Below are 127,500 nucleotides of genomic sequence, written 5' to 3' on the forward strand. Positions count from 1 at the left end.
TTTCTGATCATCATTGTGCTTTGTTTCTTTTTCCGTGTTATCATCTATTTCATCGTCCAGTTGATTTTCATTGTCATTTTGTGTAGTAATATGTTTAGCATTGTTACTAATTCACTATCAATGCCGTCCAATTCAGGAATTGTTTCATTGTTCCATTTTCTTAATCGTCTTATATGTACTTTCTAAACTTTTCCTTCGATTATGTACACTTTGGACAGTGTATACAAGTGGACTGTGCCGCGTAATTATCTTATAAGGGCCAATATATTGGCTTAGTAATTTCGTACTAAGACCAATCTCTCTGTGAGGAATATGTAGTGACACCAAGTCACCCTCCTCAAATACTACATCGCGATGTTTAGCATCATAACGGAATTTACCATCATTATGAGCCTCTATAATTCTCATATGAACCAATCTTCTTGTCTCCTCCATATATTTTAAATAATTAGTGCCAAATGCAAAGTCACGCGGCAGATCATAAGATACGTCAATTGGTACTTTTGGTTCTCTTCCATATAGTAAGAAAAACGGAGAAACTTTGGTAGCTTTATGATGACTAACGTTATACGAGAATGTTACTTTGGGTAAGTACTGGTCCCAATTGGTAACATTATCTTGAACATAATGTTTAAGCATCATAGCTACAGTCCCACATGCTTTTTCTGCTGTTCCATTCGATTGTGGACTATATGGTGTGGTTTTCACATGTTTGGAGGCTGTCAACTTAAAGACTTCTTCCATAAAGTCTGATATAAAGTATCTGGCATTATCTGTTAACACTTTTTTTAATGGCGCCGTGTCTTGCCAATACTTCATCTACAAACCATTTCGCTATGGTAATGGCTTGTACATTCCTCACTGCCTTTGTCTCCATCCATTTTGTAAATAAGTCAATCATTATTATAATGTATTTACTGCCTTTTGACGTCGGAGAGAGAGGCCCAAGTATGTCTACTCCGACAATTTCAAATGGTTCATTGGCATCGATAGGCTGCAGCATTCCTTTCTCCAGTTTATTGTCGACTTTATTCAACTGACATGACTCGCAGTTGTTTACGTATTTTCTGATTGACTTTTCACAGTGAGGCCAGAAAAATCTCTCTTTGATTTTTCCATATGTCTTTTCAAATCCTAAGTGAGCTCCGGACAACTCATTGTCATGTAAATCTTGTAGGATTTGTCGTCTTAATTCTTTAGGAAGGCATAACTGTAGCCTCCTATTTCTATTATCATCATAACTTATCCTATATAGAATTTCATTTTCAATAATGAATTTGCTTAAGCTTTTACTTTGTTGATTATTTTTTATTTTCTCTTTTAATTCTTTACACCATTTATCACTATCTTGTTTCTCTATTATGTTTATTGTAGGATTTATTAGTACTGGTATTACTGGTTCCCAATCGTCTGGTTTTTCGTATGGATATCTTGATAATGCGTCAGCATTGTTATGTAATTTTCCTTTCTTATATTTCACTTCAAAGTCATATTCTTCGAGTATTGTTCTCCAATGCATTAATCTTCTGTTTGGGTTTTTCAAATTTCTAATATATTGTAGTGGATTATGGTCACTATATACCACAAAATGTTCGCCATATATGTAATGTCGATACCTTTCAACAGCCCATACTATAGCTAAACATTCTTTTTCTGTGATACCATAGTTTAGTTGTGCACTATTAAACATTTTACTGTTGTAACTGATGACGACATGTTTACCATTTTGAATTTGTCCTAGTATTGCTGACATGCCATAGCCACAAGCATCAGTGAATATTTCAATAGGGGCACCTTCTTGATATTGTGCCAGTATTGGAGCTGTAATTAATCTATTTTTAAGTTCATCAAACGCTTTTTGACATTTAATATCCCAGTTAAATTTAACATCTTTGCGCAACAGGTTTGTTAATGGTTCGGCTACAAAAGCATAATCTTGTACAAACACTCTATAGTAATTTGCTAGTCCAAGAAAGCTTTGTACATCTCTAACTTTCTTAGGTATCGGGAATGCTTTAACTGATTTTATTTTGTCTTCATCTGGCTTTATTCCATCCGATGAAACTATATGTCCTAAATACTTTACTTCTTTGCAAAGAAATTCACATTTTTCAATGCCTAGTCGTAGATCATATTCTCTAATTAATTTCAAGACGCTTTCCACGTGTCGTAGATGTTCATCAAATGTATTGGAGAATATTATTATGTCATCCAAATATACTACGACAAATTGATACAATACATTTCTTAAAACTTTTTGCATATATCGTTGAAATGTCGCCGGTGCATTGGTAAGACCAAACGGCATCACTTTAAACTGATATAAGCCATCAGGTGTTATAAATGCTGTCTTTGGTCTATCTGATACTTTTACATGAATATTCCAATATCCACTTAATAGGTCCATAACAGTAAAGTATTTACTTCCTTCAAGAGCTGCGAGAGCGTCGTTAATCAATGGTAAAGGATGTCTGTCTTTGATTGTAATAGAATTTAGTTTTCTGTAGTCTACACAAAATCTAATTTTGCCATTCTTCTTCTTAACTAATACTACAGGAAAACTATATGGTGATTTACTTTCTTCGATAACATTTGCATCCAACATTTCTTTTACTTGTTGTCGTATTATTTCTTTTTCTTTTGGTGAATTTCTATAAGCGCGTAAACGTACCGGTTCTTCTGTTGTTAACTTAATTTCGTGTTCAACATCGATAGCTTTTCCCAGCTGTAGAACAGATTCTCCGAAAAGATCTCTATTCCTTTCAAGCAATCTAAGCATTTTTTGTCTCTTGTAATTATCAGAAGTAAGGATATGAAACTGTTTTTTATTATCATCTACGCTTTCAATCATGTAATTCTCTTCGCATCCGTATTGAGGGTATGATATTAGGTACATTAAGGCTATTTTGAGATTTTTACACAAGTATTTATTAGACTTTGACGAATTGTATAAAATGACATCTATTGGTTTTTGTAAATCAATAAGTGTTTCTTGTATTACAATCTGATAATCGTCATACAGTCTCTTAATTGGTTTAAGGAAACCAAATTGTGTATTAGGTGGTAGATTACTTGTGTCAATCTCACATTTAGCATTAGTCATCGTTTCGTTTGGAATATTATAATCTTGACATAGTCTAACGTCCAGAGTCGAGTCTAATTCTTGTATAATAAAGTCTGAGTTTATCCAATCAATTTGTCCTTCGTTACCAAAGTCTAGTTTTAATTTTGATTTTCTGCAAAAATCAAGACCCAAAAGTGCTGAATATTTGATTTCATCGAATATGTAGAAATCTTGCATGTAAATTTCATTGTCGACTTCAACATTCAATTTAACGTACTGCCCTAATTCATAGCGTTTGTTATTTAATAGTAATATTTCTTTGCCTTTCCTTTCTTTTGGCTGTTCTTTTAGTTTGGTTAATAGTTCAGAATTGATAATAGATACTGTTGATCCTGTATCTATAATTGCCGTTACATGTATATTATTTAATTTAATTTTTCTTTTTATAAGGGTAGTCGATTCCTGAGGAGACCGGTCTAAATGGACGAAATTATTCTCCTCAGTTAATTTCGTCGCCACCCGTTTCCCTTGTTGCTAGAGTTAATACGACAATCTCTCGCAATATGGCCTAGTTTATTACATTTATAACATTTTACTGTTTTCTTCCAATTAGTATCCGAGCGTCGTGTTTCATCTTTAGTGTCATCTTTAGGCTCCGATATTTCAACCGGCTCCTTGGGGGCAAATTGATTACCTCTTAACATTAAGCGTTTCATGTATCTAATATTTTCTTGCATTTGTTGCATTTCCCGTGATTGTTGTTGTTGAAATGCGTTTTGTTCTTTCGGGCGGTTATCCACAGGATTATAATTAAATCGAACTCTTCGTTTACCCGCTTCTTTTCGTTGATAAAGTCTGACATCACAAATTCGTTTAACAAGTCCTTTAAATTCTTCGACCGTCTCACATGGGTTAGTAATCATTTTGTCCGTCACTTCGTCTTTCAAATCTCCTACCATACCATTCAACATATTAGAAATTATCTCAGTGTCTGTCATTCCCGGGTTGGTTAGTTTAATTACACCAAACTTTTCTTCCCAGTATTCATCAAAGGAGTTTTTCTGGGTGGCATCAAATATTTCTTGAGTCACCAGAATTTTGTGCATTGTATTAGTAAAATTATTAATTAGATTTGTTCTAAACTGTTGCCAATTATTGATCTTATTCATGATACGCTGATTCTGATACCATAAGTGGGCAGCACCTTCTAATGACCCAATAACTCGTTTCAATTTTATAGTATCGTCCCACATGTTAGCGTCAGCTACCAAGTCATAATGATTAAGCCAGATAGTCGGGTTTGTAGTACCATTGTATGATTTAGGATTAAGTATTGGTAATTGTGTTCTGACACGAGAACTCATTGAAGGCGGTGGAGGTACAGGATTTTGTCCTTGTGTTTCCTGTGTCTCGCCAAAGCTTACCGAGTTCAAGTCGTCATACAGAGCTGACGGCTCGGTTTGATGAAATTTATCTTGGAAACTCTTTCCTTCCATAGTATCTAGTTATTTTAATAATGTCTAATTGTATTTTAATATTTCTTTTTATTAGTTTTAATTAGCGAGTGTTTAGTGCACGAGTGTTTTGGTTCTATAATCTCTAGGAGCTAATTTGGGCAACAAGGTTTTGTTAGTATCATCGTTGTCTGAGTCAATTAATCGCAGTGGTATGTGGTCTCTATTTACTTCCGCCAATTGGCTTGATACATGATAACCTTTTACTATGTTAACGTAACACCATCCATAATTACATTCAATTTGAAGAGCGTCCGGCTTTGGCTTTGATGTCCATTCAATATCAGAAAGTGGAATACTTATTTTTTGGTTTCGAACCCTTACTCTTTGTCCATCCTTATCATAGCCAATCAAATGCAAAGTATCAGATAATACAAGCAATTTATTTTTGTTGACTGTTTTTGTATACCAATATACAACAGGATTTTTACATCTGACTTCGTACACACGACTCATAGGCATACTTGTTATTGGAAGTTTTATAAAAATATTTTCTATACTTTTGTATCTGAAAAACGCGGTTTCGTTTGGTATGTTAAGTTCAATTAAATATAGATAATATGGTGTTTCAGTCGTCGAATATCTTCCATAATGCGTTGAAAACTTAATTGTACGGAACCATTGTGTTGATATCAGCATTGACATAAGTAACATAAAAATAATGACCATAACGACTCTAATAACCCATGATATGGCAGTTGCGGAATCCATCACTTCCAAGCTGACAGCAGGAAATATAGATATATCTGGTATTAGTGAAAATGCCTGTACTGGCCGCGGTTCTATTATGGTTAAACCAACTCCCATTATACCGAAAAATCTCGTATATGTTAATGTTCCGAAGATTACGATTAATGTGGATAATGTATGTAATAAATCACCAATTAATGCAAACATTCCCCAAAACCGGCCTCTGAATGTGAATGTCTTATAGTTAGTTGACAATTCATACATTTGTTGAGACAAGTTTTTTGTAATTTGAATTGCAATGGCACCGTATTCTTCGATTTTTCCATCATTAAGTTTTTCCAACATGGCATCCCAGACTTGTGTGTTATTGTCTTCACTCTCAGGCTCTAAGGTAATATTCAGTAGGTATCTTGTTTCCAATTTTGAATCAATTTTCTTCGACAATTCGTCTATTAAGGCTGACACATAAGCATAATTGGTATAGTCCATAGAACCAGTTAAAGGTTCAGAATAGGGTCCGTATAACTTCTGTCTAGTTTTCGGTATGAATAGGTAACATCCTTTACGTACACTTACTATGGTAGCCCACTCGATTAAAGTATGTTGTACCGTGGCTTCGTTCTCACAATGCTCGTAATACGTGTCTACTACATTTCCATGTAACATGTATTGATAGTTGTTTAATTTTATTACACGATAGTCGTCCACATGCCTGGGTATTAAATCGCAATATTTTGCTATATCCTTTGATACAAATTGAGTAATTGCTTTCGTACACATATTTGGGCTTCTTAAAAGTTCGGGTGAGAAAGTAAAGCAAAGTTGTTCGTCGTATGTTTGTGTACAACTGAAATGTGTGAGCTCTGCTTCTTCGTCTACTTGATTGGATATTTCGTTAAGCAACCACACAGTGTTATCCAATTTAAATGACATTAATGTAGAATTTATTACTCCTTTAAATTGACAGTGATTAGTTATACAGGGAAACGGCAAACTATTCGGAGTATATATGCGAAATTGATTTTGCTCTGTTGGATGTTTTAACGGAATTTTAATTTTTAAATACAGATATTTTTGAGTGGTGTTTGTATTGGCATTGATTTCATCTCTAATCAAGTATTTCGTGAATGGTAAACTATAAAAAAGTATTTGGTCTTGCTGTTCAATGGCTATTTTGTATTTGCCATTAAGTTGATTATCGATTTGATTCAGCATTTCAGTCAAGGTGAGCGAATCAATCAAGTCTCTGGGGATATATCCTTTTCTTAATGCTATGAACATTTTATCATAATAGTTCAATTGTTCCAACTCCATTAGGACTAGGTTTTGTAATTTTTCAAATTGTTTGTTGTTAAAGTCACGAATGATATCGAGTATGTCTCGTTTTTGAAATTCGATTCTCACTGCACTTTTAAAATCTTTTAATTTTTTATCCATGTTTTGCATCTGTTGTTTCGTAACATTAGCTAGCATTTGAATTCTCTCATTTATTACTGTAAAACGTGCGTTAGTTGCTTCTGTTAAACCAATAAGTGCATTTTGTAACAAATGAGTTTTCTTATTAGTTTTATGAATTTCTTTACTAAGATCGTTAATTTTATCTTCTAAGCCTTCATTGTTTTTCCCATAAAAGAATCCAGCAGCAAAAGTAGCAATACCGGCAAGTCCAATAGCCGTTAATGTAATTAACTCTCTTTTTCTTCGATTGTAATTAACTTTAGTAAACAAATCATGTCTCTCTTCTATAAATTTTGTCATTGGTTCCATTATAGAGTTGAAATCGTATTCCAAATATTGACAATTATTACTTATATAATTTTCTCTCCCAGAAACGAAATCTTGAATTCTTAAAGTGAACGATTCACAATTAGACTTTATTTCGTTATATATTTTTGAATATCGCTGACTATTATACACGGGTAAGTTGATTTTCATGTACTGAATCCAATAATCACTGAATTTAAATGCTCGTCCTGTTTCTACAAAATGCAATCCATGTGCTGCAGAGTTTGTAATAAATTCTTTATTTTTGAAAAGGTTTGGTTGAAGTTCATAAGTTTTCTGTACAAAAAGTTTTCCATAATTCTTTACAGTAGTACTACGAGCTGTCGTAGTTGTTTGTGGATTTATTTTATCAATTAAAACGTTAGGTAATTCTCCCGACAATTTTACAATTGTTTTAGGATTGTCGATAGTAGTTGGTATGTACGATATATCAGTAGGTTTTACAGTTGCTTCTGAAGGTTTCGTTGTCACCGAGTCTTCATCGGGAAACATGGTTACTTCTGGAAAATATAATTTACTAGAAGTGGTGGTACTTGTTCCCCGAGTTTCCGCTGCTGACTTCGCGGCGGCAACTTCCCTAAGATTTTGTTCTTCTAATAATTTCATAAAACATTTATAAGCTTTTCCATCATTTTCTTTACCAACGGGTAATATTATTAGGCCAGGAATTATTAAATATTTATCTTCTGAAAAGTCTTTGATTAGTGGACTATCATCGGTAAGTAGGTTACAATCATCATCGTAATAGTTTTCATTATCCTCGAGTGGTGGCTTTCTTCTTTTAACAGTCGTTACTATTGTTGTTGACGTACCAATTGATTCATCGTTCAAATAAGTATTATCTCTCGAGTATATCTTTTGTGGTATGTAAACATTTAATCTGTCTTTAGGTATAACTACATGTTTGCCACTGTTACGATCATATATTCGTCCGTTAGTAATATGAAAATTTGGATTGTTTTTTAGTATGTTCTGTATGTCTATCGGGTTAACTTGTCTACCATCTTTGACAGTTACGAAGACATCCGGTGTACTGGTAACATGATCATATTTGGCTGTCTGACATCTATGTAAGATGTCAACAATCTCGCTGTTAATTACCAATAGTAGAATAAAATAAACACGTTTGTTTCCCATCACCTTTTTATTTTATTTTATTATTTTTTTAAATTTTGTAAAGAAAGTATACATTTATTAAATCATTGTTTTTTGAGGAAATAGTGTTTACAGGCTTTAATGCCGGATAATATACAAGGGTCGCCGAGAAAGTTTGCATAAGTTAGTTTACAATCGGGGCATACTTTATACATAAAGGGTAAATTACGAATAATTATTTCTTTTTTATTAGCGGCTATTAGTTTGTTGTCAATAATAGTCATCTTATCGTAGTCCTTCTCAACCATTATTTTATAGACAACTCCAAACGATTTTGTGTCATATGCTATAATACGATTGAATATTTGGGATGTAACAACTAGTACGTTGTTAATAATTTCCATTTCGCCTATAGGGTCAAACGGTACTATGATTTCGTGAAAAGCTTCAAAATGTCTTTTTAAGTCTTCCCATTTGTAAACCAATATTGTAGTCGTCAAATCTCCTGGTTCTGGACTTAACTTTTCTGTCGTAACAAAGAGATAGTCTTTTGTTGCGGCCATTAATAACATACTTTTAAAACGAGTTATTTGTTTCTCAAGTATTATAATGGGTGCGAATCCRATATTAGTTTTTATTAATTTCAAGATGCCAATCCAATTACAGCATGATAGAATTAATAAAACACAATTTTCGTAAGAGTCGTCCTTTATTTCCGCATAAATGACATTATCAATAGTGCTGCAAATGGGTATTCTTTTAAATATGTGTGCTTGATGTGTTCCATCGTAAATAATTTCAAATATAATTCCTTCCTTTGACACTGCTAAGATACCAATCTTAGTGTGAAATATTTTTAGAAAGTTGTATCCACCCATTACCATATTTACTTTGTTTATGCTTATTTGTTCAATTGCTTTTCCAGAACTTATAAGCATAGATTCGCCAAGATCGGAGCTGCTAATGTCGTATATCGGCCCAAGTAAGGAGTACTTTTTCAGTCCGTCATTAGTAGATGGTATATAATTATATATCGTACCATAGTTCGTTCCGATAATGAGGTTGTTGTCATTAACTGACAATGCTGTCACCCTTCCACCTATATAATTTTTATCCACCATTTCCGTTTTGAAGTTAGCATAGTTTAAATGTTCGGTGTTAATGGGTGTTTTATTAATTATATCCGGTGTATATTCTGGTTCCGACGGAAAGATCGAATATAACCAATCAGGATGTGCTGAACAAGAATGTTTATATGCTGGTATTTGACGGGTAGTCATCTCCGATGGGTTGTATAAAAGATCATATCTGTAGCGTTCATTAAAACTGTACAGTCTTGAATTATCGAATGTTCTTAAATCCGATATCAATCGTTCATTCATTCTATAAAATATGTAATCTGTTTTGTATATTCTCTATGTAATTTGTATGCTAACAAGCGCTTAGCTTTGGTATATGATGTACTTATAACCGACAAACAAATATTCATGGACGGGATTAGCAGTTGAATGAAATAATCTTCTGGACTTAGCTGACGTTTTTTTATTTTAAATTGTAGGTTATAAGTTTTACAAAATATGATTATACAATTGTATGACCTTTTCCCAAGTAGTTGCTTTCTTTTATTATTTAATCCCGAAGCTACAGTAACTAGTTCTTCAGGTGTTAGTTTAATGTCTTGCCAAATTCCGTGTATTCTAATTCTATACGGCATTAAACTGTTCTGCTTACGACAATTAAGCAGTTAGTCGATCGTTGCGTACGTCAAGAATTAATGGTTCAGTTATAGCTTCTAAGAAAAACGTATGATCCAACAGAGGTGAGTCCAAAAACGTTGGTAGTAAGTCCACTTTCTCGGTTATTAATGAATAAAACTCGTTTATAAACTGTTTTCTACAATATCTCGGTATTGGAAAATTTAATGGCAAAATGAATATAAGTCCGCGTTTGGTTGCGTTAATAAGTTTGTATAAACTATCCACACAATTGAATACTTTTTCTTTGTTGAAATCAATCAAGTATTTGGAACGTACTTCAAACTGTTTGATCGGCAGATACTTGAAGATGTATAAATAACTTTCGGCAATTTGTTGGTCTTCGTTGAATTTTGATTCRCTCAAACGTTTATTACACTCACGACAATGTAATAGCATAAGATTGTCGTCAACCAAAATATGACAAAAAGGACAGTAAGAATAACAGGTGTTATTCCTCGGTTTCCCGTACGGAAAATATTTCGGACACATACAGTCTATAATAAATAATACTATTTATTAATCCAACACCAAATTTATTATAATTTTAATTATTATAAGAAATACAAATATAGGGGTATATAAATTATTTGTATCGAATAAAGCTATGTTGGCAAACAATAAATCCACTAGGGAACCCATTTATTATTTGTGGCAAAAAGTTCTCACAACGGGTACAACATTTTCCAGTTTGTGGTAAGCGGTTTATTAGCAAGTATCCATTGGTTAGCCCGGTGATCAGTAAACGGTTTTTATATTTCTGTAGATATGTTATAAAATTCTCCATCTGTACAGTGTACTTAACTGTCATGAACTGCATATCGTAAATGTATATTAGATTACAATCACATACAACCATCATTTCCCCGGCTCCGATGGCTATTTTCCTAACGTGGGACTCTGGTAATCGATAGGTTTGAAATTCCAGCTTTGATTGTAACATAGCTTTAACGTCAAAGCTATAAAGCAGTTGTCCAGTTTCTGACAGTTCAACGCCTACAATCTTCATTTCCCCGATTGTGTATAAATTAAGCGGTTGGTTGTCGAATGATAACAATCTTGTGTGATATATAAGTTCATAGTTGAATGAGTGATTTTCAATATAAACTCTAATCAACGCCACGTTCTCGCCATTTTGTAGGAGTAGGATAAGTCCGTCATTTGGATAGAAGAATCGACGAGCAGATAGTATACTAAAATCTGTTACTCCTGTTGCCAAATATCCAATAATTTCATAAGTGACGTCGTGAATATTGCCGTCATTGATTCGGATTAATCGCCCTCCATAGGTCATCCCTAGTATGCCAAACTCGGTTTTCTGTAGTGAAACTACACGCTCTTCACCGATGTTTGTAATGTTATACGTGTTTGCATTAAAAATAGTATATGTTACTATTATCAGTAATTATGTACATCCCACAGTCGTTGAGTGGAACTATACATGTGACCTCATCAGTTGTCGCTACCATTGATAAACGGAATTGATAGCCGTCGAGACTGTAAACGTATAGATATCCAGTGTTGAGTCCAATGACAATTTCTCTTGACGAGATACCAACAGCTGTAACGTACGTGTCGTATGTGTGCCAATTATCGGTCAATAAAATTTCCGTTGGTGCCATTTTTGGATTTATTGGTGAATATTCGGTGATGACATCAGGTTTAAGTTGTTCCATCCAATGTATATCTACAGGTTTTAACTGATCAGATAACCACCAGTTACCATCCACTGGTGCCCGCAGACCAGTATCCCATGTCTGGGGTAGGTCAGACTCGGTCTTAACTGTTATCTCGTTTTCATAACAGCCGTGAAAATTTTCAACAAATTGAACAATTGGCTCAACACCCGCATTGATATTAGTAATGGTTTCATCACAAGGTTCAGTTTTGATGCGTTTTGGTGATGACTCACCATAAATCGCATCGATATCTGTACTCGAAATAGGTGACGTTCCAGAAAATAGTTCATCAAACCCGAGTGAGTGCATCTCTTCTAATATTTTATTGTTATCGTATGTAGATAATGTAGTGAAGAAGTCGTCCATTTCTTCTTTGCTAAGCGGGGCAAAGTCTGGACTTTCATATGACGTTGAAGGTTGTGGTTCCATACTACGTAGTGATAAATGTATTATAGGCAACGCCCTAAGACATCATGCTCGGACAGGCCTATAATTTATGTTGAATACTGGCTACGCCCAAAGCCATTCGGCTCGGACTCAGCGCCAGTCTCGGGTATCATTTGATCCCTCATCGTTGCTCACCAAATGTAGGGGAAGTGGGTACATTACGGGTATCTAGGCTTGTCTAACCTTTCTTATGTAAACCAAACACTCGGCAATACACCACTTACCTTACGGTTCTGACTCTTTTAGTGATAACTTATAGTAATGCGTGGCTTAGGAACGAGCGGTTTCCTATTTACTCTACTCTGACCAATTGGGTCTGTAGCCCAAATAGGCTTTGTCACCCGATAGGGTCTGTCACCCAAATAGGGTCTGTCACCCAAATAGGGTCTGGCACCCAAATAGGGTCTGTCACCCAAATAGGGTCTGTCACCCAAATAGGGTCTGTCACCCAAATAGGGTCTGTCACCCAAATAGGGTCTGTCACCCACCCAAATAGGGTCTGTCACCCAAATAGGCTCTGTCACCCAAATAGGGTCTTCAGACCGTCAAATAGGGTTTCAGATCCGTCTAGGGTTTCAGATCCGTCTAGGGTTTCAGACCCAAATAGGGTTTCAGACCGTGTAGGGTTTCAGATCCGTCTAGGGTTTCAGATCCGTCTAGGGTTTCAGATCCGTSTAGGGTTTCMGATCCGTGTAGGGTTTCAGATCCGTGTAGGGTTTCGGATCCGTATAGGGTTACAAGGCCTGGAAGGACCGTGGGTGGAAGGACCGTGGGTTTCAGGACCGTGTGGAAGGACCGTATAAGATCCGTGGGCCTGGAAGGACCGTGGGCCTTAAGATCCGTATAGGACCGTGGGCCTTAAGGACCGTGGGCCTATAAGGACCGTGGGCCTATAAGGACCGTGGGCCTTAAGGACCGTGGGCCTATAAGGACACAGGGCCAGAAGGCCTGGGAAGGACCGTGGGCCTATAAGGAGGACCGTGGGCCTATAAGGACCGTGGGCCTAAGGACCGTGGGCCTATAAGGACCGTGGGCCTATAAGGACCGTGGGCCTATAAGGACCGTGGGCCTATAAGGACCGTGGGCCTAAGGGAAGGACCGTGGGCCTATAAGGACCGTGGGCCTATAAGGACCGTGGGCCTATAAGGACCGTGGGCCTATAAGGACCGTGGGCCTATAAGGACCGTGGGCCTGGAAGGACCGTGGGCCTAGAAGGACCGTGGGCCTAGAAGGACCGTGTGCCTATAAGGACCGTGGGCCTGGAAGGACCGTGGACCTATAAGGACCGTGGGCCTATAAGGACCGTGGRCCTATAAGGACCGTGGGCCTATAAGGACCGTGGGCCTATAAGGACCGTGGGCCTATAAGGACCGTGGGCCTATAAGGACCGTGGGCCTATAAGGACCGTGGGCCTATAAGTAACACTAAGAGCCGTCCGTTAACGGATACGGGGACCGGAGTTCTCATAATAAAAATATTTACTTACGTAATAGTTGTTAACTGCTCGCTTAGTTATGGATAAGTCCAAAGGCGTCCCTTAAGATGTCCAAACGGTAGGTTCGCGATGACAAAGTAAACACACACACAACGTAATATGCAAATACTTTTTATTAATTCACTTTAAAGTAATACACAAAGTATGACTACAAGTGGAGAACTGATTTTGGTGTCTGAGAGACACCTCTATTTATACTAAAGTGTACGTGAGGAGAAAGTGTGTCACATTGAGTCAGGATTTAATCACTATTAAAACTGGGAGTTTACTATTTAATTTTTTCTATAACATTTTAGTGCATTATTTTAACACTCTATTTAACACAAAATATTGGATAAAGTTTCCTTAAAAACAAGGTGTTTACCTTTAGGTTTTTTGTAAAACATTTTAGTGCTGTTATAAATTTTTAACAAATAAAAATAAGAATAATTTTTGAAATAATTTTTCAGAGTATAACAAATAAAATACCCTTACAATATATCCTTGACTTCAATATAAAATTATTTAATGTTGAAATAAATAATATAGTTATTAATTGCATATATTTTAAACAATATACAATTAAAATTAAGCTTTTAATTTTTTTAGTTATATTTTTAAAAATATATTTATCAGAAATAATTTTAAAATTTTCAGTGTATTTAAAATTTATTTTTATATAAACAAGATTAACTAGATTAGTTTTAATAATTGTTTTTATCAATTGTTATATTTTTTTGTCATGACTTGAATAACATTGTATTATAAATATAAAACATTTATAAATTTGTTTTATATATATATTAGTATCAAAAAAATATTTATTACTAAACAAACAGTATTATTATTATTTTTATAAATTGTTGTAAAATAATTGTAAAAATATTAAATTAAAAGAGAATTAATATAAAATATTTATTTTATTACTTTTCGCTAAAATTATATATTTAGAAAAAATAATAAATATTATTTATATTTAAAATAATAACAGTAACAGTTTTATATAAAAAAATTATTTTTAAAAATTTGTTTTACTAAGAAWATATTATAAATGAATGTTTTTTGATAAGTTTTAAATAATTTTGTTTTCTTTATAAATTTATTTATTGTTTTTATGAATTAAATTTAACAATATATTATTAAAATATTAGATATTTAAAAAAATATTAATAATTAAATAATTACAAAAAATTTAATAGTTATTACTTTATAGTTATAGTTATAGTTTTTTCAATTTAATACCCAAATATATAGAAATATAAGMGTAATTATTTATTTAAAAAATATTATCGTTATAATCAGTAAACATTTTTTAGTTAATTATAATTTTTATTTTGTAAATAATAATTTATAGTATTACAAAATAAACCAAGACTATAATGCTAAAATTTTTATATATTGAATAATTATGCTTGATAACTAATCAATAAATCAATAAAGTTACAGTTTACTAAAAAAAATATTATTATATATAAAATTTTTTAAATAAAATTATTAATAAACATTTTTATTTATTATTGGTTATCTATAATATAATTTGTTTTAACTTATTTTATTAAGTTTATTATAAAATTAATAAACTTTTTAGTAATATTATAACAATAATATAACATGTTTTGCTATATTGCTAATTTTGTTTTATTTATTTAAATTATAATTATTAAATAATTACCTATGTTTTATTATACAGTTTTAAATAATTTTATTATGTAGTTATAGAAAATTAAAAAAACCCTTAAATTTTTAATAGATAATTAATGTTATTAACAATTTATTATTTAATTTTAATAATAATTATTTCCATAATTTAATAAATTAAATATTTCACTTATTTTAATAGTTATTGTCAATAACTTATTGATATATTTTTTATTAGAATTTTTTTTTTTAAATTCAATGATTATTAAAAATTATTCAATAAATTTAATTAATTTCTAATATATTTAATTAATAAACACTGCATTAGATTTTTTTAAAAATTGTTTAATATTATAGAGTTTTTTGTGATAAACCATTGATTTTAACTATAATTATATGATATTAATAATATAAAAAAATTAAATAAACTAAATAATACAGTTTTTAGTATGAATTACTTGATGTAATAATTTTTCAATTGTATTAGTTTTTTTATTTGAAACAACTATAGATTTTTTTTAAAATTGGTTTTAAAATTATTGTAATTAATTTATATGATATACTTGTAATAGTAGTAGTAGTTTAAAGTAATTATTGTTTTTATAAATACTTATTGTAAGTATTATATTAATATATAATTATATTATAATTATAAGTTGATTAAATTGATAATATACTGTTTATAAATATATATTTAATTGAATCAAAAAATTATTATTAAAATAGTTTTTTTTATTAATTTATTGATTATTATACTGTAATTGTATTTTTTTAATAAAATATTAAATTTAATTTTTTTGATAATAATAATAATAATTACTTAGAAACTTAATTGTATAATTTTAATTAATCAATGATTTGTCAATTTTTATTTTATTATTATAAAGTATAGTTTTTTTTTTAAAAATATTTTAAGTTAATTAAAATTAATTGATTATTATTATAAATTAACTAATTTTTAAAATAAATGTGCAAAATTAAAATTAACTAATAATTGATATTTATAACTAAATAAATAACAAACTGTATGTATGTTTTTTAGTAATTAAAAAATAAATAAATTTAATAATTTTATTTTTTATTTTTAGATATGTCTTTCACCGAATCTAAAGTTATTTACAATTATAATAATTTAATTATTTTTTTGAATTATAATTGTTTTAATAAATAATTTAAAACAATTATTTATTAAATAAAAAGTTTGTGTTTTATTATTAATTATAAATAATTTATTTTAATTATTAATTAATTAATAATTATCACTATTTATATTTAATTAATTAAATTTATAAATAAAATAGTTTTATAATTATAAAATTAAGAAATTAAATATTATAATAAGTGCACTAAAATAGTAATTAATAATTTTTCTAAATGAAAATATAATTTAACTATAAATTTTATAACTAAAAATTAAAGGTTTAATAAGTTTTGTTGTAAATTTTGCTAATAGTTTACAAATAGTTATTATAAATAAATAAAAATTACAACAACAAAATAATAATAATTAATAATAAGCCTGGCGTTTTTAAACTATTTTAATTTTTGTTGTTATTATTTATTAATTGAATATTTGAATTAAATATATGTTTACAGTTTTACAATTGAAATTTATTTTAAAAATCAGTTATGATTAATTTGTTTTTAAAAATTAATTTTAAATGTTGCGTTAAAATGTGGAAATTGAAAACTTTCTTATTATTTGTTGTTTTTAACTAATTTTTATTTTATAAATATTTATTGCAATATTTTCATTGTTTAAAAAAACTATTAATTTGTAACAAAGATTAATGGTATAAATAATAATATAGTTATTAATTACATATATTTTAAACAATATAAACAATTAAAATTGAGAAAAACAAGCTTTTAATTTTATTTAGTAATACTTTTTTGCAATAATTTTAAAATTATCAGTGTATTTAAAATTTATTTTAATAAAAAATTAAATTGACTAAGTTAGTTTTAATAATTGTTTTATAATTTGTTATATTTTTTATCATAAACTAATAAAATTTCATTATAAAAACATTTATAATTTTTTATATACTTTAATTAAGTATCAAAAAAAATTATTACTAAACAATTATTATTATTATTTTTATATAAATTGTTGTAAAATAATTGTAACAATAGTAAATTAATAGAAAATTATCCTATTTATTTATTACTCAGGCTAAAATTAGATATTTTAAAATATAATTCAAAATTTTTATATTTAAAATAATTATAATTACAGTTTTATAAAAAAAAATATTATTTAAAAAAATTGTTTTAAAAATAGTATAATACAAATAAATGTTAGTAGTTATTAATGAGTTTTAAATACTATTTTATGAATTAAATTTATTACAATATATTATTAAGCTATTATTGTATATTTTTTAAAAAATAACAAATACAATAATAACAAAAAATATTTTATATATAATATAAGTGTAAACTAATTGTAAATATAATAAAAATAAATTGTATTTATTTGCAAAAATATATAATTAGAAAAATTGTTTATATATTCACTAATCTAAAAAAAAGTAATTAATTATTTAAAATTATTATTATATATAAAAATTTGAAATAAAAATTATTTAACAAACTGTATTATCATAATAATATCAACTAATAAATAATAAATTTTAATTTATAAATTAAATTTTTAATAGTAATTATTTAACTGTTTAAAAAAAAATTTGATTTTATAGTAAACAATGTGTTTGCTTTGTTTTTTTAATTTATTAAATAAATAATTTTTAAAAAATATTAATGTAATAATAATTATTTTAGTTTAAAATTAATAAAAATAAATACCAAACGGAGCTTAACCGACGCTAAATAGATAAATTTTTTACAATAATAAATAAATAAAATATATTTACTTAAAAAATTACAGTTTTTTTAATATTATTTTTATTATTATTGATAGTAAAAATCAAATATTAATTATTAAAAAAACATGCTTTTTAATAATTAAAACAAATTATATGACTAATATGATAACTAAATAATATTTTAATAATAAATTACACCATAAAGTATGAATAATGTCACCACTGATATCATAAATAAATAATTTAATTTAATTTATTTTCTAAAATATTTATTAAACTAATAATTACTTTTTTTATTGTTTGATTTGACAATTATTTATTGATTGATGAAATTTGTTTTAAAATTGATTTCATTTATTTAATATAATAAATCATACGTTAATTAAAGTTTTATTAATTTATTTTTTTTAGGATTTTGTGTTAATTGTGGTTAACAAACGAGTTAGTGATTAATTTTGTATATAATTATAATGTTATTTAAATATATATATACAAATATATGTACTGTATTACATATATAGATTATAACAAATTAATAATAATAATAATTATTATTATTATTATGAATTTAATATAATATAATCAGTAAATATTTATATCAAACTGGAAAACAAAATAACATAATTAATAACTAATTTATTATTATAATTATTTAAATTTTAAAATAGATTATCTCGTAAAACAAAAACAAAATATTTTTATTATAATGTATTATAAAAATTATGTTACAAATAGTTAAAAACATTATTTTAAATGCTATTTATAAGTAAAATTATATTATCGGAGGTTAAATTCAAAATATTATTTATGTATATAATTAAAACAACTTTTATAATAGTTATAGAAATTACTAGACTAGACTATAATTATAATTTAATATCATAGCTAATTAATAAACAAATATTTAAGTTAGTTTTTTTATATAAAGATTTTATAATTTAATTAATACAAGTATTTTAGTAAATAATTTTTATAAATATTATACAAATAAAATTGTTGTAATTATAATTTATAGTCTACTAATTAAAGTAGTAAATAATTTCTAGTTGTTATCATTTTTTTGCAAAATAATAGCATAGTAAACAACAATATTAATTAATTATAATATTTTAGTTATAAATAATAATTTAGAAATTGATGACATTTTTTGTTTGTTTTTAAATATTGATTTAATTTTTTAAATATAACAATATGTTAAAATAATATATATATATATATTGTTTTGTTATTTTATTTGTTTATCAAATGATAAATTATATATATTTTTAATTATTTTTATGAATATATATTAAAAAATTTTTTTAATTAAAAATTAAAATCCATATTAAATGTTGACCTAAAATTAAATTTTTAAGATTAGTATAATTTTATATAAAATATCTGACTAATTTTGTTACAGTTTTATAAGTTATAATAATAATAAATTGTTATCTAACTAATGTTTTCTACTGTTAAACTAGTATAACTAAATTAGTAATTAAAAAATTAATAATTTTAATAATTTAAAAAAAATTAGATATTTCTGTAACCGATTATTTACAATTAAAATAATTTAATTATTTTTTTAGATAAAATTAAACTAAAATAAATTTGCTTAGAATTATAATATAAAAATACTTAATTAAAATAATAATTATTTTTTTATAAAAAATACACAATAATTAAATATGATAAATATGATAAATAAAACAATTATTAATTTTGTCAAAATTAAAATACTTATTATTTATTAAATAATTGCATATTATGTTATAATTTCAAAAAGATTATTAAAAATAAATACATAAATTTAATTTTTCTTAATTACATTATTATAAAATAATTTTATAGTAATCTATAAAAATTAAGACTAAAGTTTTAAACTAATATAATTTATTATTTTAAATATATTGATGTTGTAATTGAACAAATTAGTTATAAATACAGTTTTTTTAGATAATTAAATGTTAGAAATTTTAAAATAAAATTTATTTAACAAAAGATACAATTTAATAAATAAAAATTATTTAAACATATTTTATGAGATATTTTTAATAATAATAATAATAATAATAATAATAAATAGATTTTGTTTAATTTACAAAATATAATATCAATTTAAATTTAATTATTATTAAAATGAACATTGGATTATTGCTTTAATGGTTTAATAATTATATTTTAATTTAATTATTAATATAAATAGATAGTATAAAAACAATTATTGTTGTCAAAAATATTTTAAAAATAATAAATATTTAATGTTTAATGTTTAAAAATTAAAAACTAATTAGACTAATATTTTTATTTTGAATAAATAATAAATATGAGTTATTTTATATCTATTAAAAATGTACAGTTAATTATTTTAAAAAATAAATATTTAGTTTAATTTAATCAAAAATTAATTAAAATATATAAAAGTAAAATTATATCATTAAAATAATAAACTGTATAAATACTATATTATATTAGTAGTAAATATATAAAATAAATGTATTTACGTTAATTTTAAATTAGATTTATTTAATTTGTCTAAATTATGATTAATTAATAATAGTTAATAACTAATACTAAAAAATAAATAAATTGAAACCTTATTGTAAATAATTATTTATTTATTTTTTTTTATAAATGAAAAGTGTTTAATAGTTTATCCAAAATATTTGTAAATAAATATGTTATAATATATTATTATTAATTAATATAATAATTATATAATTAAATATCATAATAATATTCAAATATTAAACATATAAATATTTTTTTGTGTATATAATTTAAATAACATAAATTTATATAACATATATAACATATTTATAAAATGGTGTAAATTATAAAATAAAAAATAAAAATAATAAATAGTTTTAAATACTTTTTTTATAGTTTAAATTAATTATTAAATCTCATTAATGTGATTATTATCATTTGGACAAACATTATTGTTGTCTAATGGTTTAATAAAATTATTTGATGTTATTATCAATAGGTATAGTATGACAACTAAAGTTGTCATTAAAATATTGTTATAGATTAGTAAAATCGGTATAATGTCGATATAGTTGCCGATAATCAATGTGTGTTTGTTGTAACCATTAAACCGCTGCCTAAACGTAAACAGTGAACCCAATGTATTATTAATGTCAATGTATTGACCCAATAGTGTATACAGTGAGGGAAGGGTCGATGAAAACCCGCCACCGATTAGTGCATATGACTTATGACACCAAACAAAAAAATAAATAAATAGTAAATTAAAAAAATTTGTTAATTAGTTAATTATAAAATAGTTAATTATATATTAAATATATATTAAACTATAGATAGTACTTTATCTTATAAAACATTTTTATTAATAAAAATAATAATATTAATAAAAATAATAATATTAATAAATAATAATTACTATTACAGAAATATAACCAAAAATATTAGATTACTATCAAAATAATTGTATCTAAATAATTATATTATGAAAATAGTAAATAAATAATGATTTATTGTTTTAGATTAAAAAATACAGTTTTTATTTGGTGTTGAAAAAAATATATTAAAATTTATTTTAGTAATAAATTATTATTATAATTATTATTATATATTTCAAACTAAATTATTACTATTACTATTTTATAAAATATATATTATAAAAATATATATTCAAATTAATAATATATATAATTCATAAATTTTAATTGTTAATCATTACTACTATTGAATTTAATTTAATATACAAAAAAAATCAGTTTTATTTATTAATACAAACATTATAGTTTAATATAATTTTAGTTTAATAAGTTATGTATAATTTTTTTTTAAAAAATGTAATTTAATTTATAGTAAATATAGCTCTCAATGTATATTAACAAATACAGGTATATAATTAATTAATAAAATACTACTAATAAAATATAATTAATTTTTTATAAAAATTATTTTTTTCAATTAAACTTTTCTTTTTACTTCAAAAAAAAATTAATTAATTAATTAAAATTAATTAATTATTTATTTATTAATTAATTAAAAAAAACATACTTAATTTACATTATAAACATAAGTTCCACTATGAAATTAATAATTATAGTAACCATTATTTTGCTGAGTAAGTTAAATTTAAATTTTTAGTTTTTAAATTTAGTTTTATATTATTATTATTAAATGATTGTGTGTCACACACAAAAACTAAACAAAACATTTTATTTTCTAAAAAAATATTTAATAATAATTAATAATTATTTTTTTTGTGTTAAAAAGTTTATTTCCAGTACTGTATCGGTTGGAAACCTTTTTCGTTAAATACTAAAAAAAATGTTAATAATAACGACAACAACGACAATACGGACACAGATGTCGATGACGTTCATCTGAAATCAGCCTTAACTCCAACAACAACAACAAGTAGTGAAATATTTTAATTAATTTTTTTTATATTTTAATTAATTTTTTTTTATATTTAAAAAAATAAATAAAAATAAGAGAGAGAGAGAGAGGAGAGTGTCTTAAACAGCGGCACCGGAGGCAATGCTAATTAATTTCAATTATCTATCAATTAATTATCAACAATAAAAGTGACCAAGATAATTTACACACAAATAAATATAAAGATTGTAATTGGTGATTTTTTTTATAAATTATAAAAAAATTAATTATATGATTGGCCCTATATAATTTAATATACAGTTGACTGTTTAAAAAAATTATAAAAAATCACCAATTACAATCATATATTTAGTTTGAAGTTTATCTTGCGCAACATTTTGCCACTACCTTGGTCAATTTTATTTTTAAAAAAAAATCAAACGTATTTTTTGACACCAGATAATTGAAATTAATAGCATCGCCGGGCGTCGATATTTAAGACACTGTATAAAAATAATAATAATTATTAGTTTTTTTTAATTTTTTTATTTAAAAAAATGTCCACAATTTAAAAATAACTAATTAAAACAATTATTATTATTACGATTAACAGAGACTTTAAAAAAACGACTATTGATTGGCAAACCGCCGCCATTTAAAGTCTTAAATAAGAAACAGTTAACTGAAATACATAACAAAAACGATGAAAAAGATAGGGTTTTGCGATCAGACGATGACGTCGAAGATAATGAAGAAGAAGTTGGAACTGAAGAATCGCAAACTAAACCAACGGCTGGACTAAAGGGTATTATTTTTTATTAATATTTTAATTATTATTATTTAATAATTGTTTTTATTATTATTATTATTAGTAGTAGTAATAGTAGTAATAATAGTATATTATTATTATATTAATTAAATTAATTATTAGTCATATTATTTTTTAAACTTAGCTTAATATAAATTATAATATTTATATATTAAAATAATATAATTTAATTTAACATATTAAAATTAATATAAATAAAATAATTATATTTATAATCAATTTATTTATATTAATTTTTAATTATTGTATTTAAATACAATTTTTTTTTATAAATATTTTATCTTAAAAATTATTTAAATTAAGATTTTCATATTATTTACATTTGACAAACTGACAGCCAAAAAAATTTAATTAAAATTTTTATTATTATTAATTATAAAAAAATAGTTTACAAAAATTAAAAATATAGTTTAATTAATATATAATTTATTTATAGTTATACTATTATTGTCATTGTTGTTGTTTTTAATAGAACAAATTTTTTTTAATAATTATTATAAAAATTAAAATTATTTTAAAAAATTAATTTATTTTTAATTTATTTTATTTTTAGGATTTTTAGGAAAACTTGTTAACAAAAAGAAAGAAGAGTCGCAAAATAATAAGGTGTTCATTGATTTAGAAGAAAATATGAGTAAAACAGAAAAACTTATGGCAAGATTTAAAAGTATTTTTTTAATTTTTAAAAAAAAAAATTCGCTGTATATATATATTTATATAAATTTATATACAGTGTGTTCCACAAATCATTGATCCACACACCCCATTGTATACAACTTATACATAATTTATAATTTGTGTAATTATTGTGTCAATCTTTTATCAATGATTGACACAATAAATTATAAACAAATTATAAATTATGTATTGTTGTATACAATGGGGTGTGGATAATGATTTGTGGAACAAACTGTATATATATATATATATATACAGTATGTTCCAAAAAATCATTAGCTAAATTATAATAAAAAAAATATGATAGTCAATGATTGACACAATAACTTACTTATAAATTATATATATTTTGTATACAATGGGGTGTGTGGATCGATGATTTGTGGAACACACTGTATACTGTATATATATATATATATAAATTTAATGATAATTATTTTTCACACCCACCCACCCACTTACTCACCCACTCCCAACCATACATATATAAATATATAGGGTTACAGGACGATAAAAATAAGAGCTGTTACGGCGAATTAGGCTGTTTTCGTGCGTCCGACTTTAATGAATCGGCCCGTACTCTACCATTGGTACCGATGCCACTGTCGGCTATTGATCCGAAATTTCATTTATATACAGCCGAACACCGGACTATTCCACGAAACTATTCATACAATGCTTCGTCCTATACATTGAAATACAGTTCATTCAATCCAAACTTTAGGACAGCTATTATAACACACGGGTTTCAATCGGGTTATTCACTTTGGCTGGAGGTTTGTTTGTTTTTTTTTAGTGAATTTTAGTATTTTTATTTAAATATATAAAATAATATTTATTAATTTTATTTTGGTTTTTTTCAACAAAAAAAAATAATTACTAAAACAAGAAATTAGTTTTTAATTTTATAACATAGTATTTACTATGTTTTAATTTACTCACTGTTAATATATATATATTTAATTAATTTTTTTAACCAAAAACTAAAAAATTACTTATAATAAAATAATTATTTAATTAATTTTATGTTTTTTATATAGTTTATGAAAGATTTTATATTTTTCAAAAGCAATGATACATTTAATGTTGTTGTTGTTATTTGGGAAAAAGGTTTGTTTGTTTTTTTTAACAATAAAATTATTTATTAATATTGTTGTTATAATTATTGTTTAAAACAAAAATAACTATTCTATTTATCTATCTATTTATCTATCTATTTATCTATCTATTTATCTATCTATTTATCTATCTATTTATCTATCTATTTATCTATCTATCTAATCTATCTAGGTGCAAAAACAGCATATAACCTGGCTGCAACAAACACCCGACTAGTAGGCGCTTGTATAGCACATTTTGTCGGAAGATTACGGGAAACATTTAACGTCACTAACGATAGATTTTGGCTAATTGGGCACAGTTTGGGCGCCCATACCATGGGCTATGCCGGCAAAAAAATACACGATCCCAAAGTCTATCGCATTACGGGATTGGATCCGGCAGGTATGGTATATAAATTATATATATATATATATATATATATAAATAGCCTAGTTAATTTGTAAATCCAATAATATATATACAGTAGTTATGGATACTGTGTGTGTGTGTGTGTGTGTGGAAAAATAAATAAAATATTTATATAGTTAAATAAAATAATTAAAAAAAATAAGTTAATACAATCTTAATTAAAATCTTACCCATTGAATAAAACAGCATATATATATATATATATATATATATATATATATATATATATTTATATAATTCTGTATATAATTATATGTATATATATACAGAATTATATACAGAATTATATATAGAATTATTTACATAATTATATACAGAATTATATACATAATTATATACAGAATTATATACAGAATTATATACAAAATTATATACAGAATTATATACAGATTTATATACAAAATTATTTACAGAATTATATACAGAATTATATTCAATATTATTATTAGTTAATTTCAAAATATACTTTAATACTATAATTTAAATATATAAAAATATATAATGAATTAATCTTAATTATATAATATTTATATATATAAAGGTGTTGGTTTTCATTTTAAAAACGGTGCCTTACGTTTGCATAACAGTGACGCTCAGTTAGTCGATGTTATACATACCGATGGGTCCATATCGTTTACCGATGGTTTTGGTACTAATGAAACGTTAGGACATTACGATTTCTATCCAAATGGAGGTATTTTTTTAAATATATATCATTTATATATCAGGGTTAAGCAATTTAGTGGGGGGGGGGGGTGGGGGTAGACTGAGGTGAAATTTACAAAATTCTCGAAATATCTTGGGGGAGGGAGCGGTTGGTGGGTGTATAGGGTGTTGTAAGTTTTTTATTGCATTTTTTCAACGGCAATTTTTTGAAGAAATTCAAAATCAAGGGGGTCAAAAAAATATTCCCTAATATTCCCGAATATTCCCATGTAAATTCCCACTAAATTCCCACTAAATTCCCACTAAATTCCCACTAAATTCCCACTAAATTCCCACTAAATTACCACTAAATTCCCACTAAATTCCCACTAAATTCCCACTAAATTCCCACTAAATTCCCACTAAATTCCCACTAAATTCCCACTAAATTCCCACTAAATTCCCACTAAATTCTCACTATATATTTATATTTCCAATGTTACTAATGTTACTAAAATGTTTGTATAATTTATATATATATATATTTAAAGGCAATTTACAACCGGGTTGTGCCCCGTCTTTCGGTTTGATTAAAAAGTTGAGTACAATTACAGAAGGAAACGATATTACGTGTTCGCATTCATTTGCATACAATCTGCTTAATAACATAGGTTTGTCTATATATATATATATATATATATATATATATATATATATATATATATATATATATATATATATATATATATATATATATATACATAGAATATACAACATATATATATATATATATAGAATATACAGTTTGTGTGTATACACAGAATATTGTGTGTGTATATATATAGATTCTATATTATAGAATATACAGCGTGTGTGTATATATATATACATAGAATATACAGTATATATATACATAGAATATATAGTGTATATATATATATATATACATAGAATATACAGTGTATATATATACATACATAGAATATACAGTGTATATATATACATAGAATATATAGTGTGTATATATATATATACATAGAATATACAGTGTATTATATATATATATATATATATATATATATATATTTCCATAAATTCAGTGATCAGAACCCCACTATTATTCCTTAAATATTTACCAAATAATAATAATTATTATATATAATATATATATATATGCAAAACAATATATATGAAAACAAAACACTGTTTTTAAAAATTATGCACTAAATAAAGTTATACTCTATGTATGTATGATATTTTTTTTTAGAAAAAATATATATATTTTAGACATATTGTTTTTTTAAATTTTAATTAATACATTAATACATTAATACAATTTTTTTAAATTAATTTTTTTCTATATATATATATATATACCATCAATATATTAGACAAACCGGACGATATGTGCAGTGCTGTTGCCTATCAGTGCGAAAATTTTGAAACATTTATAGAGGGCCGGTGCGCCAGTTGTGATGATAATAAATGTCAGCCAATGGGCCTTAATATGGACTATTGGCTAACAAATAGCATTATCGATGAACAAACTATTGGCAAATTGTATTTTGTGACAACTGCTGCCAAAATCGATGGCATAGACGTTGAATATTGCAGTAATCAATTTTTTTTTAATTTATATTTTTTTTAAAAAAACTTTTTTTTAACTAGATAATTTTTCATGTTTTTATTTTGAAAAAAAAATAAACAAATAAAAAATATTATCTATAAATTTTTAACAAATCTATTGTCTATAATGTCTATATTATTATTGACAATTTAACCCCCGTCCCCCTCCCCTAATACTAAGAAAGTAACAAATTATAGATAAAAAACTTTATTTTATTTATTTATTGAAATTTTTAATATGTATAATTAAAAAAATATTTTTTACTATTTTCATGATTTATTACAGTATTATTAAATATTTTAATATTTAATTATTATTAATCTTTATTATTATTCTTATTATTATTATTATTATTATTATTATTATTATTATTATTATTATTATTATTATTATTATTTTAGTGTATCATTATCAATTTGGTATACATATATCCAAAGACTCTGATTCTTCAACTGGTATGTAATAATAATAGTAATTATAATTATTATTATTATAATCAAATATATATTTTTAAAAAAAAAATTAAAATACATAGTAGAATAATCTATAAAATATCAATATTATTAAAACATTACAATACTATTTTATCTACAGTATATTATTATTATATATATATTTAAAAATTTATATATATAGTTTTTATATTTATATATATACTTTATATAAATAAAATATATACACACTGTATAAATATATAAAGTATATATATATATATATATATATATACTTTATATATTTATACAGTGTGTATATATACAGTATATATATATATAAAAATTATATATATAAATTATATATATATACGGTAATACTATATATATACTGTGTATAGTATAGAAACTAATTAAAACACTGTATTAAAACAACAATTCTTATTATTTTATTATTTTTTAAAAAAAAATACAAATTATTTCTATATATATATATATATATATTGATAGGTGTATTGGTATTCAGGATCAACTCGACGATAACCAATGCCGATGGCGGCGGCGATTATATACAGGCACTGAAAGTACACCGTATTATGACATCAACCGTACAGAATAGGGTCCACACATTCCTGTTGACCACTTCGTTCAGGATTACGAAAATACATTCAATAAGTGTTGAATGGCGCCGGTATAACGGGCACTGGGCTAATGGTAACGGCAGATTCAATAGAGGATTCAAACTAAAGATACCGGTCATCGAAATCAATTATATGAGTAGTATTGATAAAAGGTTTTTATTTTAGTGATTTTATTGTGTGTTTTTATATATATATATAATTTTAGGATATATATAATATAAATATATATAGTTTATATAAGAATATTCAAAATAGGATTATTGTAGGAGAATATGTAAAAATATTTTTGATTAAAATTAAAATAATGTTTTTAGATATATAATTAAATAATATAACAAATTTTTAATAAGTATTATTAATAATAGTTAATACTTGATAATGATAATACTTATTAAAAATTTGTTATATTATTTAATAATATCTAAAAACATTATTATTATAATTATTTTATTATAATTATTATTATTAATAATTAATAAATTATTTATAATACTACCACAAAAAAAGCGTTAGAGACGATTCATCGACAATAATGTGTCCGCAAACGGGACCGCAAACCCAGATCATTGCCAACAAACCGCAGATTCCATACACACAATGTTCGCCCGAATTATCGACCGAATCACGAAAACTCTATTCCCGTGATATGATTCCGTTTACATATCGGGAGGATCTCTGGGCTATTGATTATTTGAATTTATATCCAGTATATCCTAAAATAAAATCATCAATGTTTAGTGATATAAAATTCAAAAAATTGCAATCCTATTTAAAAAAAGAACTAACTGAACCATAAATTTTTTTTTAAAAAAAATTAATTAATTAAAAATTTTATATTAATTATTATCCATGTCATTTAATATTTATTATATTAATATATTATATATATAGTACTAGAATAATGAGTACTAGAATAATCTGCAAAAAAAACAAAAATTTTTGGAAAAAAAATCATTAAAATTATTAAAAAAATAAATATGTTTTTTGTTGGTGTTGTTGTCAAAAATAAATTCCATTTTTATTTAAAAAAATTTTCATAATATATATTTAAAAATTTAATTTTATTATTATTTATTATTTTTTTTTTAATAAATTAAATACATTTTATAATTATAAATATATTTTTTTTCGATTTAAATGTAACACAAAAAAATCAATTATTAAAATAAATAATTTAAATAAATTCATATTTTTTAGAATTTTCATAATTTTTAAAAAAAACATTTATTTTTTAATACTAGTAATTAGTAATTATATATTTAATTGTTTAATATAAAGATTTATTTTTTGTTAATAATTTTTTGTTAATTTGGCTTTAAATGCAAAACACACACAAAAATCAATTACTATAATAAAAGACATATAATATGATATTAATTTTATTATAATCATAATTTTATTGTTATTATTATTATTATTATTACAAAAAAATTGTTATTGCTTAATTATAAATGCATTAGTTAATAATAATAATAATTAAATATATATATAAATATTTTTTATATAATAAAAAAAATTGTGGACTAGCATTTGTGGTAATTAATAAAAAAAATTGTCATTAAAAAAGACACACTAATACACTAAATATTTATAATTAAAAAAAATTATTTTTTCTTTTAAAAAAAATTGTTTGTATACAATATTATTATTAATTATAAATAAATAGCTTATAAATAGATTAGTATATAGTTTTAAAAAAAATTGTTTTGTTTTTGTTTATATTAATTGATCGATTATTTTGTTGAGAAATTAATCATTTTTTTTTTGTTAAAAATAAAGGCAATTATTATTGATATTTTTGATTATTATATACTAAACTGTATATATATATATACTGTAAATTGCAACCAAACACACACACACACACACACACACACACACACACACACATGCATATAATCATCACATTATTATTATTAAAAAAAAAAAAAATTTATGCAATCATTAGTCTAATATAAACAAATTTTAAAAAAAATACTATAAAATACTTATTTGGTACATTATATTTATGATTATCATTAAAACTAAAAAATTATCAAATAAACAAAAATAATGTTAACACACAATGTGCTAACACACACACACACACACACACAATCACAAACACACACACACACACACACATAAAACTAAATTATCAAAATCAAGCCATTAGTACGATATGATTGCCATATTTGTCGGGTAAAAAAAACATATATATATTGTATTGTCTATATGTGTGTTGTTAAACTTCGGTAGCATCGCTGGCCACCCCTTGAGTAGCTATCAAATAGTTGGACGCCTGTCGGATATTCCAATTGAATTTGGCCAACATCTGGGCCCAGTCCCAGTCGCCGGTAATACCGTGACTACGTAACTGTTGTCGCAATCGCTAAACAACAACAACAACAACAAACAAACAATTATTTAAAAAAAAAAAATTAATAAAATTAAGACAAAAATAATAATAAAATTTTTTTTTGTCATACAATGCATTTGATGGCCTTATGAACGTCCCATTGGGTTGAATGCAATATTTGGGCGCATTCTTCGCTTGAAAGGTTAGTCTAAAAAAATAAATTAAAATTATTTTAATTACAAATTATTAACAGAAATCTAATTAAAACAAACAAACAAATTATTACCTCATTAGCCAAAACCTTTTGCATGACTCGCACCTCATCGCTGTCGACACCCTTGGGTTTGCTTTGAAACGACGACTCGAGACTGAGACCACCACCACTACCACCACCACTGCTTCTTGAGATAACTGATGGTCTATCCAGAGATGATGCCAGTGCTGTTGTCGATGCTGTAGTTGCGGCTGATGTATCACTAGTTGAACAAATCACACGATAGGTCTCTACTATAGGAATCCTTGTTGTTGTTGTTGAGCTGCCACTGCTGTATAGTAGTCGGTCAGTGACTGAGGAGGAGGAGGAGGAAGACACCACTGTATCGTGAGATTTCATTCGAGATGATATGATGGTGGCGGCAGTGGATGTAGTAGTAGTAGTAGTAGTGTTGGCCACCACTGAATCACAGTTATTGTTATTATTATTTTTGTTGATAAGTGTTGTTATTGTCTTTGGAGTCATATATTCATTGGTTTGGTTGGTATCGTCCGATACGTCCTGTGATGAAGACATCGTACTAATGCGGATGTTGTCCAATGCTCTCTGCATTTCACTCTCGAATGACTCGCTCTCACAACTGATATCAATACAACAATAACAACAAAACAATTGATCAGATAATTGATCCCAAAAAACACACACAAAATACTTACAGAAAAGTTCGCTGCGGTTTAGGCGGAGGAATGGGAGCCAACTTTGAGCCGCTATTGAGTCCACCACCACTACCACCGCTGCCGCCAATATTATTCAGATCGTTGTTGAGCTTAAACGTAGCGTAAGTGTCCAGAAATGTTTGCGGCGGCTGAGGACACGATACCTGTTTCAATACGGGACCAGTTCTTAGTGGTGACGAATCTCGCTGATGATGATGTTGTTGTTGTGGTTGTTGTTGATAATAATGATAAGTGTGTTGTTGTTGTTGCTGTTGTTGTGACATATCTTTGTCGTCGTTGCTGTAAATAGAGTCGCCATTTGTTGCTCCAGTTGTTGTTGTCGTCGTCGGCATAACCAATGGATAGCGGCGTTGATGTGTCTTCAATGGCATCAACATTGGTCGGGACCGATCTCTCGGCGGTAATGGAAGCTCATTGTTAATACTATCATCAACGGTCATCATTCCGCCGGCGCCGCCGCCGGCTATGGGAACGGGTGGCGGTACACCTGTAGTCAGTAATGGCCAGTCAGTTAGTCAGTCAGTCAATTACAGGTAAAATAATAATAAATATTTTCTATAATAGATATCAGTTTTTCGGCAAATTACCTAACGCCGATCGGGCTGACGCTACCCGCGCCAGACCGGCTGTCTGGGCAGTGGTCGGCAGTCGTGGATTAGAAAAAGAACGATTGCCCCGAACTTTCGATCGGAGAACACCGCCAATGCCGGCCGATCGTAACATTCGCAGCGGATTGCCATCAATACTGTCGACGCCGCCATTGAAGCCATTCATGTAGTTATTGTTGTCATTGTTGTTGTTGGTCTTAGCAGCAGAACTGTTGTCTCCATGATCTGGCGGCGGCGGCGGCACAACAATAGCCGATCCCTTATCGACCAGCGATATGTACGCCTCTTTGGCCGCCGGTGTTATACTTTCGATAATATTGCCAATCGATTCCGTTTCATCGCTGAATGTTCGCCGCTCTTGTTTTGGCGACGATTTTGTCGAAAATTTAAACGAAAACTTTTTCTTGTTCGGCGAATTCGGTGTTTTCGGCGAATCGCTGGTCGATATCGCCGCCGCCGACGTCGGTGTAGTTGTCTTATCGATCATCTCGTCTGCAATAATAATGAATACAAATAATGAATAATAATAATAATAATATAAGTTATGGTCAAAAAAAAAACAACTAACTGTCTAATGTTAGCATAGATCGGGTGGCAATATCTTTGGCCATAGCTATTGCCGAATCCAATTCCATCTGATCGCTGGCCGATATCGGTTTGACCATTGCCTGCTTCTTGCCTTTAGTGGTTCCCGAGTGCTGGGCCGCCTCTTTGTTAATTCTCAAATTGATTTCCCTGACCTCGTTCTTGACGTTTACCGAACTTTCGTTGATGGCCAGCTCCGAATCGGCAATTTCGTTGCTCAGTTCGGGTTTTATTGAATCCAATTCGCGAAATACTTCCTCCACAAGTGACGGACCAAAATCAAGTATCTGTAAAGAGATATCAGTGATGAAAACAAAAATATTGTTTTTTGACAAAAATATAAAACTATTAAAAACTGTTGATCCCTTTCCCTATACCTATACCTATACAACAACCCAAACACTGACCTCAAATGGCGGACTTTCAAGGGCTCCGAACTCGTCTTCGTCGCTAATTTCGTGATACTCGTGACTACTGTCGCCAGAATTTGATGTATTTTTTAGGTTTAATTTCTTCTCATTGGACGACCATTTAGTGCGCGACGACAACGACGACATCGCTGCACAGTTAGCATTGGTGTCGACCGTACCTTTGGTGTTGTTGTTATTGCTGTTGTGGTGGTGATGATGATGATCGCCGCCGCCGCCGCCGCCATCCAGCGATGGCCTATACGGTGCGACAATCTGTTTGGGTACCTGATTGTACTTTCCGTCCAGAAAGCCGACATCGCCGAAAAATGCGCCGTCGGCTCCCACATGACCAGTGTGTACGAGATCGCCCTGAGGTCGGGATATCATATCAGTGCGCAATCGACGCCTTGAACTGTACGGCGACGACGACGACATTGACATCGTATTTGAACTCTGGCCACCCATACCGCTACTACTACTGTTGATTAGTTGACTACCACTGGCGGTACCGCCTGTAGAACGGGATGAGGAGGACGTAGAGTCCAGAAATCCGCGAATAAATTTCGAATGCATCACTTGCGAGGCCAACGATACGACGGCCGCCGTACTGGCCAGTGAGCCGACTCCGCCTCCGTTGTTTGACGATGAACTGGTCGACGATGACGGCGCCGCCGCCGACGGTAAACTTTGCGACGAACAAGTTGTCGGTAAATTTTGGCCCAAATACGATACACAATCGCTTGGATTAAAATAACCGGTTTTACCGTTGTTTAGGGCGCCTGTAGTATACAAACAAACAAACAAAAAGTTTATTTTTACGGTAAATCTCATTTAAAAAAAAAAATTTATAATACCTTTCCATAGAGTACCGGTGCTATCATTATTGTTATTATTATTATTATTATTATTTAAACTATTGGTTGTTTGAAAATAATTATTTGTAGACAACATTGTTGTTGTCGACGTATTATTATTATTATTATTATTACTATTAGTAGCAATAGTTTTATCTAAAACCGTAATAATATCACCGATTTTATAGTCTAATAGCTCTTTCGGCGATACGTTTGTTGTATTACTACTACTAGTAGTACCGGTAGTACTATAGTCGCCGACAGCAGTAGCGGTAGATCCGCCGCCGCCGCCGGCACTACCCTCACAAATCTTGACCGCCTGAACCAATTCGGGTCGACAATCGGGTAGAATCGATACAATTTCGGCAAACCGAGGCCTAGCGGTTGGTTCGTGTTGCCAACACCTGATCATCAGTTGGTAGTACTCCCGGGGACAACACTCGGGCTGTTCGAGGCGCTGATAGCTGGGTTCGTCAATGGCTTCCAGTATTTGTTGCCCAGTTAGGGCAGCCCATGGCTGGAAACCGTAGGAAAACATTTCCCACAGACATACACCGTAGGCCCAACAATCGGACATTGATGTAAATTTCAGATAATTGATACATTCGGGTGCGCACCAAGCGATCGGTAGTTTCAAATTGACATTGAAATTGGTTTGATAATAGTCTTTGCCGACACCCAGTGCACGGGAGAGACCAAAATCGGATATTTTTACCTTAAAAAAAACAAACAATTAGTTTAGTTAACCGTTAAATTAATATACACTTTGGGGAACCGGGATTTATTTATTAGGGACTGATTTATTTATTAGGACAACAATTGATAATATAATACCCGAATACCCGCTTAATATGTATAAGTAATGATTTTAGTAATGATTTTTATAACAACAAAAAAATTAAATTAAAAATAATAATAATTATTATTTATTATTTCATGTATTTCTAAATTATATATTACTTAATGAAATAATTTTTTTAAAATTGATTTTTTTTTTTACTATTAGTCAACAAATTAATTAATATTGATATCAAAACAAACAAATTTTTGACGACAAACTCAATGGTATAGTTTAAAGACAACAACACAACACAACAATTCAATTGAACTAATGGTCAGACRTCAGGACASCTAAACGTATGCCAATCGATGSCAATGTCTCGATGACTGTTGTCATTGATTTTATAATTGAAATAAAAAAAAAAATTTTAACCCATTATTTGTGGGTTAAAATTAAAATCAAACACACACTGATTGATAGCTAACCCCCCCCACCCCTSGACCGCCCCCCCCCAACAAACAAACMAACAAACAAAATATGTTTGGGGGTACCTTATTTTTGGCGAACACCAATATGTTACGGGCGGCCAAATCCCGATGAATTAGGCGCTGATGTTCCAGATAGGACATACCGTCGGCAATTTGTGCGGCAAAATTACACAACGATATCACTGGGAACTGGCAWACGAGTGCCGGTTCTTTCAGRCATTCGAGCAGCGATCGCAGCGGTGCCAATTCGGTGACCAACATCAGGACGGYTCSAGTACGACACCGTACAGACGGACAATGTGTTCGTGCGATATGTTATGCATAATTCGGGCCTCTTTCAGAAATTCCAGTCGGGATGTATCGAATCGTTGACTCGACAGACATTTGATGGCCACTTGTATTCGCTTGCCTTCCGGCGAACACCAGACACCTGTGTGTGTGAGAGAGAGAGAGAGAGAGAGAGAGAGAGAGAGAGAGAGAGAGAGAGAGAGAGACCGATAGATAGATAAATAGATAGAGAGAGACCGTTAGAGAGACAGAGAGATAGAAAGAGAGATAGAAAGAGAGAGAGAGACCGATAGAGAGATAGAAAGAGAGATAGAAAGAGATAGAGAGAGAGAGAGAGAGAGAGAGAGAGAGAGAGAGAGAGAGAGAGAGAGAGAGAGAGAGACCGATAGAAAGATAGATAGAAAGAGAGATAGAATTAGAGACAGAAAGAGAGAGAGAGAGAGAGAGAGACCGATAGATAGATAGAGAGAGAGAGAGACAGATATATATATATATATATATAGAGAGAGAGACAGAGAGACAGAGAGACAGAGAGACCGATAGAGAGACAGACAGAGAGAGAGAGAGACAGAGAGAGAGAGACAGATAGATAGAGAGAGAGACCGATAGAGAGATAGAAAGAGAGATAGAAAGAGAGAGAGAGAGAGAGACCGATAGATAGATAGAGAGAGACCGAMAGAGAGAGAGAGAGAGAGAGAGAGAGAGAGAGAGAGAGAGAGAGAGAGAGAGAGAGAGAGAGAGAGAGAGAGAGAGAGAGAGAGAGAGAGAGAGACCGATAGAGAGAGTTAGCAGACAATCAATSAATCGGKTGGTCACCGGCCAATATAGGCGATGGTGTCAATACATACCCTGTTGGACGACACCAAACTCGCCGACGCCGAGCTCTTTGTTGATGTGCAACGAGTCGGCACCGATGATGGCCGTAGTCGTCGTCGTCGTACTGGTCGGCGATCCTCCCGAAGTATTGTTGTTGTTGTTGGACACCATTGTCTGCTGTTGTTGTCCGTCCATCTGTTCATACGATTGGCCGCCACTGTTGCCGCCGCCGCCGCTGCCGGACGTTGTTGTCGGGTGTTGTCGACGTTGTCTTAGATATTCATAAATGACTTTCATATCCAAACACAAACACAACAACTAAACCAAACAACAAATGTTTAGTCAAATAATTGTTTGTTTGATTCAATAATAATCAAAAATATCACAAAAAAAATAAATAAAATACAAAAAAAACTATTAACTAAAACAACATATAATTGTTTAGTATATGATATATATATATATGTATACACTGTATGTATATATGATATATACTGTATATATATATATATATAATTGTTGTGTCAAAACATTATTACAGTATTATTATTATTATTACATAACAATCAATACATTAATATATAAAACAATTATCGCTTCAATTCATATACAATGTGTTTGTTGTTGTTGTTGTCATTAAGTAATCATTGTTTATATTATTATTATTATTATTATTATTATTAGTACTCATTATGACAATCATTGTTGTGTAGAATAATAATAATAATAATAATATCATAAACTATTGGCTATACATTCAATAATACAGTACTAATACTATTAGTATSATTATAAACAAAACCAAAACAATGATACCTWTTATTTAACTTTTTGTTTGTTTTTRTTGTTGTTGACACTACTCTTAAATTTACGTTTTATCCATATATTTATTGCTATTAAACTGTAAGCAATAAATATGATTAGCAATTTAAATTTGATTAAACAGTTGAGAATGCTTTAAGCATTTCCATACGAACTCCTTAATTAAAAAAAAAAAAAAAACAAAAAAAAAGCGGACCTGGAAATATTTGGGACAGACAGACTTTTAATAGACTATTTAGTTAAGAAATTATTGTTTTGGTTTTGCTTATACTGAGATATTTTTTTATATACATATATATACTGTAGTAAATACAGTACACAAAACAATATACTGTATAGTATACTGTAGTAACTACTAGTATAGCCACCTATTATAGCCCACTATAGGTGCCGGACTATATTTTTTTAACTTTATTTAAAAAATAGAAATTAACTTGCTACTTTAAAAATATTTAGATAAATATAAATGTACTTGATAATTTTTTCTATAATAATTTTTTTTTAAATTTTTTTTAATAAAATATAATTAGTTTTTATATAGACATTTKTTTAAAAAAAAAAATAGTAAATCCGGCAAAATATAAAACACATTATAACAACACTACTATATAGATATACAGTATAAGCYATTATAAATAGAGAGTATACTATTTAATACTGTAATACAGTAAATATAATGGGTATTAAATTTACAGTACATTTACACTGGTTTGTACTGTATATATATATACATAAATACTGTACTGTTTTTTTTTTAAATACATTAATAATACACTTTTTATTAATACATTGACACTGTTTTGTTGGCAATAATACTAATACATTAAAAAGTTTTATTAAGACATTATTTAATAGTTATAATAATAATACTAATAATTTATTTAATGCTTTAATAAACTTTTTATTTAATTTTTTTAAAAAAATTTTTCTGTGTATTTAAATCATACAAAAAAATATCTAATAATAATAATAATAATATATTTAATTCTTTAATAAACTTTTTATTTAATTTTTTTAAAATAAATTTTTCTGTGTATTWAAATCATACAAAAAAATAATCTAATAATAATAATAATAATAATAATAATTAATATATCATTGTTTTTGTTTATTCAGTGTAGATTTTATTTTTTATTTTTTTTTAAATTTTATTGCTGATTATAATCACATTTTTTTTTWAAAAAAAATTTTTTTATTTACTGTATATTATTACTTATTGATTGATTTATAACAACATATATATTTATTTAAATATACAATAGATATACTAAAAATKTTTTTTGTGAATATATTATGATTTTTTTTTAGATAATAATAATAATTATTACGATTATTAAGTAAAGTTATCATGCATAAATTTAATAGCAYTGSTAAATTRTATAAAAATTATACAGTCACTCAAAATAATAATAATAATAATAGTAATAATAATTATTATTATATATTCAAGCTAGATAATATACTTAAATACTGTATTTTTTAAATAATTATTTTTAAAAAAATTAAAAATTTATAATAATTATATATTCAGACATTAACTTTTGATATATAATTGTAAATTATTTTTAATTATAATAATAAGTTAAATTGTTTAACTATATATATAGTTTATACTTTACGTATATTAATAAAAGAAAATTATTTTTTAATTAATTAATTATAATGACTAGAATTTTTTGTATTTTATTATTTTTTATTAACATAAATAAATAAATAAAAAATTACAACTAATAATAATAATAAATAATAACTAATAATGTTTTTTTACATTTTTAATATAATTAATTACCCCATCAACAATTTAGCAGATTTGTAATATAATATATGATATAAGGTTATATACTGTATATATTAATATATATATATATACTGTATATATATATATATATATATATATATATATATATATATATATATATGACATTTRTTATGATACACTACATTTAATTTTAATTATCTATATATATATATATATATATATATATATATGTATTATTGATATTACAATGARTGAAATTTCTACAATTTTATTGTTTTTAAAAATTAATAACTATTATTGTTAATGTGTGTATACAGTATATGTGATACATTATTATAAATTATAACTTATAATTATAAATAGTTGAGTCTATGTACTTAATTAATATTTATTTATATATATATATATATGGGATGTATATATAGTTTATATAATTAATTGATATATAGTTAGGAATTTTTGTTTATCAATTGATATGATATGATAACATCATTGATATATAATTTTTTTTGATATGTATTATATTCTGGTTTGACATTATATGTTTAAATTTGATATATATTTTTTTTGAATTAATTTAAACATTGATGCAATTGATAAGTTTGAAATGTTTGAATGATATGGTTTAGGTTAGGTTTATGTGTGTGTGTTTGTGTGATAATAATAATAAATTGTATTTTATATACCGTATAATAATTGTCAATAAAATAATAATAATAATATGTTAATTAATATATAATGCAATACAACAAATAATATTATAGTTTTTTTTAATTAATGAATTAAATTAATTTTTATGTTGCATATATATTTTAAGCTTATTTTTAAAATGTTTTTTTCAAAGTGTATATTTATATATCAATTACAATCATTATGTAGTATATACTGTAAGTAGTATTATATGATAATTAAAATAAAAAACAATAAATATTACATATATTTATCATAAAAATTAATAACTTTAACTGTTAGTATATAATAAATAAATATTTGTATTTTTATTAAACATATTGGTAAAAATTGTTTTTTGTTTTTTATTTAATTTGTTAGTTTGTTACTTGAGTTTTAACAATCACAACCATTTAATAATTTTTTTTTCAGTTAATAAATTAATCTATATATTTATAAATATATAAATTAATCTATAGTTCAATTGGCCATAAAATTAATTAATTAATAAATTATTATTTTTTTCAATAAATTTATAATTAATTGTTATTTTTTAGAAATTTAAGACAGTTAATATCTCTCACACATTTTTTTTGTTAAGGCTATTATATATAATAAGTTATGAATTAATAATTATTATTTTAATATATTAAATGAAAATATAATCATATATTAATATTTTTAAAAAAAATGATAAAATTGTGTGTTTGGTGAAATATCGTTAATTAATCATATATTATTAATTTATCATTATCATGTTTTTTGTTGTTTACTAATTATACAAATAATTTTATTTTTCAATTAAAAACTAATAAAAAAAATATTTCTCTTATAATAAATTAATATTAAAAATTAGTTTTTAAAAAACTAAAAAATTAATAGGAGTTGAGCAAAAAAAATTTATAATCAATACATATAATTGTTGAGTATTTAAACTATTGATATATTAAATATTGCTTTTTTTAAAAAAAAACTAATTGTTTAATATCTATAAATAATTTATTTTTTAAAAATATTTATAAACACTTATTATGCTGAATTATAATTTTATAATTAAAAATAAATTTAAAAAAAAATTTGTTCCCAAAAATATAACTAGCAATGCTATTTAAAATCATAATCTACAAAATTTTAATTTAAATAAAAATATATATATATATATAATACTAAATTATTGATCACTAAATTGTTTATTTATATATCAATATTTTTTGTTTGTTTAAAACTATATATATATATTTTCATATAAGTTTTCACAACACATTATATCAAACAATAATATTTGTTTGATAATATATTTAACAACAACAATAACAACTACATTATTACTAAATTAATTAACCGACAAACAAAAAATAATAAATAAATAAATAATCAACTATTCATAAAAGTTAGCTAGTTAAGTTTAATATCAGTACCCTGCTGATTAGTAGCCCAAACATTATTGGGATCCAAATAGGAGTCGCCGCCTAATTGAAAGGGATTGTTATTTACAATCATCGCGTTGTTATTGTCAACGGGATTCTTGGTTCCGGGACTTTGTTGTTGTTGTTGTATGTTTTGTCGTGAATGTGACCGTCCTATTGGATTAGTGGGCACACCGTGCGGTGCCAATGCACCCGATGTATCTATTATGACATTATCGTTGTCATTATCCTCGTAGAAATTGTAGCCCTCAGTGGGCTTATAATAGTTAAAATGTATGAAACCGGCCAACACTATGATACTGCTGACACCGTATAGTCGAAATGTAACCCGGGTACCTATATATATATAGGGGGTGGGGTGGGAGGTTAGGGGGGTGGTTCGATACAAGTATTTTAAAAAAATTAAATTAGTATATAAGATAATTAGGAAATACATAAATCGATTTATAATTCAAAATTAATTTAATGATTAGTTAGCGATAGTTTGAATCTATAATTATAAGTGATATTATTTTTAAATAATTACAATAATAATGATAATAATAAAATCAATTTGTAATATAAAAATATAATTTATGAAAATTAATAATTTGGTATTTTTTAGTGTATATATATAAAAAGTTAGCTATAATTAATTAATTATTATTTTTATTTTTTTAGTGACAAATTGTGATTATTATTATTAATACTATTTTTTAATTGTATAATTAAATTTTAAACTACTATTAACTACTATTTTAATTTTTTTTGTAAATTTTTTTAAGTACACTAAATATGTATATAACTTAAACTTAAAGTACTATCAAATATTTAATGATAATTGAAATCAATTAATCCTAAATAAAAATAATTTTATATAAATTAATATTATATATATTTATATTTATTGTTAAATAATTTTAGATATATATTTTTGATAACAATTATAACAAACCCCAGCGATTAACAAATATGCCGCCTATTATTGAACCGCATCCGCGACCCAATCCATGGTGTAGGCCCTGTAGTACTCCCTGTGTCGATGATCTTAGTTCAGGATCGGTATGTTGGGTCACATAACTGCAAGCAGCCGCCCATACAGTTGCGTGAGTTACACCTGTTTAATAAATAAATAAATAAATAATAATTTAAATGTTATTTTTATAATAAAAAAAACTATACAAAATAAATAAAAAATAAATTATACCTTGAATCAATTCAAATGGTAACACCCAAAACGGGTTATCCAGCCATGATATGTACAAAAATCGGACAACATTTCCGATTAAGCCAATGCATAGCACCTGTATATCAAAAAATAAATAATAATAATAATATCAATATATATATAAATTATTACAGTACTATATGATGATATTTAATTTTATAATTATTAATCTATTTAATACATATATACAGAAAAAATATTAATATATAATTTTTTTACACTTAAAAAATAAAACATTATTTAGACAAATATTTTAATTTAAAAAAATAAATAAATAAAATATTATTTAAAATAATAAATTTAATTGATTTATCTTTTAAATTCACAGTTAATTATAATACAAGTATATATGCATACAAATAATTTTAGTTAATAATAAAAAATTTAAATAATAATGAAAATAATTAATAAAAATTTAAACTTAATTATTAATATTAAAATAATAATTTATATATATATACACATATTTTTAGTTAATAATTAAAAATTTAAATAATAATAATAATTAAAATTCAATTATTAATATATAAAAAATAATTTTTATACAGTATATATATACAAATAATTTTAGTTAATAATTATGTTTAAATAATAATAATAATTACTAATAAAAATTTAAATCTAATTATTAATATAATATATATATATATATATATATATATATATATATATATATATATATATATATATATATATATAATATTAAAGCCATACACATATATAAGCCATACCTTAGTGTGACCGTAGGTTGTTATCAATGAATAGCTATAGAAATAGGCACAGATCTCCGATATATGATTGATAACCGATGCCATACCGAATAGGGTGGGCGTACCGCCCAAATCCTGTAGGTGCCAGAATAGAAACGTAAACACCAGTCCAATACCGAAACCCATAAACCAAGTGACAAACAAAAAGGCTATTTGTCTCATGTTTGCCAACGATCGCAACACTTTAACCCATTGAGGCATTTGTCGGGTGCGCTGAGCAAACACTGCACTCTACACCCCCCCCCCCCCACCAAAAAAAATAATAATTAATTTTAAAAAATTAATTAATTAATACATTGTTTTTTGATGTATTTATAAAGTACCGAGATTATTATTATTTTTTAAATAAGGATCTAGGTTAAACAAAAATCATTCTAATTTAATATATAAATGTATATATATTTACAGTATATATATATATATATAATATTTAAGTACATTGTTTTTATTTGCATTGATAAAATACCGAGATTATTATTATATTTTTTTTAAAAAAATAAGGATCTAGGTTAAAAAAATTATTCTAATTAAATTGTATTTTTTAAATAAAAATATATTTAATGTATAAATAAATACCTATCTCTTAATCTTAGAAATACATAGTGTATATATATATATAAATTTAGGATATATTTCTATAAAATTATTATTATTATTTTTTTTTTATTAATTCTAATTAAGTAGTTTTTATATATATTTATATATTCATAAATTATAATATATAAATAAATAATTATTTGTTAAATCTCAAAAATATATATATATATAAATAGTGTAATAATTATTTTTGTAGATTGTAATTAGATTTAAACTATCCATACAATAGCCGATAAAAAAATTATTTTGAAATTAATTTTTTACCGGTTAGTTATAAATTACTAAAAAAAATACTAATAAAGTATTAATATCTAAATTTTTTTTTGGTTTGTCTGAACAAAACTGATTCAAAAAAAAAATTATTTTTTGTTTAATAAATACCTTCCAGTTATCGATAAACTCAAACTTCTTGTCTCTGGCCAACAGTTCCGGCGGCTTATTGATAGGCGGCGCCTGATTTAGCCACGGCTTAGGGCCGGAACTATCGTAATCGTAGGCTTTCAACTGGATTTCATCGGTACCGGCTATGATCGACTGGGACTGGTAGTTATTGTCGTAATCAAAACGAAATTGGCTGCTGGCTACCAGTGCCAGGGCCATCAACAATGCAAATATTGTAAAACAAGTTACATAGTTTCGTTCGCCAATATGGGCACCGCACGGATGATCGGTAAATCGGGTAGAGTTGTCCAGTGCCATACCGACAAAAAACATGGTTATACCCCAACCAAACGAGCCGAACATACGCTGCTGGCCGTAGCTGTCGGTGTTGTCGCCTAATTGTCAAAAAAAATTAATTTAATAATAATTAAAAACTATGTATTATATGTGTGTATATATCATATTAGCAAATAAATTTGAAAAACGTGATAATTATTTTATTAGATATTTAAATAATTTTTTTTATAATAGACAATTATTAATCATTAATAAATATAATGTTAATAATTAATGTTAATAGTTTTAATTTAATGAATAAATTATTATCAGATCATTAGTAATTAATTTGTTGAGAAAATAATTAATTAATTAATTATACAGTATATCTAATAAATACAGACAACTAATAATAATAATAATAATAAAATAGTTAATTAATTTTATCATTTAATTAAAAAAATTAATTTAAAATTAACTGATAATTAAGTGATTTTGATTAACATTTTTTTGGCGGGGGGGGGGTATCAGTTATTATTAACATAGATAAGCAAATAAAACCCAAACAATACACACACACACACACACACACTTACCCAGGTATGCCAGGGTGGCCGAGTCGGCCAACGTTATGGCCGGTGCGCTGAAAAACTCGCCCAACAATATCAATAGGAGTAGCAGAAAGAAAACCTCTTTGACATCATCCAGTTTGTAGACAATTGTCGAAAAAGGTGGCGAAACATAGGATACATGTTTTTCTTGGTTATAGTTTAGGGTATATTCCACTGTTAGGGGCGATTTGCCCACTATATGGGTGGGCGGGGGCTTGTGTTTRGCACCCCATTTGCGGATCCACTCTTTTTCCATCTCATCTTTGCCATCATCGTCATCATCGACAACATCAACGTTGACATCATTGGTATCTATTTTTTTTTTTTAATATCAATAATATTTTTGATTATTAAAAAATATATATTTTCAACAACACGTTCAAAGTGTCAAACTATCTAAAAATAAATAATTTCATATAAATTGAAAATAAATCAGAAAAAATAAATAATAAATATGTTATATATTTATCAAATAATATCTAAAATTTTATTTTTGTTGATAAATATTATTTATAAATTATAATTATTTTTAAAAATTGGTTAATTTTTAACATAATAGAAAAATAACTGTTTTTATATATATTAATATTAAATATTGTGATAATTAGTATAATTTTTTGAATTGTTWKTAATATGATATATATATATACATACACACACACACACACACACACACACACACACACACACACACACACACACACACACACACATACACACACATACACACACATACACACACATACACACACATACACACACACACACACACACACACACATACACACACATACACACACATACACACACATACACACACATACACACACATACACACACATACACACACATACACACACATACACACACATACACACACATACACACACATACACACACCTAAACACATAATAACTAACCTCTTTTAACGAGTCGTCTATATAACTTATTATCAATATTGCTATTGTCGGCTATGTCGGGCACCGGTGTATTGGTATTGTAGTCGGAGTACGGGGTAAACAATATGTGATGGGTTTCGTTGAATATAACGCAAGCGGACGCCGGCGGCCGTATGAATGCCAGACTATAGGTGAATACTATCCACGAAATCAATGCAAATATTAGGAATAGTTTGCTTTTGTGATAGCGATCGGCCAGTGATGACCAAAACGGTGCCGAAACAAACTCAATGAATGGCCGAATGCCTATCAGTGTGCCTAACAATCGGATGATAAATATATTTAATTTTAAAAAAAATAATTAAATATGTAATCATTGAATAATTATATTAATAATATATAATAATTAGTAGTGTGTGTGTATGTATGTATGTGTGTATGTATGTGTGTGTGTGTATGTATGTATGTATGTGTGTGTTTGTGTGTGTGTGTGTGTGTGTGTGTATGTATGTATGTATGTATGTGTGTGTGTGTGTGTGTGTGTGTGTATGTGTGTGTGTTTATCAATTCAAAAATAATACTAATTATCACAATATTTTTAGTTAAAAAACATTATATAAACAATATATGTATACAACTATTCTTATAGATATTCAACAAAAATATAATTTATAAAATTTTTATATAATATACTAATCGGATATTTTAAATTGTTGAGGATATCTATTATATTACTTTTAGCTATAATTTTGAATATCTATTTTTATATACCTTTTAATTGATACCTATTTTATAGTGCATTCCATATTATACTTAAGTACTTTTATTGCCGACAACTATCCATTTACACCTATTCCTGGTATGATCGGTCATTTAGGTCATCCTATTGGCACCATTAGACCGATCTAACCGTCCAACTGTCTTTTATTTGAACTAACCAATAGCTACCCATTTAATACCATTACATACCTGTACCTCACACACACTATAAAAACCCAATGTACTGCTACACTACTAGAGAGAGAGTGTATACCTAACCGCCAAACTGTACTGACATTTTATACAGTAATTCATACCATTACACTCAACTACATGTGCTTATAATACCTACAGTTAACAACCATTGTATTCATACATTTTTATCTTATTATTAAATAAAGTGAATTAATATTAATTGTGAGTAAAGTCATTGAAACGTCACATCACTAGTTCACCTACTGTTCCTCTGGTCAACTGAACTCTGAAGTCTAGAAGTCATTCAAGTATATTAGGATCTCCTCCCTGGCCTAACTCGGGTCACCACTACTGCAGATCTGTCTATTGTTTGAGTGACACACACCGTGGCATTCAAGCAATCCTATCATCAACTGTTAAGTCAATTACTGGCCGACCAGTTGATACTACAATCAGTTGTTGGTCTCAATCGGACCCACGCGAGACAACTGTTACTTTGATTAGTTGGAGTGTCGAGTACTGGTCTCATACCGACCCACGCAGTGTACTGACAATTACTGTCCTATTGACCGATCTAACTAATCATAACAAAACTATCTGTGGTTGGGAAGTCCCTTAAAGACAACACAACCGCAACAAATTGGCGCAGTCGGCACAGATCACAATATTGATCCCTATCTACGCTGAATGACTACTCTTAACGCTACAGGATTCACAAGACACGGAACACGCTATACCATCGAACCGAATCAAGAAATTATCAATACAGACAACATGGTTGACGATAATACGAGCAACGCAGCAGCGCCTGCAACTCAAAGCACATCTACTTCTACCGACAATACAATGGCGACGGCTATGCAAAACCTATCCGTCGATCCGACCGTCCAACACATGGCCACTAAAATTACTCTCAAAGTTCCTAAATTCAGTGGTGCTCAGGACTCAACTCTTAAAGTAGAAGCATTCCTCCAAATGTTTGAAAGGGCTTACCGTACATATACTGATGACCGTAAAGTCGACCACATTATGGAATTTCTCATCGACGACGCCGCGAACTATTTCGGGTCAGACATACTGATCGATCCCTGCATTAAGTGGGATAAAGTCAAGCAACTATTGACCGATCGGTACTCGCATTGCGATATACCTCCAGAAGTAGGAGCCACCCGCCGACGGCAACAGCGTAATGAACCGATGAAGACATATTACGACGAAAAAATGAAACTTCTTCGTCGTGTCACTGGATATACAGACTCTCAAAGAGCTAATCTGCTCACAGAAGGCCTACAACACGAATACAAAGAATACTTTTACGGCCGAAGATTTCAAAGTACTAATGCTTGGTTAGAGATGGCTCAGGACATCGAAGCCGATAAAACAAAACAATCGTACCATCAAAACAAACCTCGCTCTCACTTTTCACAGGACAAGTCCAACGATCGGTCAAAAAGGCCTAACCCTAACCATCGAAATGACCGATCAAATAAAAATCGACCGCCTTATTCATGTAGGATCTGCCGAGACCGTGGTCTAACATCATGGCATTTCCATAAGGATTGCCCTTATAAACCAACAGCACCTCAAAATGATAATGGATCAGCCATCGCTCCACAACCATCTCAAGCATCATCTAATCATTTTATCCGTCATCAAACTATGGCATCAGCATCTGATTCACGAGAAATTATCTTAATTCCTGGTCGAATAGGACGATTCGAACTCTCCGCATTTGCCGACCCTGGATCTACTGTAAATATTATGCCATTACATGTAGCGAATCATCTTAAACTTCACATCAATCGTAAACATTGGACATCGATCGATCTGGCGAGAGGATCGGTCCGCACCATCGGTGAAGTTTCATTCAGACTTACCATCAATCGAATGACAAAAACAATCCGATCGCAAGTACTCGATGGATTTGCTTATACATTACTTCTATCACTTGAATCTCTCGGACATTTTGGTATTATCATCGACACCCATGACAAGACAGTGTCATACAAATGGTCTAAAGATAGACATTACTTCACACAACGGACTTCAAACGGACATCACTGTCATCTTATAACAAACGCTATAACTGATCGATCAAATGACCGATCATTTCGAACAATACCAACAAAAGCTGAACAACTCGTTAATGAGTATAAACATATTTTTGCCGCCGATTCTACTGATTTAGGCCTCATTAACATCGAACAGCATCGAATCATTTTGACAGACCAACAGCCAATCGCACAGCGACCATACCGTCAATCCCATCAAATGGCAGCTGAGACTGCACGTCAAGTAAAAGATCTCCTAGAAAAAGGTCTAATTCGGGAAAGCGTTAGCCCATACGCAGCACCGATTACTTTGGCGCCCAAAAAAGACGGCACCTTTCGTTTGTGTATTGACTACCGTCGACTCAATTCGGTAACCGTTGCTGATAAGACACCTCTACCAGTCATCGCAGACGTGATCGATCGACTACAAGGATCGGTCATCTTTTCTAAGCTTGACTTTGCTTCGGGTTACTGGCAGGTAGCCGTTGCTCCCGAAGATATTACCAAAACAGCATTCGTAACCCGCGACGGCCACTACGAGTGGACCGTTCTACCGTTTGGACTGAAGAACAGCCCTGCAACGTTCCACCGAGTCGTCCGTAAGATTTTAGGCGACTTACACAACAATGGCGTAATCTCATACCTCGACGACATAATAATCTACGCTAAAACTCAGGAGCATCACGACAACATATTGGCTGAAGTATTCAAACGCCTGGCTCTCAATAACGCTCGCCTCAAACAAGAAAAATGTGAGTTTGATAAACATAACATCGAATTTTTAGGACATCATATCGATGGTCAATCCGTTCGACCACCCGATTCTAAAATCAAAGCCATAATGGACTTCCCGACGCCGACCGATCAAAAGGGAGTTCAACGCTTTCATGGACTGGCCAACTATTTAAGAGAATATATTCCTGATTTTGCAACTATAACTGCTCCACTGACTCAACTAATGAAAAAATCTAAATCAAAGGACTTCCTGTGGACCGATCAACACCAACAATCGTTCGACAAACTCAAGGAATTGATGGCATCGGAACCGGTTCGGGCTATATATGATCCCAACCAACCTATCGAATTACATACCGATGCATCAACAATAGGAATCGCCGGAATACTTATCCAAAATGACCGACCGATCGGTTATTACTCACGTAAACTCGCTGACGCCGAATCACGCTACACAGTTACCGAACTGGAATGTCTAGCAGTGTTTGACTCTATACGATACTTCCGTATATACTTGGAAGGAGTCAACTTCAAACTATACACAGACCACAAGGCCCTCAAATGGCTTATTAATTTTCAATCTACTAAAAAACGACTCTTCAGATGGTCTGAAGAGCTTAGTCTGTATACCTTTGAGGTTATACATAAACCCGGATCTCAGATGGCTCACGTCGACGCCTTGTCCCGCGCACCTATCAATTATTTTATACGTGATCAAGTCATATTGCAACATCAAATACAGGACACCGAAGCTAACGCGGTATATGAAGAACCAGTTCGAGTGGTAACATCGACCGATCAAACACTACCGAAATCAACATCTGATAATCGATCGGTCTTCCATTCAACTAATTTGGATGAACTGTATACCATCCCCAAGTATGGCCGATCTCTATCCATCATACCTCCGAGTCTAGTACATCCATTATTAGAACAAGCGCACGACAGTAGTGGTCATCCAGGAATCCGTATCACCACTAAGCAAATCAAAAAACATTATTACTGGCCATCAATGATATACGATATTAAACAGTATGTCAAGTCATGTCATATCTGTCAACTGGCAAAACCAGCGAATCATACACCATATGGTGAACTACAGCCATTACCGACACCAGACCTTCCGCTCAAACTCATCGCTATGGATACCATAGTTATGGGCAGTGAAGCGGCCAACTCAAGACATAAATACATACAAGTCGTGATCGATCACCACTCGCGATATATTTGGACTAAAGCCACACCAACTAATTCGGCTCAAGCATGCATATCAGTGTTGACCGATCTAATTAAGACAACTGGCCGCGAACCTGACGCTATATTAACCGACAACTTTAAGACATTCAAGTCAAAAGAACTCAAGAGATTCCTGACTAATAGCAATATCCGACATCTATTTACGTCTACATATCATCCGCAGACAAATGGTACAAATGAGAGGGTCAACGGATCGGTCAAAAAGGGATTATCTATCGCTTTATTGGCTAACCCTCGCCGAAAATGGACAACATTATTGAAAGGAGTGACCGATAACTATAACAACACTATTCATACAGTCACTGAATTCACACCTTCGTACCTGATGTTTGGAACGGACACATTGAATACCCAAACCGACATACATGAAGCCCGAAGACTGGCCAAACATCGTACGGATCTCATCAAAGCAAGAACTAAAGCAGCGTATGACAAAAGTCACCACCCGATCGATCTAAAGGTTGGACAACTGGTTAAACGGCGCATACCATACAATCGTCCGGATTTCAAAAAGCTATCACCGAAATATGAAGGACCGTTCACCGTGACATCAATCCCTGGACCCGTCAACGCGCATATTAAACGATACAACGACTCATCCGAACCCTTCCTGATCCACGTCGGACAACTGGAACCATACTTCCTCCGGGATCAGTCTTAAAACGCGGGGGAGTGTTGAGGATATCTATTATATTACTTTTAGCTATAATTTTGAATATCTATTTTTATATACCTTTTAATTGATACCTATTTTATAGTGCATTCCATATTATACTTAAGTACTTTTATTGCCGACAACTATCCATTTACACCTATTCCTGGTATGATCGGTCATTTAGGTCATCCTATTGGCACCATTAGACCGATCTAACCGTCCAACTGTCTTTTATTTGAACTAACCAATAGCTACCCATTTAATACCATTACATACCTGTACCTCACACACACTATAAAAACCCAATGTACTGCTACACTACTAGAGAGAGAGTGTATACCTAACCGCCAAACTGTACTGACATTTTATACAGTAATTCATACCATTACACTCAACTACATGTGCTTATAATACCTACAGTTAACAACCATTGTATTCATACATTTTTATCTTATTATTAAATAAAGTGAATTAATATTAATTGTGAGTAAAGTCATTGAAACGTCACATCACTAGTTCACCTACTGTTCCTCTGGTCAACTGAACTCTGAAGTCTAGAAGTCATTCAAGTATATTAGGATCTCCTCCCTGGCCTAACTCGGGTCACCACTACTGCAGATCTGTCTATTGTTTGAGTGACACACACCGTGGCATTCAAGCAATCCTATCATCAACTGTTAAGTCAATTACTGGCCGACCAGTTGATACTACAATCAGTTGTTGGTCTCAATCGGACCCACGCGAGACAACTGTTACTTTGATTAGTTGGAGTGTCGAGTACTGGTCTCATACCGACCCACGCAGTGTACTGACAATTACTGTCCTATTGACCGATCTAACTAATCATAACAAAACTATCTGTGGTTGGGAAGTCCCTTAAAGACAACACAACCGCAACAAAATTAAAAAAAACCGGTTAGCGGTTTTTTTAAGTTGAACTGGTAGATGATAATTTTTTTTTTAAATTTAAAAATTAATAAACAAAAATTTAGTTAACTTAACAGTTTTAATTGTTGGTTTAACTTATAATGTTATTTTTTAATTATATATAATGATTTTTAGTAAAATAAAATACTCTAATTATATATATATATGAATTAATTATAAATATAATTTAACTATTTAGTTAATTTTGTTTTTATAATAAATTTTTGTTATAAATTATGTTTAATGTTTTTTTATAAAAAAAATAAAGTTATTATTATTATTAATTATCAACTCTAGTTATATAATATTTATTATATGTACTTTATATATATATAAAAGTTTATTTTATTTTGACTTATTATATTAATTTTTAATAAATACTATATTAAGTATATATATATATATATTATACTTTAATCAAATTAATAAAATTTTATTGTAATATATAAAATATAAATCAATTATAATTGAATAAACATAAACACACAAAAAAAATTAATAGTTAATATCTTATCATTTTTTATAAGTTTTAATTTTTAAATTTTTTTTATATAACTAAATGGTATATATTTTTTTATTGTTTATTATTATTATTATTATTATTTAATTATACTGTATTTACTTAAAATTAAATTACAATTAACTATAGTTGACAACAACAAAAAAACTATTGAGGTTAAATCATAATGACATTTATTAAATGAAATAATTTTTTTGTTGTTGAGTAAATTAAACTAATGATAATAATGATAATAATTTTTGATTTTTTTTATAACTTTCAAGACTATATTATTATTATTATTACTATATTATTATTTAGGCATTACAAGCATTTATTGTGTTAGAAAATTATTGTATATTAGTTAATTAGACAAATCAATTGCCTATATATATAATGATGATGATTATATATAATATAATTTATTTGTCAATTGATTGATTGATTGCTTGATTTTTTTTGTTGTTGTTAGTTGGTTGTCAATTGAAATTAAAAATTAATTAATAATATCATTATTATTTTTAATCATTATTGGTTAGACTACTACTATACTATTGAGGGGTTGGAGTTAGAGGAGGTGTGTGTGTATATGTGTCTATGTGTCTATGTGTCTATGTGTCTATGTGTCTATGTGTCTATGTGTCTATGTGTCTATGTGTCTATGTGTCTATGTGTCTATGTGTGTGTATGTATGTGTATGTCTATGTGTATGTATGTATATATGTGTATGTATGTATGTGTGTGTTTATGTATTTATATGTGTGTGCAAATGTATGTATGAGTTTGTGTATGTATGTGTTTGTGTATGTATGTGTTTGTGTATGTATGTGTTTGTGTATGTATGTGTTTGTGTATGTATGTGTTTGTGTATGTATGTGTTTGTGTATGTATGTGTTTATGTATGTATATGTATGTATATATATATGTGTGTGTCTATGTGTATGTGTGTAAATATGTTTCTATGTGTGTGTGTCTATATATGTGTGTGTCTATATGTATATATATACTAGTATATGTATATATATACTAGTATATGTATATATGTATGTACTAGTATATACTAGTAAATTATATGTGTCTATGTGTGTGTATATATGTGTGTTTGTATGACATACCTGCCTGAATGGCATTCATTCCCAATTGTTTAAAATATACGGCCATTAATGGGAACAGCGATCCAAAGGCCGAGAAGAAGAAAAAATAAAACACTTTCGATATAAACAGCTCTTTGTTGACATAATTCCAGATTATATTCAATGAACTGATATTTATATTATTAGTATTAAATGGTATTTGATTTTCTTGTTGTTGTTGTTGGGATTGACTGTATTGTCTGTTAGGTATACCACCACCACTACCACCACCACCAGTACCACCACTTTGTTGTTGTTGTTGTTGACCAATCATATTGTTGTTGTTATTGATTGATGTCTGATATGATGACTGATCCCAATAGTCGTCGATATTGTTTTGCCGGGGAAACGATGTCATCGATTGATTTGATGAGTCCATGTCTTATATAATATAAAACAATTAAAAATCAATTTTATTGATAAATCAATTTTTTTTATTAATATATAATTTTTATTTTTAAAAAAATCAAATTAAATTATATATAAATTATTGTTTTAATAAAAACATATTATAATATATACTTAACACTGTATATGTAATAATTTTTTTAATATAAATATGTGAAAATAAAATAATGTTTATATTTAATTAAAATATATATTATTATTAATATTCTTGAAAAATTTTGCATTATTATTAAATTTAAATTCAAGTCAATAGTATAGTATATTTATTATGTATTTAATATATATATAACCATATTATATATATAAAAATATAATAATATTTAATAAATAATTTATTTCATACCTTTATATTATTTTTAAACAAATATCTATTTATATATTTTTAAATAATATATTCTATGCCATCAAAAAAAACTCATTACACTTATACGGATAGATAATACAATTAATTATGAATTTTACACATTTTTTAGACACATTTTGTAATTAAAAATCAATTATTTTTTTTAGTAAACAATTGGAAGACAATTAATTAATAATTGAAAAATTGTTTTTTAGTTTAAAATATATTTTTCAACAAAATAAAAATTGTTGGACAACAACATACATATATTATATAGATATATATATATATTTAAAAAACACAACCATTTATAAGATCGACAGTACTTTTATTACTAATAATACAGTATAATACAGTTATACACTGTGTAATACCTACAAAATAAATGCGAGCATCTCTCAAAAACACCTACCAGTGCTCAGTATTGATAATAGTAATACTAAAATTTAGCTAATGTTAGCTAACATTTGCTATATATATATATATATGTATATAAAACATACTGTACTGTAGTATAAATTCTATATATAATATATATATATATAGTATAGAATATCCATAGGAATACTATAGGTATACATATATATACAATATATATATATATATATATATAATACTATTGATTACTTCACCAAAATAAAAGTGGTGTCTCTATAGTGATAGTCATTGATAGTATGGATCGATATTTTATTTTTATATATATATATTTTGTTGTTGTTTTGTTGGTTCAATAGTTTTAACAACAAGTATGTGGTTTTTATATATATTTTTTTATTTATTTTTATATTTGCTATTAATTTATTTTATTATTATTGTTATATAAATCACATCTAATAAAAATAAATAAATATTTAATTTATAATATTATAGGTTAAAAATTTTATAGAAAAATAACAATTGTTTTTTTTAAATAAATATTGATATTATACCTTAAATAATTGTTTGACATTTATTTTAATTAATTGTTGATTTAAAATATAATGTTTATAATTTATCATTTAATTTAATATTTATTATTTAATTATAAAAATTTTTAATTAATTTCAATTTCAATAAATAAAATTTTTTCAAAAATTTTTATATTAAACTTATATTTTTTATTTAAAAAAAATTATAAATATATTCAAGGTTTAAATCCTAATGTTTAACTAACCAAATAATAGACTATTAGATATCAATTGAAAAATAAAAACAAAACAAAAATTACTTCCGTATTGTTTATTATTATTATTATTATTTTATTGTTGATAACTATTAATTAGCATTAATATAATAGTTTCTATTGTATATCAATAAGTTATATCAATTGTTTAAAAAAAATTGTTTTATTTTTCTAGTTGAATATTAATATTTTGAACTAATTTTTTTGTATTATAAATTTTTAGCATTTATTTTAGATTTTTGTTGTTATTATTACAACTATTACTTAAAGCAAATTATTTAACAATTTAAAGTATTTAATAATAATAATAAACTCATTATAGTTGCTAATATACAAATTAAACATATATAGATATAGTAATTATTTTTATATTATATTTTATAATTGATATATAATATCTCAATACATTTTCAATTTGTAAATACAGTATATATATACATAAAATAAATGTTTTATAAATATTTTTTAAAAAAATTAATATTTAGTTTAAAAAATCATCGTTTTTTTTGTGTTTTAAAAATAAAACATATTTAGCTATTAAATAAAAATTTTATGAATAATTATTTGTTTAGACAATAATAAAATACTAACTAAAAAAACATATTATGAATATATTTAAGCAAAAATATTATTTATTATATGTTAATCATAATTAATATGTAAATTATATGTAACTAAATTACATTTAGTTATTTAGTAGTAGTAGTAGTAGTAGTAGTAGTAGTAGTAGTAGTAGTAGTAGTAGTAGTAGTAGTAGTAGTAGTAGTAGTAGTAGTAGTAGTAATTAAATATGTAAATAATAATAATAATAAAAAGCGATATAAATTATAACTTAAATTATTTAAGTAAAACAATTGAATGTATTTAGTTAAAGTGCTAACATATATATATATATATATATACAGTATAATAAAATAATAATTGTATATAAATATTGTCAAAAAATAATTTAATATATAATTTATATACAAATTGTATAAATTGTGTTAAAATACAAAAAAAAAGTTTAGTGCAGTTAGTGCTGACTGTGTGACTGTCACCCAAATATTTGTCTTATTATATATACAATAGATATATACACTGTATATACAGTATAAATTAAATACCCTAATAATTGGACCTATAGTTACACATAATAATAATTATGTCATTTAATGTTTAATTATTTAAGTAAAAGCTAATAATCTCAATAATACTCTCTCTCTCTCTCTCTCTCTCTCTCTCTCTCTCTCTCTCTCTCTCTCTCTCTCTCTCTCTCTCTCTCTCTCTCTCTCTCTCTCTGTCAGTCAGTCAGTCAGTCAGTCAGTCACTCTCATTGACTTTGCTTTCACTTAACACATAAGCAATCAATTGAAATGATTGATCAAAAAAAAAATAAAATAAAATAAAACTAAACAAAATAAAAAAATATATATAATTTTTTTTCTTTTACTTTATGTGTTACACTTGTTGTGGTCATTGTTGCGTAAATTTTTTAGTTGTGTGTATACTGTTTGTATAGTATAGTAGTAGTAGTAGTAGTAGTAGTAGTAGTAGTGATAACTTCAAAGCCATTATCGTTACAATTGTTACCCAAAAAAAAATTAAAAATTAAAAATTAAACAAAAAAAAATCTTTCCGTTTATTTCCGTTTGTGTTTTTATCAGTGACTAAATTGTGTGTGTGTTTTGTATGTATGTATAATATTGTCTTTAAAGATCCCATCCATCTAATGATAAATCAGTTATAATAATAATAATAATAATAATAATGAAGTCATCATCAATTGTGGCATTAATTGTTGTAATGTTTAAGTGGATGTCATCACTACTACTACTATTGCCAACACAATCATCTCAACAATATAGAGGTTTGATAATTATAATTATTTTTTTATAAATATATAAATATATTTAATTTTAATAATAATTTTCAATTAATTAAATTATATATTTTTTGAAGTTTTATCTCTAATTTTTTTATTGTAAATATTTTTTTTTTAAAAAAGTTATTATATTAAACAAAATTCAATATTTAAATTTACTCATTTAAAACATTTATTTTTAAAAATTTTTTTATTACTATTAAAAACCTAAAAATAAAAATTATTTAAAATATTTAAATATATGTATTATTATATATGAAAAAAAATTTAAACAATATATAATAATATATTTTAAATTAATTTTTTATGTATATATATATAATCAAAATATACCAATATTGAAAAACAAACATTTATAATTATTTTTATATTTTAAATATATGCACTATATAATTAATTAACAAAGAAACTATATGATTTGAAATTGTTTTTTTAGCAATAATAAAAATATAAATATATAAAAATAATTTTATTTATTTAATTCATGTAATACTTAATCATAAAAATAATTTAATTAATTACTAATTAATTTAATAAATACATTGTATTTTTTTGTATAATAATTCAATGAAAAATCAAAACTATAGGATGGGATGACCAGCCATCGGATATGACATTCCTATCGAAAGATGACTTCCGTTTGGCGGCACAGATGCTCGAGTTTGACGAAACATCATCCGATTACTATAGTATGCCTTTCGAGGACCCGGAGTCACAGCATACCTACTACGAGGGAGATATGATGATCAAAGAGGACGAGGAGCAAAAGGTAACGGTGTTTAACCAATAGGTTTTTGTTTTATTGGGTGACGTCCCATAACCTACCACTGCTCCTCCTCCTCCTTAGGTGGCCATGTATTCGGCTAAACGGTGGCCAAACGGCCGAATACCGTATACAATGGAAAATACGTTTTCCCGAGAGGAACGGGCGGCCATTGCCCGCGGCATTATGACATTGCAGGACAAAACGTGTATTAAGTTTGAACCGCGCAAAGAATCGGACAGCGATTACGTATGGATACGCCGCGGGCCGGGTTGTGCCGCACATGTCGGCCGTATTGGTGGCCAACAGTGGCTATTCCTGGGCAAAGGTTGCTATAGTTTTGAGACAGTAGTACACGAACTGATGCATTCCGTTGGGTTTATTCACGAACAGTCCCGACCCGATCGTGACGCTCATGTAGTTATCAAATGGGATAACATTAAAGAGGGTAAGTTTAGTTAGTTAGTAGGGGTTAACCTAAAAAAAATTTTTTTATACCCAATCACATATATATGTAGGGTTAACCTAAAAAATTTTAAACCCAATTATACACATATGTTGAGTTCCATCAATATTCCCAAAAAAGGAAAGTTCCCCATTTTTTTTGTTAAATAAAAATATCCTCCAATTTTCCCGATAGAAGATATTTAATATTTTCCCGTTGAAAATATTTGTTGTTATAATCGATAGAAAGAGAAAAATATATTTTTTTTAAATATAAATAGTATTACAATAAACAAAATAAGCAAAATTTTAGATATTTTACAACAACAACAAAAATATTGATATATATAGAAATATTTTTACAATTCAATTAAACAAAAAATTTAGTGAAACTATTTTTAATTAATATATTTATAATACAACTTAAAAAAAATTTAAGAAGTTTATAATATAATATTTGTTTATTTTTTATAAAAAAATGCAAACATTTATATATAAATTAAAAACAATTGGATAGTTAGGACTAGAAAATAATAGAAATTCACTAGGAATTCACCCCCACCCCTCCCTCCCTCCCCCCGGGGGAGCACTGGGGAGAACATTAGGATGACTTTTTTTAAATGATATGGGAATCTATGATCTCTAACCCCCCACCCACCCCCCTATCACCGTTAAATAATAATTAATATATTATTATTATATAATTTAATTGATTATTGATTATCTAACCTAACCTAACCATACAAACCAAACAAACACAAAAACTATAGCTGCAAAACGCAATTTCCGCAAACATACCACCGACTATCTGGCCGATCACGGCTTTCCCTATGACCTGATGTCGGTCATGCACTATCGGCAGTATGCTTTTTCAAAAAATCGTAAACCAACCATTGAACCCAGGCGTACGGTTCCCTATTTGAGGTGCAGGGGTCTGGAATGTCCATCGGATTTGGATGTCCGCAAAATCAACTATCTGTATAAATGCAAAAATGGTAAATCAGGATTTCATGGCAGCAACACATTTGACGATAGTATGGGTTCAATTGGTAAATACAAGTCCAGCAATAAAAAACCTAAGAAGATTAGCACCGGTAGTATGGGTAGTGGTAGAGGAGGAGGAGGAGGAGGTGATGGTGGAGGCAATGAGTTTGACGATAACAACAGCGTAATGGTTGGCGAAAACTTTTACGAAAACATACCGTTTCCTCCTTCACAAGGGTTTGCCGCCCATAATATTCATAGCAATCAATTTGATTACGATGTCGACGACATGAGCGATGATGATGACCATCACCATCACCATCACCAGCACCAGCACCGCCACCAACAGGAGCAGCCCTGTTATGGACAACAATGTTATGGACCGGCAGATTACGACGATACGGACACATATGATGATCCACGACATATGGATAGTCCATATGAAAGCCGTTTAAATGCTATGAGACTACCGATGTTTACGACAATACCGGCGCCGACACCGTTGACACCAACAACAATACCGACGACACCAATACAGCAGTTGATGGCCATTGATAATGACAATCAGTTTTTCTTCAATCAATTATATCAATAGATATATCATATAATAATAATAATAATAATAATTGCAATTATAATTATATTTTTTAAGCGGTAGTTAAACAACAAAAAAAACAAATTAAATGCCAATTTTAACCAATAATTGTTAATCACATTTTGCATTATTATTGCAAAAAAAAATATTTATTTATTTTTTGTAAAAATAATTATAACCAACAATTACTGCCATATCATCAATAATAATAATTTAAATCAACAAATAAACTATCCTAGATAATTTTAATTGTGATACTGCCTGTTAATGTGCCTGATTTTTTTTATAAATTATAGATGATTTGTATTTATTTTATTTAATATTTATTTATTTTTTATAAATATTTATTTATTTATAAAACTATCCATTTATTTTTCGTATGGGTAAATGTTTTTTTTAAAAATTATAATATTGAAAAAATAAATCAAACACAATTTATGTAATAATAATAATTTATAATTTAATATATAATAATAATACTGTAAATGTAATTATAGGTACAATATTATAAAATTTTATTTTAAAAACAATTTTTTGTTGTTGAATATAAACATAAGTTATAATAATAAAAATTATTTATATTAATTAAATTTTTGTTTTTTGTTTTACATTAATATATTTATATAATTTTTTAATGGTAAGAAATTTTTTATTATTAATTTATTAAATATAATTTGAAAAATAATTTAAATAATAATAAAAATAAATTATTAAATTATTGTCACACATTAAGACTACATTTATTTATCTCAATATCTAAATTAATACTGTTTTTTAAAAATTAATTAAATTAAATAATCAATACTTATAACTATACTGTATATGTAAATAAACAAATTAAAAAATTTGTATTTTGAAAAATTGAAACAAGGTAAATAATCACTTTTTTTGGGGGGGGGAGAGAGGGGTCGGGGGAGGAAACAATAAAATATTTTAGATAAATATATATTTATAAAAATAATTAATTATAATTAACACTTATAATCAATAACATAATAATGAAAACAATATATATATATAGAAAATTATTAAATTATAATCACTTTTTTATTTGTTTGTGATTTAAATATTATTTGAATACTTTTGAAACACAAAACAAAAAAACCATAATATTTAACCATAAATGGCCCAAACTATTTGATTGATAAAAAATATATATTAATTAACAAATTATGGGGCGAAAAATATTATTGAAAAAATTAAATAAATAAATWTAAATTATTTAAAACTATTTATTGAGAGAAAAAAAAACACAATTAATTAATCTTTTTATAATGATAGCAAAAAAAACAATCACAGTATATCAATAGATAGATAGGAAACATAACATTTATATAAATTTATAGATATAGATATATACAGCAAATATTTTAGTAAATATATATATATAGAAACTACATAATAATAATAAAAACAATTAATTGTATAATTAAAAAAAAAAATTGTCAATAAATTTTTATAATTTAATAAAATCAAAAAATAATTCTTTATGTATGAGATTTTTGTTTTTGTTTTGTTTGTTTGAAAATCATTAAAATACAAATTTTTTTTTTTCTAAAGATATTCATATTATAAATTAATTGTATATAATAATAATAATAATACGATAATTCAAACATTAAATAATTCAATAGAGAGACACAATTTTTTTTTTATATAGACAATTACAAAAAAATATATATATTCAATATATATATATATTATGAAATACATGAAAAATATCAATCAATCAATTTTGAACACAATAAGACACAACATTAAAATTATTGTATTAATATATATATATATATATATATATATATATATATATATATATCAATACAATAGTGATGAGAGATATAGGACACAAAACATTAGGTAACGGTAAGCGTAGGAGGAGGAGGGGTGGGGGGGTTATGTCCAGTCAATTATGAACCTCCAGAGGTAGCGGCCACTGGGCGATAGAAGAAAAAAAATCAATAATACATTTATTAATAAAATAACAAATAAATAAATAACAAATTGGTTTTTTTTGAAACAATACAAACATTTTAAATACATTTATATTATTAATAATCAAATAATTTTTAAGGAAATTGTTTTTTTTTGTTTAGTTTGTTAGTTATATATATAGAAATCCTTTCTCTTAAAAAAATGTTTAACAATTAGGTAATTAAAAAAACACATACACTTTGATAGATAAGACAAATATATATAAATAAATATATTTTGTTGGATATGTTAGAAATTAGTAAACACATAATTAGTTAGTTTGTTTGTTTGTTTGTATCAATTTATGGCACATTTTACACGAAAATTAATTATTTAAAAAAAATTGTTTGTTTGTTTGTTTTTAAAATTGTATAAACATTTAGTGCAAAATATTTTTATTTTTTTGGTGGTTTTGTTGCTGTATTTAAATATATATATATATTTTGTTAGGATATGTGGACTTTTTTGTGGAGGGATTTTTTTTARACAACAATTATAATAACAATTTATTTATTTTATTTTTTTGTGTATTTTGTTTTAAGGCTTAAAAGTGAGACACATTTAGCAGCAGCAACAGTGATATACTGTATATATATATATATATAATTAAAACACATATATATTTATTTAAATATGTCTAACATTATATTTTTAAWAAAAAAACTGACACTGATAAGTTATTGTAATAAATATATATAATTTATATTATTATAATATGGACACAGTTTTTTAGGATAACATGGATCACAAATACATTATTATTATTATTAGTATAATTTGGTCCAATTTGTTTCAATAACAACAAAAAAATCAATGTAATTACTTATGTATCATTATTATTACTTAAAACAACCATGCTCAAAATTTTATTAATTTAATTAAATTTTTACAAAAACACTTTGTTAGTTAGTTAATTATTTTTTTTTTAAATAATAATAATAATTTTAATATATATGTGATCCCTGTACCTATAATTTATAAATAATTTAATTAATTAATTAATAAATTAATTGTTTGATTATTAACATATTGTTTAATCAAACACTAATACTATCTAAATATCTAAAAAACATCTAATTATATCAATTTATTATTTAAAAAAAAAACAAACAAATAAAACAATTATACTATTAATTATTTCAACGACAATATTACTTATTATTATTATTATATAATACCAATTGATTTCAATAATAAAAACTTTAGGATAAATACTTTTTGTTTGTTTGTTTGTTATAAATATACAATTACTTAAACATTATTTATTTTTTTTTTGGTTAAATAGATTAATCTATTATTAAAATAATTAAATAGTTTTTTTTTTGTTTGTTTTGTTTTATTATTAGATTATAAATAAATAATTAATTAATTAAATTTGTTTGTTTGTCTGATGAGATTTGTTGACAATTTATAWTTWAAAWTWTTTTTTTTWGTTAAAAAATGATTGTTTTATATTTGTTTTCTTCAAACAATACACACAAACAACAACAAAAAAAATAAGTTATTTTCAAGATTTTAGCGCAAAAAATGATTTTTTTCAAATAGCCATTTGTTTATTATTATTATTATTATTATTAATGATTATTATTATTGTTTAATATACGTCTATTAGTAAATCATTAATCGGAAAACCAGGCTTTTTTGAGAGAGAGAGAGAGAGAGAGAGGGGGTAGAGAAATGGGGGCAAAAAAAAGATAATTTATTAATAAATAAATCAATCAATTTTTTTTATTACTATTATATATTAATTATAACATATAAAACACATCAATCAATGAATAAATAAGTAATTCAATTACTTTCATATATTACATATACTAWTAATAAATATATGACAAATAAATATTTATACATTTATTAATTATCGATTAAACAATTGTACAAATATTTATTATATATATATATAGATTATATATATATACACAGTATATATAGATTATATATATATATATACACAGTATATATAGATTATATATATATATATACACAGTATATATAGATTATATAYATATATATATATATATTAATATTATTATCACAATTTAAAGCTCATATTAATCTCATATTATACCTTAAATTATTACTACTTAAGTTAGTGTAAAAATAAYTTTTTAAAAATAATAAAAAAATRACCCAGGATATACACACACACATATTAATTATGTTCAATACCCCCCCCCATAACAAAAAAATAAATAAATATATATATAATTTAATCAATAAGTTCAATAAAACTTTTTTTTTCAATAAATGATAAAACTTTTAGTTAAAAAAACTAAWAATAATCAATTAATAACAAATAAATACAACAACAAAATAATAATAATAGATAAAATGTGTTTCAATTAATTAAATTAATTAAATTATGATAAATAAKAAACTAAGATAACAAACAACAAAATTTTTWTATATATATTAATAATTTATTTATGTGTGTATATGTGATGACTAATTAACAAAATTAACAAAACAATAAAAAAAAWTATTATTATTAATAATATTAATCACTAAATACATACACASTATATAAACTTGGTTTACCTGTATTTTTTATTATTATATAGAGATAATTATATTATTATTAATAATAATAACTAAACTATTTAACTAAAGTTTTCAATGATAACAATAATTTTATTTGCTTAGTTCATTGCAATTGCTAAGCTAAATATTATTATTATTATTATTATTGTGAAAATATTTTTTCATTATTAATAATTATATACGTCATTGTATTTATCAAAAAAATATATCTTAAAAAATATTTTATTATTAGTAGTAAGTAATATATGAAAGTTAATTGTAGTATAAAATTACTTTATTTAGTCRGAAATTATTATWATATTTTTTTTGGGGGGGATAGGGTGGRCGTTATTTGGGTAGTACTGGGGGGTGGGGGTATATATATATATATAAAACTTGTAATAAATTAAATAATAATTATTAAAAAAATTGATGCACCATGCTTATAAAAAAATTTTTAACAAACAAATTATATCCAATTATAATGTGTGCCATAAATATTCATAACCATAACATAACAACATTGCATACAAACAATACAAATTAAAAAAAAACATATATCATAAATAAATCATTAACTAATTAATAATATATAGTTATCAACAACAAAAAAAACTAAATTAATAAATATATTATTAAAAAATAAAAAAATAAATAAATWAAWAAAAATCATACCAATAATAATTATCAATATAACGATGGCTATGGCCACTAATATCAATATCATCTAATTGGATGCATTGGTAAATAATAGATATATATTGATAATTCAATGGACACAACAATTCAATCATTTTTTGATGGGTGTGTGTGTGTGAGGTTAGGTAGTTGATAGGTGTRGGTGGGTGTGTAAGTGCATTGATGATCATATGGSAWATCAAATCAATTGGATGAACAACAACATTGCCATTATAGATAACATATTGAAAAAATAAAATAAAACAAAAAACAAATACATTAATTAAAATGTCTTTTAAAAAACAACTTACTGCTGATGATTAGTATCAGCACAATGATGATGGCGGCCATCAATGCTATCATCTAATCATATATATATATATATATATATATCATATATATATATATATATACAGTATAAACATACATACATATTATGTAATCAATTAGATTCAATCAATAATATTACCGGTAGTTTCAATACAACAACAACAAAAATTATATAACTTTTTTGTTTTTATATATCAATACATACCATATATMTGACAATATTAAGACAATACAATTCAAACTATCACTACACTATATATAACTAACTAATACTAATCAATAAATAACTGTTTGTTTTTGTTGTTAAATAACTTTTTTTTTGTTAATACCTAATACTACTGTTACCTAATAACTATCACTAATAAATGGCATTAAAATAAAATTATAAAAAACTTAATCATAACTAACACTAACTAAACAATAAACTAATTACAAACAATAATTTTTAGTGTCGACGCCGACAACTAACTGGGCTATCAAATTAAACTAAACCTTTTACATATTGATTATGTGTATGTGTGTCGACACTTGATTTGATAGGATTGATGGGATGGCATGTATGGACGGACAGATACACACTGACACTGACAGTCATCCCTTACCTTAAGATTTTTCCACCAAAACTTGCGCTTAAGTTTGCCGGCCTGTTGTTCAAACTGTGAGGCCCCGTGCTGTAGGGCATCGGCCCTATCGTCCAATTCAGACAATTTGTTATCCCTTTCCAATACTTTTTCAACATTGGTTCGCATTATACCCACCACTTCATCTACCTGTCCATTACGAAAACAASAAACAAAAACAAAACAATTAGATTAAAGATCGACTGTGTTTGGGATCTGTTGGGTTGTATTGGGATCTGTTGGGTTGTAGGTTTGGGATCTGTTGGGAKGGTTGGGTTGTGTTGGGATCTGTCGGTAGGTTTGGGATCTGTTGGGATGGTTGGGTTGTGTTGGGTTGTGTTGGGATCTGTCGGTAGGTTTGGGATCTGTCGGGTTGTGTTGGGATCTATGGGATGGTATCTATTGGGTTGTRTTGGGATCAGTTGGGTTAAACAACTGTTATATACTGTATAATAACCAAAACCATAACCTACCTGTGCCTGTGTCTGCTGTAGTCTCTTTGATGAAGCATTTTGTTGTTGTTGTTGTGACCCGGACTGCGGTACTGCCGATGACATTGTTGTTGTGGACGACGACACGATAGTATAGTATGATATATAACACTAATTGTATGGATGGTTAGGTTTTTTTGTTGTTGGATAACCTATTGATTGATTGATTGATTGATTGTTTGACAAAAACAATGGCTATTAAAACAACAAAAAATATGGCAAACGTTTAGCACTACTACTACTGAATAATAATATACTATTGAAATACCAGTGATTTTAGTTGTATTTGTTATTTAGTATATACTGTACTATATATTGTATTGTATTGTATTGTATTGTATTGAGTCATTCAATAGCAATCACTACTACTATAGTACTGTATAATACTATAACATTTAAAACAGTAGGTGTATGTGTAGTGTATATTGTATGTGTACTATACTGTACTATATGTTAAATATATATACTGTATATATATATATTGTGTTTGAATATAATAATAATAAAAGTGTCGCTCAATATAGTTAGTTATACACACCTCTAATAAAAAAAAAACTATTCGATTATATTCAAAACCAAAACAATACAGTAGTGTATGTATAATAGGCGCTAAATATTACTGTTTAATACTTAGAGGGGGGTGGAGTTTTTTTTAAAAAAAAATAAAAATAAAACATAGACTATATATATGTGTTATATAGTTATTATACACCCACTATTTAAATTTATATGTATATATTAAGTGTAATCTATGATAATGTAATCTATCATGCTTGTGTGGTGCGTCTACTATTTGTTTTGGTTTTGTATATAATCTGACAGTTTTTAATGCACTATCATAGACATTGAAAATAGCAAATAGAGTACAGCATTTGAGTTGGGTTCGGTTTCCGGGTTTTTATTTAAAATAATAAAAAAAAATAATATACATATTATATACCTAAAAACCCGAAACCTAGAAAAAAAAATATTTTTATTTAAATATGTTGATAAAAATTTAACATTTTTTTAAAAAAAAAATATGCAATAAAATAATTATTTATATTAACTAAAAAATTATATATATTTTAAAACTGTCATGTCATGCCTCTATTGCTATAGCAATAGTAAACAAGTACTATATATATATACCTATTATACCACTTGTTTACTGTTGCTATAGCAATAGAGGCAGACATGACAGTTTTAAATATAATGTTTTAGATTTTTTTTTATAAATAATTATTTAATTGCGTTTTTTTAAATATGTTAAATTTTTATACATATAAAAATTAAAATATTTTTATGTTTCGGTTTTTAAATATAATTGTTTTTAATTTTATCTATAAAATAAAATTACTAAATATACGGGTTTGGTTTTAAAAAAAAATTAAAATAAAATACCATTTTTATTGACACCTCTAGTTTTTATTATTATTATTTACCCTGGTTCAAAATAGTTTATATACTATACATCAATTACATCACACACACAATAGATTATTATTATTATTGTATTATATAAACGTAATCTATTTATTACTATTATTATATACATATAATACCTGTATATTAATTTAATTAATTTTATTTATCATAAAAAAACAATTTGTTTTACTATTATTAAAAAAAAAAATTCACTAGTGAATAAAAAAATTAAAAATAAAAATCATTAAAATAACAGTTATATGTGAACTATAAAAACTATTAAATTTTTTTTTTAAAAAAAAATTTTTGTTAAGTGAATTATTTATTTATTTTACAATACAATAAAAATATTCTCATAGTTACAAAAAAAAACCTAAAAATATTTTTTCTTTTTAAAATTTTTATTTGTTTGTTTCTATAAATAAAATTTTTAACAGAATTTTAACACACAAAACAAACAAAAAAATTCTCTTAAATAATATTATTAAAAAATTAATTTATTTTTTAACAAAAAAAAATATACATATTATATAACCACTTAAATATATAGCGTGCGGTTTGATAAAAAAAATAATGTGATAATTATTAGCTAGTCAATTTATCAACAACAAAAAATAATAATATAGTATAATAAAGACAGCTATGTTATTAAAAAAATTATCTAGTTATTATTATTATTATTTTATAGGTAGAGAGTGCTAAAAATCTAAAAAATTATTGTAATGTATTTTTTTTATCAAACAAAACAAAAAAATTATATACATTTATTGTAATAGTAATCATATAATAATTTTTTTTATAAAAAAAAACTATATTTATGTAAAAAAAATGTATTAAAAAAAATCTCTACACAAGTTTACAACTAATTTTTATTAAATACATATTTTTGTTATAGTTATAGTTAAGTGTGACTAAACAATAGTGTGAATATGCTATTTAATACTTATATATATATAATTTAGTATTTTTTTTATATAATGCATATTAAAACAATAAAAATAAAACTAATAGTAGTAGTAATAGTAGTAATGTTGTGCAATCATTGCCAAACCAAACACACTGTGCGCTGGTTTTTAAACACTTGCCAGTGCTATGTATGTGTGTGTGTATGTATGTGTGTGTGTGTGTGTGTGTGTGTGTATGTATGTATGTATGTATGTATGTATGTATGTATGTATGTATGTATGTATGTATGTATGTATGTATGTATGCAAGTATGCAAGCATGTATCGTATGTGTGTGTATCCATGCAAGTATGTGTATGTATATGTGTGTGTATGCATGCATGTATGTATATATATGTGTGTGTGTATGCATGCATGTATGTATATATATGTGTGTGTGTATGCATGCATGTATGTGTGTATGTATATAAATGTGTGTAAAATATGTGTGTGTAATGCCTACATGTGTGTATATGTATGTGTGTATGTATGTATGTATGTATGTGTATGCATGTATGTATGTATGTGTATGCATGTATGTATGTATGTGTATGCATGTATGTATGTATGTGTATGCATGTATGTGTGTGTGTGTGAGTGTATTAGGGGCTAACCCTTTGTCTGTGAAGGTCGTCCCCATGCACACTGGTAGTTGAAAAAATATCTATAGTATAACTACATATACATAGATTTTTTTTTGTACACTTTTGAAGCACACGACTACACATAGAGCGTTGAAACAACAAAAAAAATTAATCATAAAAAGAGTGACCAAATATTATTAATGAAATTACTGTAGAAAACAAAATAATAATATTCTGTTAAATATTTATTTAAATATTTTAATCATAAATAAATAAATAATACAAAATAAATGTAATTTTAATAAATGTGTAATAAATAACTTACTAAAGTAGAAAAATTTTTATATAATAAAATAAATTAAAAAATATTTATTAATTTTTATTTGTAAATTAATTTATCACATATTTAAAAAAAATCTAATTATAAATACTTTTTTTTAATTAATTAATTTTTATCTAGTTTACAATAATCATAATAATAATAGTAAAATTATATTTTTAAAAAAATAATTAATTATAGAATATTACAATTTCAAAAAAAAAATCAATAAATAGAATTAAAATATTAAGGAAATTTACAATAAAAAAATAATTATTATTTTATATTTTTAAAAATTAAACAATTAAATGTCCAGGATTAATATTAAAAAAAAAATATTATTGTGTCATACTATTTACATATATAAAAAAAACATATCTACAGTATACAGATAATAATTAGTATTAAAAAACATTAAAAAGGGTTTACTATCTATACATTTAGCTGCCTGTGCTCTCTCTCTCTCTCTCAATGCCTCCCTGTGCTGCTGTTGCTGAGGCCTGGGCTCAGTACAGCCTTACATATTGTTGGCTCTGAGGTCGTCAACTCTTATTGTGAGTGTGTGTATATGTGTTTGATATATGATGTCGTCATTAATATACACTATATATAGTATATATACTATCATATATATAGTACATATACACATACATATACATTGTGTGAATGTAGCCATCAATTGCTTAACAACTAATCAGTAATATATATATATACACACAAAAAAATAATTAAATAAATTTTTTTATTTTATATTTAATATATTATTTTTAGTACTAAAATATTGTCGTTGTGTTTGTTTAAACTACTCATTCATTCATTCAATTTATATCTCATTTTTGTTTTATTTATTGTTTGTATTKTAATATAAAATATTAATATTAATAATATTAATAAGTATTTCATTGTTTTTTTTATTTCACATTTAAATTATAAATACATTGTTTTCAATCAATTAATTAATTGATTGATTGATTGCATCCATTGATTGATTACCATTGATTTTTTTGATGATTGTTGGTATCAATTGATTGAATCAATTCAACGACGACAACAACAACAAAGGTATTTGATTTTTTTAAAGATAATTAAAACAAAATTTTTTTTTTAACCATTGATTTTTGATGATCTCAAAGATAACAACAACAATGGTCTCAATGGATGCAAATGTATTAGATTTACCACTAATTGATATCGTCGTCATCAACAACAACAACAACAACAACATCAACAACAATATGATGATTAAAATGAAGATATTATTGTCGTCGTCATCGATGGTGACGTTTCGATGAAACAGTAGTCAATCAATCAAAACCAACCAATTGATTCAAATTCAAATCAAATACACACACCAATAGTGTGGATCAATTGGGAGCTGAAGACAACAACAACAACAACAATCACACACCAATTTACGGGTATTTTTTGTTTGATTGGTAATCCTTAAGCCATTATCATATGATATATAACAAACACCACGACCTCAACAACAACAACATTACCATTTGATTCAAATCCATTAAAACACATTACTATTCAATTGTGGATCAATTGGGGGCTGAAGATAACAACAACAACAACAATCACACACCAATTACGGGTATTTTTATTGGTAATCCTTAAACACCACGACCTCAACAACAACAACAAAACGGGTTTATTATTATTATCTCATCTCAAGTATCAACCAATACCTCAAAACCATTTTACAAGACATCATAGGAAGAGAGAGAGAGATATATATATATAATACATACATAACACCACATCAACAGCCAATTCATTGATTGATTGATTCAATTCAATGATTTCTCAATTCATTCACTTATTATTATTATTATTATATATATTATCATAACTTTATTACCATTTATTATTAACCATAAACAAGAGCTCAAACCATTTGAAGCCATTATTATAACTTATATTTGAAGATATACCTCAAGTATCGCTGATCTAATCGTTTGTTCGGATAATTACTGGTATTTTATTAATAATAATTATAATTATTATTATTATTACTGCAATTAATAATAATATAATTATTTTCGTTTTTTTTTAAATATAATATATATATATATATAACAATTAATACATATATATATATATATATATAAATAAACAACTGGTCCGTCACTATTGTATATATATATATATATATATATCGGGAACCGATCCGGTGATCGACTATACACTAAATGAGTACAAAACAACACATCCAACATAAATACAAGACATACACGAGATTTTTACATAATTAATATTATTATATATTTAACTAAAAAAAAAAAAATTATTAATAATAATAATAATTTGCGGGTATTTTTTATTATCTAAACAAACAAACATCATCTCATCAATTATTAATAATTAAATTCACAATTAATTTATTCATTATACCTCAAAAAATAGTTTTAAAAGATTTTTTTTTTAAAAAAACTATTGAAGACATCCACAGACAAGCAATTGGTTTTTTTTTAATGAGACCACGATTTTCGGAGATTAACGACTACTACTACCTCCTCTATATTTGATTGACTAATTGCTTTGGACAGTAACCCAGTACTACTACTACTACCTCAACAACAAAAAAACTACCATAACCTCAACTACAACAAGGATGGCCTCCAACGATGAGACCCATATACTCAACTTAATCCGCAACCTATTGATTGAAGAAAAAGAAAGAGAGAGACTATCGTCGCTAAGAGGCGGCCACTCGGACGCCCTTAACCTTATCAACAACGACCCGAACAATATTGTCGGATCAAACAATAATTCTTCGTCGTCGGCGTCGATGATGATGATGAACAACAATTCATTGCCACCGTTGTCCACGCTATCCGATTTGGTGGTTGTGGCCAACAACAACAACTTGAACAACAGTTCACATTATACTAATGCTGTTCCCACTGCCACCTATACTACCCATACCAACAACCATTATAACAGTACTACCGACCAAATCACTGGTGGTGGTGGTAATCATCATCATCAGCAGCAGCATCACCATCAGCTACTCACCAATACTGGTCTATCCGGTTACGGCTTAAGCCGGCCGACACCATCATCATCATCAGCAGCAAACAATCTAAGCTTTCTGAACATTACGACACCGTTTGACTATCACGGACTGTCCGGTTCGTCGTCCGGCAATAATCACTCGACTATTGGCGACTTACTAGGTTTGGGCACCGGTATCGGCGGCTGTAATCTGACCAACGGTTCTCGTAATGGCAATTGTATGCCACCGCTGGTCTCGCCGTTGGCCCACTCGTCGCGCCATTCGTCCGCCGCTGACGATTCGTCCGATGTTAGCCACCAATTGCTGGCCAGTATAGCCAACAGCTATCCGCCAATGGTGTCGACACCATCGTCGTCGTCGATGTCCAATATGTTGAATTCGCCGTTTCTGTTGGACACTATATCGTGTACGGCTGGTGCGGGTGGACCGGTAGCCGCACACACAGCGGCGTCGATGCATTCATCGTCTTCGTCATCGTCGTCCACGTCGTCGACACTGATGTCGCGTTTTGAATCTCAAATCCGGACCATTGCTAACGACATCCAGACAACCATACAGTTGCATCTGAACGGTCTTCAGATGCGCAAAGAACAACTGCTGAAACAGTTGGAACACATCAAACAAACCTACGCTACCGTACTGTCCATTGCGGCCGCCACTCAATCGTCGTCGGCGGACAGCCTGGATATGGCCAATCTGGGACTGGCGTTGCCACAGATTACGTTCACCCGACCTGATAGTGCACTGTATAAGGCAGTCACTACTTTGGGCTTTCTGACGACACCCGCGCTGGCCGTCAATTGTAACGCTACCGGTGACGGTGTTGAGGCGGCCATCGAGGGCGAGGCTACCTGTTTTACAATAACCACTCGTAACTGTTTTAACGAGGAACTCCTAATTGGTAATATACCTTATTTTTTAAATATCTTAACACACATTATGTAACCTGTTTTATGTGTCGACAGGTGGCGAGCACTTGGACGTTGAGATACTGGTGACTGATCCCACCACCAGCAACACAACCACCAATAATAATAGTATGTCCTCATCGTCGTCGTCGTCGTCAAACACGATAACTATACCCCATTCGCTGTTAGACCACAATAACGGCAAATATACCGTAACCTATACAATACCGCGCGGCGTCGGCGGTCTAAAGCTAGGTCAAGTGCATATATCCGTTGCGGTCAACGGTCTACCAATATCGGGTGCACCGTTTATCGTAGGCATCGAATCCAAACGGGTACGCAACGCCTGGAAACGTATCGCAACGTTCGGTTCGGAGGGTTCACAAATGGGACAGTTTTGCCGGCCGTGGGGTGTGGCCATTGTACGGTTGCCCAACAAAGACGGTTGCCTAAACAATTTAGATCATCAACTCGGCGGCGGCCGACGATCCAGTCAATCGTCATCATCGGTAAAAGAGTATCTGATAGCAGTGGCCGATCGTAGCAATAATCGTATCCAACTGCTCAAACTTACACTAACGTCCAACGGTAACGGTGGCAATAGCAATGGCAATACCAATGGCGGCGGTGGCGGCAATGGTCAAAGTGGTGGCAATAATAGCTTTAATAACTATTCGATGAATTCGGGTAGCAGTAGTGGCGGCGGCGGCGGTGGCAATACTAATAACGGCGGCAACGAAGAGTCGGTATCGATGTCCGTACTGCACGTATTCGGTTCGGGACCGGGCAATCGTCAGGGCCAGTTCGATAGGCCGGCCGGCATAGCAATCAATGTTAATTTGGGTCATATTATTGTTGCCGACAAAGACAACCATCGGGTACAGGTGTGTAATCTCATCAATGCCTCTCTCTATATACCTACCTATTTAGGGTGGGGGAAGGGGTGATCAATACTGACCATTTATTTACCGTATATTTACCTAAACGCACAGGTATTCGACATATCCGGTACCTATTTGTTTAAGTTTGGCGAAAAAGGTTCCCGTCCGGGTCAATTTTGTTATCCATGGGATATTGATTCGTGTCCGCAAACCTCGCAAATACTCGTATCGGATACACGTAACCGTCGAGTACAACTGTTTACACCCTATGGCCAATACCTGTGGCATTGCGGCCAGCCATTGGACAGTCCGCGGGGCGTATCGTTCATCTCAAGCGACAAGTTTGTCATTTCCGATTTCAACAAACACCGACTGCTAATCATCGACAAGAATGTGATCAACTCCAAGGAAGACGTCGCTCCCAAGTATATCGGTTTCGGCGAAGGTTCGGCTTGGGGCGAGTTTCTGAGGCCACAGGGTGTGGTCAGTTCGGGCGCAACGGCCATCTACTGTGCCGACAGCCGAAACAATCGTATATCCATATGGAATTCGGCTACGCAAAGTTTTGACTACCTGGGCGAAGATATACTGGCATTGGATCGGCCGTCGGGTTTGGCCGTTGCCGACAATTTGCTAGTTGTTGTCGATTTCGGCAATAATCGCATTCAAATTTGTCAGCGATAAAGTGATTCAAATTGTTTGATTGATACATACGGTAATTGTGTTTTATCCGTCAAAAATAATTTCAAATCAAATCAAAAATAATAATAATATTATTATTATTATTATGTGTTATTAAACCGGTAAACCTCTACTACTACTACTACTACTACACTATGATTATTATGATAATTATGATTGTTTTAGTATATGTGTTAGTTATGTTGTTTTTTTTATAATTATTTTTAACTTTTTAATATTTATAACTATTATTACTACTATTACGCGGTACTATTGAGATATATATATATTGAATAGTAACTGTTTTTTTTAATATTATGGTAATTACGGTACAATTATTGAAACAGATATTCAAATATATATATTTGAGATAACAATTGCTTTTTATTTAGATATCTAACTATTAATATATATATATATATATATATATATAAATATTTAACGGGTTTTTAAAAGACTCTTTTTTTACACTAAAATCACTATCTCTAATGTGTGTATATTTAATATTAATAACTTTTTAACTTTTTGAAACATACAAACACATAAAAATATATATCTATATATATATAGATAACAATTAGCAAGCAATTAGTAATGATAACTATATATATATATATATATATATATATATATAATTATTTTAATTAATATTATATATATATATATATATAGAAACACTTTTTTCGGGAATCAATGATTTTCTCGAATCTAATTTAATTTAATACAAAACAATACAATACAAAAAAAATGATAATTAAATCAAAACAAACAAACAAACAAAATGATGATAAAAAAAATTATAAAATTTTCTCATTTAAAAAATAATTTTTTTTTTGAAAAAAAAACAAATAACCAATAATTGGTTTTAAAAAATTCATTGATATTTCTTTTTCTCCTTAAAAACTATATAAATATTATATATATTATATATATATATAAATATTTATATATAAAAAAATAATTAAAAATATACATAAAGTCTTTCTCATTAACGATGATGTCTTTGTTGTCGTAGTCTATAATATATATATATATATATATATATATATATATATATATAAACCACTAATATATATATATATATTTGTAATTTTAGTTTTTTTTTAATTGATAAATGTATTTATATTTAGATTTTTTTCTAGTTTTAAAGTTAGGCCACAAAAGTACTTAACTTTTTTTTTAATTTAATTTTTTTTAGGTTTTTGTTTACTTGTTTTGAAGTAAACATAATTAGATGTTAATGAATAATGAATGAAAAATTGATTGATTTTGAAATTTGATGAAATCATTTAAACAAATTTTTTTTTTTTAGTATAATATTACACAAATGTTTTTTTTTTAAAAATAAATTTATTAACAATTAGTTATTTACTACTATTACTACTACTACTACTACAGTGTATTCAATAATATATAACTGCCAATCATTACTAAACAAAAATTTCATTATTAATTAATATTAATTACTACTATATTATATTAATTATAATACGGTTTATATATATAATAATAATTATTATTATTATATATAAACCTTTTTTTAAAAAAAAAAATATTTGAACACTCAATTAAAATATGACAATTCATATATACAATAATTTTGTATTTGTATGACAAAACAAACAAAAAATCAAATCAAATCAATTTGCATTTTTTTTTTAATTATTTAAATTATTATTTACAATTTAATTACAGCAATTAGATTTAATGATTTTTTTTAAATATATTAGTAATTAGTAGTTTAAACAAAAATTAATTTAAAGATTTTATTTAATTTTTAGAAAACACTTGATTTTAAAGCAAACAATTTTTTTTATTGCATTAATGATAGCAAAATACGTATAAAAAAAATATTTAATATATATATATATATATATATATATATATATAAAACACTATTGATAATAGTATACAATGTTTTTTTTGTGGTTAATATTTGTTAACAAACGAAACAAACAAACAAAAAAATGTTACAAATATTTTTACCAAACATTGAAAAAATAAGATATAAATTAATAATATTTATTATTAATTTTAAAAATAATAACAATACAAAATAATTTGATGATAATAATTATAATAATAATAATAACAACAACAATATTGTTTGTTTCAAAAAACTTTTGTGGCTTAATTAATTAATTGATTAATTAATTATATATATATATATATATGAATACAAATTTATAGTTATATATATATACTAAATATTATTATTATATTATTAATATTGATTAATCAATGATTTTTTTTGATTTGTTTTACTCAATTATTATATTAATATTTACCAATAATTAGTGAAAAATGTCTTTTTTTCAAAACAACATAACAAAAAAATCAATTTATTCAATAATAATTTATATTTAAAATATATATATATATATATATATAACTTACTTATAAAAAAAACATTAGTATAACTAATTCAGACATTTTTAAAAAAAAATTGCGATTTCCAACCAAATAAGTGCTTGAAATATATATTTCATTAATTTTTTTTTCATTTTCAATTTAATATTAATATTAAATACTATATAATAATAATTATTTATATGTTTAGGTATTATAAAAATAATTATTTCTAATCAATCAATTGATTGATTGATTAATTAATTAAACAAAAATTTTGAAATTTATTTACGGGTAATATAAGTGTTCTTTTTTTAAACAAAAAAAATAATATTTAAAAAAATAAATATTTAGTATATAACCAGATAATAATAATCATGATTTTTAAGCATAATTTAAAATGAGCTAGATAATAATAATAATAATTATTATTATTATTTAATTATACATAAAAATGATAATTAATTACCTCTAAATTCAGACCTCATTTTATAATATTATATAATAATAATAATAATAATAATAATTATTATTATTATTAAAATAATTAAGATTCCAGACATTTATTATTAATTTTTATATATATATATAAAATAATATTTATTTATCTTGTTTTTTGTGTCTTTAAATTTATATATTATTATTATTAATAATAATAAATATAAATTTAAAAAAAAAGTTTTACATACATATATATAAACATAAACACAAACATTTTATTATATTTAAATATTAATTAGTAATTTTTCAATTTTATTATTATTTTCAATTTAATAATTATTAATATTATTATTATTCAATTATAATTATAATCTTTTAATTTATTTTTAATTTAGTTTTTTTTTAATTTTATTTTTTGAAAATTACTGGAAAGTCAAACTGATATGTGATTATGTATTATAATTAAAAAATGATAAATGAGTGAGAATTATATATATATATATAAATTATATATATATATATATATATATATAGAAAATTGTAATGAGAGGCCTAAATATATATATATGAAAGATAATTACTGAGTGAGTGAGTGGGTGAGTAAGTAAGTAATGATTGTAAGTATGAGTGAGTGATTGGGTAATAGGATTATATAATAATTTATATTTTTTAAAAAAAAATTATTGATAATTACTAATACTGTTTGAGAGAGTAGGTTATTGATTAAGTGGGTGAGTGAGTGAGTGAGTAAATTAATGAGTTATTATTTAATAGTGAGAGTGTGTGTGTCTATGAGATATATATGTATAGTGAGTAAGACTCGCTATTATATATATATAGGTTTACATGTGTTTCGGTATGTGATGTAATTGTTATGATAATTATTTAAATTAATTCAATTTTTAAAAAAATCAATTAATTAAATTGAATTTTCAAAAAATTCAATTGAAAAAAACAATAATTTTCAAAAAATTAATTAATTAATAATTATTATTAATAATAATAAATATATGGTTAGTGTGTGTGTGTGTAAGTAATAATAGTTTTTTTTTATTTATTTAAATAAAAATAATTATTTTGAAAAATTAATTGTATGTTTGGCTCGAAAAAAGCAAAAGCAAAAGAGTTTGTTGTGAATAAATATATATATATATATATATATATTATTATATATTATATGTATATATATTTTAAAAATAAAATGTTTGATTAAATGTTTTTTTTWWAAAAAAAACTTAAATCAAAGTTAAAAAGTATGAAAAAATAATGGCATTTGAATGGATTTATTGAATGTCCCTGTTTGTTTTATTATTATTATTTCAAATTAAATTTATTATAATTATAAAGATAATTAATAATTTTTATATATTTTAATTTATTTTGTTTATTATAAATTATTATTATTATTAAAAAAACAAAACATAATGACATAAAAATATTTTACAAATTTATAGATAAATTATATATATATATTATACTTTACACATATGTATGTATGTATGTGTATATATATATATATATATATGTCTAATGGTTATTGAGTGATAGATAATTTATATATATATATATATTTAAACCAATATTGTATATAAATTATGATTTTTTATTTAACAAAAAAAAAGATATAATAATTTAACAAAATGAAAAATATATGTGGAGTTTATTATAATTGATTTTAATTATTATTAAATTTTTATTGTTGTTGTTGTTGTTGATTGATTGATTGATTGATTGCTTGATTGATTGATTGTAATAACCATTAAATATATATATATATATGTATAATGAAATAATAATTTTAATTATCAAAACTTTTTTTTTTAATTATATAATTGAAAACAAAACAAAATTTAATTAATTAAAAAAAACACTAGTTTTAATCTCAATCTCTATTTGCAAAAATTGCAAAAAAATGTTTTACTACAACTACTATTACTATTACTATAAAAATTATATAATAATTTTAATAATATTATAATTATAATTGACATATTTGATGATTGAACTCTCTCTCTCTCTCTGTCTCTCTCTCTCTTTATATATATATATTGTAATTTAAACAACAAAAATAAAAAACTATTGGATAATAATAAATAATAAAAATAAAATAAAAAGTTTGAAAAAAATAAGTTTTGTGTCTTTTATTTATTTATTTATATATTTTTGTTATTTATATAATAATAAATACTATGTGTGTCTCTCTCTCTCAATGTGTTTTTTTGTTGAATAATAAATTTGATAAAATATTATAATAATTTTTTTTGTTGAAGGGATAAAACACAAAAAAATGTATTATACAGTATACAACTGTTATATATAAGCAACCAATATATTGAATATATATATATATATATATATACTGTATATATATATAATAAATAAATACTAACCATTCGTGACATAGTGAGGGTTATCTAATAATAAAATCAAATTTTCAAAATCAAATTTATCATTTATTTTATAGATAACTTTGTTATTTAATATTACATTATAATAATAATAAGTAACAAATTTATTTTTTGGTCACATATATATATATACAGTATATATATATACAGTATATATATATATATATATATGAGGATGAGATTCAGCAAACATGTCGACTGCAAACTGGTCGTACAGTTTTTGAAGTAGTAGTAGTAGTAGTAGTAGTGATGAAAATATTATATATATTTAGTATACATATATGTATGTATAGGGAAGGTAGGGGGAGGAGGGGGACATCATAATCATCGCCAGTGATGGTAAATATGATTATGGAAATGGATGCAAAAATATACTGTATCTTTAAATATATATATATATATATATATATATATATATATATATATATATATATATATATATATATATATATATGAAATACACATATACAGTAATATATATATATATATATATACGGTTTGGTTTGTCGTAATCAAGTTTTATTTTATTTTTAGTTTTTTTTTAAAAAAAACCAAATGTCATACAAAAATACAAAAAAAATCAATTGGGATTTTATACCCACAGTGTGTTTATTACTGTATATACTAAATATATAATATATATAGTATATATATATATAGTTGATTTTATATCCATATTTACTATTACTAAATATTGAATCATATATTTTTTTGAATATACTTTACGCAACTAAACTATTACTAGAAAATATACAGCAATTATTTGATTTTTTAAAAATATTACAAATGTTTTCAACTGTTTTTTTAAAAAAAAAATAATTATTAGTATAGTATAGTAGATATGATGAATCATTGAATACCTAACTGATAGTCAATTTTAGTTTAATTTAAAGTTAATATAAAATACATTAACATTTAATAAGTCATACAATTATTTTTATTAAATTTTTTTCCATTTATAGATATATAGATATATAACATATTTATATTAGTAAATCTCATAATTATATATTAAAATTTTATATCCTGGTTAATTTGTTGTTGTTGTGTTGATTATTGTGCAATGTGTGATGCAATCGCCCGGTGCCCGATATTTAAAAAACCGATAAATTATTTTTTAGGTTTGGACTTCAATTTTTTTTTAAAACTATTTTTAAAACTATTATTTAGAAATTTATTATTACTATTATTTATATATATATAAGCAGGTAATGTAGTTTTGCAGCAAAATGTTTGCCTATATATACTATATATATAGTGTCTGTAATACTGTATATAATATAAAAATAAATTGTTGTCCAATAATACTCCCCAATAGTGTTTGTATATATATATACTTTTATCAACCGTTTTGTTAATAAATATCTAAACACTATATATATACATGTATACTAAAAGTATATATATATATATACAGTATACAGTATATATATATAACTTATTTTTGAACACATTTCCCGAAACACTTTTAGTGTCAAACAACAAACATTTGGATATTATGTTTGCATTTGTATACTATATTTGTATATATATTTGACAATTCAATTGACAAATACGACATCAATTGACAATTATTTATTTATGTTTATACTACTGTTATATATTTGCAAACATTTTCAATTCAAATGTAAAACTATTTTTAGACAACAAAAAAAAAAGATTTTTATATTTTAGTTTATTTATTATAAATTGTTTTTTAGGTGTGTGTGTGTGTGTGTGTGGGTGTGTATGTATATATGTATGTATGTATGTGTATATATATATATATATATATATACAGAATCTATATTATAGATAATATATAAATTATTATTATTTTATTAATAATTTTATCTAATATAACTCTAAAATATTATATTGTTATTATATTAAAATATATTTATATTATATTTATAAAAATAACAATTGCATATTATTTCAATATCTAAAAAAATTAACTTAAAATTATATATATATATATATATATATATATTTCTATAGCAATCATATTAACAATACAATTGACATTATTAGTATTATTTTGTTATTTTTTTATAGATAATTAGTGATATATTTATATAATAACTATAAGTTACATACATTAAACACATTATACTACAGTATATACTATTATAGTTATAGTAATTGATGTAATTTATATAATATATTATTTAATATATAACATTGTTATATACAGTATATGCCAATTAACATAACTAAAATATTTTGCGATTATTGTGTTGAAACAGTTGTTACATAAGTAATAAAAAAAATTATTATTATTATTATTATTATTATTATATATTACAACTATATATAATAATACAGAATATATTGCATATAACAACAACAACAATATGTATTACAATTTATACAATATATATATAATAATATAATATTATGTATTTTTATTAATAATATACAGTATTATTAAACAATCAATAAAAGCTAACTATTTTTCAAAACATACACACATTTTATTAATCATTAAAACAATAGTATTATATTTACAATACAATACAATACAATACAATATACAATATGTGTCTATAATTTTTGTTCAAAACATTTGTCTACTCTCTCTCTCTCTCTCTAATGGGTGACAATGTATGGGAGTTGAAATGTATATACAATATATATATAACATGTATTATATATATATATATATATATATATATATATATATTGGTAATGGTAGGGGCGGTCATACATCTCATAGATATTTACGTGGGGGCAGACATCATAAGGAAGGGGTCGCCAACAACAACAGCATCTCAGAGAGAGAGAGAGAGAGAGAGAGAGAGAGAGAGAGAGAGAGAGAGAGAGAGAGAGAGAGAGAGAGAGAGAGAGAGAGAGATTTGATTGCATGAATGGCTGACTGTTTTTGCACAATCAAAACAATACGCTTTCTTCCGGACCATTACTCGCCAATGGATCTCTCAAATGTTGACTATAGTAGTAGTAGTACTGGTGCTATACATACATGTGCTGTGCTATATATATATGGCTATAATATGGATGGAGATAATCTATATTTATATACGGTATTAGCAATCTATATATATATATATAGTATTTTTGGGCATTTTTTTGTTGGTTGTTGGTATGACTCGGATGCCATCCGATGTCATGATGTCATTGATGATGGCATTCACTGATTATATCCAATACATAAAACACACCATTTGTTTTTGAACATTGACTATAAAAGCGTATACACACTTAGGACAGTCATACACACACACACACACACACACACACACACATACATACACACACACACACACACACACACATGACTGTAACGACAATTATTATTTTCCTGACCTATATATACTGTATATCAATATATATTAATATATTAAATATATATATATATAATACACAATATCTTTGACTTATTGAACTGAACTAAACATTTATTGGTATAAAAATTTTTATACCAGTATTAATAGATAGTTTACTAAAATTTTTTTTTTAAAAAGTAAAATATTTATAACACACACACACACATAGAAAATTGAAAGTTGGAAAAAATTCAATATATTGTACATCAAAAAAAAAATCAAAATAAATAAAAACAAAATTAACAAATAAATAGTATATAATTTTGATATTATAATGTAGTTTAATAATGATTTTTAAATGAATTACTGTATTTTTGCGATTATATTAATAGTAAAAATTTCAACAACAAAAAAAAAGATATTAAATACAGGATATATATATAAAGTATTAATAATAATATACTATTGAATATATATATATATATATATATATATATATATTACTTGAAGGCTTGTCTGATCACCAAAAAAGTATATATATATAATAAATACAATATAAGGGCAGAGATTACTACTACTACTCCCTGAGCTGTGAGTGTGTGCGACAAACATGTAATTGCAATTTGTTTGCCAAAGAAGTTATGATTTTTAAATATATATATATTTATATAATGTTAGCTATCGATAGTTAAGCACCAAAAACGACAACTAATGACAACTACTCTCTCTCTCTCTCTCTCTCTCTCTCTCTCTCTATATGTATGTATAATATGTATGCAATCAAATCTCTCTCTCTCTCTCTCACACACACACACACACACACACTCACTATCACTATCGGCACACTACCAGTGCTGCACCAGTAGTACACAGTATAGTATGATTTGTGATGAGATGACAACTCAATTGTGATGATGATTATAGCTTTGAGCTAGCCAGATTAATATCACTTAACATGGGTGTGTGTGTGTGTGTGTGTGTGTGAGTATGTATACCTCCCGGTGCTCTAACAACAGCATCAGCAGCAGCAGCTAACTTGTGTGTGTGTGTGTGTTGAATGTGTAATAAATACTGTATCACTTTTGATCACTTTTATGTTGCACACACATACACGTGCAATTGTCAATTGTAAATGTGAACGATTTGCCACACGTGATGACACGTGTCGGTTAACATATATATATATATATATATATATACAATGTATATATACATCAAGTATTTGCTTATATATATATATGATATATACATATATATAACCCATTGGAGAGAGAGCCGTTTGGATGACTTTGTATTATAATAGTCGATGATATAGTCATCAAATAATATAAAATATTAAAAAAAAAAAATCTTTTATTTTTCAGCCACAATACTATACTGTCATCATTTGTATTGACTATTGATTTGTGAACAAACAAAAACTAAATACAATATTATCTAAAATTATAATCATTTTGTTAAACATTTGCTGAAAAATTGTTTTTATTTTATTTATCCAGATATTTGTATTATATATATGATATATTCAATGTTATACTCTTTTTTGTTTTGTTTAATATATATAATAATATACTGTTATATTATTATTGTGATAATCATCTACTAGTTGTTAATCTATCAATATTATACATATAGATTATACATACATACATGTATATATATATTAATATTATTGTATTTGTATAAAAGTTTGATATCTGGGAAAACATTTTTCAAACAATGTATTTCAAATGTTGTTAATCATTTTTGATAAATACAACAAACAATATAGTTTATTATTAAGGATATATATATATATATATATATATATATATTAATACAGTAAATGTTTTATTATTATTATTATTATCACTTTTCTACAATATCTTTTAACAATATGATAAATATATATATATTTACGCAATGTATTAATATATATATATATATATATATATATACAATATATATTTAAATATTTAACATTTACTCTATATATATATACATACATAATATTATTTGCATTATTACCATACAATACATAATTTTTTTTTTAAATTGAAAATCATATATACTGTATATTGAAACAATTATTTTGTTTGAAATTAATACTATTGACTATAAATTTTTAAAAAATTTTGTTGTTATTAATGATAACAAAATATAAATGTTATTAACACATACACACACACTTGGATGTCAAACACGGTTATCGTCAATATATATATTGATAAGGGGTTGGGTGGGTGTCTGGGGGTGGGGGTATTCAAACAGTACAGTACATACACAATACATGGGTTCACAATACAGGTTTTTATTTTTGGTTGATATAAAAGTGAGATAAACTATAATACATTATATGAGATATAGATAGATATATATAGATAGATAGTGTATGTGATAAATATGAGGCCAGTCGGGTCTATAGTTGCAATGTATGATTGTATAGCTGCAAGTGCTGGCAGCAGCAGCAGCAGTAGCACAGGGATCAAGAGCCATGTCCATTTGTCCATTACTGATAACATTGATGGGGGATGGGGGTGGAAGGGTAGGGGGGGAAAGATAACACACATACACAACCATTACATAATTGACAAGACATTACTGTCATTGACAATGGGGTCGGGGCTAACAGCAAACATCATATCATCACTAAATACATTGATATATATATATATATATCGATATAATATAATAAAAATTATTTATTATATTATTTATATCAGAAAAAAATGTCATAATTTCTAAATATGTCATATCTTTTATTAAAAAAAAATAGTAAAATACTGTATAATATTTTACAACAAAATATATATATATAGTATATCTATTAGCAATCTATTCACTAATTATATAATATTAGGCCAACTAAAAAAAAATTAAACACAATTAAAAACAAATATCATTACTATACTACTGTATTGTATAATATTATATACAAATTTTGTTATCTATATTAATAATAATAATATACTGTACTGTCTATATATATATATATATATATATATATATATATATATATATATATATATATATATATATATACTGTATATATCTAATAGTTAGCAAAATATAACTATACTATACTTCTATATCTCCTTATCATTTAGTTTAAAATTAATGACTACTAACTATACTAATAAACATGTATTACAACTATTTTTATGGTCATTTTCAAAAGCATTTGGTTAGTATACTATATATACTGTATATATATACAGTATATACAGTAACAACTGATTGTTACATATTATCATTATTATTATTATTATAACAATGAATTGAATATACACATATATAACAAAAATGATAGCATAGAAATAATAGTTGATGATTACCAGCACTGGTATGTATGGATACAGTACTGTATATGTCATATATATATGAATGTATGTATGAATTATCTATCTATATATATATATACCATATACTATATATATATAAGTATGTGTTGTACCGCAATTGTGTTTCATCCTTACATGTGCTGATGTGCACATCCATCCCAACTAATCATTTTCGCTCAGATAAGTCCAAATGAAAATATATGTACACACATATATATATACCGTAATAACATATATACATACATATACTATATATATATATATATAATATAGCCGACTGTCCTTTTGAAGCGCTCGTTAATAATGACAGCAATGATCTCTCTCTCTCTCTCTCTCTCTCTCTCTCTCTCTCTCTCTCTCTCTCTATGTATGTATAGTATTATTCTGTATGACATACATATCATATCATACATACATACACATAGAGATCATATAGTTTTCTCAACAACAACACAATTACCAGTAGAGAAACAGTCGGTGTGTTGTTATCTATTTGGTAATACCCTTATTGTTGTTGGCCTTTCTTATTATAAGGACTAGTAGTAGTAATAGTCGTCACATACATACACTAGAAATTTGTTACAACAAAAATGCCTTTTCCTATGTATGACACGACAATGATATTTGCTATACAATAGTGTTTTACATTGAAATTGAAATGAAAATAATAATAATAATAATAATTTCAAGCCTTGATATTCATTCATTCATTTTATTCAGGATATCTATCCAATGCCTCAAAAAAACTATTGTCTATTATTTCCTTATTAATAGTCCAATGAGTATACTGTATGTATTGTATGTATGTATGTGTGTGTGTGTGTGTGTGTGTGTTGTGCATATGTATGTATTTTTTTGTGTATATATGTATGTATTTTTGTGTGTGTGYTGTGCATATGTATGTATTTTTTGTATATATATGTATGTATGTATGTGTGTGTATTGTGCATCTGTATGAATTTTTTTGTATATATGTGTATATGTGTGTGTGTGGATATGTATGTATGTTTGTGTGTGTGTGTTGTGCATATGTATGTATTTTWTTTGTATATATGTATGTATGTTTGTGTGTGTGTGTGTGTGTGTCTGGATATGTATGTATGTGTTTTCATATGTATGTATSTATRTATATGTGTGCAAATGTATGTATGTGTATAGAAAATAATAATAATAAGATAAAAAAAACTTTTTTTTTCAAATTTTGAATATAATTGTGTATTTGATATTTACAATTTGTTATATACACTTACAGTACAAATAATAAAAWAATAATAATAATAATAATAGACTAGACTATTAATAATAGCTAACTAATGTAAATATTGCATTAATTATAACTAACTGTAAGGCAAGTTAAATAATAATAAAAAATTAAATACAATTTTTTAATGCGTGTATAGTATTATTATAATACTGTAAAAATATTATACAGATATTGAAAAATAATTAAAAGATTCAATTTTTTTATTATTTGGATTAAAATAACAATAAAAAAAATATTTTATTAATATAATTACGATTATAGAATATAAAACAATTTTTTTAAAAGTATATATTTGTACATAATTTATATTATTTAAAAAGTTGTTTATATAGTATATATATATACAGTATATATATATATATATATATATATACTTTATTATACAATTTAGATATTATTAATAAAATTGCAAAATCATTGAAATTTGAGCAAAAATTTTAAATTTTTAACACTATTTAATAGTTAATATATAGTAAAAGGAGTGAAAATATTAATATTATATGAAAATCATAAGTTATAACGAATTGAATTATATATATATATATAGAAATATTATTAATGTTTTTGAAATAATGGCATACAATATATGGTGTAAGATATGAAGTATAGTGAGTGAGTGAGAGAGAGAGARAGAGAGAGAGAGAGARAGAGAGAGAGAGAGAGAGAGAGAGAGAGAGAGAGAGAGAGAGAGAGAGAGAGAGAGAGAGGCACCAGATTTGGTGACAATCGACACAAATGCAGGCAAAGATTTATTCAAATGGATATAATTTGATTAGCATTGAGGCATAAATTGCATGTCAGACTCACACACACACACACACACACACACACACACACACACACACACACACACACACACACACACACACACACACACACACATACATACATACATACATACATACATACACACACACACATACATACACACACACACACACACACACACACACACACATACATACATACATACATACACACACACACACACACACACACACACACACATACATACACACACACACACAACACAACTGTGCCGTATGAACACCAAGATATTGCTGAGAGAGAGAGAGAGAGAGAGAGAGAGAGAGAGAGAGAGAGAGAGAAAGTATAGTATAGTATCACCAGTTTATACCAGATTTTTGTATTAACCAAATGTTTTATATAATAAGTTTTGATGCATCAAATGTGAGTTCAATACCAACCAACTAACAAAAAAAAAACAAAAAAAAAACTGTATTTCCAAATACAGTATTTTTATTATTAGTATTATATATTAAATAGAAAGAGAGAGAGAGAGAGAGAGAGAGAGAGAGAGAGAGAGAGAGAGAGAGAGAGAGAGAGAGAGAGAGAGAGAGAGATTGAATCCCTTTAATCTAAATATCAGTTTTGTAATATTTTGAAATTAAACGCAAACAAAAAAATGAATGTTTAATATAAAAATGTAATTTTTATTATATATTATTTTTTATCAAAAAATATAGATAATTTGATTTTATAAAAAATACAATTTTTTTATTATCTTATATTATTATTAGTAAACAGTATATTTGTCTAAATAATAATAATTGTTATAATTTTGTTTAATATCAATTTAAAACTATCATATATACAGTGAAATTTAGATATATATATATTAAATTAAATTATTTAAACAAAAAAAATTGTGGTAATTTCATCAACAACAAAAAATTTCATACAATTATACAGTGATATACAGTGTAGTGTAAAATATATTTAAATAACATTTATACTAAAAAAAATTTTTGAACAAATTTATTATAAATTTATTAACAAAATATTATATATAATAAGCGTGAAAGTGATACCACCTTTAAGTCTATATTGAATTTCTCACAAATTATTTAAATACAAATATATATATATATATTGAATGACATAAATAGCTAATAACTTATATACAATGAGAGAGAGAGAGAGAGAGAGAGAGAGAGAGAGAGAGAGAGAGAGAGAGAGAGAAAGAGAGAGTAAAATATAATATAAAACCTAAAGATTTTTTTTTGTATCATTGATTTCTTTCATTCAATTTTTTTTTTGAAAAAAATAATAAAAAAAATTAAATTAATGCATAAAATGATATGTTTGTATTGTTATGTAAAACCATACTCTCTTTCTCTCAATACATATATATATATATATATATATATATATATATATATATATATACAGACAATGTAAGCGACATTTGGCGTTATATACAATATATATATAATATATATATTTATCACACTATGATATAAAGTATTTTCAAATTTTTTTTTATTATATTTTGTTTGAAACCAACACAAAACTGGCGTTGAAATCAAAATTTCACAACAATTTCAGACACAATACACAATTGCATTGACACACACACACACACACACACACACACACACACACACTCACACACATAAACTAATATAATAATAATAATAATAATATAAGTAATAGCTGTGAACCCACGTATATATATATATATATATATTCAATATATATATATTATATTAGATATATAGCCAAAGCTAAGCACACTTTTTCTCTCTTTCTTATATATATATTTCTTTTGCAGCACTGATTGAGAGGAAAATGCATTTTCTCTCAGATTTTTGGTCGCAAACAATGCAACCGTTTTTTATTTCTGCTCCGGTAGTCATTTCAGTGTTGGCCTCTCTCTCACTCACTCACTCACTCACTCACTCGCTTTATCCCTTATATTGTATATATCCCTATCCCTCTATGTTTGAGAGAGAGAGAGAGAGAGAGAGGACTGTGTGTTTCCAAATGATGAGACAATCACAATAAGTCAGTGAAACGGCATACACAACAACAACAGCAGCATCAGTGAGAGCTATACGGCTATACGGCTATACAGAAGCACCCGACAGCTACTGCTACAGAGCACCCATAGTTGATAGTAATAGCCATACCTCACGATTCACAGCACATCCACACACACACACACACACACAATACTTTTTTTGTATTATCATTATAGCCGGTACTATAAACTCTCTCTCTCTCTCTCTCTCTCTCTATGGCTGTCATGCATACAAACACAGTAGTGGTGGAGAGACCATCCATTCTGGTCAACTAAACCCATACCATACCATACCATCTCTCTCTCTCTCTCTCTCTCACACACACACACACACACACACACACAATCGCAATCGATACCGACACTACACACTACACCACCAGCAGCACCGGCACACTATTGTGCAACAAATAACACAACTAACAATACCTGTGTGTTGTGTGTGTGTGTGTGTGTCTGCACCGACACCATCAAAGCCAATGAGCCATAAATTAAGATGTTATGCCTATATAGTGGAGAGATATATTTATTAAGGACTAGTAGTTTAGTAGTATTTTTCTTCTCCTCTCTAACAAACAATTCAACCAACACACACAAAAAATCGCCCAGTTCAATACACAACAAAAAAATATAATATAATATCAACCACACATTATATATATATATATATTTTATAATAGGGTTTGTATTATATATACATATATGTGCCATATATGTGCAAAATGGTATTGTTTGCCTATGTGTGTGCACACTATGCCATACTATACCATACCATAATAAAAACACCTTAACCTCAAACCTCATCAATTCAATTGATGACCGGCCGCACCAAAAAACATATTATAATACTAAACGTTGAAAGAGAGAGAGAGAGAGAGAGAGAGAGAGAGAGAGAGAGAGACCACAAAAAATCAAACGGCACCCAAACATTATACATATATATATATATATATATTTATATACACAAAAATATATATACAATAAATATAGGCAAACATATCAATTGTTAACTCAGATATAATATATATATATATATATTCAAAGAGCACCGGCGGCTCACTATTGATATCCTCTCTCTCTCTCTCTCTCTCTCTCTCTCTCTCTATCGATATATACTACTGTATTATAGTAAGTGTGAGAACTATTACACACACACTCAGGTATTTGTTGGTTATTATTATTATTATTATTATTGTCTATACTATAATAGTATTATATATATATAGCTTAAACAGTATTAATAGGTTTACATACTGATGCTAAACATTTACACAATTATACTGTATTTATAGGAAATTTATTAGTAACAAAAATAGATGATTGTATTTAAAAAAAAATCTATTGAAATTTTATTTATGTATTTATAAAAAATAATTTTAAAATTTTACAGTAATAATAGCATTACTTATATATTTTATATTATTTATTATATATATATATTGTATATATTGGTTATGATTTAATTAAAAAATAAATTCTCTTATCATTAATCTTAATATGCATTCAATGAACCAAAAAAAAATAAAATTTTTAAAAAAGTTTTTAAAAAATATTAAAAATACAGTAAAAATATTAATGCATTATTTTAGCACACATTTGATTTAATATTATACATCAAATACTATCATATTATTATATACTAAAATATTATAGATTTTATGTAAATTTTTTTGAAATTTTTGAAAATTATATATTTTTGCATTTTTAATATATATACTATATTTGCTAATTATTAGATATTTTAATATATATATATATTAATATATAAATTATATTCAACAACACTAATGCTAATAATTGTATTTTGTCTTTTATCAAGTGATGCAAACAAATGTGTTATTATTATTATTATTATTATTATTATTATACAGTATATACAGTATGTTTAGTACACTACACGTGCGCGCGCTGTTCACGACTTTTCAACAATACTTGAATAGACAGCACACGTGTGAAGTCAACGAAACAAATTTGATTAGCCATGGCTTGTCATCTACATTATAACTGGCAGTCATTACACATAAATGATATTATAAAGAAAGAGAGAGAGAGAGAGAGAGAGAGAGATAAAGAGAGAGAGAGAGAGAGAGAGAGAGAATTGACAGTTTATTTTTGAAAACATATTTTCCTAAATAAATTATATTTAATAATATATATACTAAATGTTATCAATGATTCACAAATTTCAAAATAAACTTATATTTAAAATCTATATTACTGTCAAAAAAAAAAATTAGTCAAAATATGTTTAGAGTTTAAACTTTAGACTTAAACAATATATAAATATATAAATTTATATATATATTAATTATTATAATATAGTTTCAATTATCTCATCAAAATTCAAACTATTGCTAATAGTGTTAATTATTATTAAATTTTTATTTTCATATGTATTATATGAAAAATTTTTCATAAACTATATAATATATCACTATTTTTTAAAAAAAATAAATATACAATTTATTATTTTGATTGATTATATTCTAGTAGTAATAGTAGATAATTATAGTTAAATATGTTTTTACAATACTAATTATCTAACTAACTAAACAATAAATAAATTGTAAATTAATATTATTTTATATTATTTTATTATAGTTTTTAAAAATTAAGTTTTTAGAAAAAAAATCCAATTGCAGTATTATTTTAATAATAAATAAAATTATAAACTAACCAAATAACAAAATAATTAAATATTTTTTATTTTTTTTAATATTGAATTTTAGTTTATACATTAAAATAAAAAATAAAATTTTAGTTTTCAATTAAATATTAGATAAGTAAGAGGACAGATACTTATATTATTAATTAATTTTTTAATCTAATATTATATATTATAATACAATTATATATATAAATATATTATGATATATGATATATATGTATATATATTGTATATATGAATTGCTGATCGTTGTAGTAGTTAGTGATGAGAGAGAGAGAGAGAGAGAGAGAGAGAGTCATCGATGCCATTGTCAATGATGAACATAACTTAATAATAATAATATAAATAATAAAACAGAAACTCTATACTWCTCTCTCTCTCTCTCTCTCTCTCTCTCTCTCGACTTATTCACAGATTATTAAAAGTCTATTCATATGAGTGTTATATTATATATTATATAATAATAGAGAGATAGGGATAGGAATTGGAGGCTATAATTCAGTTACAATGAATTAAAGAGCTATTGTATTGTTAGTTGTGTAGTAAATATATAGTAGTATTATATACTATACTATAATATTGTCGATGTAGTCACTGCTCTCTCTCTCTCTCTCTCTCATCAATCCGATCCGTAAGCTCTATGTATGTATACATTAAGCGTACAGATATACAGATGCAATACTTCTCATCCCTCACTCATCTCTCTCTCTCTCTCTCTCTCTCTCTCTCTCTCTCTACACACACACATAATATACAACAGTTTACTACAATATTTTTCAATCCTATTGTTCATATGATTATCAAATCCGATCCATACATACATACATTTTCAGACAAAGTAGTAGTCGTCGTCTATCCTCCTCTTTTAATACAACCATTATTTCAATCCCTTATATATCATATATATTATAATAATAGATATACATATATATATAAAGAGAGAGAGAGAGAGAGAGAGAGAGAGAGAGAGAGAGAGTGAATAAAGTATTTATCTCGAAAATAAAAATCAAAACTATTATATATTATATTATATATATATAGATATCTATATATTTTCATGAAAGACTATTATCATATGTGTGTTTGAGAGAGAGAGAGAGAGAGAGAGAGAGAGAGAGAGAGAGAGAGAGAGAGAGAGAGAGAGAGAGAGAGAGAGAGAGTCTATAATTAGATTCAAGTTCCCATAATTAGACAATAGTGTTACCCAAAAATAAAAAAATAAAAAATAATAAAAATAAAAATTATCTGTATATTAACTTATACTGTATTTATTAAATATATTGCACCGATAAAAATGCTTAATCAGCAACACATTTATAATGATATTTTTAGTTTTGAAAATTTTATTTATTTATTTATATTTTTTTGGGGTAACAATTTCATACAGTCATATTGTTAGGGTTGGGTTTTTCATCTATCAGTGCCTATCACTATACAGTATTATTATTATTATCTATAATATATATTAGTCAGAGGAAAACTGTTAGGGAATCTGCCATCAGATTCTTGAACTTAGAGCTCATGAGATTTAAGTGTCGATTCTGTATATACAGTATATATACTGTATATATATATATATATATAAATATTTAATAGTATTCACATATATATATATAAAGTATATATATATATATATAGTATATTTCCAAACAAAATGCTTTAACATCAAGTTTTTTTTTGAGACACACTCATAGTCAACATTGCATATACTGTATATAGAGTTAGTTATATATATATATATGACACACGCATTTGATCTGAGTGTATGTATGTGTGTGTGTGTTTGAGAGAGAGAGAGAGAGAGAGAGAGAGAGCACCGGGAGATGATAGTAGAGAGAGAGAGAGAGAGAGAGAGAGAGAGAGAGAGTACATGAGATAAAGAAATAGCAATTACAGTGTCCGGTGAGACGGAAAATACTGAAATTGAGAGGTCGATACCCAATGTGACTGTGCCAGCCAGGGCTCATACATACTGTACATACATACATACATACATACAGTACATACAGAAGCCTTATGGCTGAGCCTAAAGTGCCTAAACTGCACACACACACACTCAGAAAATGCTTATATCGATTGCCATTTGATTATACATAGAAACAGATAGACTGATAGATAGATAGATAGTCAGACATTATTAAGTTAATAATAATAACCAATAAAAATATATATATATAGATAGTCTCAAAAAAATAAATTATATATAAATTACTGTATCTATATATACACTTATTTTAACACGTTTACTAATAATATACTACTGTACTGTATATAATGATGATATTAAATGCTAAATTTAATTTGTCTTCAAATTTAATTTGTTTTTCAATTAATTATTAAAGTTTTAATACAAAATTATATCATATATATATATATATGGATAAATAATTATTATTTGATATTGATTTTTTATTAAACACAATCACACAAACATGCAATTGTATGCAATTATAGTATATGTCTATAAAAAAAATTTAAAAATTATATTTTAAGATAATATACTGTATATATAAAGTATGATAAACATAAACCTTTTAATATAAATCAATGATTTTTTTTTGACTTTAATAATGATAATAAAAAAAAATTATTAGAAATTAATAACTTAAATAAACTAAATTGATTTGATTGATATTAATTAATATTAAAACAGTTTAAATTAAAAAAAACAAGATAAATATAAATTAATATTAGTATTATCAAAATTTTTGGTTTTTTGTTTATTAAATTTTTAAACTATTTATTTTTTATTAATTTATTTAATATCAATAATTACTTTAAAAAATTATATATATATTAGAAATATTTAAATTTATTTATTTTAAAAATAAAGTAATCAACAAAATTAAATAAACACAAAAACGGCATAATTTGAATATAATTTAAATTTATTTATTTATTATTATTTTTTTACATAATATTTATTTATATTTTTTATTTATTTCAAATATATTTATACAATTAACATAGAACATTTTAATTAAATTAATTAAAAATTTTGAAAATTTGATTTTCATGATTATGATGCTGATTTTTTTTCACTGTAAATATATATGACCCTGACATTAAAATATTTATATTAAAATTATTATGTTAATTTATTATTTTCATAAATATATTTTTAATAATAATAATTTAAATGAATAAATTTGTTGTACACTATATTTTTTATTATTAATTATTTTTATTATTATTATTGTCTCATTTTTGGATTACAATATTATATACTGTATATATAGTATTGTTTTTATTTTTTTACATTTAAATTTTTTAATTGTCTAGAAAATAATGATATTTTTATTTATTTTTTTTTGTTTTGAAGGTATATTTTTATTGTAAGTGACAATACATTTATATATATATATATATTACATATAATTTGTTGAATGTTTTTTATTTTAAAGGCATGTTTTCACAAACAAACAAAAATAATAAAATAACATATTATAGGACCTAATAATAAAACCAATTATATCTTATATATATGATAGTGAAAATGATTAATAATAAAAAATTTTTTTAGTATAAAATATTTAATTTATTAATAAATATGTGTGATTTTTGTATGTGTGTGTGTTTTTATGTTAAAAATTGGTATTATATATATATATGATGTTTATATATTGTGTTGTATTTTCATTATTTTAAAAAATAGTCAATTTTTATACACAATCAATGATGGATGATAATGATAATAATAATAATTATGATAATATCTATTGATAATTTTTTTAGTGGTATTATTACCACAATTAAAACAATCAACAAAAAAAACGCACAATTATTAATATCCATTAAATAATATATATAATTACAATATATTTGATGTTATAATTTTGTTGTTTAAATAAACTGATAAATAAATTATTATTATTATCATAATTATTATCAATTAATTAATACCTTTTAATATAATAACGTATAGTATATATATATATTGATAGATATCCGTCCAGAATATTCTATATATATATACTATCAAAAAAAAATTATTATTATTATTATTAATTTTAGCGAAAAAAAATGTTGGCATATATTGCACACATTTATTAATAATTGAAAAATTATTATTATTATTATTAAAAATAATTATTATTATTTTTTTTTATTTTTTTTTTTAGTTTAATTGTCACTGAATTCTGGGCCAATAGTTTGATGAAACGGCAGCTGACATGGCGTTTGATAGATCCGATGACTGTCCCGGCACTTGTACTGGCACTGACACACCCGGCGATATTAGGCCTAATTGTTGAGAGAGAGAGAGAGAGAGAGAGAGAGAGAGAGAGAGAGAGAGAGAGAGAGAGAGCTAGATCAATAAAAATTTTATGAGAAAGATGGAATCCTGGGACGTATAATTTAGTATAGTTAGTTTTTATAATATTGATCTAAAACTATAATAAATATCTATGATATATATATATATATAATTATTCTATTTACAATTTTTAATTATCTTGCTTAGTTTTTGAGATATTAAAGATAAACCTTTTTACCATTATATAAATTTAGTAACAAATATAATTAATAAAATTTTATAAGAAAAAATTATATAATGGTAAAAATGTTTTTCTTTAATATCTTAAAAACTAAGCATGATAATTAAAAATTGTAAATAGAATAATCATTCCTAATAAAATAACAAATAATAATAGATTAATTTCATATCAAAATACCTTGACACTTTTTTTCTAGAAAATATCAAAATATTACAAATTTTACATTTTTTTGCTTTTTGTTTAAAATTTATTAATTTTTAAAAAAATTACTGAAATACGTGTCTAATGAATTTTCACCTATTTTAAATTCATATTATCAGAATTTAGATATTTATTATAGTTTTAGAGATATGGCACCTACCGGTGCTTAGCTACATAAGCTTAAATTTATAAAACTTAACTATACTAAGTTATACGTCCCAGGATTCCATGTATCTCATAAAATTTTTATTGATCTAGCTCAATTAGTTATAGAGATATTAAGCAAAAACCAGTTCGCACCCTTCTGTCACAGACTTTATATATATATAAAACCTGCCGTACCTGTCGACGTGGCCGGATTGTTGACCGACCCGAACTGACCGTTAACCGATTGCATGGCGTGAACCTGGGCAGCCGATGGACAGGGTGGCCGCGAATAGCCGCCCAGTCCKATGGGRTCGTAACCGCGACCYGGCCCCGGCGGCAACATACACGAGTAGGACGAGGCGGCCGCCGCGGCCGCTGCCTGTTGCTGCAGACACGAGTTGGAGGCCATATTGTTGGCGGCCATTGAATAGGATGTCATACCCATTGAACTGGTATTAATTATTAGTTARWWAASAGTTTAGTTTTAGGTTAGGTTAGCATTTAAATTATTATTAATTATTATTATACCTATAGGTGTCGGCCATGGATGCGGCCATCGGTTGCGGTATCGACGAGTACAGCGAATTGGCAAAACCTGACGGATTGATGGGTATGTGTCGGGATGTCGGCGCTGTCCCAGCGGACGGCATACCCGGATTGTTGCTATGGTGGCTATGATGATGATGATGATGATGATGTCCACCGATACTGCCTGAGCCGCCGCCACCACTGGCGCCGCCGGTCTGGTCGGTGACCACTGCCCGCCGTTGGTTGCGTAGCTTTTCCTCGCGCCGCCATTTGGCGCGCCTATTGCTAAACCAAACCTGCATAATATGATCGTAGGCCTGATCGATGAATATCAAGTAAATACAAGCCATAGGAGGATATATACAGATAATATATATATATAGATATATATAGATATATAGATAGATTGATGCTATTGTTTTTTTATTGCAACACAATTAACTAATTAACTATTACTATTACAGTTAACTATTAACTACTACTAACTAAAGTATAGTATACAACAAACAGTTACCCAAAAAAAAAATAAAATAATTATTGTATTTATTTATTTTTTAGGTTACAAAATGCAATTATAGACTAAAATATTCATATATTTTAAGGAAATTTTTGTTTTCAATTTTATTTTTATTTTTACATACAATCATAAACATAATATAGTGCTTAATAGATTAACTAACTAAATAATAATAATATTATTAATTAATAATTTAACCATGCTTAATTTGTGCTTTAAAAAAAATAATAATTTAGATAATTGACTACACTTAGAAAAATGGATACACAGTTAAGTTTTAATTGTTAATTATATAATTATAATATTTATTTAGCAAAAATAAAATAACATAAGTTTGTTATATTGTTGTTAGTGTTTTTTTGAATATTACTAATTGATAGGGATTTTAATATTTATAATAATAATAATCTCATAATATGTTATAAAATAACTTTTTTTTTCTTTAAAAATCTATTATATATTTTATTTAGTTAATAATAATACAACACAAACACATACCTGAATCCTGGCCTCTGGTAAGTCTATTTTTGCGGCTAACCGTTCCCTAGCAAACACATCCGGATAATGGGTTCGTTCAAACTCTATATTTCCACAAAAAATAAATAAATATTTAATTAATTAAATTTAATTTTAGTTAGATATGAAAAAATTTAATTTTAATTAGATAATCAATTTCGATAGAAACCTATCCGATAACTATTATGTACTGTATATTAATAATAATAATAGTGATTAAAAAAAAAACTAATTTTTTGTTAACAACAAATAATTGTTTTATCAATATTTTTTAATTTTTGTTTTTAATAACTACTAAATGAAATCATTAATTGATAACAAATATATATTGAAAGTTATTATATACAGTATATATATATATATATATATATATATAATAGTTAACAATCACATAAAATCAATTTGTTTAGTTAATATTTTTTTGTGGTATATCTACTGTATATCTATATAATCTAATATTAGTAATTATATATATATATATATATATATATATATATATATATATATATATATATATATATTATTATCTCTATAAATTATTAATCTATAATACAAAATTGCTAAATTAAAATTAAGTTAAACCCAACAAAACTAAACTAATTAAAAAAAATAACAACAATTTTGTCTCTGATAATCTGCAATAAATTAGAAATCAAAAATAAAATTCAATTATATCAATAAAAAAAATTAATTAATTAATTAATTTTCTATAATAACTTTAATATATAGTAATCTCTCTCTCTCTCTCTCTCTCTCTCTCTCTCACACACACTCACTCACTCACTCACTCACTCACTCACTCACTCACTCACTAATAAAACAAAAATAGTTTATTTAGCTAAACTTAATTTTTTTAGCTATCAAATCTAATCAAACATATAAATATTTTATATAATAATAATAACAACAAAATTTTAAATGTCTTATCAAATTATAATTGGTCTGTCATTTCATGTTATGTTTAAAAACTAAAACAAAAAAAAACAAAAATCTCATATCATATCACTTTAATAATTGTCTAATCAATTTGCGTGTCTATACAGTCAGCTCAGTCATCCTGTATTTAGCTCAGTTAGCTATAGATTTTTTGTTGGTTTTTTTTAATAAATACCCTCCTTATATAGTGGGGGGGGTTAGGGGTGGTAGAGGAGGACATACCCTTTTCCAATGCCTCGATCTGTTCGGGTGTAAATGAGGTCCGATTTCGCTGCAGTTTCCGTTTGAGCCGTAGTCTGGCCGCTGAATCGCCGCCTTCGGTACTGTCGTTATGGGACGAGTCCTCTGTACCCGAATCGGGATCAGCTATTTGTTTATACAGACAAAAAAAAAATAATTATAATAATAGTTTTTTTTTAATTATTAAAGAAAAAATTTATATATATTTTTAGTAAACTATTATTCAAAATGTTTAGTATTATTATACTGTATCTGAAAATATAATAAATTAAATAATATCTTATTAATAATAATAATTAAAATAGCTATTAATTTTGAGTTTCAATAAAAAATATGTTAAATTTTATATTAATATATAATAATAATTATTATTATTTTATTGATTATTAATATATTGATAATACTGTTTATTATTGCATTTTTTTTGTTCACTGAAAAAAATATTAAGTTAATTGTAGTCACACTAAAAAATATATATTATATATACAATTACTGTACTATTTTTTGCCAAAATATATACTATATATATACAGTTATCGCATATATATATATATATATATATAAAATTTTAAATGTCCAGTACTTATCAACAACAAAAAATCCTATTCATTGCTATAATATTATAGTATTTATTACATAAAACTTGCGATAAAACTTTTTTTTGAAATTATATTATATTTTATTTTTTGTTAACAAAATCTTTCCATTTTTCTCTCACTATATTTCTTTTTGTATTAAATTTTTATATAASATATACGGTATATATATATATATATATAAAATAACAACAAAAAAATAAAATTGCTTTGAATTTAGTTTTTAAAAAAATCGCCATAAACTATAAAATACATTAATAATATTGAGAGAGAGAGAAAGAAAGAGAGAAAATGCGACAAAAATTTTTATATAATTTTTTTTTTGTTGGTAGTTGTCATACAATTTTGTGCCATTTGTTTGTTATTATTATTATTATTATTATTTATGGCTAAAGCGTGTCCTTATATTTTTGACGACAACATAGCCAGCCAGCCATCAGTTGAGAGCATCACTACTACTACTACTACTACTACTACTGGTATTATTATATAAGAGGCCTAAACCTTATACATGTACTGTATGTGTGTATGTGTTATCAGTTTGTGGACACACATCGTAGACATTTGAAAGAGACTGAGAGAGAGAGAGAGAGAGAGAGAGAGAGAGAGAGAGAGAGAGAGAGAGAGAGAGAGAGAGAGAGAGAGAGAGAGAGAAAGAGAGAGAGAGAGAGAGATGACTATACTTCGGGTCAGTCATTCAATGGCTGGGTGTGTGTGTGTGTATGAGTGATGTGACCGTCCATTTCACTCATATACGGATCATTCAGGCAGAAGTACCTGATAAGAGTCCATACCATATATATATATATATATATATATATATATATATATATATATATATATATATATATATATATATATATATACCGTATAAATGGTACTCATTTTTGGCCATAACATTACAACACATACACACTTAGCCATTGAATTTGATAAATATATATATATATATATATATATAAATAGTAATATTTTGTATACAACTTAATACACACTTATACGGTATATATATACACACTGTATAAAAGGCCATTAACTACAAGATATATGCAATTTAATACAGTATATACTGTATTATAAAATAGCGTATAATAAATGGTGACATAACATAAAATTATTTGTTAAGTAATATCATTTTATAAGATATTGAGAGCTAAAAAATTAAAAATATAATTGCATATATAACACGATATGACAATCAAATACAGTATAGTATAGTATAGTATACTATGATATGATATATTATAGACTATAGTATAGTATAAATTAATTTTTATGGTCATATCATTACATATGGATGACCACCGCAATGATTAGTTAACTTAATCTCTCTCTCTCTCTCTCTCTCTCTCTCTCTCTCTCTCTCTCTCTCTCTCTCTCTCTCTCTCTTTATCTCATTATTTATTATATTATTAATAATATGGTTAGATATTATTATATCTACTAATAATGTGTGTGTATGTATGTGTGTATATGTATGTGTGTATATGTATGTGTGTATATGTATGTGTGTATATGTATGTGTGTATATGTATGTATGTATGTGTGTGTGTGTGTGTGTGTGTGTGTGTGCAAGTTTGGTGACATTTTTACTAACACACACACACACACACACACACAAAATGTTTCAAAAATAATAAAATATTTATTAAAATATTTATAGTTTTAAAAAAATAAATATTTTATTAGCTAAATATATGTGAAAAATTTATATATATATATATATATAATTATAATTAAACACTAATTTCAATAAAATTTATTATTATTTTTTTTAAATATTAAAATATAAATTATACTCTCTATTATAAATTTAATCATATATATATATATATCATATCATATATATATATATATATCATATCATATATATATATATTTAATATTATAATAAGTTATTATAATTTTTATTTTTTTCAAAAAAAAAATAATTACCTTTTTTATGATGAGATGAACCATTTTCGATGGGAGTGGTCGGCGGCGGAACACTGGTCGGTACACAATGAGCTGGTATACCGCCAAACGGTGCCGAACCGGGATACCATGGCGACGGTCTAGGCCAACCTGCCTGGCCGTTCAATATACGCAACTTATCGTAGACGGCATCGGCTGCCTGTGAATGATGGGATTGTTGCTCTTTCTGGGCGGCCAGATTACGGAGCACCCGATTAATGGACGACACCTATATATATATATAGATAAAATAAGGTATAGTTCCCCATATATTAGACATACAGTTGTTTTTTTTTGTTGATATTTTATAAGTATTAAAATTTATGTTTTAAATGCTATTTTATTTATAATATATACAAACTTATAATATCGATGCATACAGTATATTGATATTGATATATATGCTAAATATTACTGTTGTAATAATAATAAACAAACAAACAAAACTATAATATTTTTTTCAGGATATATATTAAATATTATACCTTAACATTACTACATTACTGACTATAATATATATATATATATTGATAAATCTATATATAATAATAGCATTTACAGTACAGTATTGTTGTTGTTGTTGGTCTATTGATTGAACTACTATTTACAGCTATTAGGCAATTGGTATTTATATGGTATTGCAAACACACACACACACACACATAACATACATAGATATATATTATATAACAACACAACAAAAATACAAATGTTATTAATCATTGAGAAAATTGAAATAATTGTGATTTTCATCAGATTTGATTAATAGCTTATAACACATTACGTAATGCTATTTATATGTATATTATACTGTATTATATATATAGCGAGAAAGTTGTCGGTATATTAATAAACAATTTTGTTTTAAGTGCTATCTCTCTCTCTCTCTCTCTCTCTCTCTCTCTCTCTCTTGTTGTTTATGCAATTATGTAAAACATTTGCGGTATTTCCTATAGCCTCTAACACACTATGAAATATGTGTTTTTGAATTATATATATATATAAATAATAATAATAATAAATAGGAATGTAATTCAAATATCAAATCAAATTTTTCTATGATATGTATGATTTAAATAATACATTTTTACTATAATTATAATTTTTATGTTATATGGTATATAATACCAGTGTGTAGAGTATGCAATTTAAATATACTCAATTAAAAATTATATATATATATATATAATTATAATATACAACAACAAAAAAACATACGGCATATAATATATATATATATATATATATTAACAACTTGTTAATTAACATAATAATATTAAGCATTACACTAACTAAAACATTATATAGTACTACAGTGTATATAATGTAAATTTTGTATCAATTAATTGTTGTATAATTTTTTTTTTTGTTTTGTTTAATGATAATATTAAATATTAATATTGTTTTTTTAAAAAAAAACATAAATTACAATTAATTATATCTACAATAGTTTACAAATATTGTTATGCATTAAAATATAATCTAATTTAATATATATACAGTATATACAGTATATATATACTATACACTGTATATATAATCCAATAATGAAATTGCATCCCACTATATATATAAATACTATATGATATATACATATATAATTGTATTTTGAATTATATTTGATAAAAATATAAATAACTTAATAATAATAATAATAATAGTATTGTGTGTAATAGTAGTTGTAAATAGATTTGTCAATTGATAAAATCAAATATCATATTACCAAACATGTATAATACCAAAAACATATAAAGCGCCGGTATATACAACAATATACTGTATATTAAATACATACATGTATTTCATATATTATATTTCAGGGGTAATACTACTACTACTACTACTACTGTATATTATAACTAAATAATATTAGTGTCAAAAAAATGTGTTATTCATCCGATAACTAACAAATGTTAACCGTTTTTTGAAATAAAATAATAATAATAATATTAAGTAAAGTAAAAGCCCAGCCATTGTAATGTAAATCAATGTGAATTAAATTGGATTTTTATATATATATATATATATATATATATGTTATTTCCAATTGATAGTTGAATTTACATGTTTTGTCTTTTATATATATATATATATTATATTATAGTAAATATATTATATATATTGTTAAACATAATTTATTTTTTGAGCAAAACATTTAACTGTTTAGTTAATATCTATATCTATATATATATATATATATTAATTTAATAATATAACACTAAATTTTATTATATATATATGATAAATATTTATTAAAAATAATACACAACAACAAAATGTTTAAAACAATTTACAATTTAAATTCTAACTAATATTATATTATTGATATTTAAAAAAAATAATTATTTAATTAATTAATTAATATATTTTTTCCCATTTAGTTATTAACAAAAAAAATACTATAGTATTGATTGTATAAATCAGGGCCTAATATGATATAATTAACTAATAGATGGGTAAACAACCAAACAATCAATTTAAATAAAAAGTGATTTTCAAATCCAAATAATAATAGTTTAGGCAAAACATGTCATTAGTGGCTAATCAAGTGATAGATATTTTCTATAAAAGCTTTTCAAACTTTTTTTTTTGGTCCAACAAAATAAATGACAGGTTTTTAGGCGATAAATAATGAGACCTAAACTAATGTGTTGTGTGTGTTTGGGGACACATTTAACTTTAATATATATATATATATATGATCTAAATTGCGCACCGGGATAGTGAGCCCAGGGACTACTGTAGTGGCCTCCCCCCACCTCTCATACAGTACAGTCAATTGCATCCTTACATACTGTATATATTGGCTGTTAAAAATCTGTTGCCGGCTATTGTGAAGGACCCATGTTTTTTGGTGGTGACGACTACCCCCCCCCCGCTCAAAAACGACACACACAACAGAGGCCATACATACCGTCCATTTATATATAAATATATAGAGACAATACCTAAGCCCTAAAGCGTTGGTTTCGGTACCAATCTCTCTCTCTCTCTCTCTCTCTCTCTCTCTCTCTCTCTCTCTCTCTCTCTCTCTCTGTCTGTCTCTCTGTCTCTCTCTTTCTCTCTCTCTCTCTCTGTCTCTCTCTCTCTCTCTCTCAGTCATATTCACTGTGCAAATCATCGACAATACATTTTATTGTAATCTTTTATTTAATTTTTTTTGTCGCAACAATTCATTCATTCATTGAATTTTTACGTTTAGTCTCTCTCTCTCTCTCTCTCTCTCTCTCTCTCTCTCTCTCTCTCTCTCAATATACTGTATATTACAGTAACAAAATAGTATACATTTAATGTGTGTGTGTATGTCTCCAAATGTCTATTATATTATATTATTATTATTAGTATGCGGTTTATGTCAACCCCTCCCCTCCCCCACTATTTTTGTGTGTGTGAGAGATAAAGAGTAAAAATACAGTAAATACAGTACAACTCATTTAAATAACAAACAAATAAACTAAATGTCTCGACACACACACACACAATGTATTATTTAAAAATAATTGTGTCCTAAAAATTATAAACACTTATGTAGTTGTTATGTAATTAGCTTTGTTAGGCTATTGCTATATATATATATATATTGTTGGTCACACATTAATTATAATTTTTTTTTTAACAATAGTTATTGATAATAATAATAAATAAATAAATTGCTAAACTATTTTCATTTTTGTTGTCAATAATAAAATGACAAAATATTTTTATTATTATTATATTGTTGTTGACTAACTTATATACTGTAATATGTAATACAAATATTATATGTAGATTATATACTTGTATATTATATACTTGTTAATTATATTTATATATAAATTGATTGAATAGTTAACAACAATTATATAATATGTTTAAACATTATTTTCTATTAATTTACTATTAATTTTTTTTGAAGCCATGGGTTTATCAAAAAATATATTTTTTAATTTTATAATTTTTTGTAGAAAAAAACTAAACTTTTTAAACTACACATTGATATCTAGCAATACATACATATATATACAGTACATATATAATAGCATATATAAAGCGATCCATTTAGTTATAACTGACTGAATAGTTAAATGAAAATTGAAAAGCATGTGTTGTATGTGTGTGTTTGTATGTGTTGGATGGGGAACGGGAGCTAATATAATGATGGGTACCCTTGTATACTGTATATATACCAGGGTTAGGTGAAAAGTGATATATGACCAATTACAATATTATTATTATTGTAATAGTTGAGCAGTTCACAGTATGGCACATATACTGTATATAATATATATATATATACAAAAAATCTTAAACTTTCATATATATAATATACATATATATATATCTATATAAGCGCACCGTTTGACTCACACAATAGCCAATAGTCAATGGTGGTAATGTCCGCCCATTTTTTGACATTTGCTACACAAACCGTAATATATTGATACATACATTATATATATACAATATATATATATATATATATATGTATAGACAGTAATATATAGATAGATAGATGAGAGAGAGAGAGAGAGAGAGAGAGAGAGAGAGAGAGAGAGAGAGAGAGAGAGTGAGAGAGAGTAAGAGAGAGAATATGTCATTGATATTGAATACTAAGGAACTGGTCGTTAAAAATTCTCTCTCTCTCTCTCTCTCTCTCTCTCTCTCTCTCTCTGTATTTATCTCATTGTCATATATATATATATACAGTGTGTATAATGTAAGCCTCTTTAGCACTAGTACTATGAGTATGTGCACACATACACACATATAGACATAAACACATAAACAGCATTATTATTGCCCATTACATTTTTAAGGGGGACAGTTGTGTGTGTGTGTGTGTGTGTGTGTGACTATAGATTTTTAGCACCCGTGTAAACACATATGCCAATGACATATATATACATATATAAAGTTAGTCAGTAATACACAACACAGTAGTATATATATATAACAACTTAATCCCATTTCTCACATGCTGTATATGCAGCAAAAAAAAGGTTAATCCAATTGAGTCATCACACATAGAGTACATACATGAGCTTTATTAACAACAATACAATACATTTTAAGAGGACATACATACAAACACACAACTGTGCTGTCAATGACTGTATAGTTTCTCGAGTGACTACTATATACAGTACTACTAAACAGTGGATTAAATTGCTTTATATATATATATATAGTCTATTCATACAATTCATATATATATATCTATAACATATAAATATGATATTATTATTATTATTATTATTATATACTTTATATATATTATGAGATAAATGACAAAAACATTTTGAAATATATACTATTTTTTTACGATTATTATTATTATTATTATTTTCTATTTATCTCATAATCACATATCATATAACTAACTAACTAATACTGTATGTGTTGTACATGTATTTAAGTGACAAATGTCACTGAAAATTATATATATGTATATACTATACTATATATGACAACATGTAATTGCCGTTAATAACTCATTATTATTATTGTTATAATAGTTACAGAATATTATAGAAAATATTAATGAGTTTTAAATAATAAAAAATTTAAACTCATTTATACAACACATTAAAACTATTAAAATAAATTTTAATCATATATTAAAACTAATTTACTATAAAAAAAATAAATAATAAATAAAAAATATTACAAATAACTAGATATAGACATAGATAGCTAAATAATTGTATACAATATAAGTTTTTTTTTGCATACATATATATATATATATATATATATATATATATATATATATATATATATATATATATATATATATATATATATATATACAGTATATATATATAAATGTAATTTCACACAATTTATATATATATCTAAAAAATAAAATGCATATTTAAATATAATAATAATAATATATGTTTTGTGTGTAAGTATTTATGTGTTGTGTTATTACTTAAAAAGAGGAGAGAAAAAAAATAGGTGAGTGCTCTGTATATACATATATATATTGAAAGGTAAGTGCGGATAATAATGGTCGTGACATTTGCTTGACTTTTCGATTCAAATGGTCATACCGTACACACAATAGTGTCGGTGCATTTTATGACGGTGCTTTCACACACACACACACACACACATAGAGAGAGAGAGAGAGAGAGAGAGAGAGAGAGAGCCGAAAGCGTATATATATATATAATACATATACTAGACATACATTCAAACAAACAAAAAAAACGGTTTTCCAGAAAAATATTAATTGTGATCAACAATACAACAACAACAAAAATTTAGATATAATATGAATAACACGACAGGTCTGGTCTCTCTCTCTCTCTCTCTCTCTCTCTCTTTCTCTCTCTTTATCACTGTATGTATGTGTCAACGCACCGGCATTTTTCTTAGTCTATGAATCTATGAGTGCCCTATAACTACACACACAGTTTTAAAATAAAATGCCGTTTTGTATGTATGTATGTATGTATGTGTGTGTGTGTATGTAAGTGTGTGTATGTATGTGTATGTGTGTTAAACACCCAGCAAACTACTAGTGCCGATATATCGATAACAACCCATTTAGTATTAGTTAGACAATTGACTCATTCAATTCAATTCAATACATATATACATCACAATACAGTCTAAAATATCTCAAAATGACTTTTCAATCATTTAAAACTATAATAATTGTATTATTAATATTGATATCAACAACAAAAATAAATAAATAAAATGTTTTTAAACATTTAATATCTGTATAAATAACTTGTAAATGTAACTAAATTTTATTATATATATACAGTATATATAAACTAATTAACTTTAACTATTATTATTATTACTAGATTTAAAACCACACAACAACTAAAAATAATTTTCAACAATTTATTTATGTAAATACAGTACTAATGTAATCAAATCACTACTACTACTACTACTAAATGTAATTAAATTTAAATAACAAATTTTATTAAACAAATTAAATATTGATACTAAAAATTCAAACAAACATGTGTATCAATATTATACTGTATATATACTGTATAGAGTATAAGTTACAATATAAATGTAACAAAAATGTTTTTGAATTAGTTTATAATATCAACAAAAAAAAACTACCAGTGCTTGGTTAGCGTAGTACTACTAGTAATAGTAATGTTTAAATACTTATATATATATATATATATATATATATATATATATATATATATATATATATATATATATATATATATATACTAAATATAAACTAAAATTATATTAAATGAGATTAGCATACACTGTGTGTTGGTGTGTGTGTGTTTTGCACTGTTATATACCCAACAACAAAAAAAATAAATGTTTGGTAATAAAGTTGTCTGAGTATATCTCTATCTATCTATCTGTGCACTGGTAGGTAGTAGTAGTAGACTCTCGGGTGGCCTACAAATTGGCTTAACACAGCTAACACTCAGTACTATTACCCGCACCGTCAATATATACCACACAATTCTCGTGCCAATTGATTTTTGGTGGTCTCTGTAACTACTCGTCACTTATAATACAGTGTTTATTGCTGGGCTGGTTAAACATCCCTGTGCTAATAGAGAGAGAGAGAGAGAGAGAGAGAGACTACCAGTGCTTTACTACTACTACTACTACTACTACAGTACCAGTAAATATATTACCAATGAGTTAAAAGTTAGCACCAGTAGTAGTAATCTAGTTAATTTGTGGTCAAAATAATGAGTTACAGAGCTCCGGTATATATTGATATATACAGTATATCTTAGAGCTAGTAATCCCAGTCTCTCTCTCTCTCTCTCTCTCTCTCTCTCTCTCTCTCTCTCTCTCTTTCGTTAAATACAATTGCATTGCTTGCTATGGCCATACAGGCAAACAAATTAGTAAATTTAGTCATCTCTCTCTCTCTCTCTCTTTCTCTACAACATTGCTAACCATTATTATGCTAAGGAGGGTGTAAATGAATGTATGGCATAACCAGACATACAGTGAAAGAGAGAGAGAGAGAGAGAGAGAGAGAGAGAGAGAGAGAGAGAGAGATCACCCCCGAGAAAGTCATTCCTCAATTTGGTTGTCCATAACATACGAGTACTGCATAACTAATACATGTCTATACTTGTAATATACTGTATATATATAATATATATATATATATATTCAATGATTTTTGACAACACAATAGAGGAAATCAGTGAGAAATTCATGTAATAACACAATGTTTATAACACACACACACACACACACACACAATGTATAACAATGTCTAACACACACACACACACACATGTCTAACATGTTTGTGATGAAAGACAATAATGTAATATACAATACATTACATTACGTTTATCTATTTATTCATTGATGATAGCGCCCAATAATTGTATGGACCCACCCGTTCCTCATCATATATATAAAGTTATATATACTGTATATATATATATATATAACAAAATACCAATAGTTTAGCCATAGATTTTTAGAGATATAACAGTGCCTTATCAACACACTATGTAGTTACTCACCCACTCACTCACTCACTAATCAACAAATGTTTTCAATTTTGATAAAACAAAAATGCAAATTATTAGACGACAATTCAATCACAATTGATTGCCTACTACTACTACTACACTATGTTTAATATATTGTATTATATATAACGTCTATTGTATACTAATGTATAGATATAATAGATTCACTACATATAGAGATACTGTACTTAACAACAACAAAAAAAGCAATGCTTTTTATAAAATCAAACAACAAATCAATTGTGTTATATATATATATATATACAAAAAAACTAATAATAAAAAACAATGATTTTTACTAGTATTATATCAATAGTTTTCTTAACATACATTATTTATAACTGTATTTAACACAACAAACAAAAAATAAGTCATATTTAATATAATAGTCATATTTATTACTAACTAACTAATCATCAATATTTTTATCATATTTAAAAAAAAATTCTCTATAATTATCATATTATCAAATTTAACAATAATATAAACTATATAAACATATATAACTGTATTTAACACCAAACAAAAATTAAATAAATCAAATATATAATCACATATGTATTACTAACAAAACTAGCTTAATCATTAATATTGCTATTTTTGAAAGTAAAATCAAAATCTCAATAACTATCAAATTTTTAACAATAATATAAACATATTTAACTGTAATTAACACTAAAAAAGATAAAATAATTAAATATATTAAATATATAGTCATATGTATTACTAACTAAACTAACTTTAATCATCAATATTGCTATTTTTAAAAAATCAAATTTTTAACAATAATATAAACTAAATATAAACATATTTAACTGTATTTAACACACAAAAAAATCAAAAAAAAAATCAAAATAAAATCAAATATATTACTAACTAACTAACTAATCATCAATACATACAAAATTTTTATTTAGTTTAAATCTCTATAACTATCAAAACAAAAAAAACAATTTTAAACAATAATATATAAATAGAAATTTGATTTTAATTTTTTTTTATTATTAACTAAATATAATATATTAATAATAATTAATTAATTAATAAATAAAAATATTGTTATTACACTAACCGACGGGACGTTATCATTGGTACAGCAGCCTTCCGATAACAGCCTGTCCCTGATTTCCCAGGCAAATATTGACGGACATTCCCGTTTATAATGGGCAATCTTGTTGACCACATCGTTGGTGGCCACCCGGGGTTTACTACCGCCAATAGCCCGGGGCCTTATCGAACCAGTTTCGTAATAGCGTCCCAATATTTTCGATACACAACCATTGGATACCTGAGCGCAAGGACGGGCACAACATGATAGTTAATATTATGTTATGTGATAGGGTTGGGGGGTAGGGGGTGATTGACGGGCCTTAAAAAATTAGCTAATATAACAACACTATTATACATACTTGTAATATGCGTGATATATCGCAGGGTCGGGCACCCGAATGGGCCAGTTCTACAATTTTTTGTCGGGTCGAGTCGGGCAATGGTCGACCATTGACATAGACACCGCCCAATTGGTTAATACCGGAATGACCTATAATTATAATACAATAATAATAATATTAATATTAAATATTATCTAACATTTGTATATTAATTATAATTATATATATAATTTTAAAAAATATTTTTATGCATAACATTATAGATATAGTATGTATAAGATAAGCAATTAGTAAACACATACACATACACATACACATACACATACACATACACATACACATACACATACACATACACATACACATACACATACACATACACATACACATACACATACACATACACATACACATACACATACACATACACATACACATACACATACACATACACATACACATACACATACACATACACATACACATACACATACACATACACATACACATACACATACACATACACATACACATACACATACACATACACATACACATACACATACACATACACATACACATACACATACACATACATGGTAACGGTATGTAATATAATACCCCTGGTCAAATTTACTGCTAAATGATAATGATGATGATGATGATGTGATGACAATATAATAGTATACAAGTTTATTATTTAAGAGGACAGGGCATCTAAAAATATATTGACAGTCCTTGCTTGAAGGCATACCCCCATAGATATACAAACACATACTTATAAATAGAAAGAGAGAGAGAGAGAGAGAGAGAGAGAGAAAGAGAGAGAGAGAGAGAGATAATATATCCTATGATGCGTTCATCTGAAAGTAACAATAAATTTGTTTAGTGTGTGTGTGTGTGTGTGTGTGTGTGTGTGTGTGTGTGTGTGTGTAAAACATTTGTGTGATTAATAACAATAGAAGTTTTAACACTTTTATTATTATTATTATTATTTTTTTGATTCAAAACTATGTTTTCACAATACAATTATATAATCTAAACATAATTTTCTGTATTGTGTTTGTATACTACTAATATGTATGCTAAGTGTGTGTGTGTATTAAATAGCAAACTATAATATTATTTTATCATTTTATTGAATGATAGACAACAACAACACATAAAAACAAACATCACTACTATTTTGTCATATGTTTGGGTTCACAGTTCACAAAGGGGTCAAACAGTCCTATGATATACTTATATACTGTATATGTCATCAGCCTTTGGACACACATAATGTGTTAGTCATATATAGTCTTATTATTATTATTATTATTAGTATATAAATATAGTGTTCAAACAATACTAACTAATAATATGATACATAGATATTATAGTTTAAGTTTATATCTAAAAATATTTTTTCTCTTTTATTTTTTGTTGTTAAAAACATCAACAAAAATATCAGTGAATATTATTGAGTGATATTAAAAGTGACGGAAAAAAAGTATACAAAAAAAAAGTTTACAATTTTTAACTGATTTCTCTCTCTCTTATAACTAACAAACATATATATAGAGTACAATATGATAGAGAAATATCATAATAATAATAATAATAAAATGTATTGAATTTATATATATATATATATATATATATATAAGTGATATCATATATGTATAGAAATGTTAGATTTAAAAAAAAAGTTTCTTTAAAAACATATACGAAAATACTATACGATATGACATATATTGAGAGAGAGACTGAAAAAAAACTATTGGATTTTTATACTGTATTTATAAATCAATATAATATTTCCTCTTTTTTTCTCTCTCTCGTTATTATTATCGGTATATAATAGTTTTTTGTTTAGTCAATGGATACAAATTTGAAGACAACAAACAATATATGACAGAAAGAGAGAGAGAGAGAGAGAGAGAGACCACATGTATGGATACGGCACCGATGACTGGCCATTCAAATGTCAATCACATGTTTTACTGGCAAAAATAGCGGACAAATTTATATATATATATCTAATATATATATATATCGTGTTATATATCAAAAATACATTTAACAGTATAGTTGTTTGTTGTGTGTGTGTGTGTGTGTGTGTGTGTGTGTGTGTGTGTGTGTGTGTGTGTGTGTGTGTGTGTAGTGAATGAGTGAAACAAACCTATTGTATTTAGACGACATCTCTCATGTCATATCAAACTATAGCCCTATTATGTATATATTGTTTGGTTATAACATGTGATGACATCCATTCTCAGCCCTACTTTCCTCTCAATCTTTCTCTCTCTCTCTCTCTCTCTCTCTTACTCTCAGTCTCTCTCAATCATTACAAACGCTATTATATATATACGTTAATAATAATAATAATAATAAAATTGAACAGAAAAATATTTGATTCAGTTTAAAAATACTTTTACATTACAATACATATCTACTGTATGTTATATATATATCATACAAAATAATAATAATAATAATAATAATAATACGATACATAACATACACATTACACATGCATTGAATATTTTTAATATAAAATCAATACAACTATTGTATAGTTAAAAATTCCGGTCTAACACTTGCATCCCATAGTATTATCACATAGTATTGAATATACTGTATATAACATATACTACAACAACAACACAAACAACAATAAAAATTTCTAGTTTATTGAGAAAATTGTCTCAAAAATAAAATTAAATAATAATATTGAAAAATAATTGAATATTGAATTATTATTTTTTGAATTTATAATTACTAAAAATATWTATATAATAATAATAATAATAGATAAAAATTTTAGACAAAAAAATTTTTAGTTATATTATTTTTGTTGGTTGTTTTGTTTTTGATAATCCAATTTAATTTCAATCAATTTAAATCCATGTATATCTCTTATAAAATATAATAATAATAATAATAATAAATTCATTTATTAATATAATAAATAAAACAAAATTTTTGTATAAAACAATACAAAATACGGGGAAAATATTTTTCTTTAACAACTATGATATTTAACATRCAATATATATATATATCAAATTATGGTAAACTCTCACGGGATATATATATATAACTAAATTATATATATATATATATATATATATAACTAWATATATATATATATATATATATATATATATATATATATATAGTWTATGGGGGTATCAATAATGAACGAAAAATACTACTAAACTAAACTAAACTAAAAGCCAACCAATTTATTATATTATTTATCATAATTTAAGTCAAAACATTGTATTAGAGAGAAAAACTAGAGATTTACTGTTTTATATATATATATATATATATATATATATATATCATAGATATATATATAATAGTAGTATAAAAATGTTATATCAAAAAAAACAACAAAATATTATATACCGTTATATTCAGCGGGGAATTGTGGGTTACAATTGAATGATAAAATAAAAATAAAAACATATATATATATATAATATAATATAATAACATAGCAATTGTTAGACTCTCAATAGGGGGCTATCGGTTAACCCAGCGGTTTATTATTATTATTATTACGATTTATTTTATTTAACAGATATTATTATTTTTTTTTGATCGCCAATTGAAAACTAAAACGATTTATAATAATAATAGCAAATAAAATCATCACAAAAATCTTGGAAACACTTGAAAATCAGACACAAAAACACTTAAAATAGTTATGATATATAAATACTAATATAAAAAAAATAATTATAAAGTGATTGATATATTTAATAGTAGAAAACATGCATTTTTTGTTTGTTTGTTTGTTTGTTAATTAATATTAATTTTTTTTAWATATAATTATAATCTAAAATAATAATAATAATTAGTAATAAAAAATAATAATACAGTCCATCCTCTAAATTGTGTTTTTCGACATCAATTTTGTGAAACTTTCTCTCTTTCTCTCTCTATCTCTCTCTCATCGGATATCGATATTAACTATAATATGTGCGAAATAATAATAATAAGCATAACTTAATTAAATAATAACTTAATAGTAATGTCTAATCAAAACAAAATCAAAACAAATATCTTAATTAAAATTAAATGTCGAAAAACCAATTTTATTACAACTAATAATAATAATAATAATGTTTTCGATATTAATTTTTTTGTTGTTGATATATATTTACTAAACAACCAAAAAAAATGGTTTATTTTTTAAAGATATCAATACTCTGTATATATATATATATATATATATGTTTTTGACAGTCTATTAGTTGAAGGGACCTTGATTATATGGAAACCATTTTTTTATTGATAGTTTATTTGTAAATATATATATATATACAATATATACATGTGATATATATATATATATAATATCGAAAATATTATTATTATTATTATATTTTTTTTCTTATGTGTATCGGATATATGCTAAACAAGACACCAACAAAAAAAAATCTATATATATCTACACTTATATATATAACTATATAACTATATATATATTTAATAATAGTCTAATAAGGCTTATCATAATTATTAGATACCATACCCTTGTGAGGCATTCTACAGTGTTGTTCCTGTTGTTGTTGTTGGTGTTGTTGTGATAGGACGACACCGGCCGCCAGTACTGATGCCGTTGTTGTTGTGTTGGATAAGCTGTTACTAGTGGTGTGGTTGTGATGGCTATTAAACGCCGACACCGCCGACACGGCCGCCGCTGCCGCCGATGATAGCGATGTATAAAACGATAGGGCAATGATGTTATTGATTGATTCAACCGATTGATTAATAATGATTTTTTATGTCTATTATTATTATTAATAATATTACAATTAGTAGTTAAACTAATTAATAATGATTTTTTGGTCACTACCAATGTATCGGCAATTATTATTATCGATGACAACAAATCATTTGCTATATAGAAATATACAGAGAAATAAATAAATAAATAATTAGTTAAATAAACTAAAACATTATTATTATTATTGAATTATATATATATTTTAAAAAAAACTATAAATTATTTATTTACCACATTTTATCAAAAGCATATTAAAACATTTTTTTAAAAATAAATAAATATATTAATATATATATATATATATATACAATATAGTGTATTATTTCCCAAAAAATTTATTTATTATGCGATTATTATGATTATTAAATATTATAAAATATTACTAGTATAACAAATATAATAATAATACTAATAAAATATAAATAATTTTATCACAATTATTATTATTTGTTAAATATGTGAATAAATAGAAATCTATTTATATAATAATTTTATTTTATTTATTTGAAAAAAATTAAGGCAACTATAAATTTTTTACGATACACACACTAAAAAAATATCAAAATATTTATTATAAAATAATTATCAAATTATTTATAATTATTTATTTTTTGGATTACATAAATATAATGGGGTTTTTTAAAAAAATGTGATTGTTTTATATACAGTATATATATATAATAAATCCATAATTGATTATTATTATTATTAAACATTAAACACATAGCTGGCTAACACACAATCATTATTATTATTATTATACATAAAAAATTAATTAATTATTTAAATAATAATAATATTTATTTTTTTTAATAATAATCATAATAATACTTATTTAAAAAAAATATAGTTGTTTGATTATTACAAATTAAAATTAAATTAAACCAATTAAACATTTAATGTTGTTAGTATACCCACACACACACACACAAAAATGTTTATTATTATTATTATTATTATATAATAATTAAATATTATATAAATCACAATAAAGTATAAGGGGTAGTAGTAGTAGAAATAGTAGTATTGTATATGAAAATGGTAACTCACATAAAATAACTATATATTTGTATATATATATATATAGATACAATATATTGTATACTATACTATATATATACCACTATAAATACACTATAAATTTTTCAGTAGCGCATACAGTACAACATACCAGTGCGCTCATAAAATCACTGTTTATATATATATATATATATATATATATATAAAGTACAGTATACACACCCGTAGATTACAATATATTTGCTGTGTGTGTAATACTTGACTACTACTACTACTACAACAACAGTATTTTTACTGTATGTTTGATATATATAATATGATATTATTTTGTGTATTGCTTTTCATCACTTTTTTTCAATCTCTATCTCTCTCTCTCTCTCTTTATTTCTCTCTCTCTCTCTTTCTCTCTTACATAGAGTTCATAGGCATAACATGACATACACTTATGCCATGTCTGTGCCATACAATTGTTATGTGTGTATGTGTTTGAAAATCACTGGCAACTGATTAGGTGGGAGCGCAACCAGGGAGGAGACTATGCCATCGATTGGATGTATGTGTACTGTATATATATATATACAGTATATGGTATTGATATCACTATATATATAAACATGTATATAATGGCTTCTGTAGCCAAAAAAAAAAATCTAACTGTTCAAACATTATTATATATATATACAGTATATTTTTAAAAATTTTATATTTTTCAAGAGTATATTGAGATTTTTTTTATATATAAAAATTTTTATTTTTGTTTCTTTTGAGAGTTAAATCTTTTTAGATTTTTTTTTTAGTTTTTCAATCTCTAAAATAATAATAATAATAATATTGATATCGATTTCCAATGGATTTAAACTCTATATAATACTATTAGATATATATATATATATTGCTATCTATTTGCAAATCCTAATGTTTTTTATTTTATTTTGTATTTTATGTTTTCTATTGTTAGGATAAATATTTTTTTCCCTGTAAGTGTATTATACAACAGAAAAAATATTATTATTATTATTATCATATATGATATATAAAAAAAATAGTTTTTTAAACGTATAAACTAATCGTTTAATTGCATAATTATTTTGTTTGTTTGTTTGTTTCAGGATTAATACTGTATATGTAAATGCATCAAAAATAAAATAATATAAACATTATATAACAAAAAAAAATTAATATCACTTTTTACTGTATATATATGTGTATATAAAGTACAATACATTACTATATATATATATAATATATATATTTTTTAAAATTTCACACAATTTTAAGGCCCAAATCTTAATGTATATAATATGTATGTCTAGTGTGTGTGTGAAAGTGGTATTAAAATTGTGTGTTTAAAAAAAATGGTTACATTTAATGCTTGGATAAACTAATTTTTCCCACTAAACTACTATACTGCTAAATGTTTAAGATATATATATATATATATATATATATACAATATGTGGTGATATGATGACAATTGTATATATATATATACAGTATGTTTGGGAACTGTATGTATGTGTAGGAACGGTAGGTACTGAGAGAGTGTGTGTATTGTCAATGGTCAATGAGGGGGATATGCCGGCATGTAAATTACTATGTATTACAATGTATTTAGGAAATTACATGCAAACCAATTGATATAATATATATACATATATATATATATATATATATTGAGCCGATTGTGACACAATTGCATTGGTAGTAGTGGTGGTGCCTACAATAGGGTACACCATACGGTATACGGTATATACAGTATATATATACGGTATCATACATATATCAAATGAATTAGTCTATACCCTAAACATACCGGAGCGGCATTTTTTTCATCTTATGTTTGAATCTCTTTAGTTTTTTTTTAATACTACTATATATATATATATATATGTTATACTTAAAAATGGTCCAGGCCAGTTAGAAAAGTTTCTCCCATACATGAGTACCACTACTACCAAAAATATGATACTGTTTTGGCTGCTGCACAGGTAGGTAGGTATTAGTCAATCGGTGTGCACACACACACTGTGGGCGCCGATAGGTATTATTTTTGGACAACAATTTTCCACTTGAATTATATATGAATAGTTATAGTGGAAAATATATAAAAATCGTTGAGGTTTTTCGGGTATTAAGGTATTACTAAAATGTATTTTTAGTACTAAAGTAATAGAGAGAGAGAGAGAGAGAGAGAGAGAGAGAGAGAGAGAGAGAGAGAGAGAGAGAGAGAATGAGAGGTAAAACATAGTCTATTTGCTATTATATATCATTATTATTGTGTATTATATATACATAGTATAGACTATTATAATAGTGGAGACATTGTGTTGTTTAGTGGACATACTTTTAGTGAACCGATTATTATTAATATAACAAGAGTTTTGTTTATATCTTACAATTATATCTAAAAATCTGTATGTATTGTATATACACACAGAAAAAGTATAGATATAAAAGGGGTCGACCCGCTTATGTCTCAAACACACACACACACACTCTGGGAAACTACATGTCCGACACACACACACACACATACACATAGAGAGAGAGAGAGAGAGAGAGAGAGAGAGAGAGAGAGAGAGAGAGAAAGAGAGAAAGTAATGGTGTATTAGTAGGTCTGATCCGATCTATCGATCGGACAAATAGTTATAATAAAAATACTTTTAATTTTCGGCGTCCTTTCCAAGTGATCGCCGATTATTATTATTATTATTATTTGAGTGCAAACTTGTAAGTCGTTATTGTAGTTGTTTTTGTTGTTATTGTYATATATATATACGGTATATATTGTATATACTATTGATATATATACGGCTTTTTTTTTGTTACGTTTTAGTAGTAAATACTACTTTCCTCTCTCTCTCTCTCTCTCTCTCTCTCTCGACGTCTATGTTGTCGTCGTCGTCGTCAAAGAAATGGTATATATTTTATATATATTTATATATAATATTATATATATTAGAGGCTCTCGACTCTAAAGAGCTTTTTAGTACCCCCACCCCAACCCACTCACCCTATCCACCACCACCCCCACCAAAAAAATAATAGCATATAATATATATATATTGACAACAATTACAAGTGGTGTTATTGACGGTAATGGTTGGTAGTAGTGGTGGTGGTGGTGGCGGTGATAGTGACTCCTGGCTCCTGGAGTATTGGAAGCACTGGGGGTATATGGTATGGTTGTTGAGAAATAGGACTGCACTGGTAGTCAATACAGTCGACTACTACTACTACAACTACTACTACAATCCACTTTCCGGCTTTAAGCTATTATCTCTCTCTCTCTCTCTCTCTCTCTCTCTCTCTCTCTCTCTTTCTCTCTCTCTCCAAAAAAAATTATCTCTTAAAGAGGGATCTAATGATGGGGGACATCATCATAATCAGCATCAGCACATGTATCACAAGCACATACATACAACACATAAAACTTCATATAATCAATAGCTTAGTCAATGACTACAACAACATTGCAAACTCAACAACAAAAATCAAATGTTAGTTAAATTTCAATAATAAAAGTTAATTGTTTTATATTTAAATATTTTTTTTTTTTTTAAAAAAGATACTAAATGTGCATAAAAAATAAATTATTATTATTATTATATTATTATTAATATTATAATAATATGTTTTTTGTTGCTTTTTAAAGAATATTCTTTAAAAATAAAATTATTTCTAAAATTATTCTATAAGTAGAGTACATATTGTTTAATAGTAAACAGTTTATAATAGTTACTGTTATTTATATATATAATTAACTTTTATTAGTTAACAACAAAAAAAAAATAAAAAGTTATTTTTCATTATATTTATACAGCAGTATATGTATGTATAATATTATAGATAAGAAACTACTGTACTTTAATAATAATAACAATAATAGCATAGCATGTATGACATGGTATATAACATTTGTATTGAACAATAGGAGCTAATATTTTTCCAACTTTTCGAGTGCAGCTCGACTTCAATTCATTTAGAAAAATGTTATATTCATTGTCAGCTCCGGTATCTCTCTCTCTCTCTCTCTCTCTCTTAAAGCATTGCTATTGAGATAGAGAGAGAGAGAGAGAGAGAGAGAGAGAGAGAGAGAGAGAGAGAAATTCAAACACAATGGTGACGACAACGAGCGATCAGTCAGTCAGTCAGCAGCGGCCTAGACATACATACATACACACACATACTGTGCACTAAGTGATTGTGAATGAGAGAAAGAGTGAGAGTTTAGCTACCGTTCCCCTCACACACACACACACACACACAATGATGCCGGTGCTTTTTTTTTGGTCAATGTGTTCACGTTTGATATGTGGTACTACTACTACTACTACTACTACTACTAAGTAATAGTAGTATTAGTGATGATGTTTCATATATAGACATTGCTTAAGAGGGGCAATATACAATACCGTATATATATATATATATTCAATATAATGCCAACTATTTGTGAGTGTCTATTATATTGTGTTTTGAAGAGAGAGAGAGAGAGAGAGAGAGAGAGAGATTCCTTCCCTTTTTCCGACGGCTCATAACAATACTAATACTAATAATACTAATAATAATAATCACAATCGTAATAATCATCATAAAAATCACACAACTTTCCATATATATACAGTATATGTAGTGTTTATTATACACCACATACCGTTACCGTATATTGATAGTACTGGTATATAAAAATTATATTATATTAAGCATTTTTTATTTATTTACTATATATATATATATATCAATAGATTTTTTTTCTAATATATTATATCTTAACAACAACAACAACAACAAAATGAAAATTATAGCTAAATAGCAAAAAATAGCTAACAAATAATAATAATAATTTTTTTCTTTTCAAACATACATATACTTTATATCACATGTTTTATATATAAAGTATGTATCATATAATAGAAGTTAAGCCGAAAAAATCAGGGCATATAATGTATAATATAATATAATATATATATAATATTTCATTGTTGTTATCCCAAACCTATTAATAGTATAAAAAAAATTATTATTTTTTTTTTGTTGTTGTTGCTTACAATAGGGTAAAACTTGAAAAAGCAATTTATGATCAATTTTTTTATTTATATTAATAATAATATATATATATACTTTCAATGGACCTATCGATTAATACACAATTGTATAGTATATTTCAATGATAATAGATAATCATAATCATCATCATAAATAGGTAACAACAATAGTATAGATATACATATATATACAATAATAATAATAACACATATAATAATATATTTAATAATAATACATACATACATAATAGTAACATTTATATTAAAGATTGTATTCATACAAATACAACAAAATAAAAATCAAGTTTACATATCAATACAATTGGCATTTTGAAAAAAATATATAAAATACATTATATTTAATATAAAGTATCTTTTTGTGTGTCTATGTATTGTAGTAAACATGTATTGCAATTGCACGGGTAGTTGCATAACCCCACACACACACATACACACACACACACACACACACACACACACACACACACACACACACACACACACACACACACACACACACACACACACACAAATCTATATTACTTTATATATATATAACAAAAAAAACAATTTAATATTTGAATGTATGCTAAATCAAAATCAACATTAATTTGCATTATAATTGTGTGGCTTAACAAATGGCTATTATATATATATATAGTGATTACATTACTAAAAATATATTTAACATATATATACAGTATATACCTGTTATATATATATGTTATATAATATATTATAATATAAGCTATATATATATAAAAGTAAAAGTGTTTTTTGTTGTTGTTGTCGGTATATAATACATACGGTAATTGAAATTTTTTTACTGTATAATAATTTCTATCTAACTGTATATATATATATATATATATATTATTATATTATTTTTTTTGGTGTATAGTTTAAACTACTAAACGCCATCTCTGCCACAATATAATAGCCCTAATATTTGATGTGTGAAACTAATAAATTAGTTTTTTTTTTGTTTTTTTTGGTGGCAAAAAAATATTAGTTTTAGTTTTTTTTTCACCCAACAAAATATGGAAAAATTACATTTATATTGTATATTATTATTATAGAAAATAATATCAATAATATCTATATATATATATAATTAATGTATAATAATTGTAATTTTTTTTGTTGTTTAAAAATTTTATTTATACTTTGATTTTTTTTGCTAAAATTATAAACTTTAGAAATTTTTTTTTTGACTAATAGGTATAAAAAAATAATTAATTTTTTTTTTGAAACTAATTATTAATTCAACTTATTATTCAATTATAATTTATAAATACACTGTATATACAGTTATAACAAATATTATATTTATTATATCTTAATAATAATAATACTCTAGTAATACATTAGATTTAACAAACAAAAAACGTGTAATTAATTATAGATTGTTTGTAAAAGTAATTGTAAAATAAATATAATTATTATTATTGAAAATATTTGTTTGATTTGGTGTTAATAATTTGTTTTATAATAATAATAAGTTGTATAATAATAAAATTGGTTTTTTTTTGTTAGTTAATAAATAAAACTAATTTTTGTTGTTGTTAATTGTTTACTGTATATATCAATTTGGTTTGGCATTGCAAGTGTTATACTGTTATTATGATATGTGTCGGTGTATGTGTGTATGTATGTATGTATGTATGTATGTATGTATGTATGTATGTATGTATGTATGTATGTATGTATGTATGTATGTATGTATGTATGTATGT

At 25.9% G+C, this 127,500-nt stretch overlaps 6 protein-coding genes across 10 annotated transcripts; 2 read left to right on the top strand and 4 right to left on the bottom strand.

Moving 5' to 3' along the window:
- The first annotated feature begins 21,997 nt into the window (after nucleotides 1–21,997).
- On the top strand, nucleotides 21,998–29,532 carry LOC128957146 (pancreatic lipase-related protein 2-like). The gene is made up of 13 exons (XM_054302864.1): nucleotides 21,998–22,046; nucleotides 22,199–22,342; nucleotides 22,917–23,108; nucleotides 23,686–23,799; nucleotides 24,309–24,586; nucleotides 24,851–24,920; nucleotides 25,101–25,313; nucleotides 25,882–26,034; nucleotides 26,537–26,656; nucleotides 27,377–27,598; nucleotides 28,014–28,067; nucleotides 28,554–28,836; nucleotides 29,192–29,532. Exons 1-13 carry the CDS (start codon nucleotides 22,010–22,012, stop codon nucleotides 29,478–29,480), a joined length of 2,169 nt encoding a protein of 722 aa, XP_054158839.1. The 5' UTR covers nucleotides 21,998–22,009; the 3' UTR covers nucleotides 29,481–29,532.
- A 1,213-nt stretch (nucleotides 29,533–30,745) lies between these two features.
- Nucleotides 30,746–37,176, bottom strand: LOC128957162 (activated Cdc42 kinase-like). The gene is given in 11 exon segments (XM_054302884.1): nucleotides 30,746–31,055; nucleotides 31,153–31,230; nucleotides 31,309–31,876; nucleotides 31,953–32,460; nucleotides 32,561–33,073; nucleotides 33,150–33,453; nucleotides 33,574–34,355; nucleotides 34,431–35,145; nucleotides 35,763–35,962; nucleotides 35,965–36,129; nucleotides 36,836–37,176. Coding segments are annotated over 11 exon segments (4,245 nt in total). The 5' UTR covers nucleotides 37,101–37,176; the 3' UTR covers nucleotides 30,746–30,908.
- A 4,272-nt stretch (nucleotides 37,177–41,448) lies between these two features.
- Nucleotides 41,449–54,811, bottom strand: LOC128957154 (major facilitator superfamily domain-containing protein 6-like). Its single transcript, XM_054302876.1, has 9 exons — nucleotides 54,744–54,811; nucleotides 54,415–54,677; nucleotides 46,243–46,539; nucleotides 45,308–45,634; nucleotides 44,436–44,830; nucleotides 43,419–43,688; nucleotides 42,667–42,763; nucleotides 42,415–42,576; nucleotides 41,449–41,816 (listed from the first exon to the last, which is right to left on the bottom strand). Exons 1-9 carry the CDS (start codon nucleotides 54,809–54,811, stop codon nucleotides 41,449–41,451), a joined length of 2,247 nt encoding a protein of 748 aa, XP_054158851.1.
- A 7,217-nt stretch (nucleotides 54,812–62,028) lies between these two features.
- Nucleotides 62,029–67,898, bottom strand: LOC128957152 (synaptobrevin-1-like). Of its 3 annotated transcripts, none has more exons than XM_054302874.1 (4): nucleotides 67,587–67,897; nucleotides 67,100–67,263; nucleotides 66,165–66,216; nucleotides 62,029–62,128 (listed from the first exon to the last, which is right to left on the bottom strand). In XM_054302874.1, the coding sequence occupies exons 1-4, from the start codon at nucleotides 67,672–67,674 to the stop codon at nucleotides 62,109–62,111; spliced, it is 324 nt and encodes a 107-aa protein (XP_054158849.1). In that variant the 5' UTR covers nucleotides 67,675–67,897; the 3' UTR covers nucleotides 62,029–62,108. The 3 variants fall into 3 exon arrangements, with proteins under 3 accessions (XP_054158849.1, XP_054158848.1, XP_054158850.1); XM_054302873.1 differs by lacking the exon at nucleotides 62,029–62,128 and adding an exon at nucleotides 62,829–62,928; XM_054302875.1 differs by lacking the exons at nucleotides 62,029–62,128; nucleotides 66,165–66,216 and adding exons at nucleotides 64,567–64,602; nucleotides 66,479–66,530 and having other exon boundaries at nucleotides 67,587–67,898.
- A 5,339-nt stretch (nucleotides 67,899–73,237) lies between these two features.
- LOC128957149 (E3 ubiquitin-protein ligase TRIM71-like) lies at nucleotides 73,238–76,474 on the top strand. Of its 2 annotated transcripts, XM_054302869.1 has the most exons (4): nucleotides 73,238–74,788; nucleotides 74,853–74,924; nucleotides 74,985–75,679; nucleotides 75,788–76,474. In XM_054302869.1, the coding sequence occupies exons 1-4, from the start codon at nucleotides 73,483–73,485 to the stop codon at nucleotides 76,358–76,360; spliced, it is 2,646 nt and encodes an 881-aa protein (XP_054158844.1). In that variant the 5' UTR covers nucleotides 73,238–73,482; the 3' UTR covers nucleotides 76,361–76,474. The 2 variants fall into 2 exon arrangements, with proteins under 2 accessions (XP_054158844.1, XP_054158843.1); XM_054302868.1 differs by having other exon boundaries at nucleotides 74,853–75,679.
- A 22,552-nt stretch (nucleotides 76,475–99,026) lies between these two features.
- LOC128957150 (paired box protein Pax-6-like) lies at nucleotides 99,027–119,606 on the bottom strand. 2 transcript variants are annotated; one of them, XM_054302871.1, is made up of 9 exons: nucleotides 119,442–119,606; nucleotides 114,929–115,059; nucleotides 114,592–114,807; nucleotides 105,010–105,256; nucleotides 102,461–102,604; nucleotides 101,285–101,367; nucleotides 100,270–100,565; nucleotides 99,937–100,190; nucleotides 99,027–99,139 (listed from the first exon to the last, which is right to left on the bottom strand). In XM_054302871.1, the coding sequence occupies exons 1-9, from the start codon at nucleotides 119,452–119,454 to the stop codon at nucleotides 99,027–99,029; spliced, it is 1,497 nt and encodes a 498-aa protein (XP_054158846.1). In that variant the 5' UTR covers nucleotides 119,455–119,606. The 2 variants fall into 2 exon arrangements, with proteins under 2 accessions (XP_054158846.1, XP_054158845.1); XM_054302870.1 differs by having other exon boundaries at nucleotides 100,270–100,586.
- Between the last annotated feature and the right edge of the window lie 7,894 nt (nucleotides 119,607–127,500).

The sequence above is a fragment of the Oppia nitens genome, unplaced genomic scaffold (assembly GCF_028296485.1).
Source record: "Oppia nitens isolate AA-2021 unplaced genomic scaffold, nextdenovo-longstitch-racon4-pilon3 scaffold37_pilon_pilon_pilon, whole genome shotgun sequence".
Classification (NCBI taxonomy): domain Eukaryota; kingdom Metazoa; phylum Arthropoda; class Arachnida; order Sarcoptiformes; family Oppiidae; genus Oppia; species Oppia nitens.

What these genes read in the sequence shown, in the direction of transcription:
- LOC128957152 (XM_054302873.1), bottom strand. Translation starts at nt 67,674, where the DNA reads ATGTCATCGGCAGTACCGCAGTCCGGGTCACAACAACAACAACAAAAT. An exon ending in GCAGACACAGGCACAGGTAG is followed by an intron (nt 67,264 to 67,586) that starts GTTATGGTTTTG and finishes ATGGACAGGTAG; the next exon opens with ATGAAGTGGTGGGTATAATG. An exon ending in TTTGGTGGAAAAATCTTAAG is followed by an intron (nt 66,217 to 67,099) that starts GTAAGGGATGAC and finishes GCATCCAATTAG; the next exon opens with ATGATATTGATATTAGTGGC.
- LOC128957149 (XM_054302868.1), top strand. Translation starts at nt 73,483, where the DNA reads ATGGCCTCCAACGATGAGACCCATATACTCAACTTAATCCGCAACCTA. An exon ending in TAACGAGGAACTCCTAATTG is followed by an intron (nt 74,789 to 74,852) that starts GTAATATACCTT and finishes ATGTGTCGACAG; the next exon opens with GTGGCGAGCACTTGGACGTT. An exon ending in AAGACAACCATCGGGTACAG is followed by an intron (nt 75,680 to 75,787) that starts GTGTGTAATCTC and finishes CTAAACGCACAG; the next exon opens with GTATTCGACATATCCGGTAC.
- LOC128957146 (XM_054302864.1), top strand. Translation starts at nt 22,010, where the DNA reads ATGAAATTAATAATTATAGTAACCATTATTTTGCTGA. An exon ending in AGTAACCATTATTTTGCTGA is followed by an intron (nt 22,047 to 22,198) that starts GTAAGTTAAATT and finishes TGTGTTAAAAAG; the next exon opens with TTTATTTCCAGTACTGTATC. An exon ending in CATAGACGTTGAATATTGCA is followed by an intron (nt 27,599 to 28,013) that starts GTAATCAATTTT and finishes TTATTATTTTAG; the next exon opens with TGTATCATTATCAATTTGGT.